This window comes from Carcharodon carcharias, chromosome 15 (genome assembly GCF_017639515.1).
Source record: "Carcharodon carcharias isolate sCarCar2 chromosome 15, sCarCar2.pri, whole genome shotgun sequence".
In the NCBI taxonomy this organism is placed as follows: Eukaryota; Metazoa; Chordata; class Chondrichthyes; order Lamniformes; family Lamnidae; genus Carcharodon; species Carcharodon carcharias.
In genome coordinates, this window is record NC_054481.1 from 30890263 (window position 1) to 31006267 (window position 116005).

The following is a 116005-nucleotide window of genomic DNA, read 5'->3' on the forward strand; positions in this document are numbered from 1 at the left end:
TGTCTCTGGCTAGACCAGCATTTATTGCCATCCCTAATTGTCCTTGAGAAGGTGATGGTGAGCCGCCTTCGTGAACCATTGCCGTCCATGTAATGTAGATACGCTCACAGTGCTGTTAGGGAGTTCCAGGATTTTGACCCAGTGACAGTGAAAGAATGGCGTTATAGTTCCAAGTCAGATTGATCCCATGCATCTGCTGCCCTTGTCCTCCTTGGTAGTAGAGGTCACAGGTTTGGCAAGTGCTGCTGAAGGAACCTTTCTGAGTTCCTGCAGTGCATCTTGCAGATGGTACACACTGCTCCAACTATGTTAGTGGTGGAGGAAGTGCTGGATGGGGTGCCAATCAAGTGCACTGCTTTGTCCTGGATGTTGTCGAGCTTCTTGAGTGTTGTTGGAGCTGCACTCATCCAGGCAAGTGGAGAGTATTCCATCACACTCCTGACTTGTGCCTTGTAGATGGTGGACAGGTTTTGGGGAGTCAGGAGGTGAGTTACTCACCACCGGATTCCTAGCCTCTGACTGGTCTTGTAGTTACAGTATATGGTAGGCCAGTTCAGTTTCTGGTCAAGGTAACTGCCCAGGATGTTGACAGTGGGGGATTCAGCAATGGCAATGCCACTGAATGTCAAGGGGAGATGGTAGGATTCTCTCTTGTTGGAAATGGTCATTGCTTGGCACTTGTATGGCATGAATTTAAGTTGCCACTTATCAGCCCAAGCCTGAATGTTGTCCAGGTCTTGCTGCAAATAGACACATACTGCTTCAGTATCTGAGTAGTCACAAATGGTGCTGAACATTGTGAAATCTTCAGCGAATATCCTACTTCTGACCTTTTGATGGAGGGAAGGTTATTGAAGAAGCGGTTGAAGATGGTTGAGACTTGGATACTACCTTGAGGAACTGCTGCAGTGATGTGCTGGGACTGAGATGATTGACCTCCAATAACCACAACCATCTTCCTTTGTGCTAGGTATGACTCAAACTAGTGGAGCGTTTCCTCCCGATTCCCATGACTCCAGTTTTGCTAGGGCCTCTTGATGCCACACACGGTCAAATTCTGCCTTGATGTCAAGGGCCGTCACTCTCACCTCACCTCTAGAGTTCAGCGTTCTTGTCCATGTTTGGACCAAGGCTGTAATGAGGTCAGAAGCTGAGTAGCCATGGTGGAACCCAAACTAAAGTGTCAGTGAGTAAGTGCTGCTTGATAGCACTGTCAATGACACCTTCCATCACTTTTCTGATAATTGAGAATAGATTGATGGGGCAGTAATTGGCTGGGTCAGATTTGTCCTGCTTCTTGAGCTACAGACTGTGGTTGTATATAATTCTGCTGCTGCTGGTGGCGCACAGCGCCTCATTGATGCCCAGTTTTTGAGTTGCTAGACCTGTTCAAAATCTATGCCATTTAACACAGTGGTAGTGCCACACAAGACAATGGTGGGTATCTTCAATCTGAAGGCTGGAATTCGTCTCCACAAGGACTGTGCAGTGGTCACTCCTACCATGGACAGATGCGCCTGCGACAGGTAGACTGGTGAGCATGGAGGTCAAGTAGGTTTTTCCCTCTTATGGCTCCCTCACCATCTGCCACAGACCCAGTCTAGCAGCATATCCATTAGGGCTCAGCCAGTAGTGATGATAGACCAAGAGTACATTTTGTGCTATTGTCACCCCTAGTACCTCTTCCAAATGGTGTTCAACATGGAGGGGCATTGATTCATGAGGAGGAGTGGTTGGCTGGTGGGATTTGGGGAGGATAAAGCAGATAGTTGGTAACTAATCCATGTTTGACCTGATGCTATGAGACTTCATGGGGGCCGGAGTCAATGTTGAGGACTCCCAGGGCTACTCCCTCCTGATTGTATACCACTGTGCCATCATCTCTGGTGGGTCTATCTTGACAGTGTCTGCTCCCTTATTTCCCTGCCTCTGTGTTAGCTTAAAGCCTGTTGGATTTTGGGAATTTGGTGAGTGAGGAAATTTGGTGCACTGAGGGAGGAGGGAAGGAGGTAAGTGATTGGTTGGTGAATATTTTGCTCACTTATCTTTTGAAGCTCGTGTAACTTATTAGTAATTGTAAGGTTTCATTAGTCATAGTAAGGTTTACTAATAGTAAAGCTCATTGGGAGTAGTAGGGTTTATTAATTATAAATTAAGTAATAACAGAGTAATTAACATGTAATAAAGATGGCAAGGCAAGTGATGTGTTGCAACTGCAGAATGTGGAAATTCCTGGATACCAGTGTGATCCAGGGAAAACATGTCTGTATTAAGTGCCAGCAGCTTCAGCTCAGAGTCATTGGAGGCCGAGCTTCAGACACTGACGGAGGGGGAAAGTTACCTGGACACTTTGTTCCAGGAGGCGGTCACACCCCATAGGTTAGGGTCTTCTGATTTGGTCAGTGGTCAGGGCAAGAAGGGTGTGACTGCAAGTGAGGCAGAAGTAGAGGAACCTCAGCCCTTGCAATTGTCCAATAGGTTTGAGGTTCTCAGAGCTTGTGGGGATGAAAGCAGGACTGCAGTGTGGATGAGTGAACTGACCTTGGTACCATGGTACAGGAAGCCTTTCAAGAGGGGGAAGTTAATAGGAATGTAATGGTAGTAGGGGACAGTATAGTAGGGGATTGACACAATTCTCTGTAGCTGAGAGAGTCCAGATGGCTGTTTTGCCTGCCCAGTGCCAGGGTTTTGGACATATGCTTGGGACTGGAGGGGAACTTGCAGGGGAGGGGACGATGGGAGGGAGGATTCAGGGTTGTCATGGTCCATGTTGGTACCAACAACATAGACAAGATAGTAGTGGAGGCTAGGTTATTGAATTTATTCAAGGCAGAGTTTGATAGATAAGGGAGTCATGAGCTGTGAAGGGCAGACAGGAAAGTGAAATTGAGACCACAACCAGATCAGCCATGATCTTATTGAACAGTGGAGCAGGCTCGAAGGGTTGAATGGCACACTCCTGCTCTTAAGTCCTATGTTCCAATGTTTTCACTTCTGACAAAATGCCATCAATCTGAAATATTAACTCTGTTTCTCTCTCCGCAGATGCTGCCTGACCTGTTGGGTAGTTCCAGCATTCACTGTTATTTCTGATTTCCAGCATCTTTAGTATTGTTCTTTTTCTTTCAGTATATTGGTCTTGACTAACGATCCACAACTTGAGCAGGATCATTATTAATAAAGACCACAACTCTAGGATCACTACTAGTAACAAGCTATTATCTGGTATGAGGCCAGCCCTGTGTTATAGCTGGGGCAGGACCAGAATTCAGACCTGAATGCAGAGGGCTCCAGTTTTATAACAGGAACAACTGTAACTTGATCCTCAAGAGAGAATCAGGGAACAGAAAGATCCAACTGCATGATACATGGGGCATGGGTGTATATGGATCAATTCATAAGCCATGTTTGCTCTGATGATTTTATGATGTTTTGTCTTGGACAAGACAATTGGATAAATGGGTTTATCTCAAGTGTAATATAATCCCACTCACATTTAGCAAAACTAGTATGGAACACCAAGGACTCCAGGCCTGCAGCCATTTCTTACCCTGACTGAGTATTGTAGCTCTGCCTAGTCATGACCTGAGAGTTGGAGGCCTTAATTCCAGCACATTTCTGAACCCGCCCAGCTCCAGCACGTGCTGAACCCACCCAGCTCCAGCACAGTTCGGGCCTCTCAGCTTTAATCAGTATTAACTTTACTCTGGATTTTCATTTCTCATACATTGTTTCCCCCACCCCATATAGAAATACTCCTGTACGTGTAACCCACCTCCTGTGAGTTCATGGTCAGGGACTAGTACAGGAGCTCAGTTTGATCAGTGCTAATCTGGTCTTTCTGCTGTATGTAACTGGAATTGAGCAAAGCTGAGGAACACCTGCTCGAGGGAGATCTGGTTGACCGAATAATCCTTGATATTGTATTCCTCCTTGGCCCTTTCTAGTGTGCCGAAAATCTGCAAACAAGGGGAGGAAAATGGAAGTGATTCTCCATTTACATGCAAGCATGACAATTACAAGCTCGAGCTTCTAGTAATATTAGCTGTTGGTGAGCAAAGGGTTCACGTCAGCAAGAACACTATCGGTAGGTTAGTAATTTCAGTTACTGTGAGCACTATCAATGGGTTAATATCAGCTAAGGAATGAATACTATCGATAGTATTTTCAGTTACAGTGAGTACTATTGATGGGTTAGTATCAGCAAGCAGTGAGCAGTGAGATGGTTTAATAACTCAATTAATAATGAATACTATTGATGGGTTAGTAATATTAGTTCTCCTCTGGGCCTGATAAGAAAGCCTTTGGCCTTCCATGTTAGCTCCACACCCTGATCATGGTCCTGAGCTCCCGCTCTCTCCCCCACGAACCACTGGCTGTTGCAGTATTTTATTAAAGTTCAGCATGGCCTCCACATCCTCGGCCTGTCCACCTTCCCCGTTTGCAATGACTCCCCTGTTAAAATTGGGGCCAAATCTACACTCCGAACACTGAGTCTCGCTCCTCTCTTTAATTGCTGTTCTTGGATGTACAGGAAGTTGTGTAAATGGGAGCAGGAAATTACAAAGGGACACAGAGAGATTAAGTATATAAGCAAAACTCTTGACAGGTGGAGTTCAATGTGGGGAAATGTGAGGTCACCCACTTTGAATCTCTGAAAGACAAATCAGAATATTTCTTGTTGTTGAGACACTAAATCTGTGAAGGACCGAAAGGATTTAGGTGTCCGCCTACACATTACTAAAATCTGGTGCATATGTATGCAAAGTAACCAAAAAGACTGATAGCAAATGGCCTTTAACTCAAGAGCATTGGATTCATAGTGAGGAAGTGAAGTTTCAGCTGTACTGAGCCTTTGTCAGATCTAATCTGGAGTAACTGTACATCACTTTGGGCACTGCACCTCAGGAAGGAGATAGAGATGACACAGTCATCACCAGATTCACCAGAATGACACTGGGGCTCAAAGGGTTAAATTAGGAAGAAAGGTTGTATAGATTGGGTTTGTATTCCCATCTGATTGAGATGTTTAAAATTATTAAACAAATTGACAATGTAGATATAGAGAATCTATTTGCCCTGGTAGGGGAGTCCAGAAAAAGGGGGTATAACCTCAAAATTAGAACTCGGTCATTCAGGGGTGATGTCAGGAAGCACTTCTTCACACAAAGGGCAGTGGGAATCTGGAACTTTCTCCCCAAAAGGTTGTGGATGCTAAAACAATTGATTGAGTGGTGTCACAGGTTTGAGAGGCTGTATGATCCCCTCCCTGTTCCTACATAGCAGATGCAGGGCTGAACGGCCCCCTCTTGTTCTGAGGGGCTGAATGGCCTCCTGCTGTTCTGAGGGGCTGAATGGCCTCCTGTTCCTATGCTGGGCCATTTCCTGCAGCCTCTCTCTGGAAGCTTCTGGTGCAGTGACAGTTGTGAATCTTTTCTCCCAGGATCCCAGTCAAACAAAGTAACCTACCTGAGGCCATGTCAAGTCTTGGCTGGTTAAGTGGTAATGCACCATTCCATGATGCTCATCTTTTACAATACTGCCTGTCAAACAATGAAACAAAAGGACGTTAGAGCCAGAAATAAAAATAAAATGACATAATAAATATTAAAAGGACAAACAATAACCAATGAAATGGGCTCCTTAACCATTCCAGGTACACACCCCCTGGGTATGGTGACTGGGTACTAGAAGTGACTGAGTTCAAAGCTCAGCAGGAAAACTGCAAATTACATTCAATAAATCTGATCATTTGTGCACAGATACCGACGGTCTCACCACGTCGGCTTGTCGTAAAAACTCAAATGGTTCACTTATGTCCATTCTTAGCTGATCTGGCCCACAGATGACTTCAGCCACACAATTGTGTGGTCAACTCTCAATGCCTGCAGGGCAATCAGGAATTGGAAATAAGCGCAGCCTTTTCAATGGTGCCCAGATCCTGAGAACAAAACTAAAAACATCAGGATGGGGCCCATTTTATCAATGAAATCAGTTGTCAGTGAACAAACAGACTTCATGTCACAATGCCCTGTCACTGAACTATGCTTTCTCTAGATCTCAATGTCTTCTTGTCTTCACACATCATAGCTAGCTCTAGTCCCATTATCCAATGCCCACACATTTTGAACAGAGTTTAATGAAATACAGGCATGAGCAGAGACCCTGAAGATTCTTTCAATCCATAGCCCAGGGCACTGAGGCCAAAAGCAACATCCTTCCTACCCTATAACAATCCCCAAGGTCAAGTGATACAGCATAGAATGTGAGAGCGATTCTCCTATCCACGGAAAGTGCGTGAGAGAGAGCAATAAAGACCGTGAGAGAGGGAGGGCGCACGAGAGAGACAGAGGGAGAGAGAGTGCGTGAGTGACTGTGAGAGAGAGAATGCTTGAGCGATTGTGAGGGGGAGACAGGGTGAGAGAGAGAGAGAGAAAAAGAGAGAGGGTGAGAGAGGGAGGGGGAGGGAGAGGGAGGGCCGGCCGCGAGAGGGGGGGCAGCTGCAAGATGGGGGGTGCGGCCACGAGGGGGGGGCAGCTGCGAGATGGGGGGCCGGCCGCGAAGTGGGGGGGGGCCACGAGGTGGGGGGCCGGCCACGAGGGCGGGGGGGCGCTCATGAGAGAGGGATTGCTTGACAAAATGAGAGAGAGCACTTGTGTGTGAAAGAGAGAAACTGAGAGCATGAGAGAGAGCGCGCAATCATGTGTGAGTGGGAGAGTGGGGGGAGAGGTGCAGCAGAAGGAGAGCACGAGAGGGCGGGCAAGGGGGGCGGGCGAGGGCATGGCAGGGTGCAGAAGACCGCAAGAGAGAGAGAGAGCAGGGGAGAGAAAAAAGAGGCAGAGAAGGGGAACGAGGGATATGGAGAGAGAGGAACACACACTGATTCAGAAAGAAATTGAGACAGAGTGAATGAGAGGGACAGAGAGAGACAGAGTAAGAATGAGTGACAGCATTAGAGTGTGAGAGAGAGTTTGACAGCAAGGTTATGTTAGAGAATGTGTGTGTAACAGAGAGAGAGAGAGAGAGAGTTTCCTATTTAATGAGCGGTTTACGTAGGGAAATCCAAATGAAGTTAGGTCTTTACCTTCAAATGATGTTTCAATAAAGTTCTTGAAAGGCTTGAGATCAGGTTTATCCCCGTGGATTTTGACCAGTAACGTATATCCGCTGCCAAATTTACTCTTGAGGTGCTGGGGACTCCCGAGGCACTTGAACTGACCGTTGACCATCACAGCCAGCCTGGTGCAGAGTGCCTCACACTCCTCCATACTGAAACACAGCGTGCAGTCTTATTGAAGACCAATTACAGCATGTAATAGAAACATAGTACTGCATTCAATTCTGAGCACCACACCTTAGGAAGGATATATTAGTTGTCTGCAGATTAGATTCACCAGAATACTGCTGAGGCTACAAGAGTTAAATTATAGGGACATGTTGCATAGACTTAAAAACAAAAAAACTGCGGATGCTGGAAATCCAAAACAAAAACAGAATTACCTGGAAAAACTCAGCAGGTCTGGCAGCATCAGCGGAGAAGAAAAGAGTTGACGTTTCGAGTCCTCATGACCCTTCGACAGAACTTGAGTTCGAGTCCAAGAAAGAGTTGAAATATAAGCTGTTTTAAGGTGTGTGTGTGGGGGGCGGAGAGATAGAGAGAGAGAGAGAGAGGTGGAGGGGGGGGTGTGGTTGTAGGGACAAACAAGCAGTGATAGAAGCAGATCATCAAAAGATGTCAATGACAATAGTACAATAGAACACATAGGTGTTAAAGTTGGTGATATTATCTAAACGAATGTGCTAATTAAGAATGGATGGTAGGGCACTCAAGGTATAGCTCTAGTGGGTATTTTTTTATAATGGAAATAGGTGGGAAAAGGAAAATCTTTATAATTTATTGGAAAAAAAAGGAAGGGGGCAACAGAAAGGGGGTGGGGATGGGGGAGGGAGCTCACGACCTAAAGTTGTTGAATTCAATATTCAGTTCGGATAGCTGTAAAGTGCCTAGTCGGAAGATGAGGTGTTGTTCCTCCAGTTTGCGTTGGGCTTCACTGGAACAATGCAGCAAGCCAAGGACAGACATGTGGGCAAGAGAGCAGGGTGGAGTGTTAAAATGGCAAGCGACAGGGAGGTTTGGGTCATTCTTGCGGACAGACCGCAGGCGTTCTGCAAAGCGGTCGCCCAGTTTACGTTTGGTCTCTCCAATGTAGAGGAGACCACATTGGGAGCAACGAATGCAGTAGACTAAGTTGGGGGAAATGCAAGTGAAATGCTGCTTCACTTGAAAGGAGTGTTTGGGTCCTTGGACGGTGAGGAGAGAGGAAGTGAAGGGGCAGGTGTTGCATTTTTTGCGTGGGCATGGGGTGGTGCCATAGGAGGGGGTTGAGGAGTAGGGGGTGATGGAAGAGCGGACCAGGGTGTCCCGGAGGGAGCGATCCCTACGGAATGCCGATAAGGGGGGTGAAGGGAAGATGTGTTTGGTGGTGGCATCATGCTGGAGTTGGCGGAAATGGCGGAGGATGATCCTTTGAATGCGGAGGCTGGTGGGGTGATAAGTGAGGACAAGGGGGACTCTATCATGTTTCTGGGAGGGAGGAGAAGGCGTGAGGGCGGATGCGCGGGAGATGGGCCGGACACGGTTGAGGGCCCTGTCAACGACCGTGGGTGGAAAACCTCGGTTAAGGAAGGAGGAGGACATGTCAGAGGAACTGTTTTTGAATGTAGCATCATCGGAACAGATGCGACGGAGGCGAAGGAACTGAGAGAATGGGATGGAGTCCTTACAGGAAGCGGGGTGTGAGGAGCTGTAGTCGAGATAGCTGTGGGAGTCGGTGGGTTTGTAATGGATATTGGTGGACAGTCTATCGCCAGAGATTGAGACAGAGAGGTCAAGGAAGGGATTATTAATTTTGCTTCCAATCTCCACCCCTCCATCATTTTCATGTGGACCATCTCCGACACTTCCCTTCCCTTCCTTGACCTCTCTGTCTCAATCTCTGGCGATAGACTGTCCACCAATATCCATTACAAACCCACTGACTCCCACAGCTATCTCGACTACAGCTCCTCACACCCCGCTTCCTGTAAGGACTCCATCCCATTTTCTCAGTTCCTTCACCTCCGTCGCATCTGTTCCGATGATGCTACATTCAAAAACAGTTCCTCTGACATGTCCTCCTCCTTCCTTAACCGAGGTTTTCCACCCACGGTCGTTGACAGGGCCCTCAACCGTGTCCGGCCTATCTCCCGCGCATCCGCCCTCACGCCTTTTCCTCCCTCCCAGAAACATGATAGGGTCCCCCTTGTCCTCACTTATCACCCCACCAGCCTCCGCATTCAAAGGATCATCCTCCGCCATTTCCGCCAACTCCAGCATGATGCCACCACCAAACACATCTTCCCTTCACCCTTATCGGCATTCCGTAGGGATCGCTCCCTCCGGGACACCCTGGTCCACTCCTCCATCATCCCCTACTCCTCAACCCCCTCCTATGGCACAACCCCATGCCCATGCAAAAGATGCAACACCTGCCCCTTCACTTCCTCTCTCCTCACCGTCCAAGGACCCAAACACTCCTTTCAAGTGAAGCAGCATTTCACTTGCATTTCCCCCAACTTAGTCTACTGCATTCGTTGCTCCCAATGTGGTCTCCTCTACGTTGGAGAGACCAAACGTAAACTGGGCGACCACTTTGCAGAACACCTGCGGTCTGTCCGCAAGAATGACCCAAACCTCCCTGTCGCTTGCCATTTTAACACTCCACCCTGCTCTCTTGCCCACATGTCTGTCCTTGGCTTGCTGCATTGTTCCAGTGAAGCCCAACGCAAACTGGAGGAACAACACCTCATCTTCCAACTAGGCACTTTACAGCCATCCGTACTGAATATTGAATTCAACAACTTTAGGTCGTGAGCTCCCTCCCCCATCCCCACCCCCTTTCTGTTTCCCCCTTCCTTTTCTTTTTTTTCCAATAAATTATATAGATTTTCCTTTTCCCACCCATTTCCATTATAAAGAGAGAAAAAGAAAAAAAAAACCTATTTATTTATTTATTTACATCTTTTATGCTCTCCCCACCCCCACTAGAGCTATACCTTGAGTGCCCTACCATCCATTCTTAATTAGCACATTCGTTTAGATAATATCACCAACTTTAACTTTAACACCTATGTGTTCTATTGTACTATTGTCGTTGACATCTTTTGATGATCTGCTTCTATCACTGCTTGTTTGTCCCTACAACCACACCCCCCCCCCACCTCCACCTCTCTCTCTCTATCTCTCCGCCCCCCACACACACACACCTTAAAACAGCTTATATTTCAACTCTTTCTTGGACTCGAACTCAAGTTCTGTCGAAGGGTCATGAGGACTCGAAACGTCAACTCTTTTCTTCTCCGCCGATGCTGCCAGACCTGCTGAGTTTTTCCAGGTAATTCTGTTTTTGTGTTGCATAGACTTGATGGTTCTGCATACAATTGAATACAATTAATGTAGGTGGTGGACATTAATGAGGATTCACTTGTGCTCCTAGAACATGGCAAGAGGTGAAGGCTGGAAACAAAAAAATTCCAACAGAAAACTAAAATCCTCATGGCCATTGTGGAAAATGGCAGACAGCAAATGTGGATGATATGATTAACCTCTGATGTTCTCAGAGTCTGAACCATTCTCTGCTATCTGTTCTATTCTAGAAGGTCAGCTGGTGAAGTTTATAGACCAGGCTTGTATTCCACAGAGTAATAAAGAGCAAGGGGCGATAGAATCTTTTCTTTTAATTTGTTGTGGGCATCCCTGGCTAGGCACCACTTGTTGCCCATCCCTAATTGCCCTTGAGAAGGTGGTGGTGAACTTCCTTCTTGAACCGCTGCAGTCCATGTGGTGTAGGTACACCCACAGTGCTGTTAGGGAGGGGGTTCCAGAATTTTCACCCAACAACAGTGAAGGAAGGCAAGATAGTTCCAAGTCAGGATGGTGTGCGACTTGGAGGGGAACATGCTGGTGGTGGTGTTCCCATGTGCCTGCTGTCCTTGTCCTTCTGGATGGTTGAGTTTGCAAGGTTCTGTCAAAGGAACCATGGCGAGTTGCTGCAGCTGATAGGTGATGGTGGCATAGTAGTGATGTCACTGGACCAGTAATGCTTTGGGGACACGGATTTAAAGGTTCAACTCTCACCATGGCAGCTGGTGGAATTTAAATTTAATTAAATTTAAATTAATTGATAAAAAATAGAAATGAAAGCTATGTCAGGTATACAAATAGTCAATTGGTAGTACAGAAGTTAGATATTGCTGAAAAATATACATGTCTAAGCTTTTCGTCTTGCACTCATCAGGACACAGCTGAAATAGGGTGCATCAAAGGCATCCTGCAGGATAATGGCTACTCTGATCAAATCATTTTGTGCTGTATATCACGCAAACTCATGAACAGGCCTAAGACTGTTACTGGTCAGCCCTGAAAAGTAGCCAGTCTATCAGATTACCCTGGAAGGGCAAGGTATCTCAAAAATTTGAGTAACAGGTGAAGCTAGCTGTTTCACACTGCTACTATGTAGTAGCAGCACAAGTGGTATATGCCAGCAACGGGATGTTGCCGTCAAGCCAGTAGGACATTCTGCCTATCACATAAATGAGTAATGTGGTGCATGAATTTCAGTGCCAGTGTGATGCTGGGTATATAGGCAGTACATCCCAAAGACTGGGGGATCATATCAAACTGCTTGTCCCAGCTGTTGTTCAAAACATTCAGGGTACAGACTGTCCCCAACCAGCCAGCCTGTGCTTGCAAAATTCAAACAGTGTCCAACATAAGATGTAATACCGCAATTGGACAACATTTGTTAAATAATCCTCAGTGTGCTAAAAATTACGCTGACAACCAATTTAAGCTTGTCAGTCGGGCTCGTAATGTGGCACATTTGTGTGTATTGGAAGCTATATTAATACACCGGGCCCTGTTCTTTGCAGACATACAGAACATGTACACACAATGCGCCTGTTTTCAGCTAAACAAAATAAGTGACAGCCATTTGTTGACTCATTCTTCAGGGCAATGCCTTGACCAATCAGGGTCAAGCAGCCTGGTTTAAATTTCAAAAAAATGCCTGGCAGTTAACTCAGTCACCATCAGTGGTGCATCCTCCATGGCAATGCCACATGCCAACCAATCAGCACTCTCTTCAGATACAGTATAAATTGTTGTTTTCCACCTTATATTGATATTCTTGCAAGTGTCCTGACCAGGACAAGATGAAAAGCTTAGACATGACTCCTTTTTCAGCAATACTCAAAGCTATCTCAGTGATGATGGCATGAAATTATCATCGATTGTCATACAAACGCATCTGATTCACTAATGTCCTTTATAAAGGAAATCTGGCTTCCTTACCTGGTCTCGCCTATGTGTGACTCCAGACCCACAGCAATGTGGTTAGCCTTAAGTACCCTTTGAAATGGCCCAGCAAGCCACTCAGTTGTATCAAACTGCTGCAGAAAAGTCAGAAAGGAACAAAACCAGATGGATCACCTGGCATCAACTTAGGCACCGGAATTGACAATAGCACCCCCAGTCCTGTCGACCCTACAAAATTCTCTTTAACATCTGGGGACTTTTGCCAAAATTTGGAGAGCTGTCCCATAAACGAGAATCAAAGAATCACCTAAAGGATGTATCTGCCAGACTGGGCTTCTGGCAGGTAGTGGTGAGGGAACCAACAAGGGGGAAAAACCTACTAGACCTGATCCTCACCAATCTACCTGTCTCAGATGCATCGGTTCATGACAGTATAGGTAGGAATGATCACCGCACAGTCCTTGTGAAGATGAAATACAGTCTTCACATTGAAGATACCCTCTATTGTGTTATGTAGCATCACCAACATGTTAAATGGGGTAGATTCAGAACAGATCTAGCAGCTAAAACTGGGCATCCATGAGGCGTTCTGGGTCATCATCAGCAACAGAATTGTATTCAACCACAATCTGTAACCTGGTCCAGCCTATCACTCATTCTACCATCACCATCAAGCCAAGGGATCTTGGGAGTCATACATAGCACAAAGGAAGATGGTTGTGGTTGTTGGAGGTCAATCATCTCAGTCCCGGGACATCACCACAGGAGTTCCTCAGGGTAGTATCCTAGGTCCAACCATCTTAGCTGCTTCATCAATGACCTTCCTTCTATCATGAGGTCAGAAGTGGGGATGTTTGTTGATGATTGCACAATGTTCAACACCATTCACAATACCTCAGATCTTGAAGCAGTCCATGTCCATACAGCAACACATGGACAATACTCAGACTTGGGCTGATAAGTGGCAAGTAACATTCACTCCACACAAGTGCCAGGCAATGACCATCTCCAGCAGAGAGAATCTAACCGTCTCCCCTTGACATTCAATGGCATTACAATCACTGAATGCCCCACTAAGGTTTTATTGGTTAGCTCTGCTGCCTGGTACTTTTTAATGGTCACTCTTATCAATTACTTTTTAAAATGATCAATTTATTGCTTTGACATTGATTTTTTTGGAAACTCATTTTTAATATGTTTCTGAAATGTGTTCATCAGCCCCTTGAGTGAGAAAAACTTGAAAAGTTACCCCTCACGTGAAAAGGTGGACAACCATACCAAGAAAGACAATGGCAATGGAAACATGGAAACATCACCCCTTCAAGCTCTCCTCCTAGTCACACACCAGGCTGACTGGAACTATATTGCCGTTCCTCCATTGTCACTGGATCAAAATCTAGGAACTTCCTGCCCTACACAACCATGAGTATACCAACACCATATGGACTGCAGAGGTTCAAGAAGGGGGCTCATTACCATCTTCTCAAGAGCAATGGGATGTGCAACAAATGCAGACTTGCCAGCGATGCCATATTCCATGAAAGAATATAAAAAAATACTGCTACTATTGTGTACGGATGGTGGATGAGGTGCCAATCAAGTGGGCTGCTTTGTCCTGGATGGTGTCAAGCTTCTTGAGTGTTGTTGGAGCTGGATTCACCCAGACAAGCAGAGATTATTCCATCACACTCCTAACTTATGCCCTGTAGATGATGGACAGGCTTTGTGGTGTCAAAAGGTGAGTTACTCATTCCAGAACTTCCAGCCTCTGACCTGCGCTTGTAGCCACAGTATTTTTATGGTTAGTTCATTTAAGTTTCTAGTCAATGGTGACTCTGAGGATGTTATGGATGGGTATTCAATGATGGTAATGAACATAAGAACTTAGACTTAGGAGCAGGAGTAGGTCATTCGGCCCTTTGAGCCTGCTCTGCCATTCATTGAGGTCATGGCTGATCTGGTTGCACTCAACTTCACTTTGCCGTCTACCCCTCATAACCATTGAATGTCAAGGAGAGATGGCTAGGTTGAAGTGTTTATGATTTTTAAAGTATTTTATTTGGTAGGTAGAGAGAAGCTATTTTCTTTGGTGGAAGAATCCAGAACAAGGGGGCATAACCTTACAATTAGAGTCAGGCTGTTCAGGGACAATGACAGGGCACTGCTGTACACAAGGGTAATGGGAATGTGGAACACTCTCCTTCAAAAAGCAATTGACGTTGTGGGGTCAAATGAAATTGAAAAACTGAGATTGATAAGATTTTTGTTCGTCAAGAGCACCAACAGTTATGGAACCAAGGTGGATAAATGGAATTAAAGTACCGATAAGCCATGATCTAAATGATAGTGCAGGCTGAAGGGGCTGAATTGCCTCCTCCGGTTATTATGAATGATAGTGTACTCTAACAGAGAAGCAAACTGCCTACCTGTGAGAAGTGATGACAATAGACTTCCCGTTGTGTAGAAATCTGGTCATTGCATCCCATAAGAGTCTCCTGGAAACGGGATCCATGCCGGTGGAAGGTTCATCCAGGAAGATGACAACAGGGTTTCCGGTCATCGCCACTGCGGCACTCAACTTCCTCTTATTTCCACCACTAGGACAGGACAAAACCAGCAGCAGCATGATTCTCAGCACGGGGAGACAAAGACCAGGAATCTCAGTGCGGGGAGAGAGAGGGGCCAGGAATCTTGGCACTGGAAGAAGCCAGGAACCTCTTTTACAGGGAGACAGAGAGGTCAGGAATCTCTTTAAAGGGAGACAGTGACCAGAAATCCCTGGACAGGGAAAGAGGCTGGGAATCTTTACTTAGGGAGAGACTAGGAATCTCAGCACAGGCAGAGACTGGGAATCTCATAACAGGGAGGAACCAGGAATCTCAGCAGAGGGAGGGACTAGAAATCACAGCACATTGAAAGACTGGGAATCGCAGCACAGAGAGAGAGAGAGACTGGCAATCTTAGCAAAAGGTTCCCTCCTTCCCCTCCTGGGAGTTTCCTTGTTGTTGATCTGGAAGCCTACGGATGGCACGGCCTCAAAATGACTACAGTCCTTCTCTCCTTCATTACCACCTGCCCCCAGCCCAACCCAACAAACCCAAATAAGTTCACCTCAGTTATGTAATCACCCCCGTATGTTTTGCAATCGGGCAGAATCAGGAAAGGCACTGCAGTCCATTATGTGATGGACTGAATGGCCTCCTCTGTGCTGTGAACTTTATGGCCATTGAGAAAAATTCGCCAACACCAGCCCTTCCATCTAATATGAATGAACAGTGAAGAGAATGCAAGGGTAAGGAGGTGTAGTGAAGGCCTGGCTTTACTCACCTGTATGTCCGTACCAGCTTCTGGGCGTAAGGTTCGAGCAAGAGACTCTGCATCACATCATCCACACACTGGGTAATGGCATGCTCAGGAATGCCCCGTAATCGTGCATACATAAATAGAGTTTCCCGCCCTGTCATGTGACCAAGAAGAGCATCAAACTGGGGACAGTAACCAATGTTCTGCCGCACCTATCCAGAAACAGAGAGGAAAAAAAAAACAAAGAAATAAAGAAAACTCAGTGGGCTAAGGTTTCATGATCTGCAACCCACGGTCCACCTGCGAGATGTGAAACCCCCCACTCCCTCCTCTGGTGGGATGTGAAACCCCATTCCCCTCTGGTGGGATGGGAATGCCCCCCCGACCCCCCCGCCTCCTGAGGGATGGGAACGCCCTCTGCCTGGTGCCAAGAGCCAAGACCTGTCTGGGAAACTTCTCCCATACTTTACTACCCACTTGTCTTCCTCAGTCCAGTTAACAATGACCTACCTGCAATGCCCAGAAACTGCCCTGGCAAAAAATGAAAGGGTGTCAGCTCCAATGTAGTGTATATCACTATTTAACTGTACAGTTGTTGTGGCACTGGAGAAGGTGCAAAAGAGGTTCAGCACAATGATACCCGAGCTAAGATGTTATACCTACCAGGATTAACTAAACAGGTGGGGGTTCTGTTCTCTAGAAAAGGGAAGACTGCGTGGTGACCCAATAGATCTGTTTAAGATTATGAAAGGGTTTGATAGGATAGACATAGAGTGGATGTTCCCATTTGTGGAGCAGATCAGAACCAGCGGCCATCAATATAAGACAGTGACTAATGAGTCCAACAGGAAATTTAAGAAAAACCTCTGCCCAGAGAGTGGTGAGCATATGGAAACTGCTACCACAAAAGGTGGTTAAGGTAAATAGTATAGACACATTTAAGGGCAACCTGAAAGAGAAAGGAAATAGAAGAATATGCTGAAGGGTGGGAGGCGGTTGAATTTAAGCATAAACACCAGCATAGACCAGCTGGACAAAATGGCCAGTTTCTGTGCTGTAAGCACTATGTACTATTGAATGGCTGGCAAGTACTCACCCTTTTTTTGTCTTTCAGGATGCTGTAACCTTTGACATAGGCATTTCCCCCACTTATCTTCTCATCACCAGTCAACATCTTGAAGGTGGTTGATTTTCCAGCTCCATTAAACCCCAACAATCCAAAACATTCCCCTTTATTTACAGCTAAAGAAATCTTGTTCACAGCAAAAACTGACTCTTTGTGATAAATCTGAAAGACAAAGTGTGAATTACAGACTAAGAGATCATTAAGCACTACAAATGTAAACACAACTGGGAGTTAATGCCAGGTAATGACCAGCTTGAATATCAGAAAGCCCAGCCATTTCCTCTTGACCTAAAATTGCCCCTTTGCCATTCCACCCCCAGCAAATCCTCAATCCTCAACCCAGCATTAAAGCCTTGGGGGTCACTTGAAAAGAACCGGCCACATCAAGACCGTAGCTACAAAAATAGGGCAGAAGCTGGTTATTCCATAATGAATGAAAGAAAGACTTGCATTTCTGTAGAGCATATAAAAAATAGGCACAGGGATAGACCATTTGGCCCCCTAAATCTGGCCCGCCCCCAAATCCCTTGATTCGCTGAGAGATCAAAAATCTATCTCACCTTGTATATATTCAATGACAGAGCATCCACAATCCTCTGGGGTAACAATTTCAAAGATTCACACACCATTAGTTACAGCCTGCCAGCTTAAAAATACCTTGTTTATCCCTACTCACTGCTTCCTGTCCATTAACCAATCCTACATCCACGCTAATATATTATCCCCAACTCCATGAGCCCTTGTCTTGTTTATTAATATTTTTTGTAGCACCTTTTTAGAAATCCAAGTATACTACGTATGCTGGTTCCCCTTTATTTACCCTACTGGTTACATTTTCAAAAAAACTAATAAATTTGTACAACACAATTTCCCTTTTGCAAAGCTGTGTTGACTTTGTCTGATTATACTATGATTTTCAAAATGCGTTGTTAAGTCATCCATAATAAGATACCAGCGTTTTACCAACAATTGATGTCGGGCTATCTGGTCTGTTGTTTCCTGTTTTATAGGGTCAAAACAGCATAAAAGGATGTAGTTCGGTTCATGGAGTCCATGCTGGCTCTCTGTAGAGCAATCCAGTAAATTCTATTTCCCTGTTCACACCTCATAGCCTTGCAAATTTAACTCCCTCAAGTGCTCATCCAATTTCCTTTGAAATCATTGATAGTCTCCACTTCTACCATGTTCGTAGGCAGCGAGATCAAGGTCATTACTTTGCACTGTGTAAAACAAAGTTCTTCCTCACAACACCTCTGTTTCTTTTACTAAAACCTTAAATTTGTATCCCCTAGTCCTTGTACCATCAGCTAATGGGAACTGCCTTTTTTTGCCTACCTTGCCTAAACTTTCGTAATTCTGTATCCCGCTATTAGATTTCTCCTTGACTTCCTTTCCTCCATGGAGAACAACCCAGCTTTTCCAACCTAACCTTGTAACTAAAATCCCTCATCCCTGGTACATCTTCCTTGCAACCTCTCAAGGTCCTTCACATCCTTCAGTTGAGGTGACTAGAATAGAAGCACTTAAGGAGAAACTGTGTTAACACATGAAGGAGAAAGAAGTATAAGCATATGCTGATTAGGTCAGAGAAAGAAGGGTGGGAGAAGGCTGATGAAAAGTATAAATGGTGGGACGGACCACGTGGGCAGAATGGTCTGTTTCTGTGCTGTACATTCTATGCAAATCTGTGATTGAACAGATTCAAACATGGAGTTGCAGGAAAGGTAGTCAGGGATTTGGATTTGGGAGGCAACATCAAATGTGACCTACATGGAGGGAGGTAACAAAGTCAGTGCAATCAACCAGATCCACCATAGTCGATTGAAAATAAGTTAAATAGCATTAAAGGGAACAAAAATGTACAAGAGCATTCCTTAAGTTTGCACAAGTTTTTAATGTGGCCTCATTAAGTATGGCATAAAGGTAAGTTATAAACTCCTGAACACTTTGAGTTTAAGCATCACCTTGTTGCACATGCAGTTTCATTATGGCATTCTGGCTAGGTACAATCAGCTAGAGCAATTGAAGAATGTTTGTCTACTGCTAAGGAATCATTCAGTTCTCTCTCCCTCCCTACTTGAATAGTGATGTTCCATTTGCTAACTTTCAATCCAGTGGAACCATTCTAGAATCTAGATAATTTTGGAAAATCATTACCAATGCATCCATTATCTCTGCAGCTACTTCTTTTAGAACCCTAGGAGGTAGGCCATCAGGACTGGAGATTTGTTGGCTTTCAGTCCCTTAGGTTTCTCCAATAGTTTTCTCTAAAGATATTAATTACCTTAAGTTCCTTATTCTTATTTGCCCCTTAGTTACCCTCTATTTCTGGTATGTAATTTGTGTCTTCCTTTGTAAAGGCAGGCACAAAATATTTGTTTAACACCTCTTATTTTATAGAATTACATAAGATATACACCACAGAAACAGGCTATTCAGCCCAACTAGCCCATGCCTGGGTTGTCTTATGAGAAAAGATTGAGCCTTCTTCTGTGCTGTAATAATTGTGTGAGGCTGGGCCTATCCTTATTGGAGTTTAAAAGAAGGAGAGGTGATCTTATTGAAATATATAAGATTCTGAAGGGGCTTAAAAGGGTAAATGCTGAGAAGATGTTTCGTCTCATGGGGGAATCTAGAACAAGGGGGCGCCTATTAAAAATAAGAGGTCTCCTATTAAAGACAGAGATGAGGAGGAATTTCTTCTCCCAGAGGGCCATTAGTCTTTGCAATTCTCTTCCACAGAGAGCAGTAGAGGCTGGGTAATTGAATATATTCAAGGCTGAGTTAGACACATGTGAGTCAATGGTTATGGGGGAGGTGGGTGATTGGGGTTAGGGGTGGGGGGGCAGACAGGAAAGTGGAGTCAAGGCCACAATCAGATCAACTATGATCATTTTGAATGGCAGAGCAGGCTCGATGAGCTGAATGGCTTATTCCTGCTCCTACAGTATTTCTTATGATCCACTCAGGCCTTCTCCCATCTTTCCTCATCTAAATCTATCATTGTAACTCTTGCATCCCTTCTCCATCATATGTTTGTTTTCCCTTAGATGCAGCTAAACGATTTGCTTCAACCATCCCCTGTAGTCACGAGTTCTACATTTTCACCCCTCTCTGGGGAAAGAATTTTCTTCTGAATTTGACATTAGATTTCTACCTCATATTGAGGGCCTCCAGTTATGCTCTTCCTCATAAAAGAAAACACTCTCTCTGTATTCACTCTATCAAAACCCTTCATAATTTTAAAGACCTCTATTAGGTCACCCCTCAGCCATTTTTGTTCCTCAGGAGAAAAGAGACTCAGACTGCCAATCCTTTCCTGATGTGTATACCCATGTATTTCTGGTATCATCCTTGTAAATCTTCGCTGCACCCTCTCCAGTGCCTCTATATTCTTCTTTTAATATGTTAATCAGAACTGTATGCAGTACTCGTAAATTGAATGGTGGAGCAGGCTTGAGGGGCTGAATGGCCTACACCTGCTCCTCTTTTCTATTTGAAAAATGATATAATTGCATTAGAAGCAGTTCAGAGAAGGTTCACTCAACGTATTCCTAGGATGAAGGGTTTATCGTATGAAGAAAGGTTCAACAGGTTGGGCCTATTCCCATTGGGACTTTAGAAGAATGAAAGGGGATCTTATTGAAACATAAGATCCTGAGGGGGTTTGATAGGACAGACATCAGGAGGATATTTCCACTTGGCGGGGGGAAGACTAGAACCAGGGGACACAATTTAAGAATGAGATCTCCCTTTTAAGATGCAGACGAGGAGAAATATTTTCTTTGAGGATCATTAGGATGTGGAATTCTCTTCCCCAGAGAGTAGTGGTGGCTCGGTTAATGAATTTATTCAAGGCAGAGTTAGACAGATTTTTGATAGATAAGGGGGGCGGTGGGGTCAAGGGTTATGGGGGGGCAGTCAGGACAGTGTAACTGAGACCACAACCAGATCAGCCATGATCTTATTGAATGGTGGAGCAAGCTTGAAGAGCCGAATGGCCTATTCCTAAATCCTATGTAAAAGTGGTCTAAGAAGGTTGAGTGCAGATTTAGTATACTTCCTTACTTTTCAATTCTATCTCTCCAGGAATAAAGCCTAGTGCTTGGTTTGCACTTTTATGGCCTTGTTAACCTAGGAGGATAACAGGCATGAATCTCAGGGGAGGGGCCAGTTCAGGAGGTCACGCTTCGATTGACTGAGAAGCCCTCATTGCTGGGAGCTCCATTTTCAAGTGCACCGCTCTTTACTACTGCAGAACAGGAGGCAGCTGGAGGGATGGACCTCACTGTGGGATACAGACCAATTAAAGGGACTTACACTGCGATTAATTGCTCCAGCGACTTGAGACAACCAACAGAAAACTGAATGATAAAGATTGGAGTTTCTCCAGCAGCCTCCCCTCGATAGGTCACTGCGCCCATTCTCACAATGCATAGCTGGTTTCCTGCTGCAATGTCACTATTGTTGGAGAGACATTGCACCTACCTTGGAGAGCTCCTTTATCACCAACGGGCTGTCTATTTGGGAAATTGGTGTCTCCTCGATCTTCAAACGCTCCTCCATGACATCAGAATCTTCAATGAGATGTGGGATCCTGCCTATCGACAATGAAGCCTAGCAGAAAACAACAACATTAGCCTGTTCATATCTACTACACCACTCAAAACACTACTAGTCACAGAATGTGCAAGAAACTCATGGTAGGTCAGTGTGTGACAGCGGAGGAGACACGTTAATGCTTCATTAGAATTGATAATGGTCCATTCTTGAAATGTTAACTTGCTTCTTTTCTCCACAGATCCTAACTGACGCCACATGTTTTCAGCACTTTCTGTTTATGTTTCATGACTCCAGCATTTGCAGCCTCAGTGTAATAAACTTCACAAACAATCTACACAAACTCAGACATTTCCCTCCATTTCTCACTGAAAGTTGTTGGATTTGTATTTGGGCACAATCTCTGTTATTGATTACTACCCACCCTCCCCCAGGCCAGAGCTCACTGACAGGGATCAACAAACACACAGCTCAGTTCAGGCCCTTTTTCAGCCCTGTTCAGATCCTCCTCCCCTCCCCCTCAAGGTCCTCAACAACTCCCAGGGTCCACTCCCCACTCTGCGGGTCTCCCCCACCTCCTCTGGGTCCTCCTCCACTTCCTGGTACCCCCACTCATCTGAGTTTTTCCTCCCTTGCCAAGTCCGCCCCACCTCATTTCCCACTCCTCAGGATTCTCCCCCTTCTCACCATCCCCCCAACAACCAGGTTCCCCCCTCCCCTAGGTCCTCCCCTCCTCCGTGCCCCCTGACTCCAGACTCCCCCTTGCTGGATCACCCCTCCCCTAAATCATCCCCCACATCTGGTCCCACTTCCCCAGGTTTCCCCTCATACCCCCATTCCTGGGTTCTTCCTCAAGGCGCTCCCCAACTTCCCTCTCTCCTTGGGATACTCTCCCGTAGGTTCTCCCCACTTGCCTGGGACAGAGATAGACTTTCATTGGGTTGAGGTAAAGATGCAAGTTGGGTTACGGATGGCAAAGGTGGGAATGACAGTCTTCTCAGGAATCAGAAAAAAGGTAACTCAGATAATCCAATCCACTTGCTCCAACCAATTTACTTAATCTCTTGAGCGGGGGGGATTCTGTGCTTTGGAGATTCCCTGGCCTTGTAAAACAGTAAAAAAAAGACTATGGGATCTTTGCTATTAGATTCCAGCCAGTAACTCATTCTTGGGTATCTGCTATTCCATACGTAAACCCTCCAAACCCCCTGATTAGATTCCATCCCATAACTCAGTGCAGGGTAGCTGTAATTCTATATATAAACCTCGCTAGGCCTTCAATTAGATTCCAGCCTGGGTATCTGTTATTCTCCATATAACCACCACCTCCGAGCCCCTCGATTAGAGCCTAGTCTGTGACCCACACCTGGGTATCTGTTATTCTATATATAAACCCCACCAAACCCTTTGATTAGATTACAATCTTTAACTCACTCCTGGGTTATCTGTTGTTTATATAAATCCCCTGAACTCCTCAAGTAGATATTAATTTGTATCTCACTGTTGAATATCTGTTATTCTGTAGATAAACTATCCAAAACCGCTCAATTAGATTCTAGCCTGTAACTCACTGTCATGAAGAGATATTAATGTGTATGTTATTGGAAATTATTTTTAAATTGGAATTGTAGTAGGGCCTGACTCTATGGGCAGAATCTTCTGTTCAGTGTGCGGGGCGGGCCCCCTCACACTGACATGTAAAATGACGCGCGGTGATGTCGGGCGTATGTCCCAACACCGCATGCCATTCTGATCTTCCTTTCGGTGGGCACACACCAGAGTCGACTGCGCGCCTGCCGAACTGTCAAAGGCCTGTTAAGGCCATTAATCAAACAATTAAGGCAATTGAGAAAGTTGCCTGTCCAACCTTAAGGTTGGTGGGCAGGCGAAGAGCCCAGGCGGCCTTGGCGTTTTTCTTGAAGCTTCATCCACGGGTGGGATGAGGTTTCATGAAGGGTTTATAACGTTAATAAATATTTTTGGAACATTTGAAAAACATGTCCCAGCTCATGTGACGCTGTCACATGAGGGGACATGTGTAAATGATTTTTCCGCTTCTTTATTTGAAATTCACATTATGAAATTAATATATAAACCTCCTGCGTGAAAGAGCGCAGGCCCTGACTCTCTATCCTCCCCCCACCGGCACAGGTAGCGCTGAGTGCTTCCAGGCGTGTGTCACGTGGAGCAGGCCTTAATTGGCCCACCCACGCAAAATGGTGGCACGCAGCTGATCACAGGCAGCGATCGGCTCCACACCCGCCCGCACCCACTCCCAACTGGCCTTTATTTGTGACATAACGCTCACTCCTGGGTATCTGTTATTCTATATATAGCCACCACCCCACCAAACCCCTTGATTAGATTACAGCCTGTAACTTACTTGAGTATTTATTGCCTATTTGTTCTTACAATACTCTGATTAACTGCAAGCCAGCAGTCCAGTAATAGAGAACACTGGCAGCAAGTAACCTGGTAATGCTTGCTAAAAATAAGTTTCCTTATCTTCACTTGGCAACAATGTCAATGATCAGGAGTCACTTCATGCCATATAAGAGAAAAATTGTTCTCAGTCTCACTTGTCCAATTAATTAACTAACTATTCTGTCTCTTTGAACTCACCGTTTTCTTTCTCCAGGTCATATAATGGAAATAATTGTATAACTTTTTGAAGACACTGAACTCAATAAGGAAGAGAAGAGTCAGGAATGCCAAGCCCTGGGCTGCCAGGGCAACAATGAAACGGCCAACTCCAGGAGATTCCCAGGATAAGTAATTAATCTGGTAGGTGATGTCTGCAAATGATCAATGATGTACAAGGCATTACTTACAATAGTGTGAGAAGAGGTTCATTAGAGAATCTAATTTTAACATTTTTAAAAATCTTCTGGTATTTAGTCCATTTTCCTGTCTCTAGGCCACTCAGCCTACCCTGATGACAATGGGTAGGTAACATATAATTCACAGACTCCTGGGTAATGCAGTAGGTGGATTCCAGAGTGACTCCCTTCCACTGTCAAAAGAAGCAACAGCAACATGAGGAAACGTGTCTTTACACAATGAGTCATTAGGATCTGGAATGCATTGTCTGAGAATGTGGTGAGATTCAATCATGGCTTTCAAAAGAAACTTGCATAATTATCTGAAAGGGAAACATTTGCAGGCTAAGGGGAAAAGGCAGGGAAGTGGCACTAGGTGCATTGCTCTGACATCCAGCACAGACATGAAGAGCCAAATGGCCTCCTTCTGTGGTATAACAATTCTACGATTCTATTAGGGATGATAGACAGGGCCGTGGGACAAGTGGGCATATATTCTATTTCCTTCTAACCTTTAATATGGTAAGTCACTATATAATTACAAGCTTATTTTTGGAAACAATCAAATCCCAGACCTTTCCCACTTCTGCTGATGGTCACTCTTGCAATACATGTAGGTTCCATGTAATACTTTGCATTTATCTACAGTAAACCTGTCAGTGCTGTCCAATACAAATCACCGAGTAGCCAGATGTTGCTAAGGTGACCGATTTGGCAAAACACTTTCCTCACAATATGGTAAATGTACATGTGGATATTTACAGCAACATTTATTTCATTGCTTACTGAATAGTGGCAAAATACTCAACGATGGATAAACATTCACACGCTCTGCTTTCATTTTACCAATGAACGATCATGAATGAATGAAAAGTCAAAGTTCACATGTGAGTATGAATATTATAATCACATGATTAACGGTGCAGTCTAATACTCACTTACTGATCAATCAACTACATTAGACTGGGAGCTATTATATTGGATAACACTGATTTAGCACAAGTGGGAAACAGACCCACTTCTCTTTGACTGCTGTTTTGGCTCCATTATTCCTGTTATCTGAGTACATGACATATCATCACAAGCAGGACATCATTCCTCCTCCTGCCAGCTCCTTCTTGGTTCATACATTATGTGTGTAAAACTGCTTTGAGACTGGAGGAATACTCACTGAATGCCTTACACAGATATTCAGCAACTGGGCTCGTGGTGCACACTGCGATCAATTGGTAGTTCTGGTAAAAATCATTCAAGGCCTGTCCCAAGCAGTAATTGGGTAAAATGAGAAACACTCCATCCAGAATCTTTGCTAGGTCTGTCAGACCAAGCTCTGTGGGGAGAAACCATTAAACATAATGAAACTGAGCTAGATACATTCCTCAGCCAAAGTCCCCCATCCCCACTCCTCCCCAAACAAGAGCTGATGGCAAAGTGATTCTGTTTACCTTGAATGGTAAGCCTTCAACCTGCCAAAAAGCATCAAGCCCAGTTTACACCAACAATGGAGATGGCTACATGAGCCGTTAGTGACAGGGATGAATCACTGGAACTAAACAGTATTGAAGGGAACTGCAGGTTCCTCAGGACCTGAGCATCTGACGGTCAGCAGTCTGAGTTCCCACAGGAAGGTTCAAAGTGCTTGAATCAGGATGATGCTTTATTCCATTTCCCCCATCCCCAAGTCAAGTTCTCTCCTATTCCAAGGGCAGTTAGCTGATCTGCTCTTCCTCCCTCCTCTGCATCATCAATCTGTCAATATTCCTCTTGAGCTGGTTACAATGAAGTGATGTAACGCCTGGCACCTTGGAAATACTTGGATAAGCACCTGGAGTGCCGTAACCTACACAGCTACAGACCAAGAGCTGGAAAGTGGGATCAGATAGCTCTTTTTTTCCCCATTGGTACAGACATGACAGGCTGAGTGGCCTCCTTCTGTGCCAAAGATTTTCTATGTTTTTTGTGACTCTTCCTTGCCAATCTTTAGCAGGGAGATATGGATCTCAGCCTCTGCAAAATCCTGGGAAACAACTAGATCCTGGCATTCTGCAACACAGCACTAATGCAGGGTAGTGTGATAGCACAAGTGCAGAGTATTATGCTATCAACACATCACTGTCATACCAATGTATGACCTGCTGACCATGCTGATGCACAGCATGTGTCAGCTCTAATGCAGGGTACCATAACAATGCCAATGCAGGTCACTGTGATAGCACCAATGCATGCCCCAGTGACAGCACTGATATAGGGCTTGGCAATAGCAATGCAACACAACATTAATGCAGTACATTGTGGCAAAGCTCTCCCTGTCTAATTGCAAAATTCAGACACCAAGATTCTACGGTGTCTTGAAGCAATAGAATGCAATTCTCAGCCCCTAAACTCCTGTTTCTGAGTCTCTTACTTCTGAGTACCTGGAATGTTCATGATGGTGATGGCCAAGAAGCTAGCAGTGCCAGTCAGGATGTTGGCTATGGTGGTCCTGATGTAAGCTGTAGCAATCACAGAGTAAAAGTAGTGGAAGAGGTACATGACAGGGATAATAGACCAGCCATGAAGGAGCAGAAGTATCAACACATCTCCCAGATGTTCCTGCACAGTGAAAGGTTGCAGCTCAAAGATCTGGAATATCACCTGCAAACAAATCATAATTATTTTTTTTGCGCTCCTCTTGTTGTTTTTTGATGGCTATGTGCTGCGATCAGACTGTGTTTTCACCTCAAGCTCTGGTTTCACAGTGAGGATCAGGTGTACCCAAAACAAACCCATTACAAGCCAGACAGTAAAGCTCAGCAGTGTCAGTACCACAAGTTCTGCAGTGGATTTGGACCACGTCATGATTGGTTACGACTGCTGGGCAAAGGCAGGATGTCTTTCAACAAAATAATTACAGGCTCTGAACATATTTGCAATGATTCACAATTGTACAGAAACATTCCCAGAGATGCAAAGACAATGGAACTTGAGCCAAAGTAGGGATATCATCAAAGTGAACAAACACTAGTCAAAGAAATGGGTTTAACGGAGGTATTAATTATAGATTCTGTCCCTGCATCTACCCCATGGGACTATCTCTGAATGAATTCAGGTTATCAGAAGGACCTGCTAAGTTATGGCCTGGTGGAGAGAGTTCCCATTTAAAAGCACTGGCACACTGGTGTAGAGAAATGGCAATTACAGGTTGTTACTGGGCCCCCAACCTTCAGAATCAATCCATTAGGACAGAACATGAGTAAATAAGACCTATTTATTTTAAACTCCACCACCCACTTCCTCCCAAACTACTCTCAGCACAGTTACCCAGAAACAGATGTCCAGTAATCACACTATATATAGGATACGTCCACTAACTGTTTGAAAGATGTTGAGATTCCTGTTCTATTCCTCACAAGGAATGAGTCAGCTCAGGAATCAGTTTCTTACTAGGATTGCGATACACGGGATGAAGTAGTTAATCAAATCCCAGAGGAGAGCAGACATCCAGTAGTTGATGATATGAAGGCCACTGGTGAGTTGAATGTGCTTGGATCTTATGGTTCTCTCAGCCACCAACAACAGAGTGAAGGTGCTGACCAGAAATGCCATGCCATACATCAAGTTGAAGGCTAAAGCAAATCCTGTCCGATTCCTGTAAGCAAATAAAAAGAATGCAGTGAACTGGTGCATAAACAATTGGCCACCTATAACCCTAACTCCATGATCAGGATGTCACCATTCTACTAGCTCCAGCATCCCCTAAATAACTTTAATTCTGAAGGGTTATTCTCAGCTCCATTAACCACAGGCAATTGAATGATTAACAGAAATTTTCACCCGGGAACAACCTTTAATTTTGGTACAGTGATGTCTCCCTTATATCCTTGGCAATATCCTTAGGTGTTCAATATGGTTGCATAAAGTGAGCTGGGTCTATTTGGAGTGTAGCTTATGAATGGGACTGATGTCCTTCCATTAAAAGGAGGGGGTCTCACCATCAGAAATGAAGCCCAATCTCTCATCCTGATTGTGTCTTTTTTAGCTTTTGGTCTCATTCCAACCAAGGAAGATGGCAGCACATCAGCAGCCTGTAGGATATGTGACATCAGCTTCAATTACCACAGGCACAGTGCCAAACTGTGATGTTCAGGCACAGTGCTTGCATAGTCAGTGCCCAATGTGTACATATTCACAGCAGCCAATCCACCATTGTCAGTTATGAGTGGAACTTTCAGGCTGTTTTTGCTTTCTTAAAGTCCAAGTAAATAACTGGTGTTACATAGGATACCTGCCCACACAGTGCAGTGGGCATGTGAATCTAGATATACAATCTGCATAAAGCTCAGCTGCGTGTTGTGGTGCAGGAACGGATAGAGCATTAACCATGATGCATGAGGCACTGATTTAAGTTGTCGGTTCTGTTCATGACTCACTGACTGAGTTACTTACTCCTCCCTGACCTGGCCAACTGCTGCTCTTCAACTGACTGTGTGACTTTTCCTAATACAAAGCAGTAATTTGAAGCAGGTGGAAGGTGACAGGGATCAGTAATATGTTCTCAGAGCAAGACTTGATAAAACTAAACACACACACACAACAGGTTAAGTGAGGGAAAATGTGAGGTTATTGACTTTGGTAGGAAGAATAGAAAAAGCAATTTTTTAAAATGCTGACAATGTTGGTGTTCAGTGGGATTGGGGGTTCACAAATCAGAAAAAGTTAGCATGCAGGTTCAGCAAGTAATTAGGAAAGCAAATAGTTTCTTGGCCTTTATTGCAAGAGAGTTGGAAGACAGAATGAGGAAGTTGTTACAACTGTACAGGGCTTTGGTGAGACCACACCAGGAGTAGTGTGCGCAATTTTGGCCTCGGTACCCGAGGGAGGATATACTTGCCTTAAAGGGGGTGCAACCAAGGTTCGCTATACTGATTCCTGGGATGAGGAGAGGTTGTGTAGATTGGGCCTATACTCTTTGGAGTTTGGAAGAATGCGAAGTGATCTCATTGAAATGCAAACAAGTTCTGATTTGTTTCCCCTGGCTGGAGAGTCTAGGACACAGGAGCACATTCTCAGGATAAGAGGATAACCATTTGGACTGAGATGAGGAGAACTTTCTTCATTCATAGGGTTATGAATCTATGGAGCTGTGGATGTTCAGTCACTGAGTATATTCAAGACGGAGTTCAATAGATTTTCAAACACTAAGGAAATCAAGGGAAATGAAAATTGAGCAGGAAAGTGGAATTGAGGTTGAGGATCAGCCATAATCTCACTGGATGGTAGGACAGGCCCCAGGAGCTGAATGGTCTACTCCTGCACCTATTTCTTATATTTTTTGCTGCGCACTGCTTGGCTTGAAAATCTAGCAGTTAAGTGAGCTTACTGGTGGAAAATGTGCCTCAACAAGAATCAATCAGACAGCAAGGGAGAAAACTGAAACAACAGTCATTAACTGGCTGATTATTCCCTTTCTAGGCCAGGGCATCTCTGGCTGACTCAGTGTAGATTAAGGGCTCAAACTCGGGATGTGGCTGGTCTATATGATCGCGTACTACACCACATAAGGCACCCCACTCCCAATTATCGGGTGGACCATTTCTAGCAGAAGGTTAATGCTGAGCACGTACTCATTCAGTTGGTCTATTGCTTGCTCTGTAATGTTGCGGGGCTGTGGGTAGTTGGTGGTACTGATTGAAGCGCTTGGTCCCACCAGCATTTTGAATAAGGCATTGTCCACTAACATCAGGGAAGTAGCAGAAGTATGGTAGCCCAAGTTATTGAATAAAATCCTTATCCTGGTTTGAGATGTTGGTGTGTCATGGAAATCAGCAGCTACCAAACATTGTTCATTAAAGGTTGCTCCTTCCTTAATTGAAGAATTCAACAGATAATCAATAATATCACCTGGAGGAAAAAGGTAACAAGAATCTGTCAGACATCAGACAATAAATACAACTTAGCAAATCAACACTGCCCCACACTGACAGTGTGACCAACAGCAACTCATGCACCACAACCAAAGGCACAAGAGATATTACTTCAACTCAACAAAGTTCATATTTTTAATGTATTAACTATTTAAATTTTTAGAGAAAAATTCCCCTAGTTGCCTTGAATTTCTGGGTCACACTTGGGCAGAAGGGAGGCTGTAGAAGAGGGCTCCCTATTGGAAATTTTGTGCAAAAGCACTGCCTACAGGAAGTAATCTTGTTCAAGAGGATTGCTATTGAAGGATATTTTGTTTAAGAGACCTGCTTATTGGAGGAGATTGTGTGTAAGCCTATTGGGAGAAATCTTGTGTAAGAGGGCTGCCAATCAATGTTGATTTTGTGTAAGAGGACTACCTATTTAAAAAGTGCAGATTATAAATTAGTTATTCTCCCAGTTCTGAGCAAATGTTCCCTCAGGATTTGGTCCCATCAACAGCCTCATGCAGGCTACCAAGCATTAACAGCTTGGGCAAAAATTGTAGCATAGCTAGTGAAAGATGCCATCCCATTAGCCCTGCCTCTCCCTGTAATATCCCTTGGAAAGGGAGCAGGCACAAGAATTGTCTGCCTCACATCCCATAAAATTCTAGAACAAAAACAAAAATACCTGGAAAAACTCAGCAGGCCTGACAGCATCAGCGGAGAGGAATACAGTTAACGTTTCGAATCCATATGATCCTTCATCAGAACTAAGGAAATAGAGAAATGAGGTGAAATATAAACTGGTAGAGGGGGGTGGGACAGGTAGAGCTCAATAGAGGGCCAGTGATAGGTGGAGGCCAAGAAGAGATTGCCAAAGATGTCATAGACAAAAAGACAAAGAGGTGTTTACGGTGGTGATATTATCTAAGGAATGTGCTAATGGGAACATTAAGGGTAGCAAGCTGGACAAGCGAGTGGTAGATGGCCCTAGGGTGGAGGGAAGGGATTGAAATGGGCTAAAAGGTCGAAATGAAACAATAGATCAAAATAAATTTAAAAATTGGTGGGAAAATAAAAATATATTTGTAAAAAAAAACCACAGAAGGTGCAACACCTGCCCTTTACTTCTCCCCTCCTCACCGTCCAAGGGCCCAAACACTCCTTTCAAGTGAAGCAGCGCTTCATTTGCACTTCCCTCAATTTAGTCTACTGCATTCGCTGCTCCCAATGCAGTCTCCTCTACATTGGAGAGACCAAACGCAGACTGGGTGACCACTTTGCGGAACACCTTCAGTCTGTCCGCAAGCATGACCCAGACCTCCCTGTCGCTTGCCATTTCAACACACCGCCCTGCTCTCATGTCTACATGTCCATCCTTGGCCTGCTGCAATGTTCCAGTGAAGCTCAACGCAAACTGGAGGAACAGCACCTCATCTTCCAATTAGGCACTTTACAGCCTTCCGGACTTAATATTTAGTTCAACAATTTCAGGTCATGAGCTCTCTCCACCAACCTCACCCCCTTTCCAATCCCCCTTTTTCCAATAATTTATATATTTTTTTTTACAAATATATTTTTCTTTTCCCACCTATTTTTAAATTTATTTCAATCTATTGTTTCACCTCCACCTTTTAGCCCATTTCGATCTCTTCCCCCCACCCCACCCCTGCAAGGGCCATCTGCCACCAGCTTGTCCTGCTTGCTACCCTTAATGTCCCCATTAGCACATTCCTTAGATAATATCACCGGCGTCAACACCCCCTTGTCCTTTTGTCTATGACATCTTTGGCAATCTCTTCTTGGCCTCCACTTATCACTGGCCCCCTATCGAGCTCTACCTGTCCCACCCCCCTCTACCAGCTTATATTTCACCTCATTTCTCTAATTCTTTAGTTCTGACGAAGGGTCATACAGACTTGAAACTTTAACTGTATTCCTCTCCACTGATGCTGCCAGACGTGCTGAGCTCTTCCAGGTATTTTTGTTTTTGCTCTAGATTTCCAGCATCCGCAGTATTTTGTTTTTACCATAAAATTCTAAATGGGCTCAAAAATCATGGTAGAAAGCAGACATCAGTTGATTGTAATCCAAATCCCAGAGGCTTTGCCTCAACCAAGGCTGAGGAACTGTGCAGCTCTCACATGCAGTGATCAGAAGCAGGGTCACAGAGTTTGCTCTGCTGCTAAGGATGGGTTTTTTGTTGTGATCCTACAAATGTAGTTATTTATGATTTATATTCTCAAAAAAAGAAAAAAAAGTTTTGTGAAGAAAAACAATGAGAAGACTGCGAATATGAAGATTCAAGTGGAGAGTTAAAGGAAAGATTAGTAGAGGAGTATAGTCAGTCCCTCACCCTCGATCTGTCTTGGGATGCCGAGCTGTTCTTGTAACACCTCTCTGTAGCTCAGAGCCAAATCTTTAGTCTGGGTCCGGGAGTTGGGTCTCAATGAGTAAGGGACAATGGTAGACCCGTACTTTTCCAAAGTCAGATTTAGCGGAGGTGAATCCTGGGGTCCTGGAAATGTCTTGGCGACAATCAATGCAAAGCAGGCAAAAATCAGCGGGACCATAAACTGGGCTGTAAACACCTTCCAGTTCCGCCAGGTATATGTTGCTCGCTTCATGAGCATGGCATAGAACTGCTGCAAATACAGGATGACCTGCACAAGAGAAGGGGGAGAAGTCAAGGCTTTTTACAGAGCAAGAGAATCCAACAAAATAAGAAACACCAGCACCCCAGCTCACTAAGAGCCACAGAGACACCGGTCCCTTATTAAAGATATATAGGGGCCAGGATTTTCTGGGGCAACAGAAAATTTGGAGAGGCAGACAAAAGTTCATTGACTTTCAGTGGAACTGGAAAATTCCGGCCGCAGGCTGCCCCAATGCATTTTACAGCCAATTAAGCACTTTTAGAAATTAAGTCACTCTTGTGATGCAGGAAATGCAATAGCCAATTTGCACAGAGTAAGCTCTGATAATCAGCAAAGTGATTATGACCAGATAATCTGTTTTAGTGATATTAATTGAGGGATAAATATTGGCCAGGACACCGAGGAGAACTCTCCTGGTTTTCTTCAAAATATTAGCTGTGGGATCTTTTACATCTACCTGAGAGGTTTAACACCTCTTCTGAAAGGTGGCATAACTGACAGCACTCCCTCAGTACTGCACTGGAATGTTAGCCTGGATTATGTCCTCTAGTTTGTGGAGTGGAATTTAAACCCACAACTTTCTGAATCAGAGGCAAAAGTGCTATACACAGAGCCAGGCGGACACAATTAATCTTGCTGGGAGCTAAAGAAAAAATGATTAAAAGTTTGAAATGTTATTTGTAAAAAAAAAAGAGCAGGTCCTTCATTTTAATTCTGAAAGATGCCTGCCTCTTCATCTGCGGCCCTTCTCAGAGTTAATGAAGTTACCTAAGATAAAAGCAAAATACTGCGGATGCTGGAAATCTAGAACAAAAACAAAAATACCTGGAAAAACTCAGCAGGTCTGACAGCATCTGCGGAGAGGGATACAGTTATAAAATTTTTTAGTTCTGACAAAGGGTCATACGGACTCGAAATGTCAACTGTATCCCTCTCCGCAGATGCTGTCAGACCTGCTGAGTTTTTCCAGGTACTTTTGTTTTTGTTGTTAATGAACTTACCCCTGTGTTCAGTTTGATAGAAGAGTAGTCAATGAGATGATCATGGTCACTGTCATCTGTAGCATCCATCAGGTCACTCAAGCTGGTTTTCTCCCCAGTTGACCAGTCACCTGTCCTACGCTCATGTTGGTATTGGATTGCTGGCAACTGGATTGCCTGTAAGTCCATGCTGGGGTCCACCAGCTTCCCCACCCTGCAAAGGACCAAAAGCATTGAATGACAAATGGAGTTACACTAAAGGGAGGATCGGCAGTCCTCAGCACCAGAATCAGCAGCAGCTCCACTCAAAACATGAGAGGTGTAAAATCATCAGTCAACAAAAGGGAGACTGGCAGTGGAACAGGGGTAGAGGGGAGGAAGACAGAAACAAAAGAGGGTGGGGGTTAGAGAGAGAAATGGGAGGGGGGGAAGAGAAAGAGACAGGAGGGAGGGGGAGATACAGAGGAAGGAGGGAAACAGGATGGAGGCAGAGAGTCAAGAGGGAGGGACGGGGAGGGAGAGTGAGACGGGGGGTGTTGGTGGGTGGAGAGACAATTGAGAGGGGAAGGGTTTAAAAAAAAAAAAAGGGGGATCTCATTCCTCAAAACTGATCAGTCATTCCCACTGGCAGTGGAAGGAGTCATCTTACTGCTGCTGCTTCTTAATGTTGCTGCTTTGTGTTTCGACAGACCTGAGGTAAGCCATCTCCTTGGGCTGTCTGGTTTTGTTTCTTTCCAGCTTCTGTATAACTGTTGCAATATTGAACATAGTTTATGTATTTATCTTTGCAACCTATGTCAGATCACAACCTTCTGCATACTTTTTAAAATTTATTCTCCCTTCACACCATCCTCATTTTTAAACCTTGCTTTTATTTTATTTATAACTTTCTAGAAGTTCTCACTTAACATTGTAACAACAGTTTGCATGCATAAAGCATTTATAATGTAGTAAAAATCCCAAGGCACTTCATAGGAGTGATTATCAGCATATTAGCATTTTATATTAGCATGGATAGAGGACTAGCTAACTATCAGGAAATAGGGAGTTGGGATAACTGGGTCATTTTCAGAATAGCAAACTGTAATCAGTGGAGTGCCACAGGGATCAGTGCTGGGTCTGCACTATTTACAATCTATATTAATGACTTGGATGAAGGGACTGACTGTATTGTAGCTAAATCTGCTGACGATACAAAGATAGGTAGAAAAGCAAGTTGTGAGGAGGATACAAAGAGTCCACAAAGGGATATAGATAGATTAAGTGAGCGGGCAAAAAATTGGTAGGAGTATAATGTGGGAAAGTGTGAGGTTGTCCACTTTGGCAGGAAGAATAAAAAAGCAGAATATCATTTAAATGGAGACAGACTACAGATTGCCGCAGTACAGAGGGATCTGGGTGTCCTTGTACATGAATCACAAAAAAATCAACATGTAGGTACAGCAAGTAATTAAAAAGCCAAACAAAATGTTGGCCTTTATTGCAAGGTGGAATGGACTATAAAAATAGCAAATTCTTGCTACAACTGTACAGGGTATTGCTGAGAGCACACCTAGATTACTGTGTACACTACCACCTTTTCAAGGGCAATTAAGGCTGAGCAATAAATGCTGGCCTCGCCAGCAATGCCCACATCCCATGAAAGAATAAAAAAATATTTTCGTCACCTTACTCAAGGAGGGACATACTTGCATCGGAAATAGTTCAGAGAAGGTTCACTATGCTGATTCCTAGGATGAAAGGCTTGTTTTATATAGGGAAGGTTGAGCTGGTTGGGCCGATACTCACTGGAGTTTAGAAGAATGAGAGGTGACCTTATTGAAGCATTTAAGATTCTGAAAGGGCTTGACAGGGTAGATGCAGCCAGGGTGTTTCCTCTCATGGGGAAATCTAGAACTAGGGTACACAGCTTCAAAATAAGGTCGCTCCCATTTCAGATAGAGATGAGGAGGAATTTCTTCTCTCATACGGTCATTAGCGTTTGGAATTCTCTTCTCCAGCGAGCAATGGAGGCTGGGTCATTGAATATATTCAAGGCCAAGTTAGACAGATTTTTGATTGACAAAGGAGTCAAGGGTTATGGAGGCAGGAAGGAAAGTGGTGTTAAGGACACAATCCTTGATCTTAATAAATGGCGGGGCAGGCTCGAAGGACTGAATGGCCTATTCCTGCTCCCGTTTCTTATGTTCTTAATCAAAATGTGACACCAAGTTACCAAAGGAGATATTATGGCAGATGACCAAAAGTTTGTTCAAAGATATAGGTTTTATGGAGCATTTTAAAGGAGGAGAGAAGTGAAGTGTGTGCCAGTTTATATTTATACCATACTCGTTGACTGTGGTTTTCCCATGAGAATCAAAATGAGGTATGTTCAGATGAAGCAATGTTACAGATTATATTGGGATATGTTGCAGCAATTCATGGCCTGTTTCGGGGAGGGAGAGAGAGCGAGAGATTCCATAAAATGTCTCTATTTGGGGAGCAGAGGAAGTGAAACAGAACCAGTGCAACAATTGCAAACTGCTCGACCTCACACTCACCTCAAAAATACCTCCTCCATGGTAGTGACTGAGGCTCCATAACTGGCGATTCCCAGCACCTTCTTCTTCTTTTCCAGTTCCGAGAAAAGGGCTTCAAACCTGCAGACAGAAAGAATGTAAATATATAGAATCATCAGCTCTTCCAGGGGAAATCTCTGATCCAGGTGTTGCTGTGTGGAATGTACTGGTGTGTAAGAATACGATCAATCCAATTGTTGCTACCAATCAAATAAACTTTTGTTACTTAGTGATTGTCATTTGCATAACTTGGTCCTTTTAACACATGCACAAGTGTTTGTTTTACTCTCACACTCACTGGGAGCGATATGAACATACGATATAGGAGCAGGAGTAGGCCATTTGGCCTCTCAAGCCTGCTCTGCCATTCAATAACATCATGGCTGATCTGATTGTGGCCTCAACTCCACATTCCTGCTTACCCCTGAAATCCTTTGACTCCCTTGTTAGTCAAGACTCTATCTATCTCTGCCTTAGAAATATTCAACCACCCTGCCTCCACCACTCTCTGGAGAAGAGAGTTCCAAAGACTCACGGCCCTCAGAAAAAATTTCTCCTTGTCTCTGTCTTAAATGGGAGACCCTTATTTTTAAATTGTGTCCCCTAGTTCTAATCTCTCACAAGGGGAAACTTCCTTTCAGCATCCACCTTGTCCAGTGTCCTCAGGATCTTATATATTTCAATAAGATCACCTCTCCAATGGATACAGGCCCAGCTTGTTCAAACTTTCCTCATAGGATAACAACCCCCATCCCAGGTATCAATCGAGTAAACCTTCTCTGAACCGCTTCTAATGCATTTATATAAGGCGACCAAAACTGTACACAGTACTCTAGATGCAGTCTGACTAATGCCCTGTACAACTGTAGCAAAACATCCCTACTTTTATATTCCATTCCCCTTGTAGTAAATGACAACATTCCATTTGCCTTCTGAATCGCTTGCTGTACCTGCATACTGTACTAAATTTTTGTGACTCATGTACATGCTGACTCTCACTGGGATCGAGATACTCACTCACTCACTCAGACAGACCAACACACAGACTGGGACATAGCCTCTGATAGCGCAAGAGGGCAATCGCGCAGAACTGGTCCCGTTAATATAACGCAATTTGAGGCCATCACTTGAATAGATTAGACAATGAGATAAAGGCTACAGGACAGTTTCGGAACAGTACTAGAAGCAGGAATTCTCATGATTGTGAAGTTTTGGTGGCTGCCAATAAATGTGAGGATAAACTAAAGAGAGACAAAACAAGGGAAATTAGATAGTTGGAGTTTATTCTGAGGTACTATGTAAGGGGCAACCAGCTTTATTACTAAGGTGGATTGGACTGCAAAAAGTCCCACCTGCAAGAGTTTTAAGGCCAAAGTGAGGCTCATCCTAGGGGTTTCAAAGAGTGACTGGGAGATGTTAGAGTGGACTCTCCCACAGGTGGAAGTGTATTTTCGTTTACATATTTTGGCCATATATTCCAGGCAATGTAGATCAATTGACATAAAAGCCACATTTCTGCAGGGCAACAGTTTTCACAGAGCACTGTTTCTGAAACTGCCTAAAGAGGCACCAGATGCAGAAGGAAGACAATGGAAACTAAGTGGATGCATCTATGGCCTGAATGTGAGATTTCAGTGAGATTGGTGTGGCTGAAAATTAATTATGTTTAGCTAAAAGCAGATTCTGCAATGTTATATTGGTATCATAAGGGAAAACTTTCAGGTCTCTTCATGATGCATGTTGCTAATTTCTTATGGGGTGGTACTGCAGAATTTGAGAATGTGTTATTAATAAGATTACTGTTGCATTTAAAATTGGGAGTCAAGGTTGTGGGGCTTTTACACATATGAATTTAGATATTAAACAGTGTATATGTGGAACAACTTTAAATCAACAATCTTATTTGGAGAGAGTGTTACTCCCATCCAGGTTAATCATACTAGGTCATCACAGTAAGATTATGTTATATCTAAAGAAGAGACAGAGAAAAATTAAATCTGGAGAAAAGTGTACTTAATTTTCTATCTTTAGATGACTCAAAGAACATGAAGCTGGTTATTTTTAGCAGTGCTTCACATGCTAATCTTCCTGATGGGTATTCAATTGCAGCCAGTTTCAGAATATTTCTTTTGGGTGAAAATGGGAAATGTTGTACTTTGGCTTGAGGAGATATGAAAATAAAAATGATTGTTAAAATTGGTTGTTGAAACGCTGCCTGTGGATATGGGATTCTACTTGTCAAATATTTTAAGTCAGATTCTGTACAGGGGGCATACTGATGATAGTATACCGACCCACTTAATGTTACATAGCCCCATAATTAATTATTATTTATGTACACACTATGAAAAGTGTAAGTGAGAAAAGGTTACACATTGACCTTGCTGGCCTGAAATAAATGCTGGAGAGATAGGAAATCTCTAAAATAAAATGGGTGGGGCAAGTCACCAACTATCTGATTGTTTTACAAAAGGAAATGTGTGTACAAGAATGATGTTAGGGATCTTAGAGGAGGGGCATCTCAAAATGCAATGCTTTGTACAGAATATGGAGGTCTTTGATTTAACTTGTTTTGAAATTTTGGTTGTGCATATTAACTCTAATTTTCATTTAGAGAGAGAAGTGAATTAATTAGCTGTATATTAATTGTGATTTTAATTGTATGCAGCTAGTGGGTATTACTTAGTAATTCACTTGAATCCCTAAAAATAGACACGGACTGAAACTGTGGCTGTTGAATTAGGAGGTGAATGAATGCATGTTACGTGAAACTTTGTAAAGATTAGCTCCAGTTCCATCTTTTACCAAGATTGAACCGTGCACGCAACACACACGCTCTCGCTTTCTGCTATAATATACCTGTCAGTACTTTCATTCGGGAGGATGTAGGAGAGTTCTGCACCAGCAGTGGTTTGCAGGGCTGCTTTGGGCACATAGCTCTTCACAAGATCAGTAACGGCAGCGATTTTACAATGAGGCTCTTTCACGATCACCATGTGGTACCCGGCCCCTGAAACAACATACCCAGCACAATAATTACAGCAGCTAAGAAAAGACAAAAAAGACTATTGTTTCAGTTTGAATAAACTTCCCTTTGGGCACAACTTACAGGTTTATAGACTATGAGGGTGCATTACCTGTGTCATGGCTATTACAGAGTTAGGATGTGGCATTTTCAAGGCATAACACCTTGTCAGCTGCATTTATCAATGGGCTTGAATCTGGTCAAATCCTGCTTCAGCCCATTGTCCCACCTAGAGTACTGAATCGAGTTCTGGTCACTGAGCTACAAGGGATGCTGTAGGTGGTGAATGGGGTGCAAAGAGGCATCACTATGGTGATCCACATCTTAGTGATCTTAAGTATGAGGAAAAGTTGATAAACTTGGGATCTTCACTCTTCATCTTAGAGGTGGCCAAGGTAGCAGATAATATGGAAAAGAGACAATAATTTAAATTACACTACAAGAGTAGGATAAAGGGTCAGTTTTAAAAAAAAAAATTCATTCATGGGATGTGAGCATCGCTGGCTGGGCCAGCATTTATTGCCCATCCCTAGTTGCCCTTGAGAAGGTGATGGTGAGCTGCCTTCTTGAACCGCTGCAGTCCCTGTGTGTAGATGTACCCACAGTACTGTTAGGGAGGGAGTTCCAGGATTTTGACCCAGCAACAGAGAAGGAATGACATTTATTTCCAAGTCAGAATGGTGAGTGGTTTGGAAGGGAACTTCCAGGTGGTGGTGTTCCCATGTGTCTGCTGCCCTTGTCCTTCTAGATGGTAGTGGTCGTGGGTTTGGAAGGTGCTGTTTATGGAGCCTTTGTGAGTTCCTGCAGTACGTCTTCTAGATGGTACACACTGCTGCCACTGTGCATCAATAGTGAAAGGACTGAACGTTTGTGGATAGGGTGTTAATCAAGCTGGCTAATTTGTCCTGGATGGTGTTGAGTTTCTTGAGTATTGCTAGAGCTGCAATCATCCAGACAAGCGGAGAGTATATCATCACATTCCTGACTTGTGCCTTGTAGATGGTGGCTTTGGGGAGTCAGGAGGTGAATTACTCGCCACAGGATTCCTATCTCTGACCTGCTCTTGTAGCCACAGTTTTTATTTGGCTAGTCCAGTTCAGTTTCTGGTCAATGGTAACCCCCGGGAAGTTGATAGTGGGGGATTCAGCGATGGTAATGCTACTGAATGTCAAGGGGGGGTAGTTAGATTCTCTCTTGTTGCTGATGGTCATTGCCCAGGGTCAAATGGTTTCCCCCAGTTGAAAACTGCACATCCATCAGTACTGTGGACAGAAATCTGGTGATTCTGCACTGTTGTATAGTGACTTCTCTTTCACCAATCTACGCCCTTTCAAATTAAATTAAACACAGAATCCCTAGCTGGAAAAGAATGCATAAATATTCGACAAACTGAATCAAATTAACACAAAAGACAGTCTGATTCTGGCAGGTCCATCACTTTCAACATCACAACATAATTAAAGAAGCAAAGCAAAATGTGAATTATAGGCAGACCAGCACAGATTGAGCCTGCAGAGAATGTCCTAAGGGTTCATAACACCCAGTTGAAAGGCAGCATATTCTGTCTTTATCACCTGGTGTTAAGTCTCACCTAACTGCAGCATCTAGTGAGAGGATTGCAGGTCCCTAACTGAACCTGTCTGATTTTTACATTTCATGACTCAGTTCTCTGACAGTATTCCCACCCTCCCCACTTGATACCCCTCCCTCACTCTGGGTCACCCTTCCACAAGAACTCGGGCAAGGTGCAGAAAAGGTCAAGAGGACCGGAATCTAGAGTAAGCAGATCATAAAGTCCAAATATTGCAGAGTTATTGGTGAAGGCCAGGAAAGAGAATTGTCAGCTGGAAGTGTACAATGGCACAAAGCAGCCCAGTAACGGGATCCATCAACAGAATAGTGAGGGTAGGAATGAGTCAATAGGCTGAATGGCCACTTTTCACCCTTTGCTATTTTTCTAAATGTTAACATGTTCCCTCAGCTGCTGGTCTTCGCCAGATAGACCGATCTTAAAGTCTTACTGTCAAAATACTGCACACACATGGAAAAGATTGCTCATCTCCCAATGCAGTCTGTAGCAGGATACAGGAAGTTCCAGAATCTTACTCCACTGGGAGGTATCAGTTGAACTCCAAGTATGACTTACATTTACATTAGATTGCAAAAAAAATTCAACCAACACCACTGAAATGAATGTTCTGCCAAGAATATCTTATCCACTGAACAGCCTCATAAATTCAGTCCTTCCCTACCCATATTGTGAATTGCAGTCCCTACAGCAACAAGCTGTACACTGAGATTAGCATGTGTAGAGGATTAGCTAACAGGAAATAGAGAGGGGAGATAAATGGGACGTTTTCAGGTTGGCAAGCTGTAATTAATTAGGAGGGGTGCTACAGAGGTCAGTGCTGGGGCCTCAGCTATTTATAATCTTTATTAATGAATTGGGTGAAGGGGCAGAGTGTATTGTCGCCAAATTTGCTGACGATATAAAGATAGGTGGACAGAAAAATTCTGCAAAGGGGTATAGATAGGTTAAGTGATTGGGCAAAAATTTGGCCGATGGAATATAATGTGGGAAAATGTGAAGTTATCCACTTTGGTAGAAATAATAGAAAAGCAGTATATAATTTAAATGCAAATACTATAGAATTCTGCGATAGTGAGAGATCAGGGTGTCCTTGTGCATGAAACAAAAAGTAAGCATGCAGGTACAAGAAGGTAATTAGGAATGCAAATTGAACATTGGCCTCTATTTCAAGGGTGGGGGGGGGGGGTGGGGTATGTATAAAAGTAGAGAAGTCTCACTGAAAACTAAACAAGGTATTGCTGAAACAACACCTAGAGTACTGCAGATGGTTTTGCTGTCCTTATTGAAGAAATGATACACTTGTTTTGGAGGCAGTTCAGAGAAAGTTCACTACGTTAATTCCAGGGATAAAGGGGTTGTCTTATGAGAAAAGGTTGAGCAGATTGGGTCTTTACTCATTGGAGTTTAGAAGAATGAGTGGTGATCTTATCAAAACATAAGATTCTGAGGGGCTTGACAGTGTAAATTGCTGGGAGGGGTTTCCCTCTAGAATCTAGAACAAGGAGGCACAGTTTCAGAATAAGGGGTCACCCATTTAAGACAGAGATGAGGAGGAATTTCTTCTCTCAAAATGAGGAGGAATTTCTTCACTCAGAGGGTCACGAATCTTTGGGATTCTTTAACCCAGAGAAAAATGGAGGCTGGATCATTGAATATATTCAAGGCTGAGATAGACAATTCCACTATTGTTGAAGAATCTGAGAGCTATGGGGAAGAGTTTAGGGAGGTGGAACTAAGGCCAATATCAGATCAGCCGTGATCTTACTGAATGGTGGAACAGGCTCGAGGGGCTGTATAATTGACTCCCACTTTTAATTTCTTATGTTCTTTTTAGATCAGGCTTCTCATTCAAGGCCTTTCCTCATTTGCTGTCTGTTTGGCAGGAACATATCACTGTGCAGCCAACGCCTGATAAACATGCACTCAACAACTTAGAATTATATAGCATGTCTAACACACAAGAAAGTCCCAAGGCACTTCACAGGAACACAATGAGACAGAAATTGACATCAAGCCAAAAGAAGAATTTTTTGGGAGAGGCAGCTAAAACCTTGTTCGAAGAAGTAGACTTTAAGGAACTTCTTAAAAGGAGGGTAAAGAGGTGGAGAGGTTTAGGGAGGGAATTCCAGAGCTTAGAGCCCAGGAAATCGAAGGCACAACTGCCAGTGGATCAAGAAAAGGCTAGTTGGGGGTGGGGTGTATAAATGGTTAGAATTGCAGGTGAGCAGAGATTTCAGAGGGTGTAGAGTTGTATTTTGCGCTGTTTCGCATACCCACCATACTTGTTCTTGAGAAACAGTGAAGATCCACAGCATTGAAGCTGCCCATTGGCCATGATCAGAATACGATCTCCAAGGAGATCAGCTTCATCCATAAAATGAGTGGTTAACAGGATAGTGCGGCCATACTTCTGATGCAGTAGAAGGTCCCAGGCAGCCCTGCGAGACAGTGGATCCATACCAGACGTTGGTTCATCCAACATGACAACCTGAAGGACAGAAAACAAATAATAAATACAGGATCCACCATAGGGTTTCAGCCAGTTTCTAAAGGACAGTGGCACTGTGAAGACAAAAAAAATTCCCTCTGGAAAGTATTCCACCCATTCCACGGCTCCAAAGCACCTGGTCCTTTTAGAAGGAAGTGGGCAGAGCTTGATGTACATTTGGCCAACTTTGTCACAAGTTCAGTCAGCAAGGACCTGTTTTATGGAATAGGCATGACCAGCAATTGTTGCAGTAGCAGCCAAGTGATCATGCAGTCACCCACCCTCTCCGCACCTCCCCCAAAACCCCCAATCTCCAATGCTCTCCCAAAGTTGGTTTGCTCAGTAGTGTTGGTGCTCTGTCCTCATTTTCCTTTCTGTGGTTGGATGTCCTTCTCCCTGAAATTAACCATTGCTGCCCTACAACAGGTTGCAATAAATTAGCCAACTGGATTCACTTTCCTGCTTCAACCTCTTTGTAAGAAAGCCATGGTTGCCCATCCCAGTGTAGTGACTGCTGCACTGTACTTTGTACGAGTTAGCCAGTATGGTTACTGATTGAAGGCTACTGTGTCTCAGTTCTCTATAAAATAAACGACAAAATGGATTTTATCAGCCAATTGAGGGAAAAATGTTGATAATTCAAAGGCCCTTCCTTCTTGGCCTACTCACAGCATTATTAGTTATTTAAGGGTTTTCTATTTTTTGCTTCCTTTGATGTGGAGTCAGTTACAGAAATAAGATCAATGTTTTGGCTAAAGGTGGTTACACCAGTTTTAATCTGGTCACTCCCAGCTCTCAAACACAGCTTAACCATACACACAGTCTGGGCCCAGCAATGGATCAGAAGAGCTGCTTCAGATTCATCTGAGTCAGGCCTGTTTGGCAGAATATTCGTGTTATATTTCTTGAATACAACAGACAGTAAAAGCTTCCACAAAAGTATATTAAAGAGTACTTAAAAGGAGTTTTGGTCCCTTAGAGGGTGAGACTGGGGAATTAATAATGGGAAACAATGAAATGGCAGAGACTTTGAACAAGTGTCTGTCTTCACATTGGAAAACACAAATAGCATCCCAAGAATAGTAGAAAATCAAGGGGCAAAAATGGTTGGGGGGGAGTGGGGACAATATAAAATAATCATAATCACTAGACAAAAAGTATTGGGAAAACCAAGGGGGCTGAAGGCTGGCAAGTCCCCTGGACCTAATGGTCTGCATTAAAAAATAAGTGGCTGCAAGATAGTGGATGCATTGGTTGTAGTCCTCAAAAATTCCCTAGATTCTGGAAAGGTTCCAGCAGATTGGAAAACTGGGAGTGTAGCACCTCTATTCAAAAAAGGGAGGGCAACAAAAGGCAGGAAACTATAGGCCAGTTAGCCTAACATTTGTCACTGGGATAATGCTGGAATCCATTATTAAAGAGGTAGCGGCAGGACATTTAGAAAATCATAATATAATCAGGCAGAGTCAACATGGTTTTGTGAAAGGGAAATTGTGTTTGACAAATTTATTAGAGTTCTTTGAGGATGTAACAAAAATGGGTAAATATAGGGGAACCAGTAAACGTAGTGTATTTGGGCTTCCAAAGCCACATAAAGGTGTTACATAAAAGCCACATACAAGAGCTCATGGTGTTGGGGGCTATATATTCCCATGGACAGAAGACTGGCTAACTAACAGGAAACAGAGTCGGGATAAATAGGTCATTTTCAGATGGCAAACCGTAATTAGTGGGGTGCCACGGGGATTAGTGCTGGAGACTCAACTATTTACGATCTATATTAATGACTTGGATGAAGGGATCAACTGTATTGTAGCCAAATTTGCTGACAATACAAAGATAGGTAGGAAAGCAAGATGTGATGCGGATTCAAGGATTGCAAATGGATATAGATAGGTTAAGTGAGTGAGCAAAACAATTGGCAGATGGAGTACAATGTGGGAAAATGTGAGGTTGTCCACTTTGGTAGGAAGAATAGAAAAGCAGCATATTGGGCAGAATTTTATGGCTGACACGCAGGTGGCGGAGCCCACACGTCAGCGCTTAAAATGTTGCGCGCTGACGTCACACGAGCGTCCCAATGTCAGCACACGGCATCGCGATATTTAGGTGGGCGGGTGAGCTATGAAGGCCCTTAACTCAGCAATTGAAGCCGATTTTGAGGAGCCCGTGTGATCTTCGCCTCGGCCCAACGGGCCCAACAGACAGGCAGGTAATTGATTTTTTAACAAACCTCATCCACTGGCAGGATATGTGGGCTCAGAGGGGTTGTTAATGTTTTTTCTTAAGTATTTAATACAGAAATTTGTTTTAAACTTGCCTGTGTGATTGTTACCAGTTCACATCGATTTCCAATAGCTTTCTCTGTACTTTGAAGCTTCAGCTCAGCAGTCCGCAGACAGTAATCTTTATCAGGCCTGCAGCTTTCCGGAGGCCTCCATTTAGCCTGGGGATATGGGTTCTGACATCTCCACTGAAGGCAGCTCCTCTGAGGAGGAAAGGAGGGATAGAATAAGGAGGAGGCCAGGAGTGGACAATCAGCCTCCAGGGGAGCCACCTTTGGGAGGCCAGGCGCAGGCACAAGGGGCGCAGGGCCAAGAGGTTGTCCAAGGTGGAAGGGGCCGCAGAAGACACCACTATCCTGCTGCCAGGGTAAACAGGTGGTGAAGCAGCTACCTCAATATGACTGAGGTGCAGTGCCGAAGGAGGCTCCGACTGTCAAGGGAGACAGTGAACTGTCAGATGATTGGCCCTGAGATCTCCCCTAACTGTGTGGGTGGACACCCCATGCCAGCGGCTCCGAAGGTCACAGTTGCTCTCTACTTCTATGCACCTGGCTCCTTCCAGGGCTCGGTGGGTGGTCTTTGCAGTGTCTCCCAATCAGCTGTCCACACTTGTGTCAAGCAGGTTACAGACGCTCTGTTCAGACGTGCATTGACCTTCATTCACTTCCGCTGCGACCAGGCAAGTCAGGCATATCGAGCCAGAGGCTTTGCAGCCATTGCTGGCTTCCCCCGTGTCCAGGGTGCTATAGACTGTACACATGTGGCCATCAAGGTGCCAGCAGGTGAGCCCGGTGCCTTCATCAACAGGAAGGGATTCCACTCCATGAACGTGCAGATAGTGTGTGATTACAGGATGCAGATTCTGCAAATCTGTGCAAGGTACCCAGGCAGCTCCCACGACGCCTACATCCTCAGACACTCCCAGGTGCCAGCGCTCTTCAGTGCTCCGGCTCGGCTGGATGGTTGCTGGGTGATAAGAGATATCCCCTCAGAAGGTGGCTCATGATGCCTCTCCACCATCCAAGAACAGAAACTGAGGAGAGCAACAATAGGTGCCACAGCACCACAACGGCTGTGGTGGAGAGAGTGATTGGTCTTCTCAAGATGCACTTCCGTTGCCTGGACCGCTCAGGGGGCGCATTCCAGTACCCCCCAGATCACGTCTCTATGATGCTGCGCTCTGCACAATCTTGCACTGGAAAGGGGGGATGCAGTTGACGATGAAGACCTTGATGCAGTGCATGAGACTGCACATGATGAATCCAGCAGTGGCTCAGAGGATGAGGAAGCACAGGGCAATGATGAGGGGCAGCACGCCGACCCGCTATTACACCAAGGAGGCAGGGACATCTGGGACACTTTAAACCAATGAACCTTCAGCTAGCTCCACACACATGGATCAGCAGGACCAGCATTGCCTGGTGCTTCCACACGTGGCACTTAGGTGCTACATCTTCCATCTCATCAGCTGCAACTAAGGGCTTAGTACAGAAACATCAGTGTCCGCTCAAACACTCATGATATGTCTGTTAAATATACAAATGCAGCACAAAGGAAACACCCTCAGCCATGGTCAGAAAAGTGGACTTTATTACCACCAAAATAAAGCACAAACGTCGCTCTGACGTACATAATGATATATTCCCTAATCTAGGGCCAACACAAAATCAGCAGTGACAAACCTGTGGAGTGTCTAACGTGCCTTATGCTTACGTTTTCAGGTGCTATGTCTAGGTGCCGCCCCATCACTTGGAGTGGCTTGTGAGACATCTGCTGACTCTGCTGTCCTATTGGCCTCGATGACCTTGGCAGGCGTCCTCTGGCCCGTGGAGCCTGTGATGGCCCCGCCTGGGTGGGAGTGGCTGGTTCCTGAACTGGCACCTCCCCAGTTGTCACAGCCTCAACGGATGCAACGGTCATTGGCAGAGGGGCGAAGGAGCTGCTGCCCTCATCCGGAGTGCCCTGAGAGGAGCTCGCAGCGACGACAGGCAGCTGCTGCGCCGACGTGAGGTCACATTGGACCTCCCTGCTCACCGCAGATGGATGGGCACCGAGCGGCGACACTTGGTGCCCAGAACATCTCCCACATTGGGAATGACCACTCGTTGCCATTAGCGCTGTGAGGGCTTGCAGGTCAGAGCGTAACCCAATCAGAAGATTCTCAATCCGCTGGAAGCCCCTCTCCATGAGAGTCATCAATCTCTCAATGGAGGAAGCTTGAAGCTCTGTCCTGAGGTTCATGCCATCACTGACACTCTGCCTGGATTCCTCCACCACAGAGACCAAGTGAAGCACACCCTCATGCAACCCTGCCAGATACTCCCGCGCACCCTGCTGCTTGTCCTGTAGCTGCTGCATGGCAGTCATCTCCAGAGGCACATCATCACTGCCCGACTCAGCATGTGCCTGGTCCCCTGCAGTCCTCCGGCTGCTGGCGCCATCGGCACTCTCTGTCCGTGCCATCTCCTCCAGCGATTGTGAAGTACCCTCTCCACTCTGACCCGGGACACTAGCCGACATCATAATCCCCACTGAAGTGTTTGTCTCTGCGCTGGTGCCTGGCTCGCTGAAAGGATGTGACGCAAGTTGCACTTCTTGGCCCTCAGATGTGGAGGGGGGGGCTCTGGACATGTTGGTGGCAGCCATGCAATGGTGATGCTGAAATTTACAAGGATAGTGCATCAGTTAGAGTTCAGTTAGTAACACCATTCATCCCTTCCCCCTCCCAGCCTCATAAGTCACTCACCCTTCAGGAACCTAAGGAGACCAACATTGGTGGGGTGGTAAATAGTCAAGAGGAGGCCCAAACATTGCACACGCATACAGACAGGCTGGTCAGATGGCCTAAGGAATGCCACATGGAATGTTATGTGGACAAGCGTGCGGTTAAGCACTTGGGCAAGACAAGCAAGGTACGAGAATACATGAGTAATGGTAGGACCATGGGAAGTCACGACGATTACAGGGGCCTTGCTGGGCAGACCCGTTAAGGTAGTAGAACAGGAACATAAGGTGTTTTAACAAGGTTGAAGCCAGACTTGCCTTTATTAGCCAAGGAATAGAAGGTAGGAAAAGGGAGGTCATGTTGCAAGTGCAGAACATGCTGTCGAGGCCACACCTACACTTCTGCGTTCAGTTGTGACCTGCACTTGATGGGAGGGATGGCGTTGGAGTGGGGAGAGTGCAGAGGTTCCTGACCTGGATGCATGCTGGCTGGACAGTTGGAGTTATGAGGAAACATTGCATACACTTGCGATATTTACCGTGGAGCACAGGAGATTGACAGGTCACATTATAGACCTTCATACCATTGAGGAGCATAGGATGGGTGGACAGAAGGCAACATTTCCCCTTGGCGCAGGGATGAGTAACGTGGTGGCATTTATTTAAGTTGAGTGCCATGAGGTTGACAGGTGAGGTGCTGAGGACCTTTTGGACAGAGTAATGTGGGTCGCACTGGCTGAAAGGATGGAGGAGGTACAAATCCTGCTAAGATGCAAAATGTCTTTGGATGTGCAGCAGTGATACCATGGCATGTTAGGCCACGGGGAAAGTGGTCACAAATGGGATAAGGTGACTTTGGAAGGTGCTAGAGATGCGCATCCTCAAGGGGCCGAGGGACCTTTGTGTATGACCCACACGTCTGAGTGTCTCAGTCTGTGAATGAGCAGTGTTGCAGCATTAACGATTGCAGCAACCAGGAGTGCGCTGGATGGTGGGGAGACAGAGTGGATGGGACTGTGGGCCTCGAATACCTGGCCACTGCACCCCAGCCTCGCCAACACCTGCCGACCTGGCTGCTTGCCTCCTCCCCAGCTCCATGGCCTGCTCCTCATAGATGGTGAGGCGCTGCAGCACAGTGTGTCCACCACCAGTCCGCAGACACTCCTGGATAATGCTCTCAGTTTTTGCCTGCAGAACATAGAAGAACATTTATTGGGGCTGATCGCTCATGTACTCTGCATGCGCACGCCGCACCCCAACCACAGTGGCCCATCTGAGGCCTCCAGCGGCTCCTGTCCACACTACTGGTGATCAGTCCCCAGAAGATAGTAATGCTGCTCCCAACCCCCTCCCCCAATGGCCACATTCAGCATCCGTCACTTTGAATAACACACGGGTCTTAGTGCCCATGGCAAGGAGGCGCAACTAGGTGTGGCGCCGAGGCCAGCAGATGGTTCATGGCCACGACACCTTGAGGCTGCCCTTCCACTTTCTCATCACCATCGATAAGACATGTGTCTAGCTGCCTCCCCTGCAGGTTGCTCCCAGACTACACAAATGTGACAAACACCAACATATGCTGCAGAGAGAACCCATCTTCTCCTCAACCACTAAGGCTGATGTAAGCATGGTCACTATCTGTTTGCCCACCCGGCGTGCACCAAATGCCCAATGCAGTAATGACACTAAGATGTTGGTGGGGTGGGGGGGGGCTGGTGGTAAGGCTACCTGCTGGGTAAAATGGCCAAGGCTGACATGGTACTCACCCTTCCAGAGTGCAGCAAATCATTGAAGCTTTTGCAGCATTGTATTCCTGTGCACCGCACAGCATCTTGAGTGCTAACAGCCTCCGCCACCTCCTGCCATGCCTGCCTGGTCACGTGGGGAGCCCTCCTCCTCCCATCCTCCGGAAACAAGACCTCCTGATGGTTGGACACCTCTTCGAGGAGGACAGCAAGGCAAGCATCTGAGAACCGGGGGGCACAGTGGCCCCCCGCTGGCCTACCCTGCAGCCTGCCCCCTCCTCCTCTGCCCTCACCTCTTGTACTGCCCGGTGACTAGCCACGGTGCACTGCCTAAAGGAGGCTGCCTGGCCTTTCTTTATATAGACTGCCGGTTCCCCATTGGAACCGACGGTCTGCACACGCCCACCGCCGATTTAATTTTCCCGATGAATACGGGAGTCTGAAACGCACTGGGCAGGCCTTAATTGGCCCATCTGCGCAAAATGGTGGCATGGCCCATTTCGGCAGCGGGGATCGGCTGCCCGCCCGCTACCGATTCGGTTGGGCCCGCCCGACCGTCAAGGGCAAAATTCTGCCCATTATTTCAATAGAGAGAGACTGCAGATTGTTGCAAGGTAGAAGGATCTGGATGTCCTTGTAAATAACAAAAAGATAGCATGCAGGTACAGCAAGTAATTAGAATGGCAAATGGAACATTGTCCTTCATTAAAAGGGGAGTGGAGTATAAAAGTAGGGAAGTTTTGCCACAATTATACAGGGCACTGATGCAGCAGCCACACCAAAGAGTACTGTTTACAGTTTTGGTCTCCTTACTTAAGCAGGGATATACAAACATTGGAAGCAGTTCAGTAAAGGTCCACTGGGCTGTTTACTGGGATGAAGGGGTCGTCTTTTGAGGAAAGGTTGAACTATTTGGGCCTATACTAATTGGAGTTTGGAGGAATGAGAGGTGATTTTATTGAAATAGGAGATTGAGGGGGCTTGACAGGGTAAATGATTAGACAATGTTCCCCTTCATGGGGAATTTAGAACTAGGGGCACAGTTTAAGAATAAGGCGTGTCCCTTTTAAGACAGACCTGAGGAGAATGTTCTTCTTTAAGTGTTTGGGGCGAGGGTGGACAGATAGGAAAGTGGAATTAAGGCCACAAACAAGATCAGCCATGATATTACTGGATGGCAGAGCGGTCTCGAGGAGTTGAATCTATTTCTTATGATCTTCAAATCCCAGGAAAAGAGTTAGCCATTCAAATCCTCCAGCCTGCTCTGCCACTCTATTACATCATAAGAACATAAGAAATAGGAGCAGGAGTAGGCCATTCGGCAGGGCAGGGCAGGGAGAGATAGATAGATGGCAGAGAGGGACAGAGAACATAGCTGATCTGTCCCTCAACCCCATTTACCTATCCTTGCTCCATATTCATTGATCCCCTTACCTAACAAAAATCTATTAAACTCAATCTTGAAATGTTCAATCGCCCCCCAGCATCCACAGTGTTTTGGTGAGAGAATTCCAGATTTTCACTATACTTTGGACGAAGAGTGCTTCCCGATTTCACTCCTGAATGGCTTCTAATTTTAATGTTGCTCTTGCCTCCAATTTTAATGTTACGCCCACTGTATCTGGACTCCTTCACTAGGGGATACAATTTTGCCATATTCAACACCTCAGTTAGATAATCCATTAGAAAGAGTTTGCAGCAGTGTAGATGCTAAAATTATAGCACTAAGTTCTCCAAGTCATGTGCTCACACAGCAAGCTGCAGCATTCCATAGGGGGCAGAAAGCAAAACCTGACTGGAGCAACTAAGCCACTGTATAATGTGGCATGCTCACACTCCTGGAGTATATTAGCAAGGGAGCAAGAGAAGGTTACTGGGATTGGAAACAAGACTGAGTAGGGGAATTCAGGAGTGAGCTGAGAATCCTGAGGTTTGGGAACATGTTTCTCAGTGAAATAGATGAGACTGGTGTTGCTAGTTTCAGTAATGGGCAAGTTGATTCAATTCAACTCCCAGCTATGAGCAAACAGTACAAGAGAATCATGGGTGAGGGGGTCAAACAGATAGTACAGCCATACCCTGTTCAAAGTAACTTTGAATAGCGTAGTTTCATTATTAAGTAGTTAACAATTACTACCCACTTATTTGTTGTAGGTACATACTCCGTTATTAAATACTCACAGGTTATTAATTTACTTACAGGTTATTAAGTATTTACAGGCTGAGTGTAACAATTAAAGGGCTGTTTCTCCATTATCTGGAACTTTCGGCTTAGGTTTTGGTCTTCCCCACCCCATCCTTAGAACAGTGATGTTGGCTTTTTCAGTGGCCATTCATTTGCTGTCAGCTTTTTTTTTAATAGGATGTGGGCGACACTGGCTAGAACAGCCTTTGTTGCCCATTCTTAAATGCCCTTGAACTGAGTGGCTTACTGGGCTATTTCAGAGGGCAGTTAAAAGTCAACCACACTGCTGTGGGTCTGGAGTCACATGTAGGCCAGACCACGTAAGGTTGGCAGATTTTCTTCCCTAAAGGATAATAGTGAACCAGATGGGTTTTTACAACAATCGATAATAGTTGTCATGGTCACCATTACTGAGTGTAGCTTTATATTCCAGATTTATCAACTGAATTTAAATTCCACCAGCTGCCGTGGTGGGATTTGAACCTGTGTCTCCAGAGCATTAGTCTGGGCCTCTGGGTTACTAGTCCAGTGACATTACCACTACACCATTGACTCCCCCAGGAAAGACGCACTGCGAGCCAAACTGGGCGCACTTGACGTGCAGTTTGTGGCTCACATTTGACACCTTCCTTCTGGGGCTCTGCATGTTCCATGGCAGCAGTAGCAGCAGAGGAGCTGCGCATGGTCACTCACATTCTCACATCTCACGCAACTCCAGCTTGGAGAGTGGAACTCCAGGATGTTGACCAGGAGCCCAACAATTCTCACCCAGATCATTACCACCAGGTTCTGGATTTCGAGGTTTGTTGAAGCGCTCAAAGGAAGAAGAGTGTCGAGGTCAAGAAACTGTCCAGTAATGGGCCAAGGATTTGTGACCAGGAAGAGATCAGCACCCTGATCAGTGGTATGTGCAGAAGCAGTGACTGCCTGGCTTGTTAACACTTTCATACTGTGGTCAACCCTGAAGATGTGACTGGAGCCTGGCTCAGAACCAGCTCACTATGAACAGGGATACAATCTTGTTTCATTACAGAGCAATCAGGAAAAAACAAAACCTGTTCTCTTTAGTTCTTTGCCACATCACAGGGAAAAAAAGATTTGTTTACGTTAAGGAGAGGTGGTGGTGTAGCAGTATTGTCACTGGACTGGTAATCCAGAGACCCAGGGTAATGCTTTTGAGATCAGGGTTTGAATCCCACCACGTCAGATGAAAAATCTGGAATTCAAAGTCTAATGAAGACCACAAAAAAAAACCATTGTCGGTTGTTGGAAAAGCCCATCTGGTTCACTAATATCCTTTAGGGAAGGAAACCTGCCATCTTTACCTGAGCTAGCCTACATGTGACTCCAGACCCATAGCAGTGGCCAAACAAGCTACTCAGTTCAAAGGCAATAAATGCTGGCCTAGCCAATGATGCCCACATCCCATGAATGAATAATATAAAAATGTTGAAGTTCTGTTGAAGGGTCATGAGGACTCGAAACGTCAACTCTTTTCTTCTCCGCCGATGCTGCCAGACCTGCTGAGTTTTTGTTTTTAATATAAAAATGTGTTGTGTTTATTTATGGCTTATGAATAAGGTGTATTTCGTGTTTATGTTACGTATTGGGGCTGTACATCTTGGGTTGGGAACGCGTCTCCTGATATTGTGTGTATTTAAATGGGAAAAATGCTTTGATGTATGTAGTTGTTTCCAGGAATGTCTCTAAAACAGCAGCTGCTGGTAATGGTTCAGCCTTTCCCTAGCATTGTGGTTCCTGCCACCAGGAGCGGCTGAACATACACACTCAGCCAGCACTGTGGCTCCCAGTGTATACGCAACTGATCCTGGCGTCTTTCTGCTCAGTGGCAGGAACATCAGAAGTGCACATGTAGCTGCAAAGCATCAAATTTCACTTCAGATTTCTGCTTTACTATTGGAGATAAACTTGATATGCATCACAGATATTTGAAATGGAAATGGTGATTGCAAGTGTAAACTAACAGTTTTCTGAAACATGTTGGAAAGGCTTTTTGGAGGCAATTCCTGGCTAGTTCGGTTGGTAGTTAATGGGGCTCTTCAGCCCAGAGTCATGGTCTCACGTTGGGTGATGATTTTTTTTTTAAACTTAATATTATACATTATTTATTTACCGAATACATTCATTTGTACAAAATAGAATAAATCCTTTTGATAGCATCTGCAAAAATTCCTATTAAAAAAGCAGTACCCTGAAGTATTTCTGATGAGAATTTGACTGACAAACGAACAGAACATTTTGGGAAAATATTTGGTTTCCTAACATGATTATGTTTTAATTTACTCCTTTATGCCAGGTTTAGTTTGCATTTCAAAACTTAACTTAGGATCCCTGTCTAGTGCAAATTATAACATCTCAGATTGATTCACTGAGGCAGACACTGGCCCAGATTTTCACTATGATGGACAGTCTCTCCTCGTGGCAAAAAGTGGCAGACGAGCCCAGAAATCTTAAGTCCCGCCCCTGAACATGCCATTTCTGCAAGGGCGGGACTGGAATCAGACCGAGGTTCAATCATGCGCGGTTCATAGGGGCAGCTAGCCATTTAAATCACCAGCTGCCTTGACTGAAGTGGGATTTTGGTCTGCCAGGTGTGTGAAACCCAGAGGCCAGAATGTTGAGGTCGGCATGCGGAGGCTGGCCTGGTGCATAAAATGACGCATGGTGACATTGGGTGTGCGTCCTGACATCACCGCGTGTCATTTAGGTCTTTCATTCGGCGGGTGGCGCCAGAGCTGGCTGCGCGCTCGCCAAACTGTCAAAAACCTGTTAAGAACACTAACAAACCAATTAAGGTACTTATCAACACTGCCCGTCCAACCTTAAGATTGGCAGGCAGGTGAAGAGCCCAAGCGGCCTTCGCATTTTTCAGAAAACCTCATCCACAGGCAGGATGAAGTTTCCTGAAGGTTTTATTAAATAAATAAATACCTTTTGCACAATTCATTAAAATGTCCCAGCTCATGTGACACTGTCACATGAAGGGACATGTCTAAATAATTTCTAACTTTATTATTTCTGAACTTTTATTATGTACCTAATCTCCCTGAGGTAGCTCCATGCCTCAGGGAGATTTCTGCGTTCTTTCGTGTGCATGCATGAAAGAGCACAGGCCCAGACTCTCTCTCCTCCCCCTGCCCGCTACCAGCCATGTGCCATGCTAGGCGGGCCTTAATTGGCCCGCCACATAAAATGGCAGCACGCAGCCAATTGCAGGTGGCGATTGGTTCCGCGCCCGCTCCCAACCGGCCCGCCCGACATACAGAAAATTCTCCCCAGAGTGTGCAGATTAGACTAGGTAAGCAGAGGTTTGAACTTGCTGGATCTGTCTGGACAGCCTGGGTACCCCTTTGGAGAAGTAAGGTATCCCTTTAGATATGGTGCAGGGACATCTTTAGGAGAGGTAAGACACCCTTTGGGATTGTTAAAAGTAAACATGATTGTGTGTAAAACATGCAGAAACTCATTAGAATTGTCAAGATGTCAACGAACCGTCAAAGCTGTCAATGAACCGTCAAAGAACTGTCAAAGCTGTCAGAGAGCTTTCAAAGGATACAAGGTGAGTTGGCATGCAGTGGGTAAGGGCAAAAGGTAGTGGGTGGGGACATGGGTTGACATGAGTTGGCATAGGGGCTATAAAAGGCCATATGGAAGAGAGGCATGGGGTTATGAGGGGTGTGAGGGCTGGAGGGATGTCTTTTGTTTCAATTTTTAAAATTTAACTCAACAAAGTACCAGAGCACAGTAGCAGGCCTTCCACCCAGGCCACCTCTGCTCCCAGCAGCCTCAACACTCGTTCTGGAGGCAGCAGGCCCAACTTCTAATCCAGCCCGCATTTCCCCCCACGCCAAAAAATGAAAACCGGAATTGCGGGCCTCTACTTTTAAAAGGTCAGGTTCACAGAGCTAGTAATTCTCCCATCCCTGTGTACCTGACAAAGGAGCGAAAATCTGGGCCTCCATATCTGTGTAGGTGCTGCCCTTGGTGCTGTGGCACAAATAAACACAGCCTTTCCTGAGACACATCCTTTGTTATTTTATTTGTCCCATTACCACTCCCTTTTACCTTTTTGTCATTTAATCTCTCCTGTTTTCCACCCAATCACAGGCCTTCCCTTTTGTGCCTTCCCCACCTCCTCCCTTTCCCTGTCTTTATACTTGCTTAAAACCTGTTACTTCTCTAACCTTTTCTAGTTCTGATGGAAGGTCATTGACATGAACCATTAACTATTTTACTTCTCTCTTGTGCTGAAGAAGAGTCAAACGGAATCAAAACATCAATTACAAAAACAGAATTACCTGGAAAAACTCAGCAGGTCTGGCAGCATTGGCGGAAAAGAAAAGGGGTGACGTTTCGAGTCCTCATGACTCTTCAACAGAACGTCAATTGTCTTCCTCTCCACAGATGCTGTCAGACCTGCTGAGTTTTTTCAGCAATTTTTGTTTTTGTTTCCGATTTCCAGCATCCGCAGTATTTCGCTTTTACATTAACCATAGGTGTTGTCTGCTCTGTTGAATATTTCCAGTAATACATTTTTATTTCAAGCACCAGGTACCCTGAGCTCCCGAAAGGGTTATTACCTTGGAGCTGCCAATGAGAGAAATTCCAATTGAGAGCTTGCGTTTCATTCCTCCAGACAAAGTCTTGGTCCTGGCTTTTCGTTTGTCCTCGAACTTCAGCATTCTTAACATCTGGTTTACTTCTTCACGGATCTTACCAGCCTGGCAGCCTTTTAGCTGTGAGGGAGAAATAGACTGGGTCAACCCACCAAGGCAATGCTATCCAACACTAATCGCCACCACATTATCTGGAAGGAGTGAGCCTGCTGCGAATCCTCCTGTATCTTCCTCACTAATGCTGTTCTCCCTGCCACACTCCCTCTCTCTGATATATACTCTGCCTTTCTCCCACTCTCTCACACTACTTCCCTCTCCCAGTTCCCTCTCACACTCCTTCACTCGCACACCCTCTCCCTTGCTCACTCTCTCACTGTTCTTGTTCATAGCAGGGAAGAGTTCTCTCATCTTGGAAAGTATAACAGGATTGGGTGAGAGTTTGAAGGGAATTTGAGGGGGCAGGGCAGTAAGAAGACAGGGTAGTGAGGGTATAACTGTGCAGTTAGCAAAAGTTGGGCAGAATACCAGCCTGTTGATCTAATACCAACCAGTCTGAGCTAATCTTCAATCTTCATCCCTCTTTCTTGGTTGATTCGGGAATATAAGATGAAAAGAAAACTGTGAATGTCTGAAGTATGAATTTTAAGTCCTGATGTCAGAAATATACAACAGGTCTGTGAGGATCCATGGGAGAGAGGACAGATTAATGGTTTAGGTGGGATGCTCCAACAGCACTGAGCTCAGAACAGGCTCCTATCATTTCACACCCGCTGGACAGGGTGCAAGGGAAGTATTTACCATGAGGTAAATTCAATTAATAAAATTTTGAATTGAAAGCTAATTTCAGTTAAGGCGACCATAAAACTATCATCCATTGTTATAAAAACCCATCTGGGTCACTAACGTCCTTTAGGGAAGGAAATCTGCTATCCTTACCTGGTCTGGCCTACATGTGACTCCTGACCCACAACAATGTGGTTGACTCTTAACTACCTTCTGAAATAGCCTAGCAAGCCACTCAGTTCAAAGGCAATTAGGGATGGGCAACAAATGCAGGCCTTGCCAGCGATGCCCACATCCAATATAGGAATAAAGAGAAAACAAAACTGATGCTCAGGACGCAGAGAACTCCCCTGCTCTTCCAATTGCGCCATGGAATCTTTCACACCAATTTGAACAGGCACACGTCTTAGTTTCATGCGTCATGTGAAAGACATCATTTCAGACAGTCACCACTGTACAGAGTGTCAGCCTTTATTATGTGCTAAATCCCAGATTGGAGCTTGAACCTATGGCCTTCTGACTCAGAGCAGAACGCGCTACTCACAAAATCAAAGTGACATTTTGCAACGAACAGATGTAACATCCAGTAAGGGCTAAGCTGCCTTTATCACCTTACCTGAATCTGGAATCCTACGTGTTCTTCCCCTTCAGTGTAACTTACCCCACTAAAAAACAACAGATGTTCTTCCACAGTCAGGTCATCATACAGGACATCATGCTGCGGACAGAGTCCCAGACTTCGGCGAATCAGTGGCATGTCTTGACAGACGTCATACCCATTAATGCTTGCAGTGCCACTTGTAGGCGGAAACAGACCTAATCGCCAGAAGAACAGGTTACTTGTTTCTGCAGCAATTTTAATAGAGAAATACAAACAGTTCCAACATGACACTTCAAATTTATTCCTTAAATAGGTCAGTCCCAGAACTGAAAATAAAGCCTGCCCTCCTTGCACACATTCCCTCTCCTCCACACACTCCTCCCTCCCCCCCCCCCCCCCCCAAACGCTACCCCCCCCCCCCCCCCCCCCCCCCCCCCCCCCACCCAAATGCTCACCCCTCTCCCTACACTCACCCGGTTTCTGAAATGGGTTATCAATTCTGGGGCCTCCGCAAACCCTGCTCTAAATTGTCTAATCACCAACTGCTGACCAGCCAGCTTGAGGCAGAAGTGGAATTGCTTTAAGATCAAGTAAGGTCCAACATGAAATATGTGATACTGGAAGACTGCGAGAGAGTCAACAAAGAGGCAGATTCACTCATGCAGCACCATGGTACTCTAGGACACAGTGAATGGAGATCCAATGATCCTACCCCATTTACGAGACAAAGAGGAACAGACCAGTCACTAGGATTCTTCTCACTAGACTCCAGACAACCCAAAGCAGTAACAACATTCATTTGCCAGCTACAAGACCCAATGGGCTGCCCTCCAAGTTAGCAGTGTTTAGGGCTTCCACTGTTTTCCCATCCTCTTTGTTGACTTTGATGGGGCCAGATCTTGGCTTCCAAAGCAGTAAGAGGGCTGGGCAAACACTCTAAGTTAATACATAATAACATGGTCCTTTAAGTAACACATTCGATTAAGAATGATGAAAAGGCAGCTGCTCTCACTAAATAAACCAGCTGGCCCTAGACAAGCTGTGCACTGCATATGTGGTCTGGAATAGACAAACAATGTGGAGCTTACTGATGCTTTCTACAGGCGTTGGTTGGTAAAATTCCACAAGACCCATATGCACACTTGAAGATCCTTACACTTTGGCTCTCCCCAACATGTGCCTAACCTCTCTGGCCAGGAGTTTGCAATCGTTTCTACAGGGAAAAAGACTGCACTCCACACCGGGCAGACAGAAACTCCATGTGTATAGATCATTCAATAGCCTGGTTTGGAGACTCTAGTGATAATGTTGTGCTCTTATGTGTCAGGCACACCTGGCTCACTAGAGGAAAAATACTGAATGTTTGTGCTTTGCCAGTAATGCTGCCTAGAATGAACAACAACATCCACCTGAGTTCCAATGGAAAAGCCAAAGGGGAATTAAGTGAAGCCCAAACTGCTAACATATTCCTAGAAAGTAGACAGCACTCATAACGTCCTTGAACTTACCGGTGAGCATGGACAGAGTAGTGGTTTTTCCTGCCCCATTGTGCCCCAGCAATACTGAGATTTGCCCCTTGTATAAGTTCATGGTCAGACAGGAAACTGCTTTCTTCATTTGGTTTCCAACTTTAAACACCTACAGAGCACAAAGCTGTTAACTGGAATCACAAAACAGGGCAAGCGTCATCGCAGCTCATTTCAAAGTCTGCAATTCCCTAGATTCTAGAACAGTCCTAGCAGATTGGAAGTTAGCAAATGTAATGTAATTCAAGAAAGGTGGGAGAGAGAAAACAGAGAATACAGGCCAGTTAGCCTAACATCAGTCATCGGGAAAGTGCTGGAATCCATTACTAAGGAAGTCTTAACAATGCACTTAGAAAATCTTGGTATGATTAAAGCCAACATGGCTGAATGAAAGGGAAATTCCATTTGACAAATTTATTATAGAGTTTTTTGATGATGTAACTAGTAGGGTAGATAACCTGTAGATGTAGTACACTTGGATTTCCAAAAGGCATTCGATATTATGTCACACAATAGGTTAATACGCAAGGGCTCATAGAGTGGGGGTAATATATTAGCATGGATGTAGGATTGGTTAACGGACAGGAAGCAGAGTTAGGGATAAATGGGGGGGTTTTCAAGCTGGTAGGCTGTAACTAGTGAAGTGCAAGGATCAGTAGGGCCTCAGCTATTTACAATCTGTACTCATGGCTTACACAAAGAGATAGAGTAATGTATCAAAGTTTGCTAATGATACAAAACTAGGTGGGAATGCAAGCTGTGAAGTGGTCACAAAGGCAGAATTTTCCCATCCAGTCGGTGGCAGGTTGTGTGACAGTGGGGCCAGAAAAGTTGGAGTGAGGCCAAAAATTGGAAACCAATGGCTGAAAAACAGTTTTGAATTTTCCCCTCACCAATTTCACGGCAGGCAGATGGCAGGTTGGGTTTCCCCTTGATCCATGGTGGCAACCCCATTTGCATGCATTACCATATCATGAATGCTCATTAAAAACGCTACTTGCCGGAATCACTTAGCTCCTCCCAATCTTGCAACGCGCTAGTGGAAAATTAGACTGGTCTGAAACATATTTGGATTTTAGTGGTGTGCAGCTGTCAGCCCTCACTTTCTTTGTGACTTCGGGTGAATGCAACACTGAAAGTCTACCTGCTGCAATGCCACTCGGGTTCTCGCCTAAGCCAATGAGGTGCTACACTAGTAGGGATGTAGGCATGCGCTCTTCACTGCCTTCCTTCGTTGTCCAGGAGGGTGTAATCGGGGGCTCAGGCGGGGCAGCAACCCAGACAGAGGCTAGCACTGCAACTGGGGTTGGGGAGTGGGGTGGTGAGGAAGGAGAGAAGACGACATGGGGGACAATGGGCAAAGGTGGAGTTGGGTCGGGGTGGTGGGAAACAATGACAGGCAGAAGGGAGACCAAGGGTGGAGAAGCTGGATCCCAACATAAAAGACAGGGACGCAGACACAAGAGAGGGTGGAATGGGAAAAGAACTACACAAAATGGAAGGGAAGCATGCTGACTCAGGAAAACAAGGGGAGGTTGTGTTAGTTTGGCTCAAGAGGGCAAGGCTTGCGCAACGACTCACAGAGATGGGAGAGGGGAAAGGATTATACATAAGGGAGGGGTTGCACAGAGGCTTATGGAGGTTGGGCGGGGAGGGGCAGGGTAGTGGAGGAAGAGCACTGTTGTCAGCAGTCAAGGAGGAATGGGAGAGCAAGGGGAAAGACAGTCATTGTCCCCGGTTTGGGACCAAGTAGTCAGGATGCCAAAGTGAAGTCAGTCTTGGGGCTTTGCTACAGGGTCATGCATGACTTGCAGGTCGTAGTCCCACTCCAGGGAGGGGCAATGGCTGCGTGCTCAGTGGGGATAAGGCATGGCTTGGTGTGCAGGGTGAGGTCATGGTTTTAATGTCGTTGGCCATGGTTGTGTCTTGGTACTGGGCTGCAGATGGGATGGTCAGCGTTGGGGGAGGCATCTGCAGCCTGCAAAGGGGAAAATCATAATACAAAGTGGAGAGGGGGGCGGTCTGTGAAACATGCTTGGGGGGTGAGGGGGGGTGTGGTCTCCTCTGTACATAACCTGTACATGGCCTCAAGATAGGGAGGGGTGAGGCCCACAGTGGGCTTTGAGACATTCACAGTTATGGCTTCAGGTGAGAGGGTTGGAATATCAACCACAATGTCTATACGATCCAGGATTATTGGGGGAGGATGAGAATAACGGGAGGCGTCTCTACCTACACACCATGGGGTTCCAGGAAGCTTGGAGGGGACAGGAGCAGCCACGGAGGGAGGGTCGAAGCTGGTTGCTTAGCAACATCTGAGCACCACCATCTTGTCAAATTGAAATAATGGCGCATTCAGAAATCAAAACTGGCTAAGAATCTGGATGGGAGGGGTTAGAATCAGTGTGGGAGGAACCCAGGGCTGCACTAGGGGCCCCATTTCATGGGCAGCCTCCACCTACTTGCACTCAAAACTTTGAAATGAAGTCAGGGCTGAGACAAAAGTGGAAGATCTCCTTGAAAGGTTCATTGGAGCCATTGCCACATACAATGCTTTAAAGATAGACTGCAGGAGTCATTACCCTCACAAAGCAATTGCGCCATTTCAGTATTAACACACAGAAATGAGAAAATTGAGAATATAGGCAACTGTTAAGGAGGCACAACTGCTGCATATAGGCCACATCATCAATGAATGCTTCTAATGTGCTTTCTCCAATTGGCATGGATAACAGACCAAAAAGCATTCAGTCATTACTCTTGTGCAGGTTAACAGTATGTCAAATCTGAGATTGGAGGTGTCAGTTTGGTAAAGTGGCGCATATCATTAATGAATCCAAACCTTTTTCAACCTCTGTGGGATTGCACTGTTAAGTGCCAGGGTTAGATTCTGCTGCACCTCACTCTGAGTTGGCATCGCAGCTACAAGGCTAGCAGTGCAGACACAGCTCAATGCCATGACACAGGCTTCTTGTTTGCGAGATGTTTTACTATCTTTCCTTGTGATTCATTAATCTGTTATATCTATCATTCTCCAGACAGAAGGAACAAACAATAATGGAGCTTGGGCTCAATGCTGCCTTCTTGATGGTACTCATGGAATGGAGAAGGAGAAGGGCCCGATGCCACAGAGCACAGCTTCAGGAGGAGGCCCTGTCTGAGGTCCAGAGTCCAGAGGGATGCCAGCAAGAACCAGAGGATGAGGAGCTTAGACCCATACCATACAGGCTATTCGCTCGACCAAGGGTCTACCGGACAAGGCTCTCTTATCTGCAGATTTTAAAAATTCATTCATAAGATGTGGGCATCGTTGGCTAGGCCAGCATTTATTACCCATCCCTAATTGCCCTTGTGAAGGTGGTGGTGAGCTGCCTTCCTGAACTGCTGCAGTCCATGTGATAGCAAGAGACAATGCTGTGCACATCTACGCTTGTCCAGGATCTGGTGTAGCACAACTGCCACATTCTGTGGGAGGATCCAATGCCCCATGGAGTGGGGGGACATCCCCTGCCAATGGTCCTGAAGGTCAATGCTGTGCTCAATTTCTTTCCCTGTGATCAACAGGGGACTTGTGCAGCATCTTGCAGTCCACCACACATAAATGCATCAAGGATGTGACAGATGCCCTCTACAATAAGGCTCATCATCATGTGAGGTTCACACTTGAAGATAGCCAGGCTGCTAGATTTAATGGTTTTGCAGCTATCTCAAGCTTCCCAAGAGTGCAAAGTGCAGGGCTCCATAGCATCAGCCTCTCATGTTCATCAACCAGAACAGGTTCCACTCCATCAACGTTCAACTGGTGTGTGATCATTGGAAGCACATAATGCACATCTGTGCCAGGTACCCTGGGAGTTGCCAGAACTCAAACATCCTCAGTCACTCCCAGGTGCCTCACATATTCAAAGGGCTCAGTGATTACAGGGATGGCTGCTTGCAGATCAGGAGTACCCACTCAAACGATGGCTCATGACACCCATGCACTATCCTCAGAGATTCTCAGTACATTGAAGCGCATAGCTCCACAAGATTCATAATTGAGCAGACCATTGGCATCGTGAAGATGCGCTTCCATCATTTGGACTACTCAGGTGAGGCTCTGCAGTATTCTCCGGAGGGTAGCCCACATAGTTGTGGTCTGTTGCACCCATCACAACTTGGCGCTTCAAAGGGAGAGATCCCTTGCCAGAGGGAGAAACGGAGGAGGCTGAGAGCTCCTTTGATGATGAACAGTAGGAGAGCCAGGACCTGAAAAAGGAGATTAGGGTGAGCTTCCACTTGATGATGCCATCAAAGAAGCATGACGCTGAAGGCGTGCATGTGACACATCGATAGTCACAAGATTCCAAGAGTAAGGTGCAGGCAACGGGAGATGGCCTCCTGTCCCTTAATGCCATGCTATTGCAATGAAAGAGATTTACAACCAGTCACATCAAAAGCAAGTTCCGCTTTCAGAATTGCACCTTCAATCCTCATTGTTCACCAGGCCATGATCTCTGGAAAGGTCAGTGCTGAACCCTGCAGGGGTGCACTCTGGGAAGTGAAAGCTGACACGACAATGCAAATGCTGCATCCCCCTAATGAGAAACTATAGTGGACATTGAGATGAGCGCATGGTTGGAGATATCATCATCTCATCAAGTCTTGTGCTTTGGCACTACCACTTAGGAGACACAACAGCAGCTATCCCTTCAGCAGCCCTCACACAGTGTTGTCTTGCAAGCAATAAGGGTTACAAATTCATTTAACACACATTTCCAATAAAGATTTTGACACATCTCCCTGACATCACACAAGGGTACGTTAGCTATCCCGAGTGAGGTTAACATCACATAAATGAGAGGTTCACAAAGGGATGCAATGACTGAGTGGGAGGATGGCTCACCCTCGCAATAAGAGGGCACATATATGAATATGCACGACACCTTCAAATGGCCAAACCATTCTCAATGACATCAAATGTATTTACAAAAGTGCAAGATTTTTACAGTGATTGAACACCCATGACCCAGAAGCGATGTTAATATTTCTTAATTTTCCTAATCCTAACGCTATGCCTGGGTGCAGCCCGACAACAGAGGTGGAGGCAGCCTGCTGATTCTTACGTCCTGTTGTCTGTGATGACCTTGGCGGATGCCCTCTGGTGGCTTGAGACCTGGAAGGTCCCTGCCTGATAAGGGTCTCCCGCTCAGGGGCAGATGCACTCTCCTCGGTCTGACCAGCTGGAGTTGATGGGTCACAGGCAGAGGAGATTCTTAGTGGCTGACCACTCTTGCAGTGTCCTCTGTGGAGGCGCCCCCCCCCCCCCCCCCCCCCCCCCCCCCCCCCGGGGTGTCCGGCTGACGCTCATCCTCCCTGTGGGTGCCTGAGGGCCCTTCCCTTACTGCTTGGGGAGAAGGGGCTCCCGGAGGTGTCAGGGTGCCCCGCCCCCTCTCACCTAGCCACTGATGGATCCTACCAATACCTATTACCATGGAATGCGGGTCTGGGTGCAAATCCAGCAAAACTTGCTAGAACAAGGTCTCCAAAGTAGTCGCTACCCTTCCCATAGTGACCTTGAGGCACTCAGGTTGAAGCCATGACATCAGGCAGAATGTGGACAGACTTCTCCATCCTGCTGAGTGACTCTCACATCTCTGTTAGATTTCCTGTCGCTTGGTGTTGCATCTCCAGCATTGTGTCAGTGGCCAGTCGCAGAGGCTCATCATCTGACTTGGACTCAGCAGGTGCCTGATCTCTAGCAGTCCTCCGAGTTCCAGAGATCTGGGCTGTCACAGTCTCTAACTGCTGTGGAGACGTGTCAGTGAGGCGTTCTCCAGAAAGTGACCCCCAGCCTCATCTAGAACTATGACCCACTGAGGAATGTGTCTCTGCGCTGGTGGAGGATGTGGGTGAACGCAGAGATGGATCTTCCTGGATGGCTCCTCAACATCCTCCTGAGGTGGGCTGGGATTTATGTTGGCCCGACTCCTTTGCCTGGACCTCGTGGTGCCTATAGGTAAAAGAAGGCAGATTTAGTTCATGAGCAGGCAGGAAACAAGATTGCATGTCACTCACTGTGAATGTCAGGATGTGATCAACTCAGAGAGGTTTCATCAGTACTAGGTCACTGGGAGAAGCTGATCTCGCCTTCCCCACAGTTACGATCCCTGCCCTCCTCAGCCAGCTTGGTGGCATTCTCCTCAAATTTGGTGAACTCTGTTATGCTGGCCGTCCCTCCTCCCATCTGGGACCTCTCCCACCTGTTGTGAGCAAGCTTGGATTGCATGAAGACAAAAGGGAGGAATGTGATGAGAAGAGATGGAGCAGAGGTTGGGAATCATGCATGCCTCCCATGTGTGATGAACCCTCCCCCGAAAGGGTTGAGGATGGAGTTTGTGCAGGATGATAGAGGAGATAGTGGTGATGTCGAAGTATTCCTGAGTCAATCAGTGCTGATATGTATCCCCCACTAATGTTGTGTGAGATCCCTGAAGAGTGCAGCCATTTGTGTACATGATGTCATGATGAGAGTGTGATACTGGAGGGAGCTGAAGGTTAACTTACCCTGACAGAGCAGATGAGATTATTCATCCTCTTCCTGCACTGGATAGAGTTGTGGGTGGTTGCCAGTCACTGACCTCGTTTGTCAATGCCTCCCAGGCCAGAGAGGTGCGAGGCTGGTGTGCTTTCTGGAGCCATCCCTCGGGTACAGCACATCCTGGTGTTGCTGTATTCCTCTTATCAAAGCCTCGGGGGAGTTGTGACTAAACCTGGGTGCAGCCTCATTCTTTTTGTTTGCAGCCATCTCTAAAGTTTCCTGAAGACACCTGGGCTGGAGAGTGAAATGTGTGTGCCCGGGTGATGTTTAAATATGGTACCTGGACCTTCAAACCCATTAGGTAATGCCGGTGTGTGACCTGGAGGGGAACTAGGAGAATGATAGGCGATCTCATTACCCCAGGAGGTTACGGATATGCCATGACTGAATACAATTAAGTCTGAGATAAACAGATTTTTTGTCTCTCATGGAATCAAGGGATAGGGGAAGCACGCAGGAAAGTGAAATTGAAGCTGAAGATCAGCCATGATTGTACTGAATGATGGAGCAGGCTCGACAGCCATATGGCCTGCCTGTGCTCCTATTTCTATGTTCTTATAAATCTGTATCTCAAGGCCTGGAACAGGATGAGGCCATTTGGCCTTTCAGCTTGTTTTACCATTCAATTAGATCAAGGCTGATTTATATCCTAACTCCATCTACTCTCCTTGGTTCTTAATATACCTTACCCAGCAAAAATCTTTAATCTTGGTTTTGAAATTTTCAATTAATCTATAGCCTTAAAAGCTTTTTAGTGGAGAGAGTTCCAGATTTATATGAAAAGTGATTCAGTGCAACTTCCACGGTTCTCCATTGTGACCACTATTCAAATTCTACCCCTTACCTTGGTCAAGTCTTTGATTTTGATGCCAGCTTCAACACCCAATGGGTCATCCTCCATGTATTCAGTGTTTAGGGCTTTATCTGCTTCCTCATCCTCTTTGACGACTTTGATGTATTCAGATCTCGGCTTCCCAAGCCAGTACGAAGGCTGCGCAAACACCAGAAATTAACACACAAAAACACGAGTCCTTTAAATAACGCATTCTATTAAGAACAATAAAAAGGCAGCAATTCTCCCGAATTGATACAGGGGCTGATTCTAGACAGGAAGTCCATTCCATATATGGTCCATCACAACATACCCTCAACCCAAACAATCATACCACCCCAGTCATATCCAGGATCACTGGCATTACTGGATCTCTCAAACACTCAACACATGTTGCATGAACAGTGAGTCAGTGGTTGCCTCTGCTGTGTCCCTTTGTCGAGACTCTCTGGAAATGCAGAATCAGCAGATTGCAGCTCAGTACCAGAATTTGGATTGAACCAATCCTATTTTTGTCATCTTGGACTCACATTGGAGCTATCACTCCATTTAATGCCAGGATTGGACTGCTGAGAGCTTCTGCTCCACATCATCCAGTGCTGCCTCCTGAGGCAGCAACATCAAGTAAACCTTCCAACTCTTGGTTGGGTCTGGTTGCTTTAGTTGAAAGCCTTCTCAAATAAATCATGAGTTGGATTCAAATCATTTTCAAAAACGTACAAATGGAACAGTGTTATCTACAAAATCACACTTGGCTTTATCCAGCAAAAAGAAACAGATGGTTTGAAATTCAAATATTAATGATAGCTTTTGCAGATGTGTAACCAACATGGCCTGTCATTTCAATAGGGATCTCTGCATGGTCCTGTGCTGCACAGGCTGCACGTGCACACATGCACACACTTGCTCACAATATAATCTGAATATTTGAATTAACCTTTTGAGATTTGTCCTTTACTTTTCTACTAAAATTTTTTTTAAAAATCAAGCCAACAGATCCTGTAAAACAGACTGAAGAGAAGCATTGAGCTGGCAAAATGCAACTGAGGCAATAGACTGTAAAGTCTGCCTTCAGTGGGCAGATTATAGGCCAAACTATCAAATCCAACACCAAGCTTTTGGGAGAGATTGAGGCCTTTGAGTAAAAACATTAACAAAGCTAATTAAAGGTATGAAAGTTAATAGTAATTCTGCAATCCATCATTTTTTCATTATTACTAAGTTAGAAACCTTACCTGGACTGGTGCTCAGAATTGGAGAAGTTGACAGTGCACAAATCACAAAGGAAACTACAAATGTTGAACTGCTAAGACCTTGTGAAAACCACCAATGATGAGCTGGGAGAACAATGTGAACCAGGAGAATGATGTGAGGGTGTGAAATACACTACCAGAGTTAGTTGTTTTTTTAATTCTCTCTTGAGATCCAAGTGTTATTGACAAGGCCAGAGTTTATTGTCCATCCCCAATTGCTCTTGAACAGGTGGTGGTAAGCCACCTTCTTCAACCTCTGCAGTCCATCTGGTGTAGGTACACTCACAGTGTTGTTAGGGAGAGAGTTCCCGTTTATACAGGGTTACACGCTCCTAAGCTTTGGTCACCGATTGAGGAGAGAGGCAGACAGGTTGGGAGATCTCCTCATAGTCTGCTCCTGTGCCTGTCCAAGGTGGCCATTAATAGGTTCAGACAGCAGGTGGTTGAGGGGGTTTTTCGACCTGACTGCCTCTCTTTCGTGATTAAGTCCATGCCTAGTTGTCTTTGAGAGAGTTGTGTCCTCCAGTACACTCAAGGCCTCTGCAACTTGTGTGCACCACAAGAACCAGAGTTTTTGACCCAGTGACAGTGAAGGAAGGGCAACATATTTCCAAGTCTGGCTGGGAGGGGAATTTGCATGGCATCGCCATGTGTCTGCTGCCCTTGTTCTTCTAGGCAGTAGAGGTTGTAGGTTTGGAAGGTGCTGTTGAAGGACCCTTGGTGAGTTGCTGAAGTGCATCTTGTAGATGGTACATAATACTACTACTGTGCACAGGTGGTGAAGGGAGTGAGGGAGTGAATATTTAACTGGTGGATGGGGTGGCAATCAAATGGACTTCTTTACTCTGTTTGGTGTCAAGCTTCTTGAGTGTTGTTGGAGCTGAACTCATCCAGGCAAGTGGACAATACTTCATCACACTCCTGGCTTATGTCTTGTAGATGGTGGACAGGTTTTGGGGAGTCAGGAGGTGAGGGTTACTCACAGCAGAATTCATAGCCTCTGAGCTGATCATGTAGCTACTGTATGTCTATGGCTAATCCAGTTAAGTTTCTGATAAATGGTAATATTTAGGATGCTGATGGTGGGGGATTCAGCAATGGTTATACCATTGAATATCAAAGGGAGTTGGTTAGATTCTCTCTTATTGGAGATGGTCATTGCTTAACACTTGTGTGGAGAGAATGGTTTACAGCAGAGCCAGACCAACATTTAGGAATAGGTTAGGTAGGTGGTTGAAGGAAAGGTGGGGAGGAGCATAAAAGAGTATGGATACAGGGCAGGCACGTGGGATGAGGATTGTACTCTGGACTGATTGAATTACATACAAATTACAACAAAATGTTTGCAGCAACTTACCAAGATGAAAAAGTACCAGACCTGCGGCATTCCATATTCCCCAGGGAAGACAGCTTCCACATACCAAGTAACCAAACCATAACCGAGTGAATCAAATAACATCATTGCCATTGAGTGGGCAATTGTGAAACCGTCATCCACATTGACCGGCAAGTTTAAGTTTGACCACTGGACACCCATACCTTCAAACAAACACACAAGGAAATCAGAAAATAAACTTTCAACAGAAAATACCTGAGCCATTAGCAGTAGCACTGTGTGCAGATAAATTGTAGCTCCTTGAATTAATTGTGACTTTGTCTGATCATAGTCTGTGAAGGTTACCAGAATCATTATTACAATATTCTGCAATTCTCATTTTGTACATTCTTTCCCTCCTCCCCATTTGTTAATGGACCTCTGCAGAAATCATTCTAAACCAACTATTATTTTAAAAAAAATTACTTATCATAAATGAGAGGGGCCAGAAATACACCACAGCCTTTGTAAGAAACAGTGAGAGAGTGGGCAAGAGACGGTGAGGCAACACAATGGCCGGGGGCTAGTGAGGCAGTGCAAGAGCGAGAGAGTGAGAGAGGAAGACCCAGAGAAAAACAGCGGCACCTAAAAAGGGCAGGAGAAGGGAGGACCCAGAGATGGACAGCAGCATCTAAGTGAACTATTCAATCTGTAGCTCCAGAGTGGACCGACCGCATTCTGAGAAAGATTAAAATGTGACGTCACAGGAAAACATGTAGTTGATTGGTTGGTGAGTGTTTTTCTCATTTAGCTTTCAAAACTCAGGTAATTTTAGTAGTTATAAGGTTTTATTAGTAGTTTTAAGGTTTATTAATAGTAGTAAAGCTTAGTAGATTGGTTGGTGAGTATTTCCGATATATCATAATGAGGGAATTTCAATAGGGTAAGTAGAACATTTTTGAAATAATAAGAATATAAGCATAGGCAGGACTAGAGATGTTAATTAAAATTTACTCAGTAAAATAATCAATTAATTAAATACTATAAAGATGGCAGGGCAGATATATGTGGCGGCTGCAGAATGCGGGAGCTCCTGTTCACCAGTGTGATCCAAGGCAAACTTTTCTGTAGTATTTGCCGCTTGAAGGACTTCGGCTCAGAATCATTGAGTTAGGGGCCGAGCTTCTGACAAATGCATCGGATGGGGGAAAGTTGCCTGGACACTTTATTCCAGGAGACGACACACCTCTTCGGTTAGGGTCTTCTGATTTGGTCAATGATCAGGAACAGGAGGGTGTGATTGCAAGTGAAGCAGGTAAGGGGATAGAGAAGGTAGAAGTGGAGGAGCATCAGTCCTTGCAATTGTCCAAAAGGTTCCAGGTTTTTGTAACTTGTGAGGATGACAGCGGGGGCTGCAGCTTGGATGAGCAAACTGACCATGGCACTATGCTACAGGAAGCCATTCAAGTGGAGGAGGGCAGTTAATGGGAATGTAGTGTTAGTAGGGGACAGTATAGTCAGGGGATAGACACAGGTCTCTGCAGCTGAGAGTGAGACCAGAAGGCTACGTTAGCTGCCCGTTGCCAGGTTTGGGACCTGCTCTGGGCTGGACAGCAACTTGCAGTGGAAGGCGGAGGATCCAGTTGTCATTGACCATGTAGGTACAAATGGCATAGGGAGAACTAGAAGGGAGGTTCTGCTCAGGGAATATGAGCAGCTAGGGGGCTAAATGAAAAAGCAGTACCTCAAAGATAATAATCTCTGGAGTGTTACCTGAACCATGAGCAAATTGGAGTAGGATAAATGGGAGACTTAAATGCATGACTCAGAGTAGTGAGAGAGAAATGGGGCACTGGCACCAGTACTGGGAAAAGTGGCAGCTATAACGTTGAGATGGTCTTCACCTGAACCACGATGGGACTAGTTTTCTGGTAAGTCATGTAACTCGGGCGGTAGAGAGAGTTTTAAGCTAAATAGTGGGGGTGAGGGATCAAGCGAGGGAAGATGTGATAAATTAATGAGAGGATAAGGCAAGAGAGCAAGACAGCAGTAAGGGAATTGATAATCTGAGAATGGCTGGAAGGGACAGAGCATACAAATTTAAGAGTGCACCAGCAAATAAAGCTAGAGGTTGCAAAAATAATAAGACGACAGAATTAAAGGCACTCTGTCTGAATGCACGCAGTATTCACACAAGGTAAATGAATTGATGACACAAATGGAAGCAAACAGGTATGATCTAATTGCCATTATGGAGATGTGGCTGCAGGATGACCAAGGTTGACAACTGAATGTTCAAGGGTATTCAACATTTAAGAAGTATAGGCAATAAGGAAAAGGAGGTGGGGTCACACTGTTGGTAAAGAATGGGGTCAGTACATTAGTAAGAGAGGATCTTAGAGCAAAAGATCAAGCTGTAGAATCAGCTTGGGTGGAGCTAAGAAACAGTAAGGGGCAGCAAACATTAGTAAGAGTTGTTTATAGGTGCCAAACAGTAGTGGTAATGAAGGGCATAGAAATCAGAGGTGCATGTTACAAGGTAATACAGTAATCTTGGGGGACTTCAATCTACATATAGATTAGGTAAACCTAATTAACACTAATGCTGTAAAGGACAAATTCCTGGAATGCATTCGGATGGTTTTCTATGTTGAGGAACGAACTAGAGAATGGGCTATTTTAGATCTAGTATTGTGCAATGAGAAAGGGCTAATTAATTGTAAAAGGAGCCTTCAGGGAAGGGTGACCATAAGATGATGGAATTTTATATTAAATCTGTCTACCATCATACCTTTTAATATAAAAGCAGAAATACCTGGAAAAACCCAGCAGATCTGGCAGCATCGGAGACGAGCAAAGTTGACGTTTCGAGTCCTCATGACACTTCAACAGAACAATGCCCTCTGCCGATGCTGCCAGACCTGCTGAGTTTCTCCAGGTATTTCTGTTTTGTTTTGGATTTCCAGCATCCGCAGTTTTTTGTTTTTATACCTTTTAATATAGCTTCCCGATCTACCACAGATCAGACCACAGGTAGACAGACAATGGCTAACATTTAACAAGTTAATACATGCTTTACAACAATCTTACATGCCTTTGAGGCACAAAAACCCAGCAGGAAAGGTGATCTAACCATGGCTAACAAGGGAAGTTAAAGATTGTATTAGATCAAAGCAAAAGACTTCAAAAGTTGGCAAAAAAAAGCAGTAGGCCTGGGGATAGGGAGCATTTTACAATTCAGCAAAGGAGGACCATGAAACTGATATATAAAAAAATAGAATATGAAAGTAAACTAGCGAGAAACATAACAATAGACTGTAAAAGCTGCTAAAGGTATGTAAAAAGGAAAAGATTAGCAAAGACAAACATGGGCTCGCTACAGGCAGAGCCAGGAGAATTGAGAACAGGGAATAAGGAAATGGCAGAGAAATTAAACAAATATACTTTGTGCTTGTCTTCACGGAGGAAAATACAAAAAAACCTCACAGGAATACTAGAGAACCCAGGAACTAGTGAAAATGAGGAACTGAAAGAAATTAGTATTAGTAAAGTTGACTGAAAGTTGATAAGTCTCCTCAGCCTGATGATCTACATGCCAGACTGTTGAAAGAAATGGCCGTAGAGATATTAGATGCATTGGTGGTCATCTTCTAAAATTGCAAATGTAACCCCACTATTCAAGAAACGAGGGAGAAAGAAAATGGGGAACTACAGACCTGTTAGTCTGAAATCAATTGTAGGGAAAATGCTAGAATCTATTACAAAGGATGTGATAACTGGACACTTGGAAAATAATGGTAAGATTGGGCAGGGTCCACATGGATTTATAAAAGGCAAATCATGGTTGACAAACCTGTTGGGGCTTTTTGAGGATGTAACAAACAGAACAGATATGGGGGAACCAGTGGATATGGTGTATCTCGATTTTCAGAAGGATTTCCATAAGATCCCACACAAGAGGTTAGTAAACAAAATTAGAGTACATGGGATTGGGGGTAAAATACTGGAACGGATTGAGAAATGGTTAACAGACAGAAAACAGAGAGTAGGAATAAACGGGTCATTCTTAGATTGGCGGGCTGTGACTAGTGAGGTACCACAAGGATCAATGCTTAGGCTCCAGCTAGTCACAATCTAAATCAATGATTTGGATATGGTGACCAAATGTAATATTTTCAACCTTGCTAATGACAGAAAGCTAGGTGGGAATGTGAGTTGTGCGAGGAGAGGCCTCAAGGGGTTTTAGACAAGCTGTGGGCAAGAATATGCAGATAGAATATAATGTGGAAAAATGTGAAGTTATCCACTTTGCTAGGAAAAACAGAAACACAGTATTTCTTAAATGATGAGAGATTGAGCAGTGTAGATCTCCAAAGGGACCTGTGTGTTCTCATTCATAAGTCACTGAACATGCAGATGCAGCAAGCAATTCGGAAGGCAAATGGTATGTAGGCCCTTATTGCAAGAGGATTCGGTTACAGGAGTAAAGAAGTCTTGCTGCAATTGTATACAGCCTTGGTGAGACCACACCTGGAATATTGGCATCATAGAACCATAGAAAAGTTACAGCACAAAAGGAGGCCATTTGACCCATCTTGTCCATGCCAGCCCGAGGACATCCAGGCGCCCTTTCTAATCCCACCTTCCTGCACCCGGCCCATTGCCCTGCAGCTTACAGCACTTAAGGTGTAGATCCAGGTACTTTTTAAAAGAGTTTAGAGTTTCTGCTTCTACCACCAACTTGGGCAGCGAATTCCAGACACCCACTACCCTCTGTGTAAACAAAGTTTTTCCTCATGTTCCCCCTACACTTTCTGCCATTTCTCTTGAATCTATGTCCCCTGTTTCTAGAATTCTCCACCAAGGGAAACAATTTTATCCTGTCCACTCTATCTATTCCCCTCCTAATTTTGTACACCTCAATCAAGTCACCTCTCAGCCTTCAATCTCTCCTCGTAGTTACACTTTTCTAACCCTGGCAACATTCTTGTAAACCTCCTCTGCACCCTCTCCAGAGCGTATTACGTCCTTCCTGGAATGTGGTGACCAGAACTGCACACAATACTCCAGTTATGGCCTCACCAGTGTTTTATACAATTCCAAAATTAAATCCTTACTTTTATATTCTATACCTCTGCTAATGAAGGAAAGCGTTCCATATGCCTTCTTTACAACCTTGTCTACTTGAACTGCTGCCTTCAGGGACCTGTGTACTTGTACGCCAAGATCTCTCATTTCATCTACTCCTCTCAGTATATTCCCATATTTTGTGTAATCCCCATAACTGTTTGACCTCCCTAAATGTATGACCTCACACTTCTCTATGTTAAAATCCATCTGCCACTTTACCACCCAATCCACCAACCCATCTATATCATTTTGGAGATTAAGGCTATGTAGTCTATCCAAGATTCTATACTCACCCACTTCAGTACCTTCTAAAAATTTTGATGATATACTGCTAATTTCTAAATCCAAATCATTTACACACATGGTGAACAACTGAGGTCCCAACAGTGGGATGACATTTCCCACTTACTGCCAGTTTGAAGAACTTCCCTCAAATGAAATACTGACCAAAGAATCTTCAAAGGGTTGGCAGGTCACACTCTGAGTGAATCAAATACAGTTAAGGATCAACTGTACTTGAATCTCCATTATTCATAAAATGTATTTTGATAAGTAAAATTATTTGTATTGATGCACCAACCACTCAATTACAATATCACAAAGGACTTAAATGGTAACTTAACATCAAAATATTGCCTTTGTCTATTCTTTGTTACTTCTTCAAATAATTCAATAAGATTGGCTAAATGAAGAGTCTGGTACTTATTCCATCAGTGATGTTAACTGTTTTATAATTCCCTGGATTAGTTATATCTCCCTTTTTTAAAATCAATCCTCTGTGAATTGATGTATGGCTAGTGCCTCTGCTGTCTTTAGCCTAGTTTCTTTGAATATCCATAGGTACAATCCATTTGGACCCAGGGTTTTGTCCTCATTTTTTTATCTAGCATCACTTTTCTTTGTACCATAATATTCCTTTTGACGACTTCTACTGTTATCATTCCCTCTTTGTTAGCCTCCTCAGTGAAAACTAAGACTAAGTAGCCAATCAGTATTCCTGCAATTTCAATATCATCTGTGGTCTTCTTACCAAAGGAATGATATACTTGCTATAGAGGGAGTGCAATGAAGGTGCATCAGACTGATTCCTGGCAGGACTGTCCTATGAGGAGAGATTGGAGGAGATAAAGAGCCTGGGCCTGTATGCTCTAGATTTTAGAAGAATGAGAGGTGATCTCATTGAAGCAACAAAATTCTTGCAGCGCTCGACAGGGTAGATGCAGGAAGGATGCTTCCCCTGGTTGGATGATCTAGAACTAGGCGGTGGGGGGGCGGGGGGGTGTGCATAGTCTCAGAATATGGGGTAGGCCATTTAGGATGAGATGAGGAGGAATTTCTTCACTCAGAAGATGGTAAATCTTTGGAAATCTCTACCTAAGAGGATTGGGAGGTGGGGGGAGGAGAGAGCAGGGTGTGTTCAGTTATTGAGAATATTCAAGACAGTGATCAGTAAATTTTTGGATATTAAAGATATCAAGGGCTATGGGGATAGTGCAGGAAACTGGCTTCCAGGTAGAAGATAAGCCATGATCTTGCTGACTGGTGGAGCAGACTCGAGGAGCTGAATGGCCTAACGTTTTTCTTATTTCCTATGAGACAGCACAAGAGGGGTCGTGCTGCAGCATGAGAAGGAGCAAGGAGGTGGTCACACCTCTCAGGTTAGATAATTCAGATTTGGTCTGTGATCAGGGACAGGAGGGGGTGACTGCAGGTGAAGCAGGTGTGGGGACCCAGGGAGTAGCGTTCAAGGAGCCTCAGTCCCTGCAACTGTCCAATAGCTACAAGGTTCTTGCAAGCTGTGTGGCTGAGAGTGGAGGCTGCAGGGAGGATGAGCAAACTGACCACAGCATGGTGGTACAAGGAGCCAATCAAGTGGGGGGAGGAAATGGGAGTGTAGTAGTGGTAGGGGGCAGTATAATTAGAGGGATAAATGCTGTTCTCTGCAGCTGTGAGCGTGGGTCCCAAAGGCTGTGTTGCCTGCCCAATGCCAGGGTTAAGGACATCTCCTCAGGGCTAAAGAGGAACTTGGAGTGGGAGGGGAGGAATCCAGTTGTCATCGTCCATGTTGGTCCCAACGACATTGATAGGACTAGAAAGGAGGTCCTGCGGAAAGAATTTGAACAGTTAGGAGCTAAATTAAAAAACAGAACCTCCAAGGTAATAATCTTGGGATTGCTACCTGAGCTATGGGCAAACTGGCATAGGGTAAATAAAGTCAAGGAGTTAAATGTGTGGCTCAGAGATTGGTGTGGGAGGAATGGGTTTCAGTTCATGGGGCACAGGCACCAGTACTGGGGTAGAAGGGAGCTGTTCCTGTGGGACGGGCTTCACTTGAACCGCGCTGGGACCAGTGTCCTGGTGAACCGAATAACCATGGCTGTAGAGAGAGAGCTTTAAACTAAATGGGGGGTGGGGGGGTTCTGGAAAGGGGATATATAGGCTTACAAAGCAAAAGGATGTGACAGCTTTGCAGGGCAGATATTTAGGTAATGATACCCAGAGTGTGACAGGAAGGGACAGAGTGTACAAACATGAAAAAACAGCACCAAATAGAGTCAAAGGGGGAAAAATGGTAAAAAGGCAAAATTAATGGCTTTTTACTTAAATGCATGTAGTATTCGGAACAAAATAAATGAATTAACAGCACCAAGAGGTAATGGGAATGATCTTATAGCCATTACAGAGACATGGTTACAAGGAGATGAAAGCTGGGGACTAAATATTCAGGGGTATGTGACTTTTCGAAAGGACAGGCAGGAAAGAAAGGGTAGTGGGGTAGCTTTGTTAGTACAAGATGGAATAAGTACGATAGCAAGAAAGGATCTTGGATCAGAAGATGTAGAATCCCTATGGGTGGAGGTAAGAAATAACAAGGAGAAGACAACACTGGTAGGGGTAGTCTATAGGCCTCCTGACAGTAGCTATACTACAGGACAGAGAATAAATCAGGAGATAATGAGGGCATGTAAAAAAGGTAGTACATTAATTATGGGTGACTTTAATCTTCATGTAGATTGGAAAAATCAAATTAGCAGAGGTAGCCACAAGCAAGAATTCATAGAATGTATTCAGAACCGTTTCCTAGAACAATATGTTGTGAATCCAACCAGGGATTAGGTTATTTTGGATCTGGTAATGTGTAATGAGGCAGGTTTAATAAATGATTTTAGGGTAAAGGATCCCCTAGGAAACAGTGACCATAATATGGTGGAATTTAGCATTCAGATTGAGAGAGAGGGTCGGAAACAACTGTACTGAACTTAAATAAGGGTAACTACAATGGAATGAGGGCAGAATTGGCTGGAGTGGACTGGGAAAACAATTTAGCAGAAAAGATGGTTAATGAACAATGGCAGACGTTTAAGAAAATAGTTCATGACTCTCAACAAAGGTATAAGGAGGATTCAAGGAAGGGGATAAACCAACCATGGTTAACCAAGGAAGTTAAGGACAGTATACAATTGAAAGAAAAAACATACAACGTGGCAAAGATTAATGGAAAGTCGGAGGATTGAGAAAGATTTAAAAACCAACAGAAGATGACCAAAAGAATAATAAAAACGGACAGTAAGAGCTTCTGTAAATATATAAAATGGAAGAGAGAAGCCAAAGTGAACATAGGCATCTTACAGAATAAGGCTGGGGAAATAATAATGGGGAACCAGGAAATGGCAGAGGAGTTGAATAAATACTTTGCATCAGTCTTCACGGTAGAAGGTACTAATAGCATTCCAAAAATACTAAATAATCAACGGGCAAAAGTTGGGGAGGAAATAAATACAATTACTATCACGAGAGAAAAAATACTTGGGAAACTAAAGGGCTAAAGGCTGATAAGTTCCCTGGACCTGATGGGTTGCATCCTATGATATTAAAGGAAATAGCTACATAAATAGCGGAGGCACTGGTAGTAATATTCTGGAAAAGTCCCGAAGGATTGGAGAACGGCCAATGTAACAGCTTTTTTAAAAAGGGAGACAAAAAATAGGTCAGGCCAGTTAGCTTAACATCTGTCATTAGGAAAATGTTGGAGTCTATTATAAAGGATGTAATAGCAGAGCATTTAGAAATACATAATCTAATCAAGCAGAATCAGCATGGCTTCATGAAGGGGAAATCACGCCTAACAAATTTATTAGAATTTTTTGAGGTGATAACATGCAGGATAGATAACGAGGAACCAGTAGATGTAATGTATTTGGATTTCCAAAAGGCTTTCGATAAGTTACCGCACATATTTCTACTTAATAAGATAAGAGCCCATGTTGGGTGTAGTATATTAGCATGAATAGAGGACTGACTAACTAATAGAAGACAAGAGAGTTGGAATAAGGGGGCATTTTGGGATGGTTGTAACTAGTGGAGTGCCACAGGGATCAGTGCTGGGGCCTCAATATTTTACAATATATATTAAAGGCCTGAATTTTTCAGGCAGTGGGCGGGCTTGGCGAGAACAGACGGTTACGGCGATTGGCTCTGCGCAGCCATTTTACGTGAACAGACCAATTAAGGCCTGCCCAGCATAATACACAAGCGGTAGCGCTACCTATGCGGGCGGGGGGAGGATGGGGAGTCGGGGCCAGCTCAATCTCCGAGGCGACAGAGCTGCCTCGGAGAGTGAATCAATATGGAAAAAATTAAATAAATGGGTCAAAAATTTATTTAAACATGTCCCCTCATCCGACTGTGTTACGTGAGATGGGACATATTTTTATATTTATGAAAAAAATTTTATTTATTAAAGAAAAGTTTCAGGAAACCTCATCCCGTTCATGGATGAGATTTCCTAAAAAACGCGAAGGCCGCTTGGCCTTTTCGACTGCCCGCCAACTGTAAGGTTGGACGGGCAGCATTAACAAGTACTTCAATTGATTTCTTAATGGCCTTAATAGGCCGTTTACATATTGGCGGGTGTGCAGCCAGCTCCGGCGCGCGCCCGCTGAACAAAATATCGCAGGTCTGTGCAATGATGTCGGGACGCACGCCTGACGTCTTCACGCATCATTTTACGCGTTGGCATGTCGAGCCCGCCCCTGTGCACCGACTGAAAAGTCCTGCCCTAAAGACTTAGGTGAGGGAAGTGAATTACTATCGCCAAGTTTGTGGATGGCACAAAAATAGGTAGGAAGGCAAATGGTGAGGATGACACAAGAAGTCTACAGAGGGACATAGACAGTTAAGTCAATGGGCAAAAACTTGGCAAATGGAACAATGTGGGAAAATGTGAGGTTATGCACTTTGGCAGGAAGAATAGAGGAGCTGAATATTATTGAAATGGAGAAAGACTGCAGAAGGCTGCAGCACAGAGGGATTGGGGAATCCTTGTGCATGAATCACAAAAAGCTAACATATAAGTTCAACAGGTAATAGGGAAGGCAAATGGAATGTTGGCCTTTATTTCAAAGGGAATGGAGTATAAAAATAGGGAAGTCTTGCTAAAACTATACAAGGCACTAGTTAGACCACACCTAGAATACTGTGAACAATTTTGGGCCCCATATCTAAGGAAAGATATACTGGCACTGGAGGCAGTCCAGAGAAGGGTCACTAGGTTGATCCCGGGTATGGAGGGATTTTCTTATGAGGAGAGGTTGAGTAGGTTGGGCCTGAACTCATTCGAGTTTAGAAGAATGAGAGGCGACCTTATTGAAGCAAAAAAGATTCTTAGGGGGCTTGACAGGGTAGATGCTGAGAGGTTGTTTCCCCTTGTGGGAGAGTCTAGGACCAGAGAGCATAATCTCAGAGTAAAGGGGGGGCTCCCACTTAAAACAGAGAAGAGGAGGAATTTCTTCTCTCCGAGGGCAGTCAATCTGTGGAATTCTTTACCGCAGAGGCTGTAGAGGCTGGGTCGTTAAGTATATTCAAGGCTGAGATAGACAGATTTTAATCAGTAAGGGAATCAAGGGTTATGGGGAAGAGGCAGGAAAATGGTGTTGAGGATTATCAGATCAGTCATGATCTCATTGAATGGCGGAGCAGACTCAATGTGTCGAATGGCCTACTTCTGCTCCTACATCTTATGGTCTAAGCACATATAACTATCAAATTTATGAATCTATTAAATCAGGAGATCTTGATATATTTAATAATCAGGGCTGTGGTTCATTGCTAGGCAGTTGCTAAGTGTCTGTGCCAGGAACTCATAACCCAAAGTTACTTTATCACTTTAATGCACAGTAATTCCAACAATTTTATCACAGCAAGATACATCATTCGGTTCACTGGCAACATGCATTACATTATATCCTTGAAACAATTAGAGAAAGCTGGAAATGAAAGCTGACGATACAGTCATGTATGACATTAGTATCTGGAAGAGTTCAGTTAACTAATTTCTGCATAGATTACCTCCAGGGAAAACAGCAAAGCACGACCTTTTCATCAGTGCTCCCTGACAGGAGGTCTCAGTGCTATAAGTGCTCAAATCAATGGTCAGAAAACCAAGTTCAGTAAATGGTCCAATCTTGGATAAGCCCTCTCAAGGGCAGGTCAAGGCGGGTGTAGCTGCATAACTGTGTAGCCAATCCCAATACGCTAAGCACTGGAGTGTGATAAAGGCCTTCAGAAATAGTTGACCATCTAATGTTGCTGACTGCACAAACTGACCTGGTTCTGTGCAACTCGGACTGTTTTGAAAAGAGTAAAAAAAGAAAAAGGAAGGACTTGCACTTAAAGAGCAATTTTTACTACTGCAAGACATCCCAAAGCAGTTTACAACCAGTGGAGTACTTCTGAACGGTAGTTATTTGTGTAATGTATGAAACGCAGCAGCCAATTAGAGCAAAATTCCACAAACAGCAATGAGATTACTAACTAATGAATCTGTTTTTGATAATAATTGAGGGATAAATGTTGACCAGGGCACTAGGGGGATCTCCCCTGCTCTTCTTTAATATAGTACTGTGGGATCTTTCACGTCCACCTGAGGGGGTAGTTGAGGCCTCAGTTTGTGTTCCTCAACACTATGATGAAGTGTCAACCTAGATCATGTGCTTGTCCAGGAATGGGTTTCAGAGCGAACGAGCTACTACAGACCTGAGCTGATATTTGATAAATCACTAACAATTTCATAAAATAGCAAGTGCTCTTACCTTTCCCTTCGAACATGCCAATTACTTGGCATCCCAGTGCCATTCCAACATTCGAGATCAAGCATGATGCCACTTTCTGAGTGGTTGTCATCATGCGGTAACGTGGTGCAATGAAGAAGTAGGGGATATATGAAAAGAAGTACATGAATCCACAAGCTGCAGCCGCTATGTTGGCTGAAAAAAAGAGAAGCAATCAGGTAAAAATCAGACACACACATCATCCTGCAATGGGCAGATACATTTACTAGACCTACTATCTGTACAAATGCAAGTGAAGGACACTGTACCTGCAACAATGGCCGGTACAGGGACACGTGTGACTGTACTACAACCACAGCATTCAGTACGCATCCCTAGTTCCTTTTATTCCCACTTTTTTCCCCCTGAAGGCAATGAGCTGCATTGATTCCACTCTGGTATACCTCACCCAAGTGGCTGAAAATACATTTATCCAAAGTGGACCAGGATATCACACAGTAACCAGGATGCTCTGGTCACTAAACTGGCAATAACATCAGCTGACAGCAGCCCAGGAGCCCAGCCCAAATTTTCCACTGAATTGTAACCGATACAGAATCACAGAATGGTTACAGCACAGGAGGCCATTCAACCTGTCATGTTTGTGTCAACTCTTTGTAAGATCAACTCACCTAGTCCCACTTCCCCAACCTTTCCCCATAGCCCTTCAAATCTTTCAATTTCAGGTGCTTATTCAATTCCCATTTGAAAGCCACAATTGAACCTGCCTCCAGGACACTCTCAGGCAGTGTATTCCAGATCCTAACCAGTTGGTGTCTAAAAAGCTTTTCCATATGTCGCCATCAGTTCTTTTGTCTATCACGTAAAATTTGTGTCCTCTGGTTATCATTGGATTACATAGGACATACAGCACAGAAACAGGCTGATGCTCGGTCCATGCCAATGTTGATGCTCCACTTGAGCCTCCTCTTGTTTTTTCTCATCTAAATCGATCATTGTAACCCTCTATTCCCTTCTCCTTCAATTGGTTGTCTAGCGCCCTCTTAAAGGTACAATGTGCTTCAACCACTCCCTGTGGTAGCATGTTCCACATACATGACTCTTCCACCAATGGGAACAGTTTCTCCTCATCTACTTTGTCCAGATTCGTCATGATTTTGAAGGCCTCTATCAAAACTCCTCTCGACCTTCTCATCTATAAGGAGAACAGCCTGAACTTCTCCAATCTATCCACATAATTGGAAGTACTTCATCCCTGGAACCATTCTCAACTATTACTTACAGCAATCAGTATGGAGAGAGAGGGAAAAGAGGAAATGGAGGATGAAGGAATGTCAGCTTCTCTCTGACACATCCAGGCTGTTGCTGGGCGCAAAATTCACTTGGGAGGTTAAGATAAAACAAGGATCAAAACAATGACCAAAGAACCAGAAGTGAGATCAGCAGAAATGATTTTACACAGCAAGTTTGTTGCACAATGATCTTTTTTGTCTAAAAGGAGGACATCAATCTGTGTAACCTCAATCCCAAACAGCTAGAGGACACCCCTTAATACAGGTGTCAGGGATCTATCAGATCTTACTGCATCTACTTCCTTTAACAACACTGAGGAACTGCTGTTGTCTGGCTCAATGTTTGCACTGGTTAATGCAACCTGTGAGTAGCAAAGCACACCTTTCCCCTGCTCCTTATTGTCACACTCAAGAAACTAGACTCTAAATAAGAAATAAATCACAGCAATGTTACCAGCTCTGTGCAGTATATTTTATTTTTCAACAACAGGTAAAACAAAAACAATCCAATAAATGGCACCCATCACTGCCTCTGGGACAGGCCCAGGAAAAAGTACCTTGGGAAAAGAAGACGCTGACCATGAAGCTGAATGAAATCGTGGACATCGCAAACATCAGGAGAAACGCAAATACTAGGGTGGGGTCACTGTGGTTCAGCACTGCTCCGCGTCCAGACACCTGCAGAGCAACACAATTTGTAAGAACAGGCAGTCCCAGTCCACCCGGTCACTAGAATCAATAAACCCATCAGACTGTCACCTCCCTCACTCCAATCCCATTATTGATAGACCCACTGCCTCCTACCCCTCCAACCCCATCACTGAGCAACTCACTCCGCACTTCAACCTCATCAATATGTAACACTTCAGCCCTATTATTGACAGAACCACCCCCCAACACTCCAACTTATCACTAAATACCCCCATCACTCCAACCCCATTGCTAACAAGCCCACCCCTGACACTCCAACTATATCACTGAGCAACACCCCTGCCCCTCCAATCTCATCACCAAGTAACCCCCTTCACTTCAACCCTATTAATGACAAACCAACCACCCGTCACTCCAACCCCATTAGTGACAAACCCCCCCTCAACCTCTCTAATCCCATCAATACTATCAAGTTCTCAGGATTAAAAGTTCTATACCCTTTTCGAGGGCAGAATCCTAGATGTCTCGTACTCCTTGCATGCAAAACAAGCTCTTCTTGATTTTACTCCTGAACAGACCAGCTTCTAAGATTGTGTCCCCTTGATCTGGACTCCCCTGCCAGAGGAAAATTATTTTAACCTATGCTATCAAATTCCCTTATCATTGTAAATACCCCAAATCATAACACCCTCAACCTTCTTAACTTGAGTGAATATAAACTGTAAGAGAGGTTATACTAGGGCCTTGTTAAATGAGCTAGGGCCACAACTGTTACCCTTCAGGCTTCTGCTGCTATTCCCTGCCCATAGCCTGCGCAATCCCAGCAGGCCTGTGGATATAGTAAGGGGCCTCTCCTACCATGCAAGGTGTGCTGGAAACTGGCATATTCCTCCGCATCATTAAGGCAGGCACATCAATTAAGGATGTCCACCTGACAGGGCCTCAGTTTAACACCTCATACAAAAGACGGCACCTCCGTATAGCACTTAAGCCCCACAGTGGAGTGTCAGCTTATATTTTGTGCTCAAATCTCTGCATTGGAACTAGAATCCATGGTCTTCTGACTCAAAAGGTGAGAGTGCTATCCACTGATCCACAGCCTGAAGCTGCGACATCAGATGGAGAATGACTGAAAATGGCCAAACTCTTAAAAAAAATAGTGCTTGAAACAAACACATACCTTCACACAAAACAGTAGAGTCATGAAAAATACTGAAATGATGAGAAAAAGCAAGAACTTGAAGAACCAGGCCATCCAATGCAGCCAGTTGTTGAGACCCATCATCTTCATGTACTCCTGGATAAAAAAGAAGGCCATAGGCCATCAGAGCCACCTGTCTATCAGTTCACATCAAGAGTCAGTGCTCTCACTTCATTTGCTAAAGATGGGACAATTAATAATCACAGACCAACAAAATATCACAAAGTATTATTAAACAGGGTTTGTTTAATAAACACGTTAAGATTCTGACCAAAATCGAATGGAAAGAATGATTTTGATGTTCTAACCAACCTGAATGCAAGCACGTGTATTTCTATACACACACAAACACACAGTCACGAACATGTAGTTGTGATTTTTAAAATTTTTATTATTCGTTCATGGGATGTAGGTGTCGCTGGCTAGGCCAGCATTTACTGCATCCCTAATTGCCCTTGTTCAGAAGGAATTTAAGAGTCAACCACATTGTTGTGGGTCTGGAATCACATGTAGACCAGAGCAGGTAAGGACAGGGAAAGAAATCTGCCAAAAGACACTAGTGAACCAGATGGGTTTTTGCAACAATCGGCAATGGTTTCGTGGTCATTATCAGACTTTTAATTCCAGATTTTTATAGATTTTGGGAAACATTTTTAAATGGACACCAGAAGCCTTAAAAATGGCTGCCAAAAGTCTCCTGCCCTTTTCAGCTCAATGTGGTCAAGCTTCCAGAAAGTTTTAAGTGGATTGCAGGCAGACATACTAAGACATGAAAAGACTTCTGAAATTCAATGAGTCCTCAAACATTGGCTTTCCTTGAAGGTGTGAAAACCTTGGCTCTTTTTGAACACTGTAGCTGATAAGGGGAATTCAGATTGCTAAATGGGATTACCACTTGCCTTATCTGGAAGATGACTTGGCATTTTGTCCAGATCACATTATAGCCATTTTAAGTTTTTGAATGGTATAAAGCCTAGCGGCAAACAGCCATTTTGTGTACAGAACCCCAGGAAGAACCCTGAGAAATAACTTCAGAAAGAGTTCTTGACCAAGGGAGGACAAAAATGAAGGCATTACAAAATCAACTGCCATTTCTGCTGAAAAAGTCCAGACAATCTGCCAGTGCTGTAACCACAGAAGTAGTGAGCTCTCCCAAAAACCGGCTGAATCCACCCGAGAGGGGAAACACCAACTGGTCAACTGCAAAAGCCATCATAGCTGCTGACAAATCCTCAAGTTTCGCCACCATCACTTCAGAAACAAAGGAACTCAAGCAATAGGGCTGCAACAGTATCTCACAGCGACTGATTTGAAATCTTATCTTTAAGTATCTTTTTCCTTTATCTACTTTTAATCTTTGTATCTGTATTGTAGTTAATAACTTTCAGCATTCATTTTTGTAATAAACCAGCCTTTTGATCTTAAGACTAAAGTTTGTCCTGTTATTATTGAGGTTATTATTTTCCTCAAATTGAACCATTCATAAATTAAAAAGGGGGCTACATACACATATACAAATTTTTATCTCATGCGCCACTTTGAGACACACACAGGGCAGGTTTTTCCTGTTAAGGCCATTAAAAAACTAATTGACGTGATTGATAGACCTGCCCATCCAACCTTAAGGTTGGCAGGTAGGCCGGGAGCCCAAGCGGGCCTCAGAAAAAGCATGAAACCTCATCCATGGGCGGGATGAGGTTTCAAGAGGGTCTTTAAATTTTTACGAATAAAATTTTTTCAGTACAAGTTATGGACATGTCCCAACTCATGTGACAGTGTTACATGAGGGGACATGGCACGGAAATTTTTCAAACCTCTATTTCAAGGTTTACATCAGAAATGATCTCCCTGAGGCAGCACTTTGCCTCAGGGAGATCTGTGCGTTCTTTCACGCATGCACGAAAGAGCACACTCCAGGCTGAGGGAATCCCCACCGCCTGCACAGGGAGCGCATAGCGTTTCCTGGCGCATGTCATGCTGGGCGGGCCTTAATTAGCCCACCCACGTAAAATGACTGCATGCCCCCAACCAGAGGGATCGGAGGCCCGCCCGCTAGCCTCTGCTCCCGCTCTTCCCCCACTGATGGGGGCAAAATGTTGGCCACTATCTCATGGACCACAGAGAGAGGGAGAGGGACAGAAAGAGAGAGAGAGACACACGACACACATAGTCCCGTACATTGCACACAAATAGGCACCGTATTTTACCTTTTGTTTGGTTTCCTTTTCCAATACAATTGCTTTGGTGACATTGAGTGCCGTGTAGGTGAAGCTCAGCATTACCAGCAGTGAAAGCTGTGTTTGTATTGCCAAAATGAAGATGTCATCATTGTAGGGGGGGAAGGGGAACCGCAACATTTCTACCGTAAACAATGGAAGTAGCATGGCTGCTGCTCTGCTGGCATGATACTTGATAATGGCTGTGTCTGTTGCGAGCTGTATTGCCAGGAAGCCCTCACGGTAATAACCTTAAAAAAGCCAACGCACAGAAATACAGCACATAATTTACATTACAAAACTGGATAACAATCAAGAACATTGTGTTATGAAAATATTACAGCTTTATCAGAGCACAGTAATAAATCATTATATTCATATTATAGTAAGGGTAGTCTCTTATGACATTATTTCACTACACTGTTATAATTAAACTATAATAGTGTTGTCCAAAATGTTAGCTACATGTGGCGAATTGGAAATCCAGATGTGGCTAATTCTGTTTCTGATCCGAAAGTTTAAAAATGAGTTGTCATCTTAATATTCAATATCACATGGCATAGGTGTGTGAACTTTAACTTTTCTATGCATTTGTTGATAAAATAGTAAGACGAAAAGCATAGTATGCGTGTGTTTTTGATGGCTGTGTGATTTTTCTAATCTGTAAGATTCTATTATAGTCTATATTTACTTCCTTGGTTACTGAATAACAATAGATGTTAAGTATATAATCACTTGTGAAGTACATTTATATGTATTGTGCAAGTGTGTATAAGGTGTTTTCAAGTAACATGAGGGCATGCAGGTCCCAGCCATGACTCAGCGTGTTTCACTCATCACCGAGAAGGTTGTGGATTCAAGTCCCACTCCAGACAAGAACTCATATTCCAGGACGATGCTCTAGCACAGTACTGAGGGAGTGCTGCACTGTTGGAAGTGCTGTCTTTCAGATGAGATGTTACACCCAGGCCCCCATCTGTCCTCTCAGTGAATATAAAATCTCAAGACAGAATTCAAAGAATAACAGGCTGCATTCTGGTGGCCTCAACAATATTTATCCTTCAATAAACATTGTTAAAAAATTATCTGGCCATTATCTCATTGCTGCTTGTGGGAGGTTGCTGTGCAGAAATTGATTGTCACGTTTCTCACATTACAGCAGGGACTGGGACTTCAAAGTACTTCACTGGCTGTAAAATGCTTTAGGATGTTGTGAAAGGCACTGCAGAAATCCAAGTTGTTTTATTTAGCTAAAATGGAAGTTTGGGGAAGCAGGGGAACAGGGGAAAGGTGGCAGAGATTTCCATCACTGGAGTCTGTCCTGCCAACCTCAGGCTGAAATGTCAAGGCAGATTTTATGGCACCATAAATAGCAATTCTGACTATTGGACTCTGAGCATGTCCTGGAGTACAACACAAAACCTAAAACTGGAGAGAGCTCAGCATCTTCCCTGTTGTGGATCAAACTTGCCAACAGGAAGAATGATAAGCAACAGTAGGACAAACATTAAAAAAATGAATCAGGTACAAGGCAGAACTTGCATAATAACAGATAACAAGAGTTCCACACCCACTTCAGCTAAGGGCAACAGGTTGCAGAATCAGACTGGAGCACAGCTCACATCAAAGAATCTTAACTCTCATTGCCTTGAACCTGTGGTCACCCTTTCCAGAATGAAGAAACATACATTTCTCTCTGATCCTACACCAATGGATGTCGTTAGGACGCAGAACAGGGGTGTCCAGATGTTAAGTTCTCTGTCCACCTGGCCTGCTCACCTGTATGAGTGAAGCTGTAGAAGGGCCAGTGCTGTTAGCTCACCTGGACTGCCTCCGTCCTTGAAGTACGGCTCACGAGGCCCAGGTACCTGGAACAGTGGGAAAAGGAACTGAGTGTGCCAGTCCCTATCTCGGTTTGGATCGAGAGAACTTAGTTGCCCAAGGGGTGCGTTTAGAGGGCTGTATCTAAACCTTAGGTGGTAGTTTACCTAAAAAGACAAAAATTAACAATGACCAATTACATGAGAATTCTGGCTGACCTTCCTCTCTCAGCCAACATCACTAAAACAAAAAATCTCCACATAAAAATGAATTTGCATTTAGCTGATGCTGATTTCACACCAAGTGATACTCAGAATGGGCTGTCCCAAATCTCCTGGCCCAGAACAAACCAGCAAGTAAGAAAGTTGAGCACAAGGAGGTCAGGTTGCCCAGACTCCTGTAGCCCAAGCTGCACAGTTCAAAAGCAACACAATAACACCATGGCTACTCCAGAAAAACAATTTGAGTGATGAATTAGTGGAGTTCATTTAGGTTAATTTTACTAGTTTGATGACACCATTGCATACAATTATACCATTCACATCCTAATATAACGGACAACCAAGAGCAGTAAAGGTGAGAGTGCAGGGCTCCAAATGGGACTAGGTGCCAATCTACATCTGTTTCTGCTGATATTTTAGGTTGTCCCTGTGTCCAACAACCTGGTCAACTTCAGTACAACTTCTCATGGCTGCATACATCTGAACTGGATGGAAGACCAGCTCATGGAGGTCGGCTCCAGTGTTCCTCACACTGTGATTCTCCCAGAGTCACCCTTACTTTCAGAAACAGAGGTTCTGGCCAAAACAGTTAATGTTTTATCCATTCACAGGATGTGAATATCGCTGGGAAGGCAGCGTTTATTGCCTATCCCTAATTGTCTCTTAGGTGGTGGTGAGCTACCTTCCTGAACCATTGCAGTCCATCTAGTGTAAGTACACCCTCAGTACTATTAAGGAGGGAGTTCTAAGATTTTGATCCAACGACAGTAAAGGATCAGCAATATAGTTCAAGTTAGGATGTTGTGTGACTTGGAGGAGAACTTGCAGGTGGTGGTATTCCCATGCTTCCACTGTCCATCACAAATCCACTTTCATTCTAGACTGAAATTGCATCCCATTAGCATGGAACTGTTGACAGAACAGTCTACTGAAGAACACTCTGATCTCAGGCCCAGCTCTCTGTATATTACTGACTCCTGTTCTATAGTGTAAGTGAAACAAATTATCTAATGCTGCAACGTTTTTTTGTTATAACAATAGCCTCATAGGATCTCAAACTCTGGCAAATAAGAGCATACTGCTGGCAAACTCCAAGACACACTAAAAATATTCTAGAATTGATGATGGTTTCAAAGAGGTTTAAGTAACAAAATAGTTAAATCACTATTGGTTGGAGTTCCTATTTATCAACACCTCCAGGCTCACTGCAACATATGATATTGTGTCCTTCCCCTATAGTGACAGGAACTGTAGCAGTTCAATAAAAAAGCAATTCACAAAGAATGTTGGTCCACCTCTTCAAGCCTCCTCCCGAGGTCCCCAGCATCACAGATGTCAGTCTAAAATTTGATTCACTCCAAGTGATACCAATAAACGGCTGAAGGCACTGGATACAGCAAACGCTATGAGCTCTGACAACATTCGGCTGTAGTGCTGATGACTTGTGCTCCAGAATTATCCGTGTCCCTAGCCAAGCTGTTCCAATACAGTTTCAACACTGGCATCTATCCAACTGTGTGAAAAATTTCCCAGGTATATCCTATCCACAAAAATCCAATCCAGCCAATTACCACCCCATCAATCTATTCTCTAGCATCAGCAAAGTAATGGAAGGTGTCACTAACAGTGCTATCAAGTTATAGCACCAAGTGACTCAAGGACCTCTCGACTCCATATCTTAATAAAGCCCTAATAAAGCAACTCACCAAGCCTCCTTCGACAGTACATTCTAAACGTACAACCTCTATCACCTAGAACATCAAGGGCAGCAGAGGGAGTACCACCATCCTGACTTGGAATTATATCACCATTCCATCACTGTCGCAGAGTCAAAATCTTGGAATTCTCCCTGTTACAGTACCATGGGTGCACCTACTGCAGTGATTCAAGAAGGAGGCTCACCACCACCTTCTTAAGGGTAATGGCAGATTGGCAATAAATACCGCTCTTCTTAGTGACATCCAAACTCATGAATGAGTTTTTTAAAAATTAATCACATTACACAACACACCAAATACGAAACAAGCTCCTTTTGCAAACCAGAGTGCAAGAGGTCATGAAACAGGATCCTCTTCCTCATTCAGGAGAGCTTCACCCTCATCAATTCCTAACAGCTGCAGCACAAAATGAAATAGTGAATGTGAACTCCACCTGCAATAAACCCTACTTATATCAGTACAGAACATAAAAAGTTCACTAAGCACCCAGCAATTAAAGAAAATCTTTCAATATATAACATATATAATATATATATTGTACATAAAAACATGGACAGAGTTACTTACAAACCTTATCATTGCACCGCTAGACGAGAAAGAAAGAATTTATCTTATTGTCACTGAAACACATATGTACAATTGTGAAGGCTCACTATATAGCATATGTGTACAATGATAAGGATTCACTATCTGACGTGTACAATGGCAACAATTCATTATGTAGCATGTACCTGCAATGGTAAACGCTCATCTCGGTGCTTAAAGTCATGGTTGATTACAAGAGCTGCCAGAATATTCCCTGTGGACTCGTTTTCCGATCTTACAAAATGATTAAATTGAGCTTCTGTTTGGAAACCTATAACTGGAAAGCAAAGAAAATTCCTGTAATCCATAAGCTAAATACCACAGATGCAGGAAATCCGAAATAAAAAACAGAAATGGCTGAAAATATTCGGCACTTCTGGCAGTATCTGTGCAGACAGAAATAGATTTAGCCTTTTGGGTCGACAAGAGTTTTGATGAAATATTGGCACCTGTAACATTAACTCTATTTCTCATGCCAAACCAGCTGAGTATTTCCAATATTATCATTTCTGTAATTCATTGTTCAAGTTACATAGGGTTAGATTGGCTGTGGTAGCCCAATGCTAATGAGTCTTGAGGCCTGGTGCTTTTTCTTTTATTCGTTCATGTGGTTCAGGCGTCGCTGGAAAGATCAGCATTTGTTGTCCATCTCTAGTTGTCCTTGAGAAAGTGGTGCTCAGCTCCCATCTTGAACCTGGTGCTAATGGGTATCGTGGACCAATAATGTACCTCGGTACTAACAGCAGCCAAGTGATCACGAATTCAATACCCACAGTAGCAAGTTGTAAAAAGATTCACAAATGTTCATGTCAGCACAAAAAAATGCCTTAAAGCTGTTCGATAGACATCTGTACCCTTTACTTGTCTACTATTCCAGCCAAGAGAATAAAACCTGAATTGCGACACCATACTGAGAAATAAAAGATTGCTCCCAGTTCAAGAACAGTGACCTAGAACACTGGAAACTTACGTTTAACTATCCCCTGCAGACTGTTCTTCACCATCTTTGCAATGCTCTCCACCGCAGTCACGTCGGATGGAATGTAAACCATACTCCAACTGGCTATAGGGTGTTGGGGGAAATATGGAATATTATCAATATGAAAGGAGGGATATATGGTTGCATTCGGATGCTGCACGGAACTAACTCGCTGTCTTAGAGTTATAAGAATTGCAGCAAATATAAGTGGCAGGCTTATCTCAACGATGGTAACCAACACCTGGCGTTTCTGCATTGAAACAAAAGTAAGATTGATAAGTGAAACCATTACAGATTTCTCTTAGCAGTATATTATCAGCATAGACATGTACACAAAACACTACGCAGCACGTGAGGCACATCACAAGTTCAAGATTCTCACTAGGCCAGGATGCAATCTCAGCTGCCCTGTCAGATCCAATGGGAGCTTATCTCAAACTGACAGGTTCATATTCCAGGAGTCCACGTTTGGGTGCAAAGGGTAAAGGTCAAAATCAGTTTGTCTGCCTCACAGCACTGAGTCCAAGGCAGGACTGCAGCCATCACTGTGATGGCCTGAGCCCAGCTGGACTTGATTGAGGCTGCATGCAGAAGTGGACAGGAGCAAGGCTTGAGGGTGTAGCTATCAGAATGGAAGTTCATTTGCACACTCCTGCAGGTGCTAGACAATTTAATGATCTGGAGAGGAACATGACAAACACACAACAGGATGGCAGACAGCACTGCTGCAGGCATTCATACGCTTCACACAGATTCTCCTCCATACCATTAGTTGTAATGTTCTACTTGCCTGCAACACATAGTTCTTCCAAATGAGCAAACCAAACTGCCGAAGCCTGGACATCCTGAACTCAAGAGCGCCCCAAAATATGACACGGGCAGTCCACGGTTCCTAACTGGGGCAAGGGGAGCACAATTGATGCAGCTAGTTCTAATACGCAACTTTCAAAGTGTTGACACACACTGCAGTGAATGGAATTCCTGTGTGTCAGTTTGAATGAGATGTTCTGGTTCCCCCATCAGCCCAGACAGTGCCCTTCTGAGAAAGAGAAAGAAAGCCTTGTATTTATATACAGCACCTTTCACGTCAGGAGCTCCAAAAATACAGTGAAATCAATACTTTTGAAGTGTAGTCAGTTTTGTAATGTGGGCATCTATTAAAACTCAAATCCATTTTTACAGCTAGTGTCAATGGTTGTGAACAGAAGCACTGTAGCTACAAACTCCAGGTAAGTGGCCACATTACTCCAAGCCTTTAGTGATGTGACTAAATTATTAGAGTTGTGAAAACCCCTCCCTTGTCCACATAAAGTAAATTATGAATTTTGCCCTTCCAGACCTGGCCACTCACTCAGGAGTATTTAAGGTGCATGCACTGGGAAGAATCATTGCTAGTTCAGGGCTCTCGCTGTTGGTTACAGCAATTTGAGTTAAGAGGCATCACACATCCCTGCTCACCCTGCCATACACCCCCAATTGCCCCCAATCCCCCCCTTCCCCCCTCTCTGAACAACTCATCAGCAATTGTCTCCAAAAGAAAGAAATGGAACTCTGGTTGGGACAAAGTTCACCCAATCAGATGAATTACACACATGTTTTAAAGAAACTTCCACCATTTAATTGTCAAAGAAACTCCCTTTGTTACAATGATTGAACAAAGATACAAAAACAACTGGATCAATTCGCATGTCAGCGGCATCAAGAGTACCTCGGAATTTCCTTTCTCAGTAAAATAAAATCTGATTTTTTAAAAATTGTAAAAATATCTATATAAACAAATATTTGCCATCTATGGCCGAAGTAACTATACTACAGAGTCCGCTTTTTGGTAAACAGAATCTGCATAAATGAAATTGCATTAAGTGGTCAGCGCACAATCTACCAACACAAATCTTTCTCAACTCCCCTTTGAATAGATTAAAATGCACTTCCTGAAGCCCATGGATCCTTGATTAGAATATTTAAAGGATATCATTTGCATTTTCCATGCATTGTGTTGGAATGTGAATGTGATATTGTATAATCTAATGAAAGATCATCGAGCTGAAACATCAACCTGCGTCCTCTCTCCATAAAAGCTGCATGACCTGTTCAGCATTTTTGTTTATTGCTAATTTCCAGCACCTGTACTATTTTGGTTTTGGTTTAAAATGTGAACTATGCTGGTGAGGTGATGGGCTCAATAATCTTCAGTACTATTAGTAATGTCCATTCCATTAATAATTATCGACATCAATTTCTGCTCTCACCCTCATCTAGAGAACTCATCAACAATGCTTCCAATTCCCACCCTCCTGTGCCATCACCTAGTCTATCCCTGGCTCTTTCCCTCCATTCTTGGAATTCTTTAGCTCAGGCGGGATGGGTTAGGGGTGAGGTGAGGAGTAGCCTCCCAACAATACATGCAGCTACATTTCTCCTCACCCGGCTTCCTACAATGACACTATTCCCTTCGCCCAGTTTCTCTGTCTCATCTGTTCTCACAATCTCACCTCCCATATCAGAGCTCCTGAAACGTCTTTAAAATCAGCAGTACTCACCAACAGGTACAGTTTGCACTGTTACTTTGCCAGCAAATAGATTATTTGCTGCAATGTCTCCTCCACTCCTTCAGATTTTTAACCTCCATCACTCAGCACAATGGTAGCAGGGTGACATCTGAGCCAAGTGCTTTTGTTTGTGAAATGCATTAAGTTAATGAATGTTCTAGGTGTTTGTGCAATCCCTTGGGCAGGTCTGTGTCACTCTCGGCAGAATTTCAATTTCGGATGAGCTACTTCGTATAAAATCACCAGACCGCTCCTGGAGTAGGCTCTTCAACCAATCTGACCACAGGAGACCCTTTAACTAGTCTGACATCAGGAGACCCTTTAACCAATGCTCACTACAGCAAACCAGTACTAGGTGGCCTGGGCACAATTAATAACCCCTAAAATATGAAAAACACTTTTAAAAGTTTGGTTCCCATCTGTCCACTAACACCCAAAGGTAGCAATTAAGAGCAGTTTTCACTGTGCAGTAGAAAACTATGACCTACAGGAGATTATTCCCGAGAGCTCAGTAAGGAAATAATGATGTTGATCAGTGTGGTATTACCCTGGCAACATCCAGTTCTGTCACACAGACGGAGGAATCTGGTTTAACAACAAGTGCCTTCAAGGAGCAGGTGCTGATAACTGGAACTTCCAGCTTGTGTGTTTTTAAGCTGAAACTTGCAAAACCTGAGTCACACATCATGCACCTATCACCCAATTACCACCTTCCTCAGACATACTGAAGGTAACTCACCGTCCAACCTGTCCCTCCAGGCAGGTACTTCTCTGCAACTGAATGGCAGAACAGCCTTGAGAGACTGAATGATCTCCTCCTGCTCACAACCTCTCTCTCTCGCTCTCACACACACACACACATACAGACACCATTAGGCCCAGTAGATCTGTGCTGGTGTTAATGCTCCACACAAGCCTCCTCCCACCGCTCTTCACCTCACCCTATCAGCATATCCTTCTATTCCTTTCTCCTTCGTGCACTCCATTAACAGCTGTGCTTTCAGTCCTAAACCCTGGCCTAAAGTAGTTTGTTCTCGCGTTTCCCCTAGCCCCAAACTCTCTAATTCCTCTCTATCCTCTTTAAAACCTACCTATTTGACCAAGATTTTGGACATCTGTCCTAGTGTCTCATGTGGCTCTGTGTCATATTTAATCTGATAACACTCCTGTGTTGCATCTCAGGATATTTTATCATGTTAAGGGTGCTAAATAAATACAAGTTGTTGTTACTTATCTAGCTTCCCCTTAACTGCATCTATTCTATTTGCCTCAACTACTCCCCATAGTAGCATGTTCCACATCCTCACCATTCACTGGGTAAAGTTTCTTTGGAGTTCCCTATTGCATTTATTAGTGACTACCTTATATTTATGACCCCTAGTTCTGGTATCCCCACAAGTGGAAACATCTTCTCAACATCTACCCTATCAAAAACCTTCATAATTTAAAAAATCTCTATCCCACCTTTGCTTCACTTTTCTAGAGAAAAGAATTCCAGCCTGTTCAGTCTTGCCAAACAGTTAAAGCCTCTCAGGTCTGGTTTCAGTCTTGTAAAATCTTTTGTACCTTCTCCAGTACCTCTGTACCCTTTTCGTAATATGGACACACAACTGTGCACGGTATTCCAAATGTGGTCTAACCAAAATCAAAATAAGTTTAATATAACATCTCTGATTTTCAATTCAATATACATTACATTGATTACATTGCTGGGTATGGTAGAGTATTAAATATTTTACTGAACTAGCAAATAGAGTGCAGAAGGCAAAAGCAAACCACTGCAGTATCTTGCCAAGCATAACTATGGACCAACATATGGAAGTCCATGGTCACCAATGCCCTCTTAGGGCATGGTACCTGAAGACAGAGTGACAGAGCGAGAGAGTAAATAGAGACCAGCACTTATAACTTGAATTCAGTTTTTTGAAATCCTCCAAAGGGAATCACTGGCCTTAACATCTTTAGGAAAGCTTGAAGTACTAAGGTCAATTCTTTCTAAAAGCAAGACAGATTGCAAATCCAAAACATGGGAGTATTATTAAAACAAACTGCACCCTGCACACGCATAGAATAATGGTTATAGAACAGGAGGTGGCTTTTTGGCCTGTTGTGTCCTTGCTAGTTCTCTGTGAGAGAAACTCAGCTTCAGTCCCTCAGCCTTTGTTCATAACCCTGTAAATCTTTTCTTTCAGGTGCTCATCCAATACCCTTCTGAAAGCCAATATTAAATCTGCCTCCACCATGCACTCAGACAGTGCATTCCAGATCCTAATCACTCTGTATAAAAATGTTTTTTCCTCGTGTCTGTTGCTTCTGTTGCCAATTACCTTAAATCAGTGCCCTCTGTTCTTACTCTTTCCACCAATGGCACCAGTTTCTCCCTATCAACTATGTCCAGGCCCCTTCATAATTTTGAACACCTCTATCAAATCTCATCTCAACCTTCACTTCTCTCAGTAGAACAATCACAGCTTCTCCAATCTATCCACATAATTGAAATCCCTCATCCCTTGAACCATTCTCATGAATCTTTTCTGCACCCCCTCTCTCTAATGCCTTTACATCCTTCCTAAAGTGTGGTTTTCAAAATCAGACAATACTCCAGTTGAGGCTGAACCAGTTTTTTTATAAAGGTTCAACATAACTTCCTTGCTTTTGTACTGAACACCTCTACTTATAAATTTCAGGATCCTGTATGCCTTTTTAAGCACTTTTTCAACTTGCCCTCCTACCTTGAATGATTTGTGAACCTATCTCCCAAGGTCTCTCTGCTCCTACATACCCTTTAGAATTGTGCTGGCTTTCCCTAATTAACCCTCACTTGTCCAAGTGACTGTTAGAAACTATAATCTGGGACAAAACTAAAAACTTTCCAACCATCGAGGTTAAACTGACCCTTTGTGTAGTTGCTGGACTGATCCTTATACCCTTTTTTTGAAAAAGACTGTAACATTTGCAACTCTCCAGTTCTCCAGCACCACCCCTGTATCGAAGGAGGATTGGAGGATTATGGCCAATGCCTCCGCAATTTCCCTGGCTTCCCTCAGCATCCTCGGATGCATCCCATCTGGTCCAGGTGACTTATCAACTTTAAGTACAGCTAGCCTGCCTAATACTTATCAAGTTTTAGTCGATCCTGTATCTTAACTATCTCCTCATTCACTATGAATACGGCAGCATCTTCTTCCTTGTGTTATGACCACAGCAGATGTTAACTGTTGAGCAAACCAATCCCAGAGGGAAACTTGGCTTATGGGCCATGCCATTTTTTTTTGTATTCTGAAAACGAAAAAAAAGTGTACTGATCTCAGCGACAAGAAGTCAAATAACATTTTAAGTATTTTATAAATTAAAAGTAGAAGTTTTATTAACAAGAAAAAAAGAATACTCAAGCACGCAAGATTACAGTTACACAGTTAAAATTAGTCTTATAAAATATTACCCCAAAAGACTCCCTACTTGATTAAACACCTTCCAGGCAACACTCCCTTACAGATGTTGAACTATAAAAATCCAGTAATATTACCCAAGGCAAACTGCTGTGGCTTTAAAAGAGGCATACTACACGACATCTTAAATTCTCTTCCACTCTGCTGTGGAAATTCAAGACTTCAGAACAAGACTGCTTTTTGCAGCCCAAAACTTTTCTGGATTGACTGGGTGACTGATTCAAACTGCATCATCTTCTAGTCTAAAGCTGTTTCCAGGAGATCTTCCTTACACTGTCAACAGCCAAGCTTTCCATAGTAACTCGAAAATACATTCTTCCCCCTTTCATCTCAGGTTCCATTGTTCTCACACCACTTTGAAACTCAAATCCTTCCAAATATTAAATCTTTCATGTTTCAATCTTGTCTCTGCTTTCAGGTCAATAAAATGTAACATACCCTCTTCTGTTTGCCAATGGAACTCCTGTAATATGCAAAAATGTTTCTTGTCTCCTCTGACTTCCCTTTGATATTCAAATGACCTCTCAACTTATCCAAAAATGTAAATGTTAGATCCAACCTTATTTACTTGTACCTCAAACCCACCATAATATTTTATTACAAATGCACACCTAACGCCTCTATCCTTTTCTGTCTTACCTCCCAACCTAGCTCTGGTAACCTTTTGCCAGTTTAATTAAATTATTTATACAGACACACAACCTTCTTCACAGAATAACACCATATACCCCAAAAATATTTTTAAAATCCATTCGCACACCTCCTTGCAAAGAATCACAACTTCAAAAAAGATTATTTCATTTTCTCAACCTATTTATCCATATAAACAAAATTATTATACTATAGTGTACATGCATCAACATGAAAATACATATACAAGTTTATTGTGAAAATAGAGTTCATTTCAGCCCATTCTCTATTTGCCAAAATCCATGTTCTTTTGAGTTTTAAACTTTTGATAATGCATCTGCAATTAAATTTTCTCATCCAGCCACATGTATAATTTGTTAATTGAACAGTTGTAATAATAAACTCCACTGAAAGGTCTGGCGTTTTTGTTTCAAAACTTCTCCAGAAACTTCAAAAGATTGTGGTCAGTATATATAACCATCTCTGAAGAACTGTTCGCAACATACACGTCAAATGCTTGCAAAGCTGAACACCAAACTTAAAATCTCTTTCTCTAGTTGAATACCTCTTCTGACGTACATTCAACCTCCGTGGGAAATAGCCTACCAGCTTCTCAGATCCCAGTTCATCTTCTTGTAGCAATACAGTACCAACACCCACATCACTGGCATCAATAGCTAACCTAAACAGCCTTGTATAATCAGGTGCTGATAAAGCAGGTGTAGTAGTTAGCACAGCTTTAAAGCTGTCAAATGCTTTCTGACATTCCTATGTCCATTGGAATTTTCTGTTCTTTTTTAACAACCCAGTCAGTGGGGCAACTACACAGCTGAAATTTGGCACGAATTTCCAATAAAATCCACTCATGCGAGAAATCTCAAAACCTTCTGTTTTGTTGTACACACTAAGAATTCTACAATAGCTTTTACTTTTGCAACTCATGGGGTCATGTCCAACATTATGGCCTAAATATGTAACTTGCGCCTCTGCAAATTCACATATAGCCAAATTTACTACCAAACTGGCTTCCTGCAGTTAATCAAACAGTTCCTTTAAATGTTGTAAATGTTCCTTCCACATTTGACTGAATACTATTAAGTCATCAATATAAACAGCACAACTGCTCTGTTTCTCAATCACTTTGTTTGTTAGTCTCTGAAATATTGCTGGTGCATTTTTCATAATAAAGGGCATTACTTTGCAATGATATAGACCATCTGGTGTCACAAAAGCTGATATCTCTTTTTACCTTTCCGATAAGGGTACTAGCCAATATCCTCGCAGCGAGTCAACTTTTGTGATAAATGTTGACTGTCCCACTTTCTTGATACAATCCTCCAATTGTGGAATTGGGCGTGAATGAGCTTTTGTCACTGCATTCACTTTTCAGTAATCAATACACAGTCTTGGTGATCAATTTGGTGTTGGCACCATTACAATGGGTGAACTCCAATTACTGTGACTGGGCTGTATGATGTCATTTTGAAGCACAAATTTAATTTCTTTCCACACTTGAGCTACTTTTATTAGGTTTAATCTATATGGGTGTTGCCTTATTGAAACTGAATTCCCCACATCAATACCATGCACAGCTAAATCTGTTTTCCCCAATTTTTTTTCCATAAATTGCTTTGTGTGATTGCAATCGCTCTTGTAAATCACTCTGATAATTTTTTGGAAGATAACCTAACATCACATTTAGATTCTCAAGTACCTCCTCATTGTCCAATTTAATCAAAGGAAGGTCAATTTCTTCCATCTTTTCCTTACTTACAACTACCAGTACCTCCTCTTGTTTATCCTCTCTGTCAAGGTATTATTTGAGCATGTTTACATGGCACATTTGCTCACTCTTTCCTTTATCTGGGGTATTCATTACATAGTTTACCTCACTCAATCTTTTTTCGATCTGGTAAGGTTCACTAAAAATGCCTTCAACAGTTTGCCTGACACTGGCAACAATACTGACAGCTTTTCCCCAGCCACAAAACCATGCGCCTTTTCCCTTTTATCTGCATTTGCCTTCATCATTTGTTGAGATATATCTAAATGCTTCCTAGCCAGCTCATGTGCCTTACTTAATCTTTCTCTGAATTTCGATAAATTAACCAGGAATGTAGTTTCAGAACTTTGACTCACTAACTTCTCCTGAATCAATCTGAGTGGTCCCCTTACTTCATGACCATAAATTAACTCAAAAGGACTAAATCCTGTTGACTCATTAAGGGCAATCCTAATAGCAAACAAGAAGAATAGAATCTCTCGATCCCAATCATGTGGACAGTCTTGACTATGTGCTCTAATCATAGTCTTTAAAGCCTGATGCCACCTTTCTAAAGCAACTTGTGATTCAGGGTGATAGGCTGACAACCTAAATTGTTTTATTTCTAGGCTGTTCATTACTTCTTTAAACAGCTGTGGCATGAAATCCAAACCCTGGTCCGATTGTATTTCTTTTGGTAATTCATATCTTGTAGAGAATTTTGTTAACTCCTCTACAAACACCTTTGCTGTAATTTTCCTTAAAGGTATTGCTTCTGGAAATCTCATGGACACATCCATGATTGTCAGTAAGTACTGATTTCCACTTTTAGCCTTAGGGAGAGTCCTACACAATCAATTAGGACCCCGTCAAAAGGCCCCTCAAACGCTGGATTTGGAATTAAAGATTCAGGTTTAATTACTGCTTGAGGTTTTCCTATGCATAGCATATTTGGCAGAATCTGACTATATCTTTATGTAGTCCAGGCTAATAAAAATGTTTCTGTATCTTAGCTTGAGTGTTCCTAATTCCCAAAAGAGCCACTTGGTATTGCTACTTGGTGCACTATTACCCATTTTTCATCAGCTGGAACATGAGGCAGTCTCCATTTCCTCATTAACACATTGTTCTTAATGTTTTCAGCTTCTGTTTCAGAATAAGCTGTCTGGTATAACTGCTTTAAGGCTGCTGTAACTCCACTAACTTTAAGGAACTAAATCCCTCAACCTCATCCTCTCTACCTGAGTAATTGTTTCAATCTTTACCAGATCAAGTAAGGACAGCAGATTTCCTTCTCAATAGGACATGAGTGAACCAGATGGGTTTTCCACAACAATCATTTCATGATCATCATTAAACTTTTAATTCCAGATTTTTACTGAATTCAAATTCCACCATCTGCCATGGTGTGATTTGAACCCAGGTGTCTGGATTACTAGTCCAATGACATTACCACCACGCCATCACCTCCCCCCTAAGCATGTAGCTGAGATACTAAATGAGTACTTTACCAAGTGTGAGAATGGATGTTCCACTTCCACAGAAGACAGCCAATTGAAGGTGAGGGCCAATTTTCCAGTTGTGTGTTCTGGGGCAGGGGGGTGGCGTGGTGGTGGTGGTAATGGTAGCTTTATTTCAGGGAATAACATGCACTGGATGAGATTTTCCCCACCACACCCTTCTCCCTGAGATATGAATTCAGTAATTTAGCCCCTTGCAGGGCATTACAGGGTTTTAGCCATTGACAGCACTTGCGATTCACTTCCAGATATGAACTGAGTCATGAACATGTCATTTGGGTCAAGGCCAAGAAAAAACGGACAGCTTGACAACTTTATAGTTTTGGGCCAGCAGGAACATTCTGTAGTTAAATTACAGTCAAGAGCAGAAATCCTAAAGAACGACAAGCACAATCCAAGACCTCATTATCCATCCATGCTCATGTGCTATCTAGTATACCCAAGTGACAGACTGAAGTGATGCCACCAATCAGTATTTACATGGGTGCATTCTGGTGGCAATCATTGTTTGGATGTATGACAATTAGTGGATCCCAAACTAGCAAGTCCTTAGAACTGATTTGAAAAGAGTGAGTACTGTAGAACTCCAACCACCGGACCCAGCAACTTTTTAAAAAATACATTTATGGGTTGTGGGCATCGCTGGCTAGTCCAGCATTTATTAGCCATCCCTAATTGCCCTTGAGAAGGTGGTGCTGAGCTGCCTTCATGAACCACTGCAGTCCATGTGGCGTAGGTGCACCCACAATGCTGTTTGGGAGGGAGTTCCAAGATTTTGACCCAACGACAGCGAAGGAACAGCAATATATTTCCAAGTCAGGATGGTAAGTGGCTTGAAGGGGAACTTCCAGATGGTGGTTTGCCCATGTGTCTGCTACCCTTGTTCTTTAAACGGTAGGAGTCGTGGATTTGGAAGGTGCTGCCTTGGTGAGTTTCTGCAGTGCATCTTGTAGGGAGAGCGCGCCAGCACACAAGGAAGAGAACACAAAATGTGTGCACAAAACAGGGAGAAGGATCCCCTGAATGTTAGAATGTACAAGTGCGAAATAGATTGTGGTACAGATGTGTGCAGCACCCCAACACCACTTGGTTGATTAATATAAATAGCCTACTTGGAAGTGATAAATTCTCCTCAGCTCGTAAGCCTTATGATCTGTGACATCTAACAAAGATGTCTGGTCTGTATTACAAGTTACAGATAAAAATGGAATTTTAAGTTATCTTCATGTTATAAATGGTTGAATACTGTGTCAGAAAGTCACAAGAAATACTCTGACTCCATTAGAAAAGTCTTCTTATTTTGAGGGAAATACCATTATAACATCTTGTTTCTACAGCAGTGAAATTTCTTTATACATCAAAGAAATCTAGAGTATAAAACAGGGAGTCTTTTGGGAATCCTGACAGCGGTTGAGTTTAAAGAACTGAGTGCTGAGCTTACATAAATAGCAATTTCCAATGGTCTATCAGGAAAAGAATGCAAGGAGACGACAGTACAACTGGTTCTGGTCAAACATTCTAAATGATTATTTCTACCATATGTGTTCTTACTTCTCATATTAAAGTATACATAAATCTGACGTGTTATTTTCCCTGTACCACCATTTGTGTATTAAAGGACAAGCTGCCGCCGTACAGGCAACTAGTTTCCAACTCATAGAAATTAATCAGCTGTAGTCAGTTTGCTCCTATGTTATTGATCCTTCAATGCTATCCCTAAACCTTTTTCCAATGTTGTCAGTGGGTTGATCTAATGTACTGACAACAATAAATGACCAAGTTATTTGTTTTAATATTATGTGACTGGAGCAGTATTGGGATGCCCATAATTTGTGCTCCAGGGAGCAATTCAAAACCTGCTTGTAACTGGCTGCTTCAGTTGAGTTCCTTTGGACTACTCATTCCCTCAAACTTTCACACTCTCCACTCTGCCTATTTCATGACCCAGGTTTGAACTTCTGACATTTGTTCAATGGGACAATTTACTTGTCAGCATTTATCCAGTCCTGCAGGTAACCAGTCACTTCACCCAGAGACAAAAACCAAATTAAAATGTATCAGTATTTCCTTCGCTCAGAGTAACCACATTTAATGCCAATTTAGTGTAAAAATGTCACTTGAATAGCTTAAGTCTGCAATAGTTCTCTAGTACCGAACTCCTGTTTCTTTAGTGCTAACCACACTTGCTTGATTCTAACAAAATCACAAAGGCTCCCTGCAGGAAAATGCACCTTTATACCAGCTAGATCACTAACAGGACTTGGGATTCGACTATGGTACATCACAATGCTTGCAAGCTGTGCAGGTTAACATTATCCGAATCACCAAGACAACTTCTTCACACCAGAACAAACCGGAAGAACTAAAATTAAATCAAAAACAGAATTACCTGGAAAAACTCAGCAGGTCTGGCAGCATCGGCGGAGAAGAAAAGAGTTGACGTTTCGAGTCCTCATTTCTTCTCCGCCGATGCTGCCAGACCTGCTGAGTTTTTCCAGGTAATTCTGTTTTTGTTTTGGATTTCCAGCATCCGCAGTTTTTTATTTTTAAAATTAAATCAAGCATGCTAAATTTAAATAAAAGCCCAACAATCTCACCAGGATCAGCTGGGGCAATAATTAAGTTACTAAATCCTCCATTGTCCTCGACACTTTGTGGCAACAACTATCAAAGATGTTGGCTGAAGAAAAGCAAACATGGGGAGGATGACATAACAGCCTCAGCTTCTAGAGTTGGATCTTATTGTCACCTGCTCCTCAAAGGCTCAGTGATCCAGTGAAATATAATTGAAGTCTCAACACAAGAGCAAGCTAAGAGAAAACTGAATTACATGGCAGATTGTTCCGGTTACAGGTTGATCACAGCCCTCGCAGCCTAATTCTCTTATATCTAGGAAAGGCACAAACCATATCAAGTGGTATCACCAGCCCTTCAACTAGCAACAAAAAAAAATCACAGAATACACTGATGCAGTCATTGGTGCCCAACTGCTGCCCCTCCCCTGTGACAGAGCAGTACCCACAAATACTACAGCCCCAGGCTGCTTTTGCATCTGAGTGTGCTGCTTCTCACATGTGAAGTTCCCATCACTTCATTCCCCAGCAACAGCCGCTTCTTATCACAGCTCTCAGATCTGCTCCCCTTCAACCCTGCCCGGATCTCGGTCCCCTGCCCTTCACTCACCTCTCTCGCTGCTGCCAAAACAATGCCAGACGCCCAACCTAAACTTGATTAAAAAGCCCCGCCCACACCCGCCAATCAACGTCTCCTTCACGCAGTCCCGTGACACAATGGCAGTGACGCCACAAAGAACGAGGTCAGAATGAAACTCACCCTATCATTGTCCCACACCTTTCTGCCTTTTCACACCACCCCCTCCCGCAAACCTCTGCCCCACCAATCTCTGCCCTTCCCATCCTCCCCGTGCCAACCTATCTTAAGTGCCCCTCTCCTGCCCCTTCCTTTTGTTCCCACCAAGAAAAACTGTTTATTGTACCGACAGAACTGCATACCTTCTTCCAGTCTAGAAAAACAATCTCACCCCTGCTGTGTTTTGTGTAATTGCATATCCATGAGCTCTAACTTTGCTGATAAGCCTGTTGGGTGGTACTTTTATCAAATATCTTTTAGAAGTCCATGTACACATCAACCGCATTACCCTCAACCACCATTTCAGTTACCTCAATCTTAACTCAGTTAATCTACATTCCTTTCTGGCTTCTTCAGACCCTTGTTTCACAGCAAATTTAGTCATTCCTTAATTCAAAGGAGTTAGTTGTTTTTTTAAATATCCCCCTCCTCCATTTCCTTTGCCTACCACTGATGTGTGCCTTGAGCCATCTAGGCCCCATACTAACCACCTCAGCCTCCCCACCAACTCTGTAGTTCAACTCTTACAAATAAATGATATTGTGTTAGTGCACCTTTAATTGATCTAAAAGTTTATTTTTGAAATGGCCAACCACAAAACATGTCTATTGATATACAAATTAGTATTTTACACAACTGTAACATTTACCAATTTTCCCACTGCCCCGATTCTAGAATTCTGTAATACAGATGTGTCCTTAATGGGAGCAATAGACTCATATCCAGATCTTTCAGAAAAAGCATTTTTTTTTTTTGCAAAAATATACTTTATTCATAAATCTTCAAAAACATTTCGAAACATTTCAAATCACCATTACAAAAATACAAACAGGTTCAACTTTTACAACATGAATCACAAGGTGTATCAGAAAAATCAATGAATATTTCAATCATTGGCAGACATACATTTTAGTCTGTACAGCCTGAGGGGCTCTTTACAGTTCCCAGCCCCCCAGTGCACTGTGGCAGAAAGGTCTTAGGCAGCGACCCTTCCCCATTGCGCCTTTGCGGCGGCTGCCCCAAGCTTAACTGTGTCCCTCAGCACGTAGTCCTGGACCTTGGAAAGTGCCAGTCTGCAACACTCGGTCGGGGACAACTCTTTCCGCTGGAAAACCAACAAGTTTCGGGCAGACCAGAGAGCGTCTTTCACCGAGTTGATGATCCTCCAGCTGCAGTTGATGTTTGTTTCGGTGTGTGTCCCTGGGAACAGCCGTAGAGCACAGAATTCTCTGTCACAGAACTGCTCGGGATGAACCTCGACAGCAACCACTGCATCTCTCTCCAGACCTTCTTTGCAAAGACACAATCTACAAGGAGGTGAACAACGGTCTCTTCCCCACCACAGCCACCTCGAGGGCAACATGCAGAGGGGGTGAGACTCCTGGCGTGTAGGAAGGATCTTTCTCACCACCAGCCAAGCTACATCTTGGTGTTTGTTGGAAAGTTCTGGTGATGAGGCATTCTGCCAAATGACTTTGTCAGTCTGCTCAGGGAACCATCCCACAGGATCCACCCTCTCCTTTTCCCTCAGGGCCTTTAAGACGTTACGTGCCGACCACTGCCTGACGGACTTGTGGTCGAAGGTATTTCTCTGCATAAATTTTCCCACGAGGGACAGGTGGTACGGCACAGTCCAACTACTTGGAGCGTTCCACGGCAGCGTGGCCAGACCCATCCTTCGCAGCACCGGGGACAGTTAGAACCTCAGCATGTAGTGACACTTGGTGTTTGCGTACTGAGGGTCTACGCACCGCTTGATGCAGCCGCACACAAAGGTGGCCATCAGTATGAGGGCGATGTTGGGCACGTTTTTTCCCCCTTTATCTAGAGGCTTGTACATCGTGTCCCTGAGGACACGATCCATTTTCGACCTCCAGATAAAGCGGAAGATGGCTCGGGTGATCGCCACCACACAGGAGTGTGGAATGGGCCAGACCTGCACCACGTACAGCAACAGCGAGAGTGCCTCACACCTGATGACCAGGTTCTTACCCGCAATGGAGAGGGAGCGTCGCTCCCACATGCCCAGTTTCCTTTTCACCATAGACACTCGCTCCTTCCAGTTTCTAACGTGTGCTCTGGTCCCTCCAAACCATATCCCCAGCACCTTCAGGCCATCAGCCCTGACAGTGAACGGGACAAAGGATCGGTCAGCCCAGTTCCCAAAGAACATGGCCTCGCTCTTCCACGATTTTACCTTGGCTCCCGAGGCCAGTTCGAAACGGTCACAGATGTGGATAAGTCTGTGCACCGACAGCGGATCCGAGCAGAAGACGGCGACATCGTCCATGTACAGGGAGACTTTGATCTGAGTGCCTCCACTACCTGGGATCGTCACTCCTCTTATGCCCGGATCCTTCCTGATGGACTCAGCAAAGGGTTCTATGCAACACATGAAAAGAACAGGCGAGAGAGGGCAGCCCTGCCTGACTCCAGATTTAAAAGGAAAGCTATCTGATTCCCACCCATTGATTGGGACTGCACTACTGATGTTAGTGTGGAGCAGTTGGATCCAATTGCGAATTCCTTCCCCAAACCCCATTTTGGAGACCACATCCACCATATAGGTGTGCGATATTCTGTCAAAGGCCTTCTCCTGATCCAGGCTGATGAGGCAGGTATCCACACCCCTGTCCTGTACATAGGCAATCATATCCCTGAGCAGCACAAGGCTGTCAGAGATCTTCCTGCCTGGCACAGTGCAGGTCTGGTCAGGGTAGATCACCAATTCCAGAGCGGATTTGACCCGATTGGCGATGACCTTGGACAGAATTTTATAGTCCACATTCAACAGTGAAATGGGTCGCCAATTTCTAATTTCCTCCCTTTCCCCCTTGTGCTTGTAGATGAGGGTGATAATGCCTTTCCTCATGGATTCTGACATACTGCCAGCCAGGAGCATTATCTCGTACACTTCTAGCAGGTCTGGGCCGATCCAGTCCCACAGAGCCAAATACAACTCCGCCGGCAAGCCGTCACTTCCGGGAGTTTTACTCTTCCCGAAGGACTCAAGGGCCTCAGTCAGTTCGTCAGGAGTTAGCGCTTTGTCCAGACTCTCCCGTGTACTGTCATCTTAGACCTCCGTGATAGAGGACAGGAAGGACTGGGAGGCCATGCTGTCTGTGGGCTTCACGTCATATAATCCGGCATAGAAGGATTTGCTAATCCTCAAAATGTCAGATTGCAATGACTTTACTGAGCCGTCTTCTTCCTTCAGGCTGCTGATCTGTGTACCTTTTGGAAGAAGAAACGTGAGCACGTCTCATCCTGCTCCACGGAGCGGACTCTGGAACGGAAGATGATCTTGGAGGCCTCCGAGGCAAAGAGCGAGGCTTGCTGGCTCTTCACCTCTTGGAGTTCCTCCTTGATATCAACCCCCATCGACCGCAGCCAGAGCAGATTCTGCATGTTATCCTGGAGTCGGGACATTTCCCTCTGTTCCTTTCTAGCCTTCTGGGTGCCTTTGAGGACGAAAAACCTCTTGATGTTTCCCTTGATCGCTGCCCACCAGTGTGTCAGTGACTCAATGAGGGGTTTCATGGTTCTCCAACCTTTGTAATCCCTCTTGAGCTCTTCAATGTTCTCTGGGGTCAGCAGTTGCACGTTTAGCTTCCATACCCCCCTACCAACCCTCTGGTCCTTCTCTAAGTGACAGTCAGCTAGTAGGAGGCAGTGGTCAGAGAAGAACACCGGCTTGACGTCGGTGGATCTGACTGTGAATGCACGGGACACAAACAGGAAGTCTATCCTGGAGCAGACGGACCCGTCTGGCCGCGACCAGGTGTATCTACGCTGCGCTCCATCTGCAGGGTTGCTGAAGACGTCGTGCAGCTTGGCATCCTTTACTGTTTCCATCAGGAATCTGGATGTAGCGTCCAATCTGCTGTCGGCCCTGCCGGATCGTCCAGCCGCATCGATGATGCAGTTGAACTCACCACCCAGAATGACCGGTCTGGAGGTCGCCAGCAGCAGTGGGAGCTGCTGAAAAACCTCCAGCCGCTCAGCCCCTTGTGACGGGGCGTAGACGTTAATTAAACGGAGTGGAGCATTCTTGTACATTATGTCTGCTACGAGAGGCGCCCGCCCACCACCTCCTTAAACTGGGAGACGGTGAAGCTGCCTCCCCGCAGCAGAATCCCCAGGCCGGAGGAACGAGAGTCGTTTCCTCCCAACCAGATCAATGGCCCATGGGACCACCATCGTGACCATTGCCTGTAGGAGCTGAGGTGCGGTATTGCACACTCCTGCAGAAACAACAGGTCAGCTTTGACCTTGGCAAGGTAGTCCAAGGTCGCAACACATCGCGTAGTAGATTTAATGCTACGCACATTTATGGATACAATCTTTACACCCATTTTAAAGCAGTTAGTCGCTTACCAAACCTGTTGTCTCTGAGAGTTCCTTCATGCCCGTGGTGTGCTCAAATTGCTTCACTTGGGATGGGCTGAGGAAAGCGTCCTGAACCTCCCCATTGGCAGTGTTCTGCTTGGGTGGCATCTGGGGGTCTGTGCAGAGAGCGGGGTTTGAAATGTCCTCTGTTGGAGAAGCTTCTCCAATCCTCTCCCCCTCTGGGGCGTTGCTGCTCCCGGCTTCCCGGAGCTGGGGTGCGCTGAGCGCCTCACTGTTCCCAGATTCCTGGGGTTGTGGTGCACTGGCCTCTTCAGGTTGTGGGCAAAGTTGGGGTGCGCTGGTCTCCTCATTTTCTCCAATGTTCTGGAGCTTGGGTGTCTCGTCCTCCAACTCCCTAGTGTTTTGCCGCTTCTTCTGTTGGCACCGCCCTGGCACTTCTTCGTCCGAAGAGCTGCTGCTCTTGTTATCTGTGTCGGAAAGGAGACGCCTCTTGACTCTTGTCTGGGAAGAGGCTTGGTTTCTTTTTTGCCCCTTCTTCCTTTTTGCTCTCTTCACCAGCTGCCACTCTCCCTGCTGCTTTCCCACTGCTGCCTCCTCCTCCTCTGTTGATTTGCTCTCCTGAGGAGTGGGAGGTTCAGGGGGCAGTGCTGTTGCCCCAATCTTTTCCTCCACCTTGTCTCTCTCTGTGTCCTCCTTTATCCCGTTGTTCTCCCTGGGGGCCTTGGTGGGTGGAGTGACAAGAGGCATTTCTTCTGCTTCCCCCTCGTTGGCTTTAGCTGCCTGTGCGTAAGTACGGCAACATTTAGGGCAGGTCTTGTAGAGGTGACTTGCCTCGCCACACAGGTTGCAGCACTTAGCCTGTTTACAATCTTTTGTCTGGTGCCCTTCCTTTTTGCAGTTCTTGCAGAGGACAGCACTGCAGTTGGCCGCCACATGACCAGACTTGCCGCATGAGTGACAAAGTTTGGGTTGCCCAGCGTAGACAAGGTACCCACGGCTTCCCCCGATAGCGAATCTGGAAGGGGGGGTGGAAAACGGCTCCCTTACCGTCGGTCTTGAGCATTACCTTAACCTGGTGTTTACATGTCCAGATCCCCAAATTATCTTTAACTTCAGTGCAGCTCCCAACCTTATCGAAGTACCTGGTAAGGAAGGTGAGCACGTCAGCAACAGGGACGTAGGGGTTGTACAGATGTACCGTCGCAACCCGTTCACGATGCAACGGTAGAACAAAGAGCGGCTCCGCCGTCAGTATCTTCATTTCTGGCAGGTCTTTTCCTCAAACACCTTCAGGAGTTTGACACAAGCTGCCACGTGCTTGAAGGTCACATCAAAGAAACCAGCGCTGGGGAAATCCTGTAGGCAGTAGATCTCCGCAGCCTCGAAACCACACAGCTTGAATAGGATCCTCTTGGTGAAGAAGGTCCTATCCATTCCTGTTCCTTGCTCGCTGCCCTTCACCATGACTCGGATGGTGTTAGGTACCCCATGGTAAGGGGTTTTACTGGTTATAGCCATTGCTTTTTCCCTGGCAGAAACGCGATGAAGGTCTCTCCCCTGCCAGGTAAGTATCTTTCAGAAAAAGCATGATGACATATTTTGAAGAACCAACTGTCTGCATTCAGGATAAACTTCAGGATGTATTATGATCTCAGGATGCTTTGTAAGTAACCTTACAGTAATTAAAAGGTGATACAAAAGGATGATTTTCATAATATTTTTCTGGTTTATTGTGGTGTAGTTGGGTCTGTGTGATTTAATTACATTTGGAGTCAAATAGACTGCAGGCTTGAAATCATCAAAAGAAGTTATGTGCTTGACATGCAAATGAGTAAACACAGACGCTGGCTTAGCATCCAAGATCACAGAATCACACAGTGCAGAAGAGGCCCTTCAGCCCATCAAGTCTGCACCGGCATGTGAGAAACACCTGACCTACCTACCTAATCCCATTTACCAGCACTTGGCCCATAGCCTTGAATGTTTTGACATACCAAGTGCTCATCCAGGGACTTTTTAAAGGATATGAGGCAACTCGCCTCCATCACCCTCCCAGGCAGCACATTCCAGACCATCACCACCCTCTGGGTAAAGAGGTTTTTCCTCACAACCCCCCCTAAACCTCCTGCCCCTCACCTTGAACTTGGGTCCCCTCGCGACTGACCCTTCAACTCGGGAACAGCTGCTCCCTATCCACCCTGTCCATGCCCCACATAATCTTGTACACCTCGGTCAGGTCGCCCCTCAGTCTTCTCTGAAACAACCTAAGTCTATTCAACCTCTCTTCATAACTTAACTGTTTCATCCCAGGCAACATCCTGGTGAAGCACCTCTGCACCCCCTCCAGTGCAATCACATCCTTCCTATAATGTGGCGACCAGAACTGCACACACTACTCCAGCTGTGGCCTCATCAAGGTTCTATACAACTCCAACATGACCTCCCCACTTTTGTATTCTATGTCTCGATTGATAAAGGAGTGTCCCATATGCCTTTTTTACCACCCTAACATGCCCCTCCACCTTCAGGGATCTATGGACACACACGCCAAGGTCCCTTTATTCCTCAGAACTTCCTAGTGTCATGCCATTCATTAAATACTTCCTTGTCAAATTACTCCTTCCAAAGTGTATCACCACTCACTTTTCAGGATTAAATTCCATCTGCCACTTATCTGCCCATTTGACCATCCTGTCTATATCTTCCTGTAGCCCAAGACAGTCAACATCTCTGTTAACCACCCGGCCAATCTTTGTCTCATCCACAAACTTACTAATCCTACCCTCCACATAGTCATCTATGTAGTTTATATAAATGATGAATAATAGGGGACCCAGCACAGATCCCTGTGGTACGTCACTGGACACTGGCTTCCAGTCACTAAAGCAGCCTTCTGTCATCATCCTCTGTCTCCTACAACTGAGCCAATTTTGAATCCACCTTATCAAATTACCTTGTATCTCATGTGCATTTGCCTTCTTTATAAGTCTCCCACGTGGGACTTTGTCAAAGGCTTTAATGAAATCCATATAAACTACATCAACTGCACTACCCTCATCTACACACCTGGTCACCTCCTCAAAAAATTCAATCAAATTTGTTAGGCATGACCTCCCTCTGACAAAGCTATGCTGACTATTCCTGATCAAACCTTGCCTCTCCAGTGGAGATAGATTCTGTCCTTCAGAATTTTCTCCAATAGTTTCCCTACCACTGACGTGAGACTCACTCGTCTGTAGTTCCCTGGCTTATCTCTACAACACTTGAATAGAACCACATTAGCTGTTCTCCAGTCCTCTGGCACCTCCCCCATGGCCAGAAAGGAATTAAAAATTTGGGTCAGAGCCCCTGCAAACTCCTCCCTTGCCTCCCTCAGTAGCCTGGGACACAAATCGTCTGGACATGGAGATTTGTCCACTTTTAAGCCTGCCAACACCTCCAATACCTTGTCACTCCCTATATCAATTTGCTCAAGAACCTTGCAGTCTCTCTCCCCAAGTTCCATACCTTCATCCTCATTCTTTTGTGTGAAGACGGTTGTGAAGTATTCGTTCCACACTCTACCAATGTCCACTGGCTTCACCCATGGATTGCCCCCTTGGTCCCTACTCTTTCCCTGGTTATCCTCTTCCCATTGATATACTTATAGAATATCTTGGGATTTTCCTTACTTTTACCAGCTAGAGCTCTTTGAATTGCTTTCTTAAGCTCCACCTTGCACTTTGTGTGTTTCACTAAGGCCTCTGCTGATTTGCTCCCCTTGTACCTGCTAAAAGCCTCTTTTCCTTCTCCTCATATCTTGAATATCTCTGGTCATCCATGGTTCTCTGGACTTGTTACTCCTTCCTATCATGCTAGAGGGAACATGTTGAGCCTGTACCCTCCCATTTCCTTTTTGAACACACCCCCCACAGCTCTTCTGTAGATTTCCCCACAAGTAGCTGTTCCCAGTCTACCTGATGTGAAGGGAATTTGCAGTTTTAGATAAATAAAGGGATTTGGATTTCAAAGGGATCTTAGTCTGTTTGCAAATAGCCAGGTAAGCAAGGCTAAGGAGAGTGTTTATTTTTCACAAAAGTTACTGACACTATTGGCAATATGAACGCTTTTATATTGAGGTAGATAGAGCTTCAAAGACATATGGAACAATATCATTTACATATTAAAGAAAAGACATATATAAAGGAGAATGAAAGGCTATGTGGGAGAAGGCCATGTAACAGGTTTGAGAGAAATAGCTTAATGAATCCTCCAGCCATTTGTGCTTAAATCTATGTAACGAAACCAAAGTTGAAGAATAGCCATTTGAAACCCCACTGTGTTAATTTTAAATCTAAAATCTATTTTGGACTGATGATTAGGAATTGTAGAAATTATTATAGTAGTAATTGTAGTTTTATGTATGTGTTTGACATCTATTTTGTTAAATATTTTAATTTAATTTTTAAAATCTTTAAATCTTGGTGGGCTCTTTACTTCTGAATTCAGTGCACACACACAATACAAATTGCAAAACTGTTGTGATAGCATGACCAAGTTTCCCTTGTGAATTAGGTCTACCTGGCACATATCATCTTCCATATCATAACAAAGACATTAGCTCTTTCATTTACAATGTCATTGTTAATATTGACACTGTCCTCTACAGCATCAAAATTGAAAAGTCAAAACTGATTTTACACAATTGTAGGTACAATTTTCCAATATGTGCGGATAGATTTGTCATGTGTATTAGCTGAAGTAATGTTGTGGGTTAAACAGGCAGCTAAATAATTTGAGTCTAATATAGACCAAGTTGCACACTTGGGCAGTCATCTTATCTGCTTGCACCCACCTGCTCCAGTTGCATCTACACAGAGATCACGGAATAAATAAATGGATCATCAATATAATTTGGCCCAGATTAGAGAAGTGGGGTTGACTGCAAGTCGAGATAATAGCCAGTTTCCTACTGATCTATTTATTTGAAGTTTTATGACAAAACACTCCAGCTTTCATTTACTTCAAATGACAGAATGTATCAAAACTACCAGATTTAAGTCTGTAATCCAGGTGCATATCTTGCATATACTAAATGCGTAGGGTGGGCATCAAGCAAAACAAAAAAACTGCATACAATAATGCCATTTGTCATTCTTAACAAGACAAGAAATAGGAGCAAGCCGGCCCCATCATATAATCATGGCTGATCTTTGACCTCAACTCCATTTTCTTGCTTGATTCTCCCCTCCAACCCCCCAATCCCTCAATTCCCTTAAGGGCCCAAAATAATCTATTGATTCCAACCTTGAAGATACTCAACAACAGAGTAGCCACAGCCCTTTGGGACAGAGAATCCTAAAGATAAGAAATTTCTCATTTCAATCTTAAATTGTTGTCCCCTTGTCCTGAGTCTGTCCCCCCTAGTTTCCAACATTTCAGCCAGAGGAAACAGCTTCTCAGCATTGTTGTCAAATCTTCACAATCTTTTGTTTCAATGAGATGAGCCCATTCTTCCAAACTCCACAGTACAGATGCATTCTACTCAATTTCATCTTAAAGGACAGCCCTCTTATTCCAGGAATCAGAGTAAAATAAAAGCAGAAAATGTTGGAAACGCTCAGCAAGTCCATCGACAGATTTAGAGGAAGGGATTTAACATTTCAAGTTTGATGACCTTTCATCAGGGCTCTTCTGTCC

At 44.3% G+C, this 116005-nt stretch overlaps 1 protein-coding gene across 2 annotated transcripts; it reads right to left on the reverse strand.

Moving 5' to 3' along the window:
• Positions 1-1307: 1307 nt before the first annotated feature.
• Positions 1308-93894, reverse strand: abca3b (ATP-binding cassette, sub-family A (ABC1), member 3b). 2 transcript variants are annotated; one of them, XM_041206223.1, is made up of 30 exons: positions 93488-93894; positions 92689-92947; positions 91865-91995; positions 89196-89361; positions 87365-87624; positions 85137-85253; positions 83863-83983; positions 82035-82208; positions 69856-70037; positions 67258-67404; positions 59816-59945; positions 58368-58522; positions 56888-57043; positions 43137-43347; positions 39103-39253; positions 36226-36324; positions 33707-33899; positions 32405-32711; positions 29767-30043; positions 27587-27791; positions 26578-26797; positions 25335-25493; positions 23967-24139; positions 21273-21401; positions 16755-16946; positions 15683-15870; positions 14782-14952; positions 7085-7269; positions 5470-5543; positions 1308-3959 (listed from the first exon to the last, which is right to left on the reverse strand). In XM_041206223.1, exons 1-30 carry the CDS (start codon positions 93539-93541, stop codon positions 3828-3830), a joined length of 5118 nt encoding a protein of 1705 aa, XP_041062157.1. In that variant the 5' UTR covers positions 93542-93894; the 3' UTR covers positions 1308-3827. The 2 variants fall into 2 exon arrangements, 1 of the variants encoding a protein (XP_041062157.1); XR_005945292.1 differs by lacking the exons at positions 1308-3959; positions 5470-5543; positions 7085-7269; positions 93488-93894 and having other exon boundaries at positions 14816-14952; positions 15683-15812; positions 92689-92897.
• Between the last annotated feature and the right edge of the window lie 22111 nt (positions 93895-116005).

Excerpts from the sequence above, each read along its gene's own strand:
- abca3b (XM_041206223.1), bottom strand. The coding sequence starts at position 93,541 with ATGTCCAGGCTTCGGCAGTTTGGTTTGCTCATTTGGAAGAACTATGTG. Across the intron at positions 27,792-29,766 it reads GCAATAGACCAACTGAATGA|GAATCGGACAGGATTTGCTT; the intron begins GTACGTGCTCAG and ends ATTTGCTTACAG. Across the intron at positions 14,953-15,682 it reads AAGCTGGTACGGACATACAG|TGGTGGAAATAAGAGGAAGT; the intron begins GTGAGTAAAGCC and ends GTCCTGTCCTAG.